The sequence below is a fragment of the Dendrobates tinctorius genome, unplaced genomic scaffold (assembly GCF_039654945.1).
Source record: "Dendrobates tinctorius isolate UK_male_01 unplaced genomic scaffold, ASM3965494v1 ptg000134l, whole genome shotgun sequence".
Taxonomy (NCBI): domain Eukaryota; kingdom Metazoa; phylum Chordata; class Amphibia; order Anura; family Dendrobatidae; genus Dendrobates; species Dendrobates tinctorius.
This window is the reverse complement of record NW_027361802.1, coordinates 4,241,580-4,385,758: the sequence shown is the minus strand read 5'-3', so window position 1 is coordinate 4,385,758 and position 144,179 is coordinate 4,241,580.

Below are 144,179 nucleotides of genomic sequence, written 5' to 3'. Positions count from 1 at the left end.
AAATCTACCAAGACCAGGCCGTCCCTCTAAACTTTCATTTCACACAAGGAGAAGACTGATCAGAGATGCCGCCAAGAGGCCTATGAGCACTCTGGATGAACTGCAGAGATCTACAGCTGAAGTGGGATAGTCTGTCCATAGGACAACAATCAGTTGTACACTGCACAAATCTGGCCTTTATGGAAGAGTGGCAAGAAGTGACGTTTTGGTTTATACCATTTTCATCAAATATCCATGAGAAAAATAAGGTATTGTTTTCAAAGTGCATTGCTTGAGGTCTATCTATACTATCTTAGTATGTAACAACCAACTGCAAAGAAAGCTTGTTATTATAATAGATCTTGCCAAGAGTTAGTGTGACTGAATCTGAATTGAGACTAGCATAACAGTATGTGGTAAGGGTTTCCATCTGTGCAAAGTTACTATTCTGCTTGATAATATGTGGAAGAGTATTTTATTAGATGCCAGAGTTTTCACCGTTGGATGAGTAATTGCACATTTTTATGCAATTACATGTATAGCACAAGTAATCAAGTACTCCCTCATAATTATATACCTTTGCCGTGTTTTACTTTTCTTAGACTTAGAAACCAGAGAGAAGGTTATTGGGAATGAAAAGAAGCACTGAACAGGCTTTTTAAAGTTTAAATCTACTTATTCAAATAAGTCCATCTGTCAATTACTTAACTACATTTTACATTGATCAATTTGTGGTCTCATTGCAAATCACTAGAAATTAGAGGCAACCTGTCACCAGAAATAATGCTGTTAAACTGCAGATATGCGGTTAATCTACAGGTTAGCAGCGTTGGTATGCTGTCATACGCCTGCACATAGCTGAATGCATAGAGGAGAAAATTATCTTTATTCTCCCCACCAGCATTCGGTATTCAGTCATAGAGGTGGGGGCAGTGTTGGTTCAGTCACGCTCTGAGTATACAGAGCTGTAACCGCACCCCCAGCCCTCGTTGACAGCCGGCTGCAATGTAGAGCCAGTATCAGTCAGGACCGGGGGTGCTGTTACAGGGGCCACTCTGGGTGACTGAATCGACGCTGCCTCTATGACTGAAACCGAATGCTGGTGGGGAGAATAAAGATAATTTTCTCCCCGCTGCATTAGCCTGCGTGTAGGTGCCAGGTAGCATAATAACGCTGCTAACCTGCAGATTAACCGCATATCTGCAGGTTAACAATGTTATTTTTGATGACAGGTTTCCATTAACAAACACTATTACTCACTCATTATTCACTTTACTGGCCAGGCCAAATTTTACAATTCTGATCAGTGTTATTTTATGACATAATAACTCTAGATTGCCTGAACATATCCCAGTGATTCTGAGAATGTTTCTTTTGTGACACATTGTAATTTATGATTGTGGTAAATTTAGGTTGATATTTTTTCTTTTATTTGTGAAAAAATAGGTATTTCTGTGAAAATGTTAAAAATGTAGCAATTTTTAAACTTAATTTTTATGTTTCTAAACCGGATAGGTATATCACACAAAACAGTTAATTAATAACATTTATCAAATGTCTACTTTATGTGAGCACCATTTTTTAAACATATTTTTTTGTCAGGAAGTTAGAAGGGTTAAAAAGTTATCAGCAATTTCTCATTTTTCCAACAAAATGTACAAAAAAATTTTAGGGACCACATAGAATTTGAAGTGACTTTGAGGAACCTATATGAGAGAAAATATCCCAAAGTGACACCTTTTGAAAACCTATCCCTCAAAGTGCTGAAAACCAATTTCAATAGGTATATTAACTCTTCAGGTGCTTCACAGAAATTAAACCAACATGGAAGAAAAAAAATGAAAATTTTACTTTTCCCTACAAGAATGTTTTTTTTTTACCTAAATATTGCATTTTCACAAGGGTAACATGGGAAAATGGACCATACAATTTGGTGTACAATTTCCTGAGTATTTTGATACCCCCTTGTGGTAGAAAACTACCGTTTTGGCACATGGCAGGACTCAGAAAGAAAAGAGCACCATTTGACTTTCGGAAGGCAAAATTGTCTGGAATAGCTAGAGGATGCCATGTCATGTTTACAGATCCCCTAATGTGTTTAAACAATGAAAACCCCCACAAGTGATCCCATTTTGCAAACTACTCACCTCAAGGAACTTATCTAGAGCACCGTGAACCTGGAGGTGCTTCACAGAATTTTTAACATTGAGCCATGAAAATAAAAAAACAACATAAACAACAACATTTTTCCTACAAAAAATGTTTCTTTTGCCTTAAATTTTGCATTTTCACAAGCATAACAGGAGAAGATAAACTCCAAAATGTGTTGTGCAATTTCTCCTGAATACACAGATACCTAATATGTGGTGGAAAACTACTGTTTGGGCGCACAACAAGGCTTGGAAGTGAAGGAGCACAGTTTGAATTTTGGAACGCAATATTTGATGGAATCGATATAGGACCCTATTATGTTTGTAGAGATCCTGATGTGCTTATTAGTGGAAACCCCCTACAAGTGAACCCATCTTGGAAACTACACCCATCATGGAACTTATCTAGAGGTGTGGTGAGCCTTGAACCTACAGGTGCTTCACAGAATTTTATAATTTTGAGCTGTGAAAATGAAAAAATGCATTTTTCCCACAAAAATTTTCTTTTTGCCCCAAAGTTCTCATTTTCACAAGCCAATTGGAAAAAAATGGACCATACAACGTGTTGTGCAATTTCTTCTGAGTACATCTATATCCCATTTCTGGTGAAACACTACTGATTAGGCACATAGCAGGGCTTGGAAGGGAAGGAGCACCATTGGACTTTTGGAGTGCAAAATTTACTGGAATACTTTGCAGACTATCAATGGAATCATCAATCAATGTAATGTAAATGGAAAATGACCATTTTTCCACAGAAATGTTGCTTTAGCACCAAGTTTTTAAATTTCAAAAAGGAGAATAGGCTAAAATCAATGGTATAATTTGTTACTCAATTTCACTTGAGTATGCCAATATCCCATATGTGGTCAAAAACTACTCCTGAGGCACAGTGCAAAGCTCAAAAGGGAATAAGCACCATATTGGAGTTTAGATTTTGCTAGAATAGTTTGAGGGTGCCATGTCACATTAGCAGTGCCACTAAGATGCAATAACAGTGGAACCACTGTAAGTGACCAAATTTTACAATCAACACCCCCAATAAATTCATCTAGGGGTGCATTGACCATGTTGACACCACATGTACCTCACATGATTTTACACATCTATATTTTTACCACAAAAATATTGTTTTAGCCTCAAGTTTTAAATTTTTATAAGGGCTAAAAGAAATAAATGGACCTCTGAGTGTGTCAGTACTATACATCAGGAACTACTTTTCAGGCACAGTGCAAAGCCCCAAAGGGAAGCAGCACCATATTATAGTGCAGATTTGTGATGACACCAATGATGTCCCTGGTGCTGCCTAGGCGGTGCTATCAGAGCAGAGGCAAAAGTCAGGGGACAAACTGGTTCACACACAGCTAAGCACACAAGCACAGAGGCACAATTTTTATGAACGAGTAAACCTGGGTCAGCAACCACAAACCAAGTATATGGAAGTATCACCAGGAACTGCCAACATTAAATAGCCAACCTAGAACTAAATAGAGGTGAACTAAAATTAACCCTGACCTGACCAAGATGGAGGTGGAACCATCCTGTCCAGAGTCATGACAAGATTTTGGTGTTATGATTTGTCGGTGCCATGACCCACTGGAAGATCCAGAACAGAAGAACCCTCCATAAGTTACTCTATTTTACAAACTATATCACTCAATTATTTCATTTAAGGGTGAAGTAATAATATTGATATGGGTGTCTAATACAATTTTATATCATTGGGCAGTGAAGAAAATTGAATTACATTTTTACCACAAAAAATAGCTTTTGCCCTATATTTTACTTTTTCACATGGGGAAATGGTGTAAAAATGGCACCATAATTTGTCACACAATTGCTGCTGAATGTAGAAATACCCTATATCTGGCTGTATAGTACTGCTTAGCCACATGGCGAGACTCAGGAGGAACCAAGCACTATTTGACTCTTGGAGCACAGACTTTTCTAGAATAGCTTGTGACTCCATATACAGAGCTCCTAAGTGCTAGAAGAGCAGAATCACCCCCTCAAAGTTTGGAAATTACACCCCTCTGGGAATATATCTACAGGTGTAGTGATAATTTCGACTCCACGGATGTTTTCCAAAAATAAGCAGCAATGGATGTTGCTGAGTGAAAATTGCAAATCTGCCATTGTAGTTTCCATACATTGCAGTGCCCAGTATGTTGCAGTGCCCAGTACAATATACCCAGCTTGTGCATTTGGAGAAATGTACCCGTAAATTTAGTGGCCTCTGATTGCTACAGAAATGCAAAACATATGGATGCTAATTGTGGATTATGCACAATGGGGCTCAGAAAGGAGGGGGCATTTTGATTTTGGATTGCAAAATTCCCTGGATTTCCTGGATTTGGGGATCGAGCAGTCATAGTGCTTTTCCATAGGCTTTGTGCTATCAGTAATGTGGAAGCCCACTATATTTACATTGGCAGATGACATACTGTACCTGATTGAGGACTTGTTTTTTGTGGATTAGGTTGAAGATTTAATTGGGAACATTTTACATAACATTTTGAATCACATTCATTCTGCACTCTACACTGTGCACTTGCATTAGGGTTTCCTTTAATTCTCCAATTATCATGATTGAGATGAAACCCCTTACAGATCCAATCACTGTAAGGAGGAAGCAAAGTTACTCTGGACTCCAACTAGCCTCTGTTCAGTGGTGTCCTTCTTTTCAATCTAAAGGAGAAGTCAGCCCTCCGTACTCCAGGATTAACTCCTGTTCAAAAAATAACATTCAGAGACATTTTAAAAAATATGTATCAAAACATCTTCTTATGCATTTCTGAATAAGATCCCTTAATCATAGCTGTTCAATACAGGTTACCATCACCATCTTTTAAGGTCAAGAGTTCATCCTGGAGGATGTAGTGCCGACTTTTTCTTCAGTCACATATATCTTCATGCCTGTTCAAGATGCTGAACACCCTGAATGTTAATGATGCAGGTGTGGTGAGCTGTTCTGTTTCCTTGTGTCCTTTTCAGAGAGTCACAAAACTGTGGCTGACCTCACTTTTATGCATAGTTAAAAACAAGGACACTACCAGATCATAAGCCAGACAGCATCCATAGTGCTTCCATCTGTCTCAGTATAGGGAAGGAATCTCCCATTGCGGGTTCTATCTGAATCACATATTTCAGAAGTTTACACCGAAACACCGGTGTAAGGGCTAAGCGCAGAGCACAGGATAAATGTGAGCTGTGCCTTACTGCAATCTTTGGGAGGAGGAGTAAACAAATCAACAGCGGGTCAAGAATTTGTTGTATTTATTTTTTATTCCGTTCCTCTGTAAAATTGATTAGATGACTGTATTCTACAGGTTCGTGAGATTACAGTTATACCAGATTTATAACTATTTTTATGATTGAATGCTGTCCAACACTGAAAGGCTTTTTTTTTTTGCAAAAACAATATTTTGAGAGCTATAATTTTTCAATATTTCTGCAGAGTCATGTGACTGCATGTTTTTTGTCGGATGAATTAATGTCATTACACCATTTTTGGACACATAACAATTTTGATCGTTGTCTATTATAAGTTTTGAGATGCTGAATTAACAAAAACCAGCAATTCAGCAATTATTTTTTGGGGTAGTTTTTATGCCATACAACATGTGGTAAAAATGATAAGGCAGCTTTATTCTTCCGGTCAGTGTGATTACAGCAATTCCATATTTATATAATTTTTTAATGTTTTACCGCACTTACACAATAAAAACTATTTTGTAGAATAAATAATTGTTTTTGTAGTGCTGCGTTCTGAGAGCTATAGGTTTTTTGTTTCTTCACTAATGGAGCTGTATTGCAGCTGGCTTTTAGCAGGACAAAATTATGTTTTCAGCTATATGATGTTTGTTTACATTTGACTTTTTGATTGCATTTTATTACACTTTTTATTTGACGATATGATAAAAGCATATTTTTTTGCCATTTTATTTTATTTTTTTACAGTGTTTACTGAAGAGGCCAACTAGTGTGACAGTTTTATAGATCAGGTTGTTCCGGTCATTTTACGTAAATGTACATACTTTATTTATGTGTATAAGGCTGGTTTCACTCTTGCGTTTTTTTGCGCAAAAAAAGCATGCATTTTTTTTCCTATATTTTACATGGGTGCGCATAAACATGTGTTTGTACGCGTTTGTATGCGCATGCGGTTTTTTGTAGTGTGCGCTCGGGCGCACAAAATGCATCCTGTTGCATTTTTTGTGCGTCCGACTAGTCCCAAAAAATGCATGCACACGCAATGTGTTTTTTTTTCACCCAACCACCCATTATAATCTATGGGTGCGCTAACGTGCGCATGGTAATGCGCACGTCAGCGCAAAAAAACGCATGCGTTTTTGTTTAAAAAAACGCGCGCAAAACCGCACAAAAACGCATGATGCTCTTTTTATGTGCGCTTGAACTGTGCACGGTGCGCAGCGCAAGTTAGCGCAAATGTGAAAGTAGCCTGATATATATTTTTACAATTTTCTCCACCAATTATACATTTTGTCACTAATAGATAGCTATAACCCACAATATTATGTGTAATGAGGAAATCATCCAGCTCTTTTTTTAAAGCATTTAAGGGCCCTTTACACATAGTGATATCGCTAGCGATATTGCTAAAGCGTCACCGATTTTGTGACGCAGCAACGATATCACTAGCGATATCTCTACATGTGATACTTACCTCAGACCGGCTCCCCCGCTGGCTGTCGCTGATCATGCAAGATCGGCCTGGTCCATTTCTCGTCGTCGGCTTCGTGCTGGCGCCGATGAGCGAGCCATGGACGCAGGCGGAAGACGGTCACCCTCGCCGCGTCTGACAAGTGAGTACAACTACCGATTGCTGCTGCATCGCTGGTGAAATCTGCCTGTTTGGCAGCTCACTAGCGACCATTTAGTGATGCACCAGCGATCCTGACCGGGTCGCATCGTGGTCAGGATCGCTGGTGCATCGCTAAATGTAACGGGGCCTTTATAGTGTCTGCCATTACTACCTCTTGTGATAGGGCATTTCACAGTCTAACTACTCTAACACTTTCCTACTTAGCAGCTAAACTGGCTTCTCTTCCACGTGTAAAGAGTGCACCCTGGTTCTTAGTATGGTCTTTGGAAGGAATAAGTCATGTGCCAGTCCCTTGTACTGACCACACATATATTTACACATATAGATGATATCTCTTCTAAGGTGTCTTTTTTTGAAGCCTAATAAGCCCAACTTTTCCAACCTCTCATCATATGAGAGGCCTTCCATCTCTTGTAATAATCTAGTTGCTCACCTTAGAACTGACTCTAACTTCTGAATATCCTTGTTAAAATGTGGAGCCCAAAACTAGATCCCAAATTCTAGATGTGGCCTTGCAAGTGATTGATACAGGGTTAGCATTATGTTGCGATCACAGGATTATCTCTCTTTTTATACACCTCTTATTTGCTTTTTCAGCTGCAGCTTGACATTGAGTACTACTGCTCAGCTTACTTGTAACCAGAACACCCAAGTCTTTCTCCTGTTCTGTAGTCCCGATTATACTCCCATTTAATGTATATGCAGCAATAGGATTACTCCGTCCTAGGTAAATTCTTCTACATTTATCAACATTAATTCTTGTTTGCGAAGTGTTTGCCCATTCAGTCACATTATCCAGATTATTTTACAATGTTGTAATGTCAAGGTAAGATTTTAACATCCTAAATATTTTGGTGTCGTCAGTAAAGACTGACACTTTACTCTCAATTCCATCCACAAGGTCATTAATAAAGACGTTAAAAGAATTGGTCCTAGCACAAACCTCTGCGGTACACTGCTGCTGACTCTCTACCAATACAAATTTTTTCACTTTTTTTTTTCCTTTTTTACTTAATCCCTCTATGGGACTTTAATATTCATTACTTTGATCACTATATAATGCATTGCAATGGCAGTATTACACTGTCTGTATTATTCATGTATGTACTACACTGACAGAAGTCTCTTAGTCGAAGCTCCAGGAATGGCCTAAGCAGGCCACCATTGCTGGCAGACGTGGAGGTCATCATGATGCATCAGGTTGCCGTGGCTATCATCGTGACCTCACGCAGTCGTAAGGGGATCCATTCGGGAAGGGAGATGGAGCCCACTCCCTCTCCCTGCCTCCTAAATATTGCTATCGATATTGATTGCAATACTTATGGGGTTAAAATCAAGGAGCGATGCATGCACCAATCCTGGCTGTGACAGCTGGGCTCGGCTACCACGTAAGCTGAGCTCCTTGTGGCAATCGAGCTGACACAGCTCCTGTGCCATGCATGATCGTCATGACGTACCTATACGTCATCGATCAGGAACATCTATCCAACCATGACGTATAGGTACATCAGTATTCCCCAAGTCCCTTCCATAAATCCAGTATTAAACCCTTTATATCCCTTGCACATGTATTGTATTTTATGAAAATACTGATGTAATTTCACTCTCTGTTATTATTTTTAGTTTTTGCTGATATTTGATAACAACTAAAAAATGCTATTTTTTATTTTTATGTTTGAGTATTTTTTACTGTAACTATTCTATTACTATAGACATAAACCTATCCTAGCCCTAGCACTATCCCTAACATTAGTCCCAACCCCAGTCCCAGTAGTATCCCTAACTCTAGTCCTAAACTTTCTATATTCCTAATACTAGTTAGTAGAGTTGAGCGAAACAGGTAGGCCAGATTCATAAGTCTTATGACAAAGTCGGGTTTCGCCGACCGAAACCCGACCACAGCGTGAAGTCGGCCATGCGGTCGGCAAAACGAGTGCCAAAGTCGGATTTCCCAGAATGCTTGCACGTGACTTTTTTCAGCCAGTGAGCAAGTACATACACTGTGGGCAACTAGATGACATATGCAGTGCCCGGAGAGTGGGAGAGAGAGAGATTTTGCGCACTTTAAAAAAGCGGTCCGGCATGTAGGTGTGTTTACTGTCCTCCACTCCCTGCCGACTTTGCTTCCCCATTGACTTGCATTGGGTTTCGTGTTTCAGTCGGACCTTCGACTTTTCCCGATAGTCGGACGATTTCGTTTGACTCGACTTTTGAGAAAGTCGGGTTTCATGAAACCCGACTCGACCCGAAAAAAGCAAAGTCGCTCATCTCAACTAGTTAGGACTAGAAAAGCTATGCAAAAGTTTAAAGTTTATAATAAATATAGTGGGTTTTTTTTCAGTGGTTCCTTTTAAAATTTGGCACAGCTCCCCCAGCAGACTTCTGCCTCTCCTCTCACAAGTAAGAAAAGAGGAAAGGAAAGCAAAGTACAGCCTTTATCATCTCAGTCATGGTCTACACAGAGTGCAAAAGTTGAGCTTATCTTCTGCTGCTGCATTATGCCTAGGCAGGCACTGAGTTGACAAAGTTCACTTAATCGTACTGTAAGCTCTCTCAAATTTCTGACAAATTCATCTTCACGGCTACGGTCTACATAGGAACCAGTGGTGTAGCGGTGCTAACTGTAATGTCAATGCAACCCCTGGCCCTTTAATCTTGCTTGAGGGTCACCAAGCCAGCACCAACTGTGCCTCATGTACCGTGAGAATAATAATAAGTAGTATAACAAGTAAATACTTACATTCGAAAATAATGACTAAAAAGGAAGATGTAGTGATGTCAGTGGACAAATAAAACATTGCACCAAAATTTCTACAGCCCTAGTGATGCCAGAAAAGTTATCTGTAGCCCAGAATAATAGTTCATTAAGTACAGATTATCTGGGCCGCTTATGGGGTACTGTAACTATCAGTGGAGGGAGCTATAAATGTATTTTTTTTTATATTTTTATAGATACAATTCCTTTAGATATATATTTTAATGTAAACAGTTCTGAACCATCATGAACACATAACTACAGTTCAAACCATTAGTTTACGTACACTATATAAAAAGTTACACGTGCATTTTTTTCCCAATATCATGACAATGACATTAATGATATTATTCTGAAATCAGAATAAACCTTTCACGTTTTAGGTCAATTAGGATTACCATAATTATTAATATTTGCCAATTGTCAAAATAATGAGAGAGATAGAATGTTTTAAGGCATTTTTATTACTTACTGCAAAGTCAAAAGTTTACATACATTTCATTAGTATTTGGAACCATTGCTCTTAAACTGAATGACTTGGGTCAAATGTTTGGGATATCCTTCCACAAGCTTCTCACAATAGTTGATCAGAATTTGGGCCCATTCCTCCTGACATGACTGGTGTAACTGATCCCAGTTTGTAGGTTGCCTTTGCTCGCACCTGCCTTTTCAGCTTTGCCCATAAATTTTCAATAGGATTGAGATCAGGGTTTTATGATGACCACTCCAAAACACTGACCTTGTTAGCCTTAAGGTACTTTGTTACCATTTTGGCAGTATGCTTTGGGTCATTGCACATTTGGAAGACCCATTTCCGCCCAAGTTTTAACTTACTTGCTGATGTCTTGAGATGTTGCTTTAATATTGTAACATAATCTTTTTTCATGATGCCATCTATTTTGTGAAGTGCACCAGTCCCTCCTGCAACAAAACAACCCCACAGCATGATGCTGCCACCCCTGTGTTTCATAGTTGGGATAGTTCTTAGGCTTCCAAGCTTCTCCCTTTTTCCTCCAAACAAAGAGATGGTTATTATGCTCAAAATGTTCAATTTTAGCTTCATCAGACCACGGGACATGTCTTCAAAAATTAAGGTCTGTGTAACTGTATGCATTTGCAAACATTAATATGGCTTTTTTATGTTTCTTTTGGAGTAATGATGTCTTTGTGGCAGAGTGGCGTTTCAACCCATGTTGATAGAGTACTCGTTTCACTGTGGATATTGACACAATCTTACCAGCTTCCGCCATCATCTTCACAAGGTCTTTTGCTTTTGTCCTTGGGTTGATGTGAACATGTTGGACCAAATCACATTCATCTCTGGGACACAGAACCCTTCTCATTCCTGAGCAGTATGATGTCTGAACATTCCCATCTTGTTTGTACTTGCGTTTAATTGTTTGTACAGATGAACAAGGAACCTTGAGGGATCTTGAAATTGTACCCAAGGATAAGCCAGACTTGCGCAAGTTCACAATTCTCTTCCTGATGTCTTGGTGGATATCTTTAGACTTTCCGATGATGCTACACAAAGAATCAGTGTGTTTCAGGTGTGTATTAAAATACATCCACAGGTGTGTCTCTAATTAACTCAGATATTGCCAATTGTTATGAATGAGTCACCGAGGAGGAAAAAACAAAAAGCAAGCTAAACCCAGAAAACCGGAGAGGTTGGTAACTAGCGGATTGCAGACCCCTGATCCTATCCACAACAACTAGCAGAAGCCGTGGAGCGTGCCTACGGTGGTCCTAGATGCCTCGTCACGGCCGGAGAACTAAATAAGCCTAAAGAAAGAAAGGGAAAATCTAAACTGCCCCAGAGCAGACCTCAAAGCAATAGACAGCCCCCAACATGTATTGTCGGTGAAACAAGATGAAAACACAGACACAGGTAGAAAGATAGGCTGAGCAAACGATGGGGCCCTCGCTAACTAGAAAGGACAGGCAAGAAAAGCTGCTGTCTGCAATCACGCAAAAAACCCTGCCAAAAAGAATGTCCAACACGTCTGATAGAAAAAGGCTCTGAAGTCGCTAGACTTCAAATCACTATATCAGCATTCAGGTATATTCTGAAGACAGAGCAAAAGAGATCAACTGATCAGAGACAAAATGGGGATTCAGCCCAGTCCCAGCCAGGGCTGGCTGAACACAAAAACAAAGTAAACAGACAAAAACTCATATGAACAATAGCAGAGAAAACAGCTTTAGGAAGGCAGGAACCAAACTGGAAACCAGGAGCCAGAGTCAGGAAAAATCACCAGCAAGAAACTAGGGAGTCGGCTGCCTTAAATCCAATCAGAAACTCCTGATGTCCAATCGCAGTCCTCTTCCTCAGGTGGCCGGTCTCTGCCATTTAGATCAGCTTCATTACCTCCCTTCACCAACAGAGGGAGTCCAGATAGAGAACTCACTACTCCTCTGTCAGCACAGCCAGCTCCATAACCCTCACCAGATGCCAGAGGCAAACCCGAAAATGAGCTCACAACAGTACCCCCCCTTGAGGAGGGGTCACCGAACCCTCATCCATGCCACCGGGCCGATCAGGATGGGCCCGATGAAAAGCATGAACCAATCTATTGGCATGAATATCAGAGGCAGAGACCCAAGAATTGTCCTCTTGGCCATAACCCTTCCACTTGACCAAATACTGGAGTCTCCGTCTAGCCAGACGAGAATCCAGTATTTTCTCTATCTCATATTCCACATTACCTTCAACCAATACAGGGTCAGGAGGTGCAGCCATAGGAACTATTGGCTCAACATATCTCTTCAACAGCGACTTATGAAACACGTTATGGATCTTAAACATAACAGGAAGAGCCAATCGAAAGAAACCGGATTAAGAATCTCCAAAATCTTGTAAGGCCCAATAAATCTTGGCTTGAACTTTGGAGAAGCCACCTTCATAGAGATATTCTTTGATGACAACCAAACCATATCACCCACTTTAAACCGGGGACCAATTTTCCTATGCCGGTTAGAAAACCGCTGGGCCTTTTCCTGGGAGAGAGACAACTTATCCACTATTTGGTCCCAAATCTGCTGCATTCTCTCTACCACAGTGTCAACACCAGGGCAGACTGAAGATTCCACTTGCCCTGAAGAAAATCGAGGATGAAACCCAAAGTTACAGAAAAAGAGCGACATCAAGGTGGCAGAACTAGCTCTATTATTTAAAGTGAATTCGGCCAAGGGCAAAAATGAAACCCAATCATCCCGATCAGCAGATATAAAACATCTCAAATAGGATTCCAAAGTCTGGTTTGTTCTCTCCATCTGCCCATTGGTCTGAGGGTGAAACGCAGAGGAGAAGGACAACTGATTTCCCAGCTTGGAACAAAACACTTTCCAGAATCTGGAAACAAACTGAACTCCTCTGTCCGATACAATGTTCTCAGGAATCCCATGCAACCGAACCATCTGTTGTAAAAACAAGGGTACCAACTCTGAGGAAGATGGCAACTTTGGGAGTGGTACAAGATGGACCATCTTAGAGAATCTATCACAAATCACCCAGATAACAGTCATTCTCTGAGAGACAGGAAGATCAGAAATAAAATCCATTGAAATATGGGTCCATGGCCTCTTAGGCACCGGCAAGGGCATCAACAACCCACTAGAGCGAGAACAGGGTTTAGACCGGGAACAAGTCCCACAGGACTGCACAAAATTCCTGACATCACGAGATAAGGCGGGCCACCAAAAAGACCGACTCACCAAATCTCTGGTACTAAAAATACCTGGATGACCAGCCATTGTGGAGCAATGAACTTCAGACATCACTCTCTTCCTCCACTGGTCAGTAACATACAATTTTCCCATAGGACAACGCTCAGGTTTGTCCTCCTGGAATTCTTCCAGAGCACGTCTCAAATCGGGCGAGATGGCAGAAAGAATTACCCCCTCACCTAGGATGGTAGTAGGCTTGGTCACAATAGGAGAAACAGCAAAGAAACTCCTAGAAAGGGCGTCTGCCTTAACATTCTTAGTGCCTGGAAGGAAGGAGACCACAAAATCAAAACGCGTAAAAAACAAGGCCCACCTAGCCTGTCTAGAATTCAAGCGTTTGGCCGACTCAAGGTAAATCAAATTCTTGTGGTCAGTGAGGACCTCAACTTGATGTCTAGCTCCCTCCAACCAATGTCTCCATTCCTCAAATGCCCATTTCATGGCTAACAATTCCCGATTCCCCACATCATAGTTGCGTTCAGACGGGGAGAACTTTTGGGAAACGAAGGCACAGGGATTCATTTTAGACGTCACCAGATCTTTTTGGGACAAAACAGCTCCTGCACCAATCTCTGAAGCGTCTACCTCCACCTGAAAAGGAAGTGAGACATGAGGTTGCCGCAAAACTGGAGCAGAAGTGAACCTCCGCTTCAGCTCCTGAAAGGCCGAAACAGCCTCTGAAGACCAATTCAGCACATCAGCACCCTTCTTAGTTAAATCAGTCAGTGGTTTAGCAATACGAGAAAAATTAGCTATAAATTTACGATAAAAATTGGCAAAACCCAAAAACTTCTGGAGAGCCTTCAAAGAAGTGGGTTGAACCCAATCATAAATGGCCTGTACCTTGGCGGGGTCCATTTCAATAGTTGACGGAGACAAAATAAATTTCAACAATCAAATCCTCTGTACACCAAAAAGGCACTTCGATCCCTTAACATACAAGGAATTCTCCCTCAAAATCCTGAACACAGTCCGAACATGTTCCACATGAGAATCCCAATCCCTGGAAAAGATCAAAATATCATCCAGATAGATGATCAAAAACTTATCCACAAAGTCACGGAAAATATCATTCATAATGGACTGGAAGACAGAAGGGGCATTAGTGAGCCCAAAAGGCATCACCGGGTACTCAAAATGTCCCTCCGGAGTATTATACGCCATCTTCCATTCATCCCCGTGCTTGATGCAAATAAGATTATACGCCCCACTGAGGTCAAGCTTAGTAAACCAGCAAGCACCTTTAACTCTGGAGAATAAATCAGAAATCAGGGATAATGGATACTGAAATTTAACCGTAATTTTGTTGAGGGAACGATAGTCAATACAAGGCCTTAATGAACCATCCTTCTTGGCCACGAAAAAAAACCCAGCACCTAAGGGCGAAGAGGATGGTCTAATATGACCCTTCTCCAATGACTCCTTAATATAAGACCGCATAGCCTCGTGTTCGGGTACAGATAAATTGAAAAGTCGACCCTTGGGAAATTTACACCCAGGTCTCAACTCAATTGCACAGTCATAACTCCTATGAGGAGGCAAAGACGCAGACTTGCTCTCAATAAATATATCATAAAAATCAGCCAAATAGTCAGGAACATCATGCGACTGGGGAGAGGTGGAGAAAACAGGAGTGTCTCCAAGAGCACACCGACAACCCCAACTCACCACAGACACAGATTTCCAATCCAAAACCGGATTATGGATTTGCAACCAGGGAAAACCCAGAACAATGGTATCATGTAAATTATGCAACACCAAAAATCTGCAATTTTCTTGGTGGTCTGGGGCGACCCGCATTTTCACCTGGGTCCAAAACTGAGGTTTATTCTTCGCCAAAGGAGTAGCATCAATACCCCTCAAAGGAATAGGCGTCCGCAGAGGTGTCATAGGAAAACCACAACGTTTAGCAAAATCCAAGTCCATTAGATTCAAGGCCGCTCCTGAATCCACAAAAGCCTTCGTGGAAAATGTGGATAAGGAGCAGATCAGAGTAATTGCCAAAAGAAACTTAGGTTGTACACCACCCACAGCAAATGTGTGTGCAAAACGTTTCTCTCATTTAGGGCAGACAGAAATAACATGAGAGGCATCTCCACAGAAAAAACATAGCTTATTACGCCTTCTAAACTCCTGATGTTGCGCCCTAGACAAAACTCCATCACATTGCATAGGTTCAGGCATTTGTTCAAAATGTGTCAGCGCCTCCCGTGTAGTCTTGCGTTCACGTAAACGCCAATCAACTTGAATGGCTAATGACATAGAATCGTCAAGACCAGAGGGAACAGGAAATCCCACCATAGTATCTTTTAAAGTCTCAGACAAACCCTTCCGAAAGAGAGCTGCCAATGCACTATCATTCCATGTAGTAAGGACCGCCCACTTTTGGAATTTCTGACAGTATAACTCTGCAGGATCCTGACCCTGGTTCAATGCCAATAGGGCTCTCTCAGCTTGATCAATAGCATTAGGTTCATCATATAACAACCCCAAGGCTTGAAAAAATGCATCCACATTAGTCAAAACAGGATCTTCAGGTGCCAAAGAAAACGCCCAATCCTGGGGATCGCCACGCAGCAAGGAGATGACAATTTTAACCTGCTGTGCAGAGCTCCCCGATGAGTTAGGCTTCAATGCAAGAAATAATTTACAATTATTCTTAAAATTCAAAAATTTAGGCCAATCCCCAGAAAACACATCAGGAGCAGGGATCCTTGGTTCAACAGCATGTGAATGAGTGAGATAGGCGGAAATTCCCCTCACTTCAGCAGCGAGTTGCTCCACACGATCAGACAATTGCTTAATCTCCATGAAGGAGAAAAAAAAAAAAGAATCCTCCTACGGCCCCAGAGAAAAAGAGGAGAAAATATACATATAAAAAAAAAAATTCTGACCCTTTTTTTTTTTTTTTTACAATTCTCTCCTGCTTTTGAGTACCTTCGAATCTGCGGTATGGCTGGTGATTCTGTTATGAATGAGTCACCGAGGAGGAAAAAACAAAAAGCAAGCTAAGGCCAGAAAACCGGAGAGGTTGCTAACTAGCGGATTACAGACCCCTGTGTTGTGAGTTCATTTTCCCCTTCACCATTGAGGTCTGATGAACTCCCTCTTCTGGTGAAGGAAGGTAGTGAGGCTGATTACCAAGCAACTGGGTATGATGATGATGACTGGGTGACGGGAATTGCTGACTGGATATAAGGCAGCCGACGCCCTTCTGCCTTGCTGGTGATCTCTCTGAGGGATTCTAGGAGACCAGTCTGATTCCTGCTCCTCAAAAGCTAAGTTTTCTGCACTGCTTTTTGCATTTGTGTTTTGTTTTGTTTTGCCTTGTTTTTCTGAATTTCTGCCATTCCCTGCTGGGGTGAGTTGAATTCCTTTTTGCTCTGTCTTCAGAAAATACCTGAGTGCTGATATAGTCTTTTTGAAGCCTAGCGTCTTCAGGGCCTTTTTCCCTATCAGCCTGTTGGCCCTTGTGTTGATAGGGTTTTTGGCGGATTGCAGACAGCAGCTTTCCTATCCTGTCCTATTTAGTTAGCTTGGGCCCCATCATTTGCTCAGCCTATCTTTCTATCTGTGTGAGTGTTTTTTCATCTTCCTTCACCGTCATTATATGTTGGGGGCTGCCTATTGCTTTGGGGTCTGCTCTGGGGCAGTTTAGATTTCCCTTTCTGTCTTTAGGCTATGTAGTTCTCCGGCTGTGATTGAGGGGTCTAGGGCACCGTAGGAACCCCCCACGGCTACTGCTAGTTGTTGTTGATAGGTTCAGGGGTCTGCAATCCGATAGCTGCCAACTTCTCTGGTTTTCTGGACTTAGCTAGTATTTCCGTTTTTGCCTCCTACGGTGACTCATTCATAACACCCCTGATCCTATCTACAACAACTAGCAGTAGCCGTGGAGCGTGCCTACGGTGGTCCTAGATGCTTTGTCACGGCCGGAGAACTAAATAAGCCTAAAGAAGGAAAGGGAAAATCTAAACTGCCCCAGAGCAGACCCCAAAGCAATAGACAGCCCCCAACATGTATTGTTAGTGAAACAAGTTGAAAACACAGATACAGGTAGAAAGATAGGCCGAGCAAATGATGGGGCCCTCGCTAACTAGAAAGGACAGGCAAGAAAAGCTGCTGTCTGCAATCACGCAAAAAACCCTGCCAAAAAGAATGTTCAACACATCTGATAGAAAAAGTCCCTGAAGTCGCTAGACTTCAAATCACTATATCAGCACTCAGGTATATTCTGAAGACAGAGCAAAAGAGATCAACTGATCAGAGACAAAATGGGGATTCAGCCCAGTCCCAGCCAGGGCTGGCTAAACACAAAAACAAAGTAAACAGACAAAAGCTCATATGAACAATAGCAGAGAAAACTTAGCTTTAGGAAGGCAGGAACCAAACTGGAAACCAGGAGCCACAGTCAGGAAAAATCACCAGCAAGAAACTAGGGAGTCGGCTGCCTTAAATCCAATCAGAAACTCCTGATGTCCAATCGTAGTCCTCTTCCTCAGGTGGCCGGTCTCTGCCATTTAGATCAGCTTCATTACCTCCCTTCACCAACAGAGGGAGTCCAGATAGAGAACTCACTACTCCTCTGTCAGCACAGCCAGCTCCATAACCCTCACCAGAAGCCAGAGGCAAACCCGAAAATGAGCTCACAACAGCCAATTAACCTATCAGAAGCTTCCAAACACATGATGTCATCATATGGGCAGTCCAGATTTGTTAACTAGTAACCCATAGATGGAGAATTAATGCCTTCTTCCTTCCCCATCCTAGTTATTTTCCATTGGTGATTATTTTGTTTGAAGGATGAATACATTTTCTTTGTACACTATAATTATGTTTCTCTATAGTACACTGATGAAGATCACTATATTTGACCGAAACGTCTGTACCACTGTACTTATTTTGGATACTACACCTATCCTGGATCACATTAAAATTTATTGATCACTCATCCGTTGTGTGCCAAGTTTTGTTCAGTTAAGTATAAAGGGTTAGGATCCTACTTGAGCACCAACCATAGGTTGTGCCACGTCATATATTTACAGAATTGTTTAAAAGGCTTAGTAATCTTAGTATATGTAAACTCTTGACTTTGCAGTAAGTAATAAAAATGCCTTAAAACATTCTCTCTCTCATTAATCTGGAATTTGACAAATATTAATAATTATGGCAATCTTCATGTCAGATATTGAGAAAAACATGAATATGTATCTTTTTATATAGTGTATGTAAACTTCTGGTTTCAACTGTATATATTATGGACCATCCATTATCATGCGTTCACAGTCAGGGCTTTAGAAATAGAAGTAGAGAGCTGATAAACATTTCATACATTAACAAAGAATAATAGGTTTGAAGTCTGAATAACGTTTTGTTCTGTTGCATTGAGTATAATGACTTCTAAATATCACAGATGACTGAGAGTTGTGCTATTGGAGCTAACCGAGCAAGTTCAATTAAGAGAGCTTATTATTAATTCATCATAAGTCATCTAACATGTGTGAAGAAACAACTATATTGCTTTTGAAGCACACATTGTTTTATTTGTACTAATTTGATAAATGGCATGCAGGTATTGTTAAATCATTTTACTCTTTAATTTTAACTTATGTATAACAGCAAACAATTCTAAACTTTACAAGAATACATTGAGTAATATTATTTTAATACTTATGTAACAGTCATAAGGTATAGTGATGAGCTAGTATACTCGTTGCTCGGGTTTTCTCGAGAATGCTCGGGTGTCCTCCAAGTATTTGGATGTGCCCGGCTAGGGTCATACAATTTTCTCTCATCCAAGGGAATTTGTCCAATTATGTTAACCACACTCATATCAAACTCTGAACAGAGTTTAATCAAAGTGTGATCTGATTTTCTTAGATATGGAGAAGATGGAAAGGAAAATCTGTAAATCTTCTCCATTATGTCATTCGAATGCAGTCTGAAGTTTTCCATAATAATAATAATAATAATAATAATCTTTATTTATATAGCGCCAATATACTCCGCAGCGCTTCACAAGTCATAAGTAACAACTTTAACAATACAATAATTAAAACAAAATAAGACGACCCTGCTCGTGAGAGCTTACAATCTACAATTAGGTGGGGGAGATACAAAGTACAGGTGTGTATTTACAATGGTGTATTTACAATGATGGTCCAGCCATCTTGAGGGAGTGAGGGATGGATGGAGATAGTGAATAGGCTACTCATGCACACTTTCACATAGAATGATTTTGATTAGTGAACATGATAAGCCGCTCTGAACAAATGTGTTTTAAGGGAGCGCCTAAAACTATGTAAATTCTGGATAGTCTTAATTTCTTGGGGTAGAGCATTCCAGAGGATTGGTGGAGCATCCTGGCGCAGGAGCGCGGCGGAGGGCCATGGGGTACTCGGTACCGGGCCCGTCGACTTCAATGGGGGACGGTGTCACGGCGGTGGCTACCCGGTCCGTGGCCCTGGGGCGTCCATTAAATAAAATGATGAAAGGTGAAGGGGAAAAGTTGTTGGTGATGTTGTTAGATGTGGTAGAAATGAAGATAAAGTTTGTAGATGATTAAATACGTGACGCCACCTGTGGTATTCTGGTCAGAGGTCACCAGCGCTGCGGTGTTGTTCCCCTGAGACTGTTGATGTGGCGCAGCTGAGGTGAAAATAGCTCTCCACAGGTAGAGCAATAGTCCCAGGGCAAAGATGTTAAATTAATAGTGAAAACGGCTGTGAACGTTGGGGTGCAGAGAAATGAGAGAAGGGCACAGAGAGGTGCAGTTTCTTTACCTTTTACTGGCAATTGGTTAGAATCCAGAGTACCACATACAGGTGATGGGATGAGTCCGGCTCGCCTGGAGGCATTCAGGGGATCCATCTTGCCAGGTGGGGGTTTAAGACCTTCCTTCAGCGCTTTGTGTGTGGGTCTCCGCTGTTTATAACTATGCTGCGACCCTCAATTGCGTGATGATTTCACTAACCAGTACGGCTGTCGGCATGAGCCTATACCGTCCTTCTCACCGTCAGCCCCGGGCTCCTTATCTGCTGCCGTGCCCTCAGGTGTGCAATGTTGCACAGGAGTTTACAATCCCCTGTACTTTCAGATTTAGCGATCAGGACATACAGCTCCTGACCACCAACGACTCTGACGTCCCTTTTCTCTCTATTAGCGCTTCGCTCTGGGGTCTGCCACATGCAGTTTTTTAGCTTCCCCAGAGCCTCTCCGTCTCTGCTCGTGTCCTTTCCCTCTTCATAGATCAGCTCCCTGTCGTGAACTCCTCACAGATGAGCTCCATGTCTTGAACTCCTCACAGATCAGCTCCCTGTCTTGAACTGACTGGACCTTCCAGAAAGATCTTTTTACCTCACGTTTAACTGTCTTGTCCTTTTCCTCACAGCTCACAGCTGCTCTCGTTTCCATGACAACTCCCTCAGCTCACTTCTAGCTGACTCACCAACCCCCTCTGCTGGCCAGAATTTATGAGGCAGCTCCCTTTTCTGACCTGCAGCAGGAATTGTCATTTAATCTATGTTACCTGGCATGGGGGTCCCCTTTCTGCCTCCAAGCATGACTTCACCTCTTAGAGGGAGGTAATGTCATTGTGACAACTGGACTCTGGGGTGTCACATTGGCGCAGCGTGGGAGAAGTCTTGGAGTCGGAAGTGGGAGGTACGGATTAGTGCAGAGGTTAGTCGAAAGTCATTTGCAGAGCGCAGCGGTTGGTTAGGCCGATATACAGAAATAAGGGAGGAGATGTAGGGGGTGCTGCACTGTGGAGAGCTTTGTGGGTGAGAACTAGTACTTTGAATTGGATCCTATAATGAATGGGCAGCCAGTGTAAGGACTGGCGAAGAGCGGACGTGTCCGAGTACCGATTAGCCAGACAGATGACCCTGGCTGCTGCATTAAGTATGGACTGGAGAGGGGATAGTCTAGTAATGGGGAGGCCAATTAATAGAGCGTTGCAGTAATCCAGGCGGGAGTGGATCATTGGTACAGTGAGGGCTTTTGTTGTTTCCATGGTGAGAAAAGGGTGAATTCTAGAGATGTTCTTTAGGTATAAGCGGCAAGAGCAGGCCAGAGATTGTATATGGGATGTGAAGGAGAGATTGGTGTCAAATATAACACCCAGACAGCGCGCCTGCTGCTGTTATTATAGTGCCATCCACGGAGAGGGAAATGTCAGATTTAGGGAGGTTAGTAGACGGCGGGAGCAGAAGAAGTTCAGTTTGGGAGAGGTCGAGTTTTAGATAGAAAGCGGACATGATGTTGGAGACTGCGGACAGACAGTCACTGGTGTTCTGTGGTACAGCAGGGGTAAGGTCAGGGAATGACGTGTATAGTTGTGTGTCATCAGCATAAAGATGGTACTGAAAGCCAAATCTGCTGATGGTTTGTCCAATTGGGGCCGTGTAGAGAGAGAAGTAAAGGGGGCCAAGGACTGAGCCCTGAGGTACCCCAACAGTGAGAGGAAGAGGAGATGACGTGGAACCAGAGAACAATACACTGAAGGAGCAGTCAGAAAGATAGGAAGAGAACCAGGAAAGAGTTCATTGACTTACATTGCCGAGTGCCATTCCAATATCGGATCCAAATTTTACATGCTGTGATTTTTTTTCCCCGGACAGACCCTGTCCAAGAGAAAATCAGATATGTGCACGGCCCATAAAATAACATTGGTCCAAGTGTTATCCAATGTTTTGTTGGAACAAACTTGGACCGAAAAAAAGGTCATCTGCACAAGTCCTATGTATCACCAATATTGAAGTTTGTGTGGTTTCCCACATATTGGTGTGTGTTGAATATTTAGTAAAAAATATTGCTATGCTATGATTTTCAAAAGCATTTTTCATGGTTTTGCACACATAATTTCATTTATATAGAAACCTATGGTCTAGTGTTTAAATTTAGCTTCTGCAATTTAAAAAGTTGCTATTGGAAAAATGTCTCAAAATCCACGTTTGTAGTAGATTTAATATTTTCCTACTGGCCACAGCCAAAATGTTCCTGCAGCATTTTTTTGCCACAGAAAACACACAGACTTTTTCAACAAATAATGTAGTGAAATTCCCCCTAAATCAGTCAGCAAAGTACCAAATAAGATCTAATTTAGTGTAAAGTTTTGGGATCTAAAGGGTGACATTTCTCCTTGTGGAGAGTGACATGCCTAGCCTGACATGCCAGTGTGATGAGGCTTATAAGCCCTGCATTATTCTTCTGGGAAATTTAAATATGCATATTGTCTCTTGAGAGAGGAAGAGGACAAGAACTCTAGTCCCACCTATTGGAAGTAGTAATCATAAATGTCAATATCAACTCTTTGCTGATCTTTAGAATAAAAGCCAAACCAGAATCTCAATTTGATGATACAGGGTTGTGGGGCTTTGCTCCTTGCCAGTGCAAAGCATGAGATCAGATTTGGCTGTATTAGAAGCAAATGTAAAATTTTGAAATTCTGTGTACAAGAAGGGAACAAAGATCATGGCTACTATATAAACAAGAAGTAAAGTAACTATATTACATAAAATGTTTGGGTCCTTGGTATGGCATGTCAGCTCATTAATAAGGCCACTTAATATTATCAAATGTCTTTTAAAAGTATTGACATTGCCTGACTAATGAAAGTGATAACAGGCAATCCTTTCAATCTATCATGTTCTGGCGATACTCAAACACGAGAGAAAGAAAAGCTATCAAACAGCCTTATTCACCAGTAGGGTCCACTTTTACTACAACTTTGACAGGGTATAGGTACTCTGTGGACTCCAGAACTTTGACGACCCACAATTCCAGTGTTGAGTTTGGGCTCTTTTTAACCATATTTGATTATACAATTTCTGCTAAATGCATCAATGGATCAATGGTACAAACTTTATTATATCCCATTGGTTTAAACAGTCATAGCGCATTTAATGCTGACCGACTCACTTTAAATCTTTCTCAGATCCAGACTTTAATGCAAAATAAGACTTCAAACAAAGCTTTCAGGTCTCATATGAGAACAAAAAAATCCTCCCTGACCACACAATAGTCAGAAATGTTCACATTTTCAATTACCCATTATTATTTGATAAATAAATTATAACTGTCTATGTCATTTGTCATTAGATAAGCTTCAAGCCTTTTTTAAATGCTGTCATTGTATTCACCATGACATACCTCTTGGGTAGCAAATCCACAGCTGAGCTACGGAAACTTTAAAGACATTTCCCTACATTGATGTCTAAATTGCCATTCTCTAAAGAATGTCCCCTGATCCTATGTACAGTTCCTAAAATGAATAAATAATGCTCAAGTACTTTGTATTTTATTTTAATTTCATGTGGGTCAATATTCATTTGAAACTGATCATAAAATGTTTTCTACGCACTAAAAGATGATCTGTAGGTTCTTCAAAAATGATAAATCCCATCGACTTTTCTGGAACTGTAAAATGCTTCTTTCTTGACACGAACAACGCAGTATCAAAAACTCATAAAGGTTATACACCCTAAAGAAAAAATACTCCCAAATTACTAATTTATTGCATGTATTTACTAAAACAGACATGTCAAGAGATCTAACAGACCCTTTTTAACCCCTTTCCGACATTCCGCGTAATAGTGCGCTTATGTCAGACTCCTTCCCTTTGATGTGGACTCAGACGCTGAGCCCACATCTTTCCCGGAACATGTCAGCATGTGCCCGGAACAGCCACTGGTGGAATCGCGACCCACTCGAGGCTATTAACCCACTAAATTCCATTGTCAAACTCTGACAGCGGCATTTAACATGCGATTCCAGCAATCGCATCGGAAATCCGCCCATCGGTGACCCCTGTCACGTGATTGCGGATCACCGATGGGTTGGTATGACAACCAGAGGTCTCCTGCAAATCTGAGATCTGATTATGACCAGTATGCAGGAGAGCCGATCAGGTTATGGCAGATTTTAGTCTCCTATTTAGACTATTGAAGCATGCCAAAAAAAATGTTTTTAAAAATATTAAAAAAAAAAATAAAAGTTCAAATTACCTCCCTTTCACCCCATTCAAGAAAAAACAATAAAAAAAAAACATGCATATTGTAAGGCAGCGTTAACTGCATCTGTTGGGGACACTCGCTTAGCATCAGGATGAAGGCACACAGGCACGCTTTTCTCACAAAACAGTCTATTTGGTTTATTTTACTCAGCATAAACCACTGTCAGCCATGTTTTATATCACAGGCTTAACACATAGTCCACAGCACTTCATAGTATATGGCTTTAACTAGCAGTCCCTAAACACGCTGAATTTCTTTGTCTAGTTACCAAGGGCGACCGCACGCCGAATAGTTCATTAATGTCCACGGAACACAACAGGCACCAACATACCACATAAAGTTGCAGTCTCTAAATATGCTGGTTCTTACTCCATCCAGTTACCATGGGTGACCACACAGTTCATAAACATCCATAGAACAGGCACTAACAGTCTGTTACAAGGGCAGATACTTGTTTGCCCATAACCCCTTTGACTGGATTTACCTTACAGGAGCTCCTGTTCCACAAGCTGACTTCTCAACAGTCCTGTCTCCTGGGGAAACTGCCTTACTGGGATCACTGTCCTGATGTCCAGGGCATTCCCAACAGTTTCAGACCCTCAGAAGGTTGGTAGCCTCCTCAACGCAGTGCCGTCACAGACTCTGCACACACATGTCTCACCCTGTGCTCTTAAGCAATCTAGTCCCCACATGGGACCTTCCTACACAGCAACCATCCAGGTAAATGGCCTCTCCGTGTGCTATTCAGGAAGTCCATCCATTCATAGGACCTTCCAACATACAGGCCTTCAAGTTCATGGGTTCTCCATGTGCTATTCAGGAATCTGGTCATACTCCCTGGACCTTCCAATACACAGGCCATCCAAGACCTTACACACCTACTGTGTGGGAGGTGTGTGGTTAGCCAGTCCTGCTCAGTTCCCCGGCTAACCCTGTAAGCCTCCATTTATAAACAAAACATAGCTTGTAGAACTATAAGTCTCAGAGGAACATTACTGGCTAACAGCACAGAGGACCCCAATCCTTTGCGACACATACCGGCCATTTACAACAATGCCGGTCACTGTCTCACAATATAAGAGGTATCGCCGATTTCGGAATCACCTGATCTATCAATAAAAAAAAATTAACCTGATTGCTAAATGGCGCAACGAGAAAAAAATTCAAAACACCAGAATTAGTTTTTTTGGTCGCCATGACAATGCATTAAAATGCAATAACGGGCGATCAAAAGATTGTATCTGCACCAAAATGGTATCATTAAAAACAACAGCTCCGCACGCAAAAAATAAGCCCTCACCCGACCCACTATCAAGAAAAATGGAGACGTTATGGGTATCAGAAAATGGCTCAATTTTTTTTTAAAAAAATTTGGAATTTTTTTTGTTAAAAAAAGAACCTAGACATGTTTGGTGTCTATGAACTCGTAATTACCTGAAGAATCATAATGTCAGGTTACTTTTAGCATTTAGAGAACATGGTGAAAAAACAAACAAACAAAAAACAACTGTGGGATTGCACTTTTTTTGCAATTTTATCGCACTTGAAATTTTTTCCCTGTTTTTGAGTACACGGCATGGGAAAACCAATGGTGTCATTCAAAATTACAACTCGTCCTGCAAAAAAACAAGCCCTCCCATGGCCATATTGACCAAAAAAGTAAAAAAGTTATGGCTCTGGGAAGAAGGGGAGAAAAAAAATGAAAATGCAAAACCAAAAATAGCTCTGGTCGTTAAGGGGTTAAGGAGTTCTATAAGGTAATAGATAAATACTCAAAGGAAAAAGAGGAAGCATGATTAATGGAGGTACGGTATGAATATAAAGAATATATTTTCTACCTTTATCAGTCCCTCTGCCATTGTTGGTATGACATTTCAGTACATGGAAGGTTACAGATAAATTGGATTTCAGTGCTCTAATAGAAAATAATATTTCGGTCAAATAGCGGAAACACAATTTTCTGCCCATATTGTGATATTCTCTTCATTAAATGGCTCTACAATTTGAGAGTGATCCCATAAAGATATGGAGAAAACAGCAACCACCAATAGTTTAGATGACATAAGTATAAGCAATGATTGCTTTTTATTGATGCTTGTACTTTCGCCAATTCCTAGCTTTCATATCGAGAATGCTATGCTCCTATAATGTTGGATAAGAAATTTCTCCTCTTTTTTTTGTATCTTCTCTAACTTCAATAGACTTACAAGAAAGATTGCGATTAAATAGAAGGTGAAATGTGCAGCTTTCTGCTCCTTTCTTGACAACAAGAAACTAAAAATAAAAAGAATGAGCCATGAGTTAGAAGTGAGAGATGGGGTTTAACTTCTAATAAAAGAAAAAGAAAGAAAAGCAGCTTGCGGTGTAATAGCTATGTACTGACAGTAATGAAAAGTGCGCAATTGTGTTTCTTGTTCCATGATTTAAATGTATCTCCCATGTCAGCTTTTATCCTCATCAACACCAAAGTGACACTGTCATTTTCACTCCTAAAAATACCGAAATCCTTCTCGCAGTAATATGAGGATTTGTATCTGCTCAGCTTGAAAAATGATGACACATCTGTTCCGAAGCGATGAAGAGGATGGATGTCTGATATGTGCAGGTAACGAGTAGTTAGTGCTCAAATATCACTCAAAGAAAGCATGCCGCACTAGAAATACTTCTTGGGGCAAAGTTACCTAGGAAAGCAGTGTATATGACTCAGGGAAGCAAATTGCAAGTGCTGCCATTGTTGCCTCCTGTATATCTGTCGCGAAAATATAATTGCACTTTATGTACAATAAGGACTAAGAATCCAGGTGAAGCCCCTGGCTGGTTTATTATTCTTGTGTATATAATACATGCCAGGACTGTGATACTATCCTGATTTTTTGTATTGAACTACAGGGATAATACCAACAAAAATTGCCATTCATGCAAAATATATTGCTCAGTGTCTGAATATGTTTGTCAATGGAACTTTTAGGGCTCATCCTCATTTGCGATTAAAAAAAACCGTCCGATTTCTGGACTGTAAAAAAGGGTGAAGTGCTATGCCAGTGTCATGCGATTTCTATGCGATTTTTAATCTTTCCATCCGTTTTCTATCTGTTTTGCATCCGTTTTACATCCGTTTGCAATATGTTTTTTTTTTTGCAGCAACTATTTTTCTACAGTCATTTACAGGACCATTTAGGCTGGGTTCACACGTAGTGGAACTCTCGCGGAAATTACTACGAGAATTCCGGCATTTTAAATTCTCGCGATTTTCCCACGGAAAAACTAGCATTTTGCAAGTGTAATTAGCTTGCTGAATTGCTAGCGTTTTCCAAGTGATCTGTAGCATGGAGAACTGATTGACAGGTTGGTCACACTCATCAAACATAGTGTTTGACGAGTGTGACCAACTTTTTACTATGCGGCCTCAATAGTAAAAGATAGAATCTAAATAATAATAACAAAAAAAATATATTGTTATTCTCACCTTCCGACGTCCCGCGCAGCCTTCCCGCCTCTCTCCACGCTCCCGGTCCCAGTAATCCTTTGCGACAATTACCAAGATGACGTCTGTTCTCGCGGGATTGCGACATCTCGCGGTCATTCGCGATGACGTTGCATGAATGACCGCGAGACTTCGCGATCCCGCGAGAACGGACGTCATCGATCGCAAAGGCTTACTGGGACAGGGAGCGTGGAGAGAGGCGGGAAGGCTGCGCGGGACGTCGGAAGGTGAGAATAACAATATTTTTTATTTTAAATTCTATTTTTTTACAGGGATATGGTACCCAAAGCCTGGAGGACAGTCTCCTCACGTCCAGACCGTGGGTACCATCCGCAAATGTTCTGCTTACTTTTCGCATGGTGTGCAAAGCCACATGTGGAAAGTAAGCCGAACAATGCATTCCTATGGGTGCGGGATCGCCGCGATTCCGCGAAATTAATGAGCATGCTGCGTTTTTTACCGCGAAACAATTCCACCATGGTAAAAACCGCAGCATTAGCACAGCATTGCGGAATCCCATAGGAATGCATGGGATGCTTATTTTTCGCTGCAAAATCGCGCAGTTAAAACCGCCACGGAAACGCGAAAAAAACGCCACGTGTGAACTCAGCCTTACAGTGTTCTATGCAACAGAATGGTAATGTATCTGTTTAAAACGGATGGAAAACGGATGGTCCGTTTTTGTTCCTTTTTTAATCGCACCCATTGACTTGCATTGGCGAAAATCGCAGCAAATCGCAGCATGCTGCGATTTTTTTCTCAGTCCGATTTTGGATGGGAAAAAAAATCGCAAGTGAGATGTCACCCATTGACTAACATTGGTCAGAGTGCAATCCGATTTTAAATCGGATTGCAATCGTCCGATTTTATCGCCAGTGAGTATGAGCCCATAGCTGGAAAAAAGCAAAACTGAAGACTTTTCTCATCAGAGTATATAGAAAACCCCAAAGAAATATTGAAGTTTGTTTTTTGCATTAATTTGTAGTGTGATTTATAGCTTTCAATGATTGTGGTTGTATCATTTTAATCAATTTTAGCAGTATCTAATATACAGCACATTCACTACCTTAGGCCAGTCTAACATGTCCAGATAATTCTGGTACTGGAAGAAATGGTACCGGAGCTATCCGTGTCCGTGTGTCCATGTGGATATGTTGTACATCCATGTGGCACACGTGTGGCAACCATGTGACGCACGTGTGCCACATCAGGACCACATGGATGGCTGCCGGGGAAGAAGCGCTACTGTAAGCCACTGTTCCCCTGCGGCTAATGCTGAAAGTGGCTGTCATTATTCCCTCCTTGAATGAATGAAAACTCGACATGGGGTCCCCCTCTGTTTGTGAACCAATCCAGCAAAACTCACAGCTGGGGGCTGCTATTCTCAGGCTAGTAAGGGGCCATTGATCTTTGCCCCCCAGCCTAAAAACAGCATCCCGCACCTGCCCAGAAAAGGCGCATCTATTAGATGCACCTATTCTGGAGCTTTGTTGGATTCTTACCACTTGCCTTGTAGCAGTGGAAAGTGGGGTTCATAAGGGATAATGTCACCTTGCTATTGTAAGGTGACACTAAGCCCAGCTTAGTAATGGAGAGGTGCTAATAAGACACCTATTCCCACACATAAAGAGACGTCTTACACCACGTGCCCATACTAGGAAGCACCTGTCTGAATCCTGTTCATTTAGACACTGTTCATATGTTCAGGTTTTAAATACATTAGATAGGGACTGCTCCATTAAGGGTTACCGTGACGAGGTGGAGTGGCTTGGTATACATTTTTTTGCAAAAAAAGTATCGACTAAATACCCTGTATTTGTCATCATCTTTTTACCAGCACTTGCTGACTATTGTCATATTTTTTACTGCAGAGTATTTTTGCACATTTGTCATTCTGTGTTTTCTTTTTGTGTTTCAGTCAGTGGGTGGTGTGAACACTGTCCGAACACCTTGTTCACATTTGTGCATGTCACATGTGTTTTTAATCCATTTTTTCCTTGCTTATGCATGGTTTGGGAGACCCCACCCCTCTCTTGTGTGACATGCACATAAAGAGCCGTCTTACACCACGTGCCCATACTAGGAAGTGCCTGTCTGAATCCTGTTCATTTAGACACTGCTCATATGTTCAGGTTTTAAATACATTAGATAGGGACTGCTCCGTTAAGGGTTGCGTGACGAGGTGGAGTGGCTTGGTATACTTTTTTTGCAAAAAAATGTATCGACTAAATACCCTGTATTTGTTATCATCTTTTTACCAGCACGTGCTGACTACTGTCATATTTTTTACTGCAGAGTATTTTTGCACATTTGTCATTCTGTGTTTTCTTTTTGTGTTTCAGTCAGTGGGTGGTGTGAACACTGTCCGAACGCCTTGTTCACATTTGTGCATGTCACATGTGTTTTTAATCTGTCCAGCATACAGTCAAGTCCCATGGCATAAATCCATCTCAGGGGTTAATCAGTTTACAGCCAGAGTGCTGTTAATGTGACCGCTCAGGCTGTAAACTACTGGGGAATGAATGAGAAGCTATGAGCAGGCTCTGTAACTAGCGGTGACATCACTGCTGATCACTGAGTCTGCGCCCGCTGCTTCCATTCATTCCCTAATAGTTTACAGTTGGAGCGGCTGTATTAGCAGCACTCCAGCTGTAAACTGATTAAATCCCCGAGAGATTTACGCATTGGGACTTGACTGTACACTGGACAGGTAATGTATATTGTTGGTTTGTTATTTTTTGATTTTTTACACGAGAACAATGGCTTTGATATGGGATTAGGAGTATAATAAAGATTTTAAAACTGTGTAGTGTATTCTTTCATTAAAAGACTTTGTTCTTATAGTGTGTGTGTGTTTATTTAACCTTGAATAACTATAGGACTAGTAATGGATAGGTGTCTTATTCCTTGCTATTGTAAGGTGATATTAACACCTTATTAACTCCACTTGCCACCGCTACAGGGCAAGTGGGAAGAACCCAATAAAGCTTCAGAATAGGCGCATCTAATAGATGTGCCTTTTCTGTGCAGCTGCGGGCTGCTCTTTTTAGGCTGGGGGGCCAAGATCAATGGCCCCTTACCAGCCTGAGAATAGCAGCCCCCAGCTGTGAGTTTTGCCGGGCTGGTTCACAAATAGAGGGGGACCTCACATCGAGTTTTCATTCATTCTTCCCTGCTCGCTGTTGCCGGCAGAGCAGGAGAGAAGAAAGAAGAATGACAGCTGCATTCAGCACCAGCCGCCGGGGAACAGCGGCTTACAGTAGCGCTTCTTCCCTGGCGGCCGTCTGTGAACACGGAGGACAGTGTGAACCCTTCTTCATGTGCACGTGTTCAGCATGTTTTGCAGACTGTGCGTTCCCACAAACACTGACATGTCTGCGTGTTTTACACACGGTCCATGAAAACACGTTGACATACGCATAGATCCAATCATTTGAATGAGTCTACATGTGTCAATGTCTCCGGCATGTGAGGAAACTGTTACTACACGTACCAGAGCCACTGACGTGTGAATCCGGCCTTAAACGGAATTTGCCACCAGGCTTTTGCTACCTAATTTGAGATCAGCATAAAATAGAGACAGAGACCCTGATTCCAGCAATATGTCACTTACTGAACTGCTTGCTGCAATTTTGATATAATCTCTGTTTTCTAGGCAAGAGAATATCACTAGAGGACTAGTAAACCTGTGACCATGTAGTCCTCCATATTTATGAGCTCTGTGTAACCCAACCCCCATCACTGATTAGCAGCTTTCTGTGAAAACTGCATGTAGGTAGAAAGCTGTCAATCAGTGGTGTGGGTGGGGTAATGCAAAGCTGAGTATACTGAGAACTTGTAGATCTGCAGCAGATAAAACAGTGATTTTATCAAAATGACAGCATGCAGACCAGTAAGTGACAAGTCCATGGAAGTTTCTACCCCCTACATCATGGTGCTATCATATAAGGTAGAAAAAACCTAGTGACTGATTGATTTTAACCAAATCTATTACTTTCTTTCAACGTTCTTTTTATTGAAAAATTTGCAAGTAGCAAACATTGGTTTAGAACACAATCAATTCAGCACTAAAAACAGTAGCACAAATATTCAAAAGAGACGGCACAAGTTATTTTGCATGTCAGATTTTCAAACACTGCAAGCAAAAGAATAATAGACAGTTGCAGATTTCAATTTTTGTTGACGAGGAGATAACAAGAGACTAGGAAAGGGAAGATGGGGTGGGATCAAAAGGGCCGGTGGGCAAGTGGTGAAGAAGGGAATTGGGAATGGAGGTAACACCTTGGGATATGTGTCTAATAAAAAATTACAATGTAATTACTGAGTGAAAGGAAGTTTGTGTCCTAAATTGGGACCAGTATCTCCAAATATTATTAAATTTAGCCGAACTATGATTTACTCTTACTCAATTTTTGAGTAAATTTGCTGTGTAGTGGGTGTGACTGCGATATTCCAATTTATAGGGATCAAAGATTTCCCGGCTGCCAGGATAAATTGAGCCAGTTTGTTCGCTTCTTTATCTTTCCGCCAGAGTAGAAAGTTTAAGAAAACATTTTCTGGATTCAAAATGGCGTGTTTGCCCAAAACTTTGTGTATGGTTGTGGATACTTCTTTCCAAAAGGGTTGTGTGAACAAACCACTGTGTAGGACAATTATTTTTCTAAAAACGGGACGGCTAAATATATATAAAAAACAGCCTTTATTTAAGTCAAAATTGGCAATTATAAACAATGTGCAAGAAAAAGTGCCTATATGGCATATCAATTATTAAAATAATATAAAAATATCACTGAGATCTGTCAAATCATTTGAATCAATATTTAAATATTTTCTAAATATATAATGTATATATACAATTCATATCCTCATACCGCAATTATATATTGATAGAACATATATTAGTGAACACATGTCATATAATATTTGAAGTGATATTGTAAATATTATGAATAAATATACCCCAAAATATCACAAAAAAGTGATTACAACCACCAATAAACTGCACAATCTTCATATAAATGGTAATACAATGTGTAAATAATATTTAATATATTAAAAGTGCCATAATATTCGTATTTCCATAGAAAGAAAAGATTAGTACGGAACGTGAGGAGTAAAAGAGAACAGAGGACGTGGATGAGAAGAGAAACCTTCCTAGAAGTTCTAAGCGCAAGGCCGGGGTCCGGTCCCCGAGGTTGTACGGATACTAATGGTCCTGCAGCAGACACCGGAGGAATAGAAGTAGTGACCACTTTATTCCCACACAAGACTTGGGGGCACCACAACAACTGGATAGTGATCCGGGACTTAGTAGCAAGGAGTCCCCGAAGCAGGCTAAAGCTGTCTGCCGTACAAGTAGAGTTCATAGGAACATCAGACAAGAGGGACTCCAGTGTAACTGATTCCCAGGAGTACTTCATTTAAAGGCGCTATAAGAGGAGACGTTCAGAAAGGCACAAGTTGGCGGAGTGTTGGAAAGGAGTATTCCATCTGGCCGGGGGTTGACTGAGTCCCAGACCTGGAGGACACGGAAGCAGGCACCTGTTTGTACAACAGACTGTGAGTAAAGCTTTGGAACTACACGCCCTGGTGTCCTCCACTTATTCCTGCGCTGACCTGCCCGGCACTGCTATGTCCCCTGCGCCTGACACTACACCATCCAAGTGTCACCTCATCTACTCTGCCCTGGGACAACAGCCCTGCCTGTGGAGGGCTACGCCATCATTGCTGCATCACACCATCTGTCCCAGAGGATCTGTCTGCAGCGTCGGCTTAACAACTACATTGCCGAACACCACAGGTGGCGTCACGACTTATTCATTCACACTGAACATTCACATTGGGCGCCCAGGGCCATGGGCCGGGCCACAGCTACCGTGACAACTCCCATTGAGATCCACCGGGCCCGGTACCGAGTACCCCACAGCCCTGGGTGTGGCGGCGTCCCACATTCCCAACAGTGAAACATGGTGGTGGCAACATCATGCTATGGAGGTGTTTTTCAGATGCAGGGACAGGACGACTGGTTGCAATTGATGGAAACATGAATGTTGCCAAGTACAGAGATATCCTGGATGAAAACCTCTTCCAGAGTGCTCTGAACCTTTGACTTTGCTGAAGGTTCATCTTCCAACAAGACAATAACCTTAAGCACACAGCTAAAATAACAAAGGAGTGGCTTCAGAACAACTCTGTGACCATTCTTGACTGGCCTAGCCAGAGCCCTGACCTAAACCCAATTGAGCATCTCTGGAGAAACCTGAAAATGGCTGTGCACCAATGTTCACCATCCAACCTGATGGAACTGCAGAGGATCTGCTATGAAGAATGGCAGAGGATCCCCAAATCCAGGTGTGAAAAGCTTGTTTCATCATTCCGAAGAAGACTCATGGGTGTACTAGCTCAAAAGGGTGCTTCTACTCAATACTGAGCAAAGGGTCTGAATACTTATGACTCTTGTTTAATAAATTTGCAAAAATGTATACATTTCTTTTTTTTCAGTCAAGATGAGGTGCAGAGGGTACATTAATGAGAAAAAAATGAACTTTTTTGAATTTACCAAATGGCTTTAATGAAACAAAGAGTGAAAAATTTAAGCTGGTCTGGATACTTTCCGTACCCACTGTACAATATATATGTATATTATACAAATATATTTTGCAAGCACACTAATATGCACATAATGACATTACTAGGAAACTGATATATACGTTAGCTATATACAGTATCTTGATAAGCACATTGTGCTCTGACGTTGATGCTTCTTCCCCTCGAGCTGCCATGTCCTGTCATAGGCTAGATACTGATTTCTTCTCTGCAGCGGGTATGGGAGGAATCACCAACCCAGAGCATGAAGCACTGCATATTAAGATTTACGGGTAAATTGTAGAAAAGTGTTAGGAATTAGCAGTATCCTCATTGAGGTGGCTGCTCTGCTCACTGACAGTAGCACCCTGGCCCCAACACTGCTGTTTAGAGTCCTTCTGGAGTCTGGACATTCATCACAACATGGTATTAGTGCAGACTAAATCCCACTGCTTCTGGTGTGTGATGATAATTTTTTTGTTGTAAGGCAGGAGAGTGGGATTGGTTGACTGAAAGTCTCAAGCCTCCTGTCCTGTGACCCCATTAGTTACTCTCCCATGCTGGCTACTGCCTCCGAAGACTGGTAAGAACTTTATAGAGAAAAATAAATCATAGATGGTGCTTTTTCCTGCTGGACACTTAGGGTCCCGTTTCACATAGCGACGCACCAGCGATCCCGACAATGATATGACCTGGTACCGATTGCTGGTGCGTCGCTAAATGGTCGCTAGTAAGCTGCCACACAGGCAGATCTCTTTAATGACGCACCAGCGATCCCGACAACGATATGACCTGGTAAGGATCGCTGGTGTGTCGCTACATGGTCGCTAGTAAGCTGCCACACAGGCAGATCTCTTTAATGACGCACCAGCGATCCCGACAACAATACGACCTGGTAAGGATCGCTGGTGTGTCGCTAAATGGTCGCTAGTAAGCTGACACACAGGCAGATCTCTTTAATGACGCACCAGCGATCCCGACAACAATACGACCTGGTAAGGATCGCTGGTGTGTCGCTAAATGGTCGCTAGTAAGCTGCCACACAGGCAGATCTCTTTAATGACGCACCAGCGATCCCGACAACAATACGACCTGGTAAGGATCGCTGGTGAGTTGTCACACAGCAGCTATTCTGAACGATTCCAGCGTGCATCCCTGAGTTCTGCGTTGCCAACGAGGTCGCGCGTCGGCGTCAAACACAGCGATGCGCGCTGACCCAGGACATTCGAGCATGATCAGCGATATCCAGTGGGAGGCCGGTCGCCGCTATCTGTCACATGTAGTGAGATCACAGGCGAGATTGCTGTTGCGTCTCAAAATCGGTAACGCTTCAGCGATCTCGCTATGTGAGACGGGGCGTTTAAGCCAACAGAAGAAAACACCATTTTTCTGCTGACAGTAGCTGAATTTAGAGACTGTTGGCAGCCCTGGCACATGTTCCCCCTAGCTCATGGACCTCATGGTACCTGCTTGTTTTGCCATCATAGGCAGTATGCCCCTGATTTTATACTTATAAAACTGCTGTAGTTGTCTCATACAATACCAGGCAATGGTATTTTCATAAAATGTTCTTTTCGTTGTGTAACTATGACACCTTTGACAAAGCATTGGTGAAACGTGCTTCAGGTTTTCGGTGGGTGAGCTCCTAATCATTAACAATATTTTGTGTTTACTTTTACTGCCTTGCACTTTCCCTGCGAGATAAACATTGATTGGACTCCTATTCTCCATTACTATATGGTTATACACACCAGATGATTACACTTTAATCAGGGGTATATTTGTGGCATATATTTTAACTATTTAGCTGATATAATCATTATTTATGTTTGGGGACCTTTTATTAATGGAGTTCTTGCAGTGACTCACCCACCAATTTGTCTTTGTGTCTATATGTTGGGATTTTTTGTATGTCACTTTTAATATTTTTTTTTTATTCAATAAAGTTTAGATATTTTACTCAACTTTTATCATGACTTCAGTCCTGGCACACATTTTGTATTGCTTTTGTGTATGTGATGAGTCACTTGTCTAAAATGAGCAATATAGGTTACATTTTATATTTATAAAACTGCTGTAATGGTGTCATACAATTCTAGGCAATGGCCTTTAGATAAAATAAATGTTCTTCACGTTGTGTAACTATGGCAACATCTTTCTGAAAATAAGGTGTATCATCTTTACACTGCAACAACAGACAATGTTACACATTTTCTTAACATATTACTTCACAAGATAACAACACCATTCTGTGAGCATTTGATCTCTGCATCTTCCATCTTCACTTGCAGCTTTACATACACAGAAGTGGCAAAATCTGATAATATATAATTGTGGCAGAAAATTCTGTATCATGAGTTATATAACAAAAATTGGTTATTTTCAGTAAACATCTATACAGGAGCATTCATGCTGAAGCTACATGCTTTAAAGAAAACTATCAGTAGAGCAACTCCCCAAACTAATATACTGTATATATAATATATATAATATACAGGGTGGGCCATTCATATGGATACACCTAAATAGAATGAGAATGGTTGGTGACCCAGATCGGCGCACTGAATATACAGAATGGGTAACGCAAAAATTAGAACAGGACCCTCAGTTTACACAGAACATTATGTTCAGTGATGAGGCAGACTTTTTTGCTTGGGCCATTTATATACTGTAGGTACACCTCAATAAAATGGGAATGGTGACAGTTTCCTTGCGTAGGGTGTCTTGCATTGAAATCTGCTGCAATGACCCGGGTACTGCGTTTACCAGACATTAACACAATTTCTATCAGCTCCTCATGTGTTAACCTCTGCGACACGTCAATGGCTGTAAACAAAGAGAAACTTGTAAATAACTCATGAAAGAATAAATTTACGTTAAAACCAAGCACGCCATTGTTTTTCTTGGGAAATTCTCGAAAAGTTTGATGTGTGACATGACCCTCTTCTCATTGAAAAAAATAAAGTTGGATCCAAAATGGCAGACATCAAAATGGCCGCCATGGTCACCACCCATCTTGAATTTTTTCCCCCTCCCATAGACTAATGTGCCACAAACAGGAAGTTGATATCACCAACCATTCCCATTTCATATAGGTGTATCCATTAGTGTTGAGCATTCCGATATTGCAATATCGGGTATCGGCCGATATTCGCGTTATCGGAGTTCCGATACTGAGTTCCGATACTTTTAGAATATCAAATACCGGATTTGGAAGTTCCCATAATGCAATGAGACAGTTTGATTTTATTCAGCCAATGAGGAATCCTAAGAAGTGTGGGCACATCCTGTTATGCATGTTAGGCATGTTAACTAATGGCATGGCTGTGATTGGCTACTGAAATGATGTCATGATGCACTATAAAAGCCGCCGCCCCCATTTTGGGTTCACTCTGCTGTGAATTAACTTAGGGACAGGACGCTGCTGTTCTGACTCTGAAGGACAGTTTGAGCTAGCGATTTGCTTTATTGTGCTTTACGGCTATCTGCGAGGTCTCTGTGTGTGAGTGCAGCTCACGCTGTAGTATGTTCTGCAGCCACCTCCGGTTGTAGTCCGCTCAGTGTGCATCACTGCCTCATACATTGTCCTTATTTGCATTAGTGCAGCTCATTTTTCTTGATTTCTCCTATTAGTGTGGTTCCATCCGTATCCAGCTAGATTGCTTGTAAACACTATATAGGAGTAGATAGCGGAGCCTTTCTGCAGCCTTTCAGTGCTAGTGCCCAGTTCTCTGTACTGTTCATGGCTGTCTGTGAGGTCTCTGTGCGTGAGTGCAGCTCACGCTGTAATGTGTTCTGCAGCCACCTCTGGTTGTAGTCCGCTCAGCGTGTGTCACTGCCTCATACATTGTCCTTTTTTGCATTACTGCAGCTCATTTTTCCTGATTTCCCCCATTAGTGTGGTTCCATCCGTATCCAGCTAGATTGCTTGAAAACACTAAATAGGAGTGGATAGAGGAGCTTTTCTGCAGCCTTGCAGCACTGTTCACGGCTGTCTCGAGGTCTCTGTGTGTGAGTGCAGCTCACGCTGTAGTGTGTTCTGCAGCCACCTCCGGTTGTAGTCTGCTCAGCATGTGTCACTGCCTCATACATTGTCCTTTTTTGCATTAGTGCTGCTCACTTTTCCCGATTTCTCCTATTAGTGTGGTTCCATCCGTTTCCAGCAAGATTGCTTGAAAACACTATATATGAGTAGATAGAGGAGCTTTTCTGCAGCCTTGCAGCGCTGTTCACAGCTGTCTGCGAGGTCTCTTTGTGTGAGTTTAGCTCACGCTGTAGTGTGTTCTGCAGCCACCTCCGGTTGTAGTCACTCAGCATGCGTCACTGCCTCATACATTGTCCTATTTTGGCATTAGTGCAGCTCATTTTTCTGATTTCTCCTATTAGTGTGGTTCCATCCGTATCCAGCTAGATTGCTTGAAAACACTATATAGGAGTAGATAGAGGAGCTTTTCTGCAGGCTTGCAGCGCTGTTCACGGTTGTCTGCGAGGTCTCTGTGTGTGAGTGCAGCTCACGCTGTAGTGTGTTCTGCAGCCACCTCTGGTTGTAGTCCGCTCAGCATGCGTCACTGCCTCATACATTGTCCTTTTATGCATTAGTGCTGCTCACTTTTCCAGATTTCTCCTGTTAGTGTGGTTCCCTCCGTATCCAGGTAGAATATTTGCAAACACTATATATGAGTAGATAGAGGAGCCTTTCTGCTGGCTTGTGCCCTGCAGCCCCAGCCAGATTAGTATTAGCCTATTTTTTGGAGCCTCATCTATTGCATTGTAGGTTACCTTCCTGCATTGTAATAGCTACAAAAAGTTTGTGATACTATCGGTTTTACATCTTTGGGCACATCCAGTGTCTTTTTGTGAAAAAAAAAAATTAATAAAGTTCACCAAACACTCCACTTTACAGTTGTGTAGGCCACATTAGCTCATATTAAAGTCTAGTCCACACACTTTATAAAATTAGTGTTTCTTATACCTGTTAGCAGCTGTTCAGGAATAAGCACACTAAGCCCTTAGTACTTTTCTGCCTATCTTTATCAGTCTACCAAGATGAAGAAGTCTGTATGGAAATCCGAGTGACGTAAAAAGTGAATATTAGAAGCAGAGGTCCTGCCTAATTTCAGTGTGCATGTTTTAAGAAGCATCAGCTGGGCATAATGTACTGGTCACTACAACGTACTTGGGACTACATTGGCAGTTTGTAATTTTCACTCGGCAACCTTTCCATCAAACTGTCCACTGCTGCTTGTTTCCGAAAAATACCCATGGAGTCAAAATCATCACTACACTGGTAGATAAAGCCTCTGCTTCTTCAATTTAGAGATTAATTTAGGTGTCAGCAGTTGGACCCCACCAAGCAAAACGTTTGACACAAATTATAATTTATTGCTTTAAAATAGGTGATAAAGCAAATGTGCACAAAGTAAAGTGTAAATACTTAAGTGAATAGTAAGCTTAGGAATGGACTGAATAATGGATGTACCCAAATGATTGCATGTTACACATTTTATAATGTCGTCGTAAAAACAAAAAATAATTATATCAATTTCAAATATGGTAATAACATGCAAATCTGTTTATTTCATTCAAATGGGGTTCTTTCAGATAAATTGGCCGTTGGGAGAACTTTCTGTAACAAAATATACAGCATGTGAATTTACCCTTGGGCCATAAATATAGTGTTGTTTTATTCTGTTTGTGTTTTTATGTTTTCACTATCCTGAACACATACATGGACCACTTTCATATGCAGCCAATTAACCTTACAATATGTTTTCACTGTGTGGGAGGAAATGGGATTTAGACTTCATGGAATTCAGGCAAAAGAGAAAAAATAATTTTCTTTTCCAAATTCAATGATTTATGACTCTTTTTAATTAAATCCAAGTCTCATTAATGTAAATACTATATCTTTGTACTATGTTAGACATTAGATTAGAAAACTATTAAAATTTGAGAGTCTCTAGTGGTTGATACGTTTTTGTGGCTAACTGAAAAAATGGTAATAAAAAGCAAGCTTTCAAGACTACTCAAGTCACCTTCATCAGACATAGTATAACACAAAATCTGAAGAGTCACATATTTATGCTTCTACATATGGGTGAGGCAGGGTAAAAGCTTAGAATAAGAATGAATTTTTATCGCTACACAATAAAAGAAAAAATAATAGATTTACCTTTAGTCAAATATTTTGTAGCCCCAGTCAAGGCATCATGGACATAAAATTGCTGGTATAGAAAGATACAGTGGGGAAAAAAAGTATTTAGTCAGTCAGCAATAGTGCAAGTTCCACCACTTAAAAAGATGAGAGGCGGCTGTAAGTTACATCATAGGTAGACCTCAACTATGGGAGACAAACTGAGAAAAAAAAATCCAGAAAATCACATTGTCTGTTTTTTTTTTCATTTTATTTGCATATTATGGTGGAAAATAAGTATTTGGTCAGAAACAAAATTTCATCTCAATACTTTGTGATATATCCTTTGTTGGCAATGACAGAGGTCAAACGTTTTCTGTAAGTCTTCACAAGGTTGCCACACACTGTTGTTGGTATGTTGGCCCATTCCTCCATGCAGATCTCCTCTAGAGCAGTGATGTTTTTGGCTTTTCGCTTGGCAACACGGACTTTCAACTCCCTCCAAAGGTTTTCTATAGGGTTGAGATCTGGAGACTGGCTAGGCCACTCCAGGACCTTGAAATGCTTCTTACGAAGCCACTCCTTCGTTGCCCTGGCGGTGTGCTTTGGATCATTGTCATGTTGAAAGACCCAGCCACGTTTCATCTTCAATGCCCTTGCTGATGGAAGGAGGTTTGCACTCAAAATCTCACGATACATGGCCCCATTCATTCTTTCATGTACCCGGATCAGTCGTCCTGGCCCCTTTGCAGAGAAACAGCCCCAAAGCATGATGTTTCTACCACCATGCTTTACAGTAGGTATGGTGTTTGATGGATGCAACTCAGTATTCTTTTTCCTCCAAACACGACAAGTTGTGTTTCTACCAAACAGTTCCAGTTTGGTTTCATCAGACCATAGGACATTCTCCCAAAACTCCTCTGGATCATCCAAATGCTCTCTAGCAAACTTCAGACGGGCCCGGACATGTACAGGCTTAAGCAGTGGGACACGTCTGGCACTGCAGGATCTGAGTCCATGGTGGCATAGTGTGTTACTTATGGTAGGCCTTGTTACATTGGTCCCAGCTCTCTGCAGTTCATTCACTAGGTCCCCCCGCGTGGTTCTGGGATTTTTGCTCACCGTTCTTGTGATCATTCTGACCCCACGGGGTGGGATTTTGCGTGGAGCACCAGATCGAGGGAGATTATCAGTGGTCTTGTATGTCTTCCATTTTCTAATTATTGCTCACACAGTTGATTTCTTCACTCCAAGCTGGTTGGCTATTGCAGATTCAGTCTTCCCAGCCTGGTGCAGGGCTACAATTTTGTTTCTGGTGTCCTTTGACAGCTCTTTGGTCTTCACCATAGTGGAGTTTGGAGTCAGACTGTTTGAGGGTGTGCACAGGTGTCTTTTTATACTGATAACAAGTTTAAACAGGTGCCATTACTACAGGTAATGAGTGGAGGAAAGAGGAGACTCTTAAAGAAGAAGTTACAGGTCTGTGAGAGCCAGAAATCTTGATTGCTTGTTTCTGACCAAATACTTATTTTCCACCATAATATGCAAATAAAATGAAAAAAAAACCAGACAATGTGATTTTCTGGATTTTTTTTTCTCAGTTTGTCTCCCATAGTTGAGGTCTACCTATGATGTAAATTACAGACGCCTCTCATCTTTTTAAGTGGTGGAACTTGCACTATTGCTGACGGACTAAGTACTTTTTTTCCCCACTGTAACTCACATCCCAGAGAAGGAGAAGCACAAACTTATGACCTTTGACATATTCAGAGCAGGAATGAATGTGTCAGGCTAGCTTCAGACTAGCATTTTTGCCCACAGCGCACGGCGCTGCTAAGGCTACTTTCACACTTGCTTTTTTATGCAGCGCGTCTTTCCCGCAAAAAAAGCATAGAAAAAACGCATACAAACGCATACAAATGCTGCGTTTTTTTCAAGCATTTTTGTGCGCATGCATGAAAAAACGCAGCATTTTTATGCTTTTGTATGCGTTTTTAGTGAGTTTTTACCGCGTTTGCGTTTTTTCCCAACAGTTGGCCCCTCACACTAACTCAAACCATGACTTTACTAACCCTAAGCCTAACCCTAACCCTTAACCAAACCATACCATAACCCTAACCCTTAACCAAACCATACTAACCCTAACCCTGACCCTAACCCTAACCCTTAACCAAACCATACTAACCCTAACCCTAACCCTTAACCAAACCCTACTAACCCTAACCCAAACCCTAACCCTAAACCCTAACTAACCCTAAACCCTAACCCTTAACCAAACCATACTAACCCTAACCAAAGCCCTAACCCTAACCCTAAACCCCCTTAACTAACCCTAACTCTAACCCAAACCCCTAATTTCCATTGTCAAACCAAAGGTCAACAAAAAAACGCATGCGCAAAAAAACGCATACATGAGCATGCCAATGCGTACATATGCGCACCCATAGACTTATAATGGGTGTCTTGCTGTAAAAAAAACGCATTGCGCGCGCATGCGTTTTTTTGAGGCATGTCGGACGCCCAAAAAATGCAACAGGATGCATTTTGTGCGCCCGTGCGCACACCGCAAAAAACGCATGCGCGTAAAAACACATACAAACGCATGTGTATGCGCACATAAGCGCATCCCATGCAAAATATAGGGAAAAAAAGCGCATGCATCTTTTAGCGCTAAAATACAGCGCAAAAAACGCAAGTGTGAAACCAGCCTAAGCCCCGCCCCCTGCCCCCCTTCGGTCATTTCCGCCTAGTGTCGCACATCGCTGCATTCAATCTGCACACCCTATCTTTAGCATAGGGTGCGCAGACCATGCGCTGGCCGTGCGCTAGTAGGATTTTGTGTGCGCTGCTCCCTTTTGACGGTGCTCCGAGCACACAAAAATGCAACATGGTGCGTTCGGCGCATGTCGGCACACCGTCAAGGGTGCAGCACAGGCAAAATCGTACTAGCGCACTGCCAGCACATGGTCTGCGCACCCTATGCTAAAGATAGGGTGTGCAGATTGCATGCAGCGATGTGCGACACTAGGCGCAGATGACCGGAGGGGGCGGGGTTTATCGGCGCCGTGTGCTGCGGGCAAAAACGCTAGTCTGAAGCTAGCCTCACATGGATTGTAGGGGCTAGGCTGCCCCGGACACTGGACCACCTGGGCTGTCCAGGTATACTCCAGCTACAGTCCCGTGGGCTGTATGCATTTTACAGAGGGGCAGAGTGTGTATTTGTGTATGTGGGAGAATATTTTGTAGAGGGACAGTTTATGGGGATATTTTGTGCAGAAAGCACAGCAATTGTTTACTCAAGGGTGCAGCATAAGAGATATTTTTATTGATGGCAAAGTTTAATGATACAGTGGGGAAAAAAGTGTTTAGTCAGTCACCAGTTGTGCAAGTTCTCCCACTTAAAAAGATGAGATAGGCCTGTAATTGACATCATAGGTAGACCACAACTATGAGAGTAAAAATGAGAAAACAAATCCAGAAAATCACCTTGTCTGATTTGGCAAGATTTATTTTGCAAATTATGGTGGAAAAAAAATATTTGGTCATTAATAAAAGATTATCTCAATAGTTTTTTATATATCCTTTGTTGGCAGTGACAGAGGTCAAACGTTTTCTGTAAGTCTTTACAAGGTTGGTACTCACTGTTGGTGGTATGTTGGCCCATTCCTCCATGCAGATCTCCTCTAGAGCAGTGATGTTTTGGGCCTGTTGCTGGGCAACAGAGACTTTCAAATATCTCCAAAGGTTTTCTATGGGGTAGAGATCTGGAGACTGGCTTGGCCACTCCAGGACCTTCATATGGTTCTTACGAACCCACACCTTCATTGCCCTGGTGGTGTGCTTGGGATCATTATCATGTTGAAATACCCATCCACATTTCATCTTCAATGCCCTTGCTGATGGAAGGAGGTTTGCACTCAAAATCTCATGATACTTGGCCCCATTCATTCTTTCTTGTACACGGATCAGTTCTCCTGATTGTTTTGCAGAAAAACAGCAACAAATCATGATGTTGACACCCCCATGCTTCACAGTAGGTATGGGGCTCTTTGGCTGCAACTCAGCATTCTGTCTCCTCCAAACACAACGAGTTTTGTTTCTACCAAACAGTTCTACTTTGGTTTCATCAGACCGTATGACATTCTACTAATACTCTTCTGGATAATCCAAATGCTCTCTAGCAAACTTCAGACGGGCCTGGACATGTACTGGCTTAAGCAGGGGAACACGTCTGACTCTGCAGGTTCTGAGTCCCTGGTGGCGCAGTGTGTTACTGATGGTAGCCTTTGTTACTGTGGTCCCAGCTCTATGCAGGTCATTCACTAGGTCCCCCCCGTGTGGTTCTAGGATTTTTGCTCACGCTTCTTGTGATCATTTTGACCCCACGGGGTGAGATCTTTCGTGGAGCCCCAGATCAAGGGAGATTATCAGTGGTCTTGTATGCCTTCCATTTTCTTATTATTGCTCCCACAGTTGATCTCATAACACCAAGCTGCTTGCCTATTGCAGGTTCAGTCTTCCCAACCTGGTGCAGGGCTACAATTTTGTTTCTGGTGTCCTTTGACAGCTCTTTGGTCTTCACCATAGTGGAGTATGGAGTGTGACTGTTTGAGGTTGTGGACAGGTGTCTTTTATACAGATAACAAGTTCAAACAGGTGACATTACTACAGGTAATGAGTGGAGGACAAAGAAGCCTCTTAAAGAAGAAGTTACAGGTCTGTAAGAGTCAGAAATCTTGCATGTTTTTAGGTGACCAAATACTTATTTTCCACCATAATTTTCAAAATAAATCTTGCCAAATCAGACAAGGTGATTTTCTGGATTTGTATTCTCATTTTGACTCTCATAGTTATGGTCTACCTATGATGTCAATTAAAGGCCTTTTTCATTTTTTTTAAGTGGGAGAACTTGCACAATTTTTGGCTGACGAAATACTTTTTTTCCTCCACTGTAGGTGAGGCCTGTGACGGAGATCCCCCACTTTTAATTATCTGACTTGTATTTTTTAACAGCAAAAAAGTGTGAATAAATAGGCTAAAACACAGCAGCAACAGTTCAATTGAAACTGTTAAATTGTAAAGTGATGCAGAATATGTTGGCGCTATATAAATAAAGATTATTATTATTATTATTATTATTATTATTATTATTATTCAATTGAGCCAAAAAATGCCCTAATTTTTAGACCACAGATAGGTGAAGCCTGTGATGGAGATCCCCCACTTTAAATTATCTTGCTTGCATTTTTTTAAAAAAACAGCAAAATAATGTGAACTACTAGACTGAGACACAGCAAAAAAAGTTCAATGGAGCACAAAAAATACCCCAATTTTTAGTACACAGATAGGTGAGGCCTGTGACAGAGATACCAGACTTTAAATTATCTGGCCTGTATTTTTTTACAGCAAAATTGTGTATATATAGAAAAAAATGTTCAATTGAGCCTTAAATAGCACAATTTTGAGCACAATGATAGGCAATCTGTGTGGCGGTTAAAACCAATTCTAAACTAACTGTGATCGCTGTGATGGCCAAATCCCTTTTTAAAATAGTTGTATTTTAATGCTGTACTATGGAAAAGATCTGGCTGTATTCTGCAGTGCCAACAAGCAAATGCAGAAAAAAAAACATGTGCTCTGGATTGCTTATAAATAAAATAATCAGGATTTAAATTATTCCTGGCCATTGATACCTGGGGCTATGTATATATTGTAAAGGTACTGTCACACTTAGCGATGTACCAGTGATCCGGACCAGCGATATGACGCGGTCAGGATCGCTGGTGCATCGCTAAGTGGTCACTAGTGAGCTGCCACACAGGCAGATCTCACCAGCAATATCGCAAGGGTCGGGGGTCGCTACTTACCTGTCAGACGAGGCGATCCTGACGTCCTCCCGCCCGTGTCCACGCATCGCTCGTCGTCACAGCAGGAAGCCCAGCAGAAAGCAGACGACGAGAAGCAGTCCAGGCCGCTCTCGCGTGATCAGCGATAACCAGCGGGGGAGCGGTCGGAGGTAAGTATCAGATCAGACATAGCGATATCGCTAGCAATATCGCTATAACGTCACAAAAACCAGTGATGTTATAGCGATATTGCTAGCGATATCGCTTAGTGTGACAGGGCCTTTAATATCTGTAACAGGCAGCAGCAGCACGTTGTAATGGAATGGACCCTCATGCTGTATGCAATAAAGTATGCTACATACACTGCCTGCCTAGCACTGATATATATATATATATATAAAATCGTCTTATCATGTCTGTCTGTCTGTAACCGAAATCCCGCTGCGCTGATTTGTCGCGGCCGACCACACATATTCATGAGTGTAATGAGCGGTATCATATGACCGCTGAAGGCAGGAAGGGAGACCATGGAGAAACGGGGCTGCAGAGACCACGCCGGAAGGGGGTAAGTAGGGCGATATTCACCTGTCCCTCGGTCCATCGCTGCTCATGCACCACTGTCTGCTGCATCCTGTGTCAGTGACGTTTAGCCAGCAGAGAGTGCGGTGACGTGGTTAGTGCGTGCTGCGCCCTCTGCTGGCTGAACAGTTACTGACACAGGAAGCGGCAGCCAGCGGTGAGCAGCGATGGACCCCGTACAGGTGAATATCTCAGGTGCCGGGTCCTGAGCAGGAGAGGTGAGTATAGCATTTTTTTTTTTTGCAGCAGCAGCATATGGGGGTATAATATATGGAGTATCATTTGGGGGCAGCATATGGGGGCATATTCTATGGAGCAGCATATGGGGGCATAATCTATGGAGCAGCATATGGGGACATAGTCTATGGAGCAGCATATGGGGACATATTCTATGGGGCAGTATATGGGGGCCTAATCTATGAAGCATCTTATTGGGCAGCATATGGGGGCATATTCTATGGAGCAGCATATGGGGGCATAATCTATGGAGCAGCATATGGGGACATAGTCTATGGAGCAGCATAAGGGGGCATATTCTATGGGGCAGTATATGGGGGCAGCATATGGGGGCCTAATCTATGGAACATCTTATTGGGCAGCATATGGGGGCATATTCTATGGAGCAGCATATGGGGTATATTCTATGGGGCAGTATATGGGGGCATATTCTATGGAGCAGCATATGGGGGCATATTCTATGGGGCAGTATATGGGGGCAACATATGGGGGCCTATTCTATGGAGCACCTTATGGGGCAGCATATGAGGGCATATTCTATGGAGCAGTTTATGGGGGCATATTTTATGGAGCAATATATGGGGGCGTATTCTATGGAAGAGCATATGGGGCATATTCTATGGAGCAGCATATGGGGGCATATTCTATGGGGCAGTATATGGGGGCATATTCTATGGAGCAGCATATGGGGGCAGCATATGGGGGCATATTCTATGGGGCAGCATATGGGGCATATTCTATTAGGCAGCATATGGGGGCATAGTCTATGGAGCAGCATATGGGGGCATAGTCTATGGAGCAGCATATGGGGCAGCATATGGGGGCATAATCTATGGAGCAGCATATGGGGGCATATTCTATGGGGCAGTATATGGGGGCATATTCTATGGGGCAGTATATGGGGGCATAGTCTATGGAGCAGCATATGGGGGCATAGTCTATGGAGCAGTATATGGGGGCATAATCTATGGATCAGCATATGGGGACAATTTTATGGGGCATCATATGGGGCATATTCCATGGGGAAGCATATGTTGGCATATTCTATGGAGTAGCATATGGGGGCATATTCTATGCGGCAGCATATGGGGGAATATTCTATGGAGCAGCATATGGGGGGCATATTCTATGGAGCAGCATATGGGGGCATATTTTATGGAGCAGCATATGGGGGCATATTCTATGGAGCAGCATATGGGGCATATTCTATGGGATGTGAATTGGCCATATTCTAGAATACCTGATGCGTTAGAATCGGGCCACCATCTAGTGTATATATATATAAATATATATATATAGTGATGCAGTAAAGGGTGTTTTACTGGATGGGAGATACATTTCTCCCAGCAGATTAATGTTTGGCCAGGTTTTTCCCAAAAGACAGGACCTGCGATGATGTCATGGTCATGTGGTCAGCCCATGTGATGTCTACCTCACTTGTGGGAGGGGTTATGGGCTATGTAATGGAGGTTGGTGTTTGGCACATGGTGAGTGTGTCTGGAAGTTACAGGAGCTTGGCTGGACTTAGCCTGAAATTGTATACAGGATCCCCGTGGTGCAAGACTATAGCAGCAAGACTCTCAAGAACCCTGGGAATGGCACCTGCCACATGCCGTGGACCTGGCAGTTGCTTAGTTAAGCCCGTCCCTTGCAAGGGGTGAGTCTGGGACCAGTGGTTCTACAAGCTGGAGCATATTTAACTTTTTCCTTACTTTCTGTTAATCTGCTGTTTGCAACATGACATTAAACCACTGAAATTGGACTTTAGCCTGTGTGTTGCCTCGTTACTGCAGCCCTGCCATTACCTACCAGAGCGAATCCCTACAATATATATATATACATATATATATATATACTGGCTATGAACCCGTTCTACGCCCGGGTGGCGAGCATTTTTATTGGTATATGGTCTCCCATCCTATTATATGCTGCCTCCTTCCTATCCTGGTATGTATGGTCCCTTCACCCACAATCCTGGAATGCATTTCCCTATCACCCCCTATCCTGGTATACATGGTCCCCTCACCCCCTATCCTGATATTTATGGCCCCCTCAATCCCTATCATGGTATGCATGGTCCCCTCTCCCCCCAATCCTGGTATGCGTGGTCCCCTCACCCTCCAATCCTGGTATGCATGGTCCCCTCACCCCCCAAATCCTGGTATGCATGGTCCCCTCACCCCCCAATCCTGATATGCATGGTCCCCTCACCCCCCCAATCCTGGTATGCATGGTCCCCTCACCCCCCTATCCTGGTATGCATGGTCCCCTCACCCCCCAATCCTGGTATGCATGGTCCCCTCACCCCCCAATCCTGGTATGTATGGTCCACTCACCCCCCAGTCCAGGTATGCATGGTCCACCCTCATCCTCAATCCTGGTATACATGGTACCCCTCACCCCCTTATCCTGGTATGCATGGTCCCCTCACTCCCCTATCCTGGTATGCATGGTCCCCTCACCCCCCTATACTGGTATGCATGGTCCTCTCACCCCCAGTCCTGATATGCATGGTCCCCTCACCCCCCAATCCTGATATGCATGGTCCCCTCATTCCCCTATCCTGGTATGCATGGTCCCCTCATCCCCCAATCATGGTATGCATGGTCCCTTCACCCCCCTATACTGGTATGCATGGTCCCCTCACCCCCCTATACTGGTATGCACGGTCCTCTCACCCCCTTATCCTGGTATGCATGGTCCTCTCACCCCCAGTCCTGATATGCATGGTCCCCTCACCCCCCAATCCTGATATGCATGGTCCCCTCATTCCCCTATCCTGGTATGCATGGTCCCCTCATCCCCCAATCATGGTATGCATGGTCCCTTCACCCCCCTATACTGGTATGCATGGTCCCCTCACCCCCCTATACTGGTATGCACGGTCCTCTCACCCCCTTATCCTGGTATGCATGGTCCTCTCACCCCCCAGTCCTGATATGCATGGTCCCCTCACCCCCCAATCCAGATATGCATGGTCCTCTCACCCCCCTATCCTGGTATGCATGGTCCTCTCACCCCCTATCCTGATATGCATGGTCCTCTCACCCCCCTATCCTGGTATGCATGGTCCTCTCACACCCCTATCCTGATATGAATGGTCCCCCTCACCCCTATTAAACTGCACACATACAAAAAAAACATTTATACTCACCTTTCTTCCTTGTGCTCCAGCACTGTTCTGTTCTGCCAGAGGCTTGGGGAGGAGTGTGATGCCAGAGTATGCGCATGCCCATTCTGCGCCATATTACTGAAGACACACTGCAAATATGTCTTCAGTAAAATGGCGCCCGATAGCGCTATGCGCGATTCCGACAACAAACTCCTGACCTGGTCTCCGGCGAGAAGAGAAGAGCCGCGGCAACGCTCCTCCCGATCAGGTAAGTATGTAAGTATGGCGCCGGAGATCGCGGTATGCATTCAGTGTCTATGCGTACCAACATCTCCGGCGCCATATGCTGGGTGCCTTATTCTGTCTGGAGCCAGACTGAGCAGGCGCACCACGGTTGCGTAGTGTGTAAAGGCTTCGGACAGAGTGACGTTCCCAGCGTTATATTATAGATATAGCCACATACACTGCCTGTCTACCTATCACTGATATCTATATACCCTACCGTAAATAGTCCTTAGAAGAACTGTTGGTTTAGCTGGATTTATGGATTCAACAATGGTATACCCTCAGTAACTGATACCCCACCTATTTTACCCCTTGCTGCAGCAAGTCTCCCTACACTGTTGATTACAGAGCTGACTGGGACAAGCAGGGCGACGGCAAGTCTGATATAGACCTGATGACGCTGCGCGGCCAGCCGATTACTGTAATGCCACAACCAACATGGCTGCGGCATTACAGTGTGTGGCAAACAATCCCTGTATGTTGATTGGTGCTCTAAAGAGCGCTAAACATGCAGGGTGGGGACCCAAGGACCCACCAAGCAAACCGAAAAATACTTGGCGCTCACTGAGCATCTCGAGCACTGCGATGCTTGGGTGAGTACTGAGCATTACCGAACATGCTCGCTTATCACTAATCCTAGTGTATTCAGTGTATAGTGTACATCCTGGTATATCCAGTGTGTAGTGTACATCCTGGTGTATTCAGTGTATAGAGTACAGCCTGGTATATCCAGTGTATACTGTACATCTTGATGTATCCAATGTATAGTGTTCATCCTGATGTATACAGTGTATAGTTTAAATCTTGGTATATCCTGTTTATAGTGTACATCCTGGTAAATCCAGTGCAGAGTGTACATCCTGATGTATCTAGTGTACAGTGTACATCCTGGTGTATCCAGTTTATAGTGTACAACATGGTGTATCCAGTGGATAGTGAACATCCTGGTATATCCAGTGTATAGTGTACATACTGGTATATCCAGTGTATAGTGTGCATCCTGGTGTATCCAGTGTATAGCGTACATCATGGTGTATCCAGTGTGTAGTGTACATCCTGGTAAATTCAGTGTGTAGTGTAGATCCTGGTATAACCAGTATATAGTGTAGATCCTGGTATATCCAGTGTATAGTGTGCATCCTGGTGCATCCAGTGTATTGTGTGCATCCTGGTATATTCATTGTGTAGTGTATATCCTGATGAATCCATTATGTAGTGTACATCTTAATGTATCCATGGCATCGTGTACTTCCTGATGTATCCAGTATGTAGTGTACATCCTGGTGTATCCAGTATATAGTGTACATCCTGATGTATCCAGTGTATAGTGTACCTCCTGGTGTATCGAGTGCGTAGTGTACCTCCTGGTGTATCCAGTGTGTAGCGTACATCCTGGTGTATCTAGAGTATATTGTACATCCTAGTGTATCTAGTCTATAGTGAACATCATGGTGCATCCAGTGTATAGTGTACATCCTGGTATATTCATTGTGTAGTGTACATCCTGATGCATCCATTGTGTAGTGTATATCCTGAGGTATCCATAGTATAGTATACATCCTGAAGTGTCCAGTATGTAATTTACATTATGATGTATCCAGTGTATAGAGTACCTCCTGGTGTATCCAGTGCGTAGTGTACCTCCTGGTGTATCCAGTGTGTAGTGTACATCCTGGTGTATCTAGAGTATATTGTACATCCTAGTGAATCTAGTCTATAGTGAACATCCTGGTGCATCCAGTGTATAGTGTACATCCTGGTATATTCATTGTGTAGTGTACATCCTGATGTATCCATTGTGTAGTGTATATCCTGAGGTATCCATAGTATAGTGTACATCCTGAAGTGTCCAGTATGTAGTTTACATCATGATGTATCCAGTGTATAGAGTACCTCCTGGTATAACCAGTATATAGTGTACATCCTGGTGTATTTAGTGTATAGTGTACATCCTGGTGCATCCATTGTATAGTGTACATCCTTGCATTTAAATTGTATAGTGTACATATTGGTATATCTAGTGATTAGTGTACAACCTGGTGTATCCAGTATATAGTGTACATCCTGGTATTTTCAATGCATAATTTACATCCTGGTGTGTCAATTGTATAGTGTGCATCTTGGTATATCAAGTGTATAGTGTCCATCCTGGTGTATCCAGTATATAGTGTCCATCCTGATATTTTCAGTGCATAGTGTACATCTTGGTGTATTCATTGTATAGTGTACATACTGGTATATCCAGTGTGTAGTGAACATTCTGATTTATCCAGTATATAGTGTACATTCTGGGATACTCATTGTATACTCTACATCCTGATGTATCCGGTGTATAGCGTACATCCTAGTGTATCCACCGTATAGTGTACATTCTGGTATAGCCAATGTGTAGTGTACATTCTGATGTATCCAGTTTATACTGTACATCCTGATGTATAGTGTACATTCTGGTATCTTCAGTGTATAGTGTACATCATCTTGTATAGTGTACATCCTGGTGTATTCAGTTGTACAATTTTGTACTCACTCAGGTGCAGTTGAGGTAGGCACAGGAAGCGGTATTGGAAATGTCCAGGCAGGTTTAGTAAGAGTGCATAAACCTCTCTTTTCCGGAACAAAGTGAAAACACAAAGTCCATACAATATAACGAGTCTGCCGGCTCATGATAGTGTCTGTTTCTTTTGGCCTTAGCACAGATCAACACACAGGAGATCTGCACATCTCAAGACCCAGACACTGTATGAGACACTTGGTCTCCATTTTAATTGCCAAACCACGCTCCTGGGGTCGGGATATGTGAGCAGTCATTCCCACCCATCTCTTTTTACTGCTCATAAAACCCGGCCCTGGAATGGCCTTATAACTCTCTCAGCACTATGTGTGCTGGAGCATGCTTTCCAAGCTCACATCACTGAATCTACCAAACGCAAAGATACATATCTCCTCTCCAGGACCCGACCTTGAGGCGGCTATCTCACACATTATAGAGTCTACATCCAGGTGTATCCAATATATAGTTTACATTCTGGTGGGTATAGTACAGGTATATATGTTGTGTAATGCTTAAGCTGGTGTGTCTATTATATGTTTTACATCCTGGTGTGTGTAGTGTATATACTTTTATGTATAGCGTAGGTATTGGTTTGTGTAACTAGTATATAGTGTATAGAATAGTTTGTATGTAGGATTCAGTATATGTAATAGTGTATGTATATATTGTATAGTGTGTGTAGGGTATACAGTGTATGTAATACTACATTTTTATCAGATGGCAACAGTACAGTAGGTTAAAAAGCAGAGTGCCTCACAGGGGAAACTCCTGATAATAGAGTGAAACAGAGATATACTCTTAGGTGATTGTAGCACTAAGAGGTAGACTGTATAATTATCAAACAATGGAATAATCAAAATGGAAGCATAAAAATAACAAAATAAATGGCAGTGGCCTGAGACGTCTAAGGGTCCTGTTACATTTAGCGATGCACCAGCGATATGACCTTGTCAGGATCGCTGTCACTAATGAGCTGCCAAACAGGCAGATCTCACCAGCGATGCAGCAGCGATAAGCGATCCATCGACGGTCGCTCTTACCTGTCACACCGCAGCGATGATGACGACTTCTGCCTGCATCCATGCATTGCTAGTCAGCCCCAGCAGGACGCCAACGAGGCAAAAATGACCCAGGACATTCGAGCGCGATCAGCGATATCCAGCTGGGGGGGGGGCGGTCGCAGGTACGTGTCACACAAAGCGAGATCGCTAGCGATATCGCTGTTGCGTCACAAAATCGGTGACGCTTTGGCGATATCGCTAGCGATCTCGCTATGTGTAAAAGGCCCTTATGTCACAACTAGTCAAGGGGATTATGTTAATTACTGTGGTGTTATACACCCTCCAATTTTACACCTCCAACAGGTAAAACAGTATATAGACCAAGCTCCCTGTTATGCCATTGCCAATGAAAAATTTGCAGCTTCAAAAATCCATGCCCTACAGTACTGGTATAAGGAAATGCGGTTGTGTGCATTTCAATAGTTTCTTAGCTGATTCCTAAAGCCCCCGTTACACACTGCGATATCGCTAGCAATATCACTGTAAAGTCATCGATTTTGTGACGTTGCAGCAATATTGCTAGCGATATCGCTGCATGTGATACTTACCTCCGACCGGCTCCCCCGTTGGTTATCGCTGATCGCGCGAGAAGCTCCTGGACCATTCCTCGTCGGTCACTTCCTGCTGGGCTTCCTGCTGTGACGATGAGCGACGTGAGGAGCCGGGCGGGAGGACGCAGGATTGCCGCGTCTGACAGGTAAGTAGCGATCCCTGTCCCCAGCAATGTCGCTGGTGAGATCTGCCTGTGTGGCAGCTCACTAGCGACCACCTAGCGATGCACCAGCGATCCTGACCGCGTCATATCGCTGGTCGGGATCGCTGGTGAGTCGCTAGGTGTAACGGTACCCTAACTGTGAGGGGAGAACATAAATGCACTAAGACAGTTTACCACTTATAAGGATTAGGAAAAAGAATTCACATCACCACACGTGTCCGGAGCAGTGTCTCCACACCCCGGCGTGCATTAGGTGAGGGGCAATGGTCTATTTATGTAAATACCTAACCAATAAACACAGTGAGTAGACCCAATGGCTGCGCTGGCATATCGACGCATGATGCTTATGCTGCGCCCCATATGATATGCAACTTCCTGGAAACTGCTAGGTGAACCGCAAGCATGGAACACAAGCTGTTACATCAGAAGCACTTCCGGAAGTTTGATGGGGTCAGGAAAACAGCGCATGCGCACTGTCAGACATTTTTCATTGGTAATGGCATAACATTGAGCCTGGTGTATATACCATTTTACCTGTCGGGGGTGTCAAATTGTAGGGTGTGTAACACCGCAGTAGTTAACATAATCCCCTTGACTTGTTATTGACATAGACTACTCAGGTCACTGCCATTTATTTTAGTATGATGCAGTCCTATTGACTATAATGCAGCCCCATAGAGTACATATAGTATAATACACACCCCATAGTTCTCCAGTATTATGGTCACCATAAAACAATACATACATCTCCTCGTTCCCTCACTGCTCCAGTCTCTGAAGCATATCTACTCAGCGCCTCCACTTCCCGACACAACGTGGTGTATCATGAAGTGATGTCATCACACCTGCTGAGTCAGACGTCAGAAGCAGGGGAGAAAGATGGGAGAGGGAGCATCACCTGATGCTCACTCCTCCATAATTGCTTTCAACTGTATCGGCATCTTTGATGCCGATACAGTTGAATCCAAGATGTGGGAAGGGTGGAGTCAGCATTGGTGCTGGGCCCCTCTTAGTCACGGGTCCCAGTGGCACATCACTGGCTGGGTTGTGGGAGCCCTAGGCAAATGCCTTGTTTGCCTGCCCTTAACATTGACCTTGCCTGTACAACACCGCTCAGCATGCATTATACTGTATTATTGGGGTCTTGCATCTTTCAGAGTGCAGGGTGCTGCTACATCAGTGGAGGGTGGGATCAGATGGGCCTTCGCTCCACATAAGTGATTTGACACTAATTTCTCCCCCAGAATGCACATATGTACAGCACTGATCACCCTCTCTGGATATGTGAGCCTTTTATAGTCCATAATGTTCTTCCTCTATCCATAAGTGTTACCTGCACCTCTTCATCTGCATATGTCGATGTGAATGAACGACATAACCTGCAACCAAGTTTCTATGCCTACATTGAAGGTGGTTTAATAAAAAAAGCCTAGGAAAAATATACAGAAATGGATTATGGAGTGGGACAGTATGGATTATCTGCGCTTCAGGTGTGGGATATGGGGCAGCTGAGGGCTAAGGTTGGTAGCTTGGGGAAGGCAATATCTCAGATCCCCTTCCCAGGCTATTAATATCAAGCAATAGCTGTCTGTTTAGTCTTTGCTGGATTGAATTTACAGGGGTATCCTACGTCATTTTTTTTCTGAGGTCAGCAGTAAATTCACAAGGAATCACTAAACAAACAGCTGTGAGCTGTTATTAATAGCCTTGGAATCTTATGGGGTATTGTCCCTTGTCCCAGATTATTAACATCAGCCCCCAGTTGTGGGATTTTCCTCTGCTGGTTATGAAAATTGCATGGGAGAACATGCCTTTTTTTATTTAATTCTTTATTTTACAAAGGAGTTACACAGCTGCTGTTTAAATACAACTCCGATCATTGTCTATTGGTCGTGCTGATCTCTGCCTTCAACATCTGGTTGGCACATGGGAACAGCACGAATTGTACTGCTTCTTCCCAGGTACCAGTACGTGTCACTCTGATGACACACAGATTTCATCTGTATGTCATCAGTGTGCAGGATGCATTTTGTCCATGCTGCGCAAAAAAACTGACATGTGTGCACCACTATTGAATGCAATGGGTGTGCTAGTGTCCTTATTTGTGTCCCTTAACAAACGATATGCATACTGACAAGAAAAAAAGACGTGTGGAGGAGATCTAAGAAAGTAGTTAAAGTCCCAAGTACACACCAGACTAATGTCGGCCAAACTCACCGGTATTACTGAGTTCAACTGACAGTCTAAGGCTTTGTGCACACGTTGCGGATTTAGATGTGTTTCCACAGCGTTTTTGGACGCACGGAATTGCATCAAATCCGCAGTGTAGTGCACAGCCAAGGTTAGTCAATGTGAAGTAAAGAATTGTTGGCACATACTGCGGAAAAAGCTGCGCAGATTTGCAGCGTTTTTTTCCCGCAGCATGTCAAATATTTTGCGGATCTGCAGTGCTTCTGCACCCATTGACTTCCACTGAGTCAGGCATACTCACAGCAAAACCGCAGATGTAAAAAAAGATCTGTGGATTTGCTGTGGATGTGGGGGCTAGAAATGCTGCAGATTTGAACAAGGGAAGTGTGTGAGCAGAGTGTGAGTGGAGACTATGTTTGTGCGGAGAATATGTGCGTGTCTGTGTGTGGGTGTCTGTGTGAAACTGTGTCTGTGTGTGGGTCTGTAGGGCTGTGTGTGTGTCTGCGGGTGTGTGGGGGGCTGTGTGTGTGTGTGGGTCTGTGTGTAGGCAGCCATCAGTCCAACCCCCTGCTCAAAGCAGGATTTGCTAAATCTTCCCAGACAGATGTCTGTCCAGCCTCTGTTTGAAGACTTCTATTGAAGGAGAACTCACCACCTCCCGTGGCAGCCTGTTCCACTCATTCATCACTCTAACTTTAAAAAAGTTTTTTCTAATATCTAATCTGTGTCTCCTCCCATTCATTTTCATCCCCATTGCTTCTAGTCTTTCCTTGTGCAAATGAGAATAAAGATGATCCTTCCACAATGTGACAGCCCTTGAAATATTTGTAGACAACTATTAAGTCTCCTCTCAGTCTTCTTTTCTGCAAGCTAAACATTCCCAAATCCTGCAACCTTTCCCCATAAGACAGGGTTTGCAGACCGGTCACCATCATCCGATGGGACTTCTAGTCCCATTCAGCTATGTCTGCTACAGTGACACCATCAGCCAATGAATGGACAGTAGTAGTCCCATCATCTGGCTAATGTATTGAATTTAAAAAAAAACCTCATACATGCATAAAGTACACATACTCATCATATACAGCTAATCCCCGACGCCCTTGATCACCTGAAAAAAACAATAAAATAATAAACAAACAGTATACTCCCTGTTCCGTCGTATTCCATTTAATAACGATTGTCCCACGACGATCTCCCGTGGAGAGCTGTCCCATCAGCAGATGGGAGCGCTCTCCAGGGGTTTCGATGTACAGAGATGGAGATAATCCTCCACACTGTATCACTCCGCCGCCGACAGGTCACCTGAGTTCATCCTGTCACTTACGGCACCGCTACGTGAGAAAATTCTCACACAGCAGTGGTGCCGTGCCGTAAAGTGAGAGCCTGAACTCCGATGATACACTGCGGGAAGGTTACCTCCCGTCAGTGTGTCTCTATAGGGCAGATCATCGTGGGACACTCATTATTAAAGGGATTATGTCAGACCAGGGAGTATTCTATTGGCTTATTATTTTTGTTTTTTACAGGAGATCGATGGCTTCGGGGAATTAGACATACAATAAAAGCTGGAAATCTGTGTGGTGTTTTATTTAATTAAAAGACTTCTTTCTGGCTGTGTCTTTTTTAACTCATTAATAATTATAGGATTAGTACTGGATAGGCGTCTTATTGATGTCTCTCCATTTCTAACTGGGCTTGATGTCAACTTACCATACAAAGGTGACATTAAACCCTTATTACCCCATATGCCACCGCTAAACGGCAGTGGGAAGAGAGAGGCTAAGTGCTGGAATTGGCATATCTTAGAGATGCGCCATTTCTGGGGTGGCTGAGAGCTTGTGTTTGTACACGTTGGGCCAATATCCATGGCCCCTTCCTAAGCTATGAATTTCAGCCCACAGCTTGCCTTTCTGGCCATTAATTATAGGGGAACCCAAGTCATTTTTTGGGGGGTTACCCTAATTTAATAGCCAGTAAAGGCTAAATATACAGCTGCAAGCTGATATTCATAACCTGGGAAGATCCATGGGTATTAACCCCTTCCCAGGCTATAAACATCAGTCCCCAGTTACTGACTTTCCCTCTCTGGCGCAGAAAATTGTTTGGGAGTCCACTCTATTTTTTTTTCAATTTTTTTTCAATTTAACAGATATTGCATTAGACCGGGGTCACACTTGCGAGAAACTCGCATGAGTCTCGCACCTCAATACCCAGCACTGCCGCTGGCACTCTGGACCGGAGTGTGTGGCTGCATGTATTTCTATGTAGCTGAACGCTCCGGTCCTAGTGCCGGCGGCAGTGCCAAGTATTGAGGTGCGAGACTAGTGAGAGTTTCTCACAAGTGTGACCCCGGCCTAACGCAGATTTTTTCTATCTATAGATATATCTATCTATAGATATATCTATCCATCTATAGATCTATCTATAGATATATCTAAATCCAAAAAGAGAAATCGAGTTAGCACATCCATCACAGTTGAAAAAAGGTGCTCTTACATCTTACATCTATAGATATATCTATCCATCTATCTATAGATATATCTATCTATAGATACATCTATCCATATATCTATAAATATATTTATCTATCTATAGATATATATATATATATATCCATCTATCTATAGATATATCTATCTATCTAAAGATACATCTGTCCATCTATCTATAGATATATCTATCCATATATCTATAAATATATTTATCTATCTATCTATATATATATATATCCATCTATCTATAGAGATATCTATCCATCTATCTATATATCTATCTATAGATATATCTATCTATCCATCTATCCATTTATAGATACATCTATCTATCTATAGATATATCTATCCATCTATCCATTTATAGATACATCCATCTATCTATAGATATATCTATACATTTATATATAGATATATCTATCATGTATAGATAGATAGATAGATAGATAGATATATCTACAGATAGATAGATGGAAGGATAAATAGATATTCATTCCAAATAAAGGCAGCACTCCATAGTTAGTTTTCAGGTGATAGTGAACTTATTAGACCCACATATCAGGGCAACGTTTCGGCTCAAATGACCTTTTGGCACAACATGCAATATTGAGGTATATGACGGGTTTTATCGCAGACAAACTTGGCATAGAAAACAGATCCTAACATTTCAACCTACATTGGCATTTATAAAGGTTATTTGAATAAAACATAAATACACTATTTGTATCAGATGTAACAAAATTATATCAACTGAAAATTAAGCGGAGTGGTCATGGAGGACAACACAATTCACAATGCAGACTTGTGAATCCTCATATAGTGTGCACTGCGCACTGTGAAGATTCTCGGGTGTCAACTTTGGAAACTGCCGCCACCTGACCCCAAACATGCGATATGCATAGTCCTGGACAGAACCCAACTAAACTGTTTCTGGCATGCTCAATGCAAGTATATTGCGCCAGTCAAGAAACAGTTTATTCAGATTCTGGCCAGGATTATGTCTATTGCATACTTGGTGTCACATGACTGCCATTGCTGATGCTGACACTAGAGAATTCTCACAGTGGGCAGAGCACGCTATGTGAGGAATCACAAGTCTACAGTCACATAGAGTGACATTTTAGACCAGACAAACTCTCTAAACATATGTGGTATTTCCAATTGTGCGACCGTCTGAACTAATAAGACTTAACAATATTTATCCCCTACACTGAGTGCCAAAAACCAAAAAATCTAAATGGTTTCTCGATCATGAAACAACTGCTTCTCCAAGGAATTAATATGGGTTTAAGTCTCTCTCTCTGCTATCTACAAGTGCATCTCACAAAATTAGAATATCATCAAAAAGTTAATTTATTTCAGTTCTTCAATACAAAAAGTGAAACTCATATATTATATAGTCATTACAAACAGAGTGATCTATTTCATGTGTTTATTTCTGTTAATGTTGATGATTATGACTTACAGCCAATGAAAACCCAAAAGTCATTATCTCAGTAAATTAGAATAATTAACAAATAAAACAGTTTCCAACATGTATACAAAATAAAAAAAGAAAATATGAAAGGATTAATCACCCTCTTTTTGCCCATTTGTTTAAATTATAACTGCCCTTTGAGGTAGCTTTTCTAAATAATGTCTATATTAATCCCTCATTCTTCTGTCACTTTTACCTCGTCATAGACTTTTTTAGACAACAATTTAAATTTGATCCTTAAGTTTATGAGAACAAATAATCGATCAGTGAGGGGGCAAAAAGTAATTTATGTAAAAAACGATGTATAAACAACTTTTTTTTATCAACATTTGTGCTATTTATTTTTTTTAAATGGCGTGTTTTATTTATTTATTTGCATGGCTAGAACTATTTATTTTAACAGTACCGTACAGACCTCATCATTACTGTCCCCTTTATAGCTCACAATCTAAATTCAATATCAGTATTTGTTTGGACAAAAAGAAAAGTAAAAAACAAAAAAAACACTTTTTTAAATTTCCACATTCCTAAAAGACTAGACTTTTAATATATTATGTTATTTATCACCTGGAGAAAAAAATCTCTTTCGGTATTTAGATTAAAACAATAATAAACTGAGAATCCTCAGTGGTTTATACATTTTAACAGCTAGCTGAAAAGGCTGTAACACAGATGGCACCCAAGTCTATCAGCGGTAGCAGATAGACTTGGGTGCCATCTGTAAAACTCAGCTGGCACCCGCGCTGCATGTCCTGAGCCCGCTCCATATGCACGTATCCTACATATATATATACAGCACATGCTGTTAATGGAAGTTTGGTCATAGTGGCCCACCAAGTGTATTGGGCCTTAGCACTTGCCTGGGTATGTGGAGTGCTGATGCCATCCCTGCTGCTAGGGTGAAGATGTACTGGCAAGAACTAAAGGCCCTGTCACACTTAGCGATGCACCAGCGATCCCGACCAGCGATATGACGCGGTCAGGATCGCTGGTGCATCGCTAAGTGGTCGCTAGTGAGCTGCCACACAGGCAGATCTCACCAGCGACATAGCAGGGGTCAGGGGTTGCTACTTACCTGTCACACACAGCGATCCTGACGTCCTCCCGCCCGCGTCCACGCGGCGCTCGTCTCCACAGCAGGAAGCCCCAGCAGGAAGCTGACGACGAGAAACAGTCCAGGACGTTCTTGCGCGATCAGCGATAACCAGCGGGGGAGCGGTCGGAGGTAAGTATCAGACATAGCGATATCGTGACGTTATAGCGATATTGCTAGTGTGACAGGCCCTTAAAATAGATATTTAATTTTTTCTAGTATAGCACAATAGCATAACACAATTCTATGTGCATATTATAAACAATTATCTCATGCTGAAAAGCAGTTTTACTGGATTATCTTTTAATAACCAATATCTTACGCGAGCTACGTATTTCAATATACTCAAATTAAACTAAACTACAGTCAACAGGTTCTTCTTCTGTCATTTTGACGACTGTGTACAATCAACTTTATCTGTTGAAAATTAACTGCAAGATTGCCTTGACTTTCAAAGACGCTCTCGGAGTTTCTCATTAGCCTCATTATCATATTTGAATCATAAATATGTAAATGACGAGTTTCACACGGGAGATTTAATTCTGTGCTCTTATTTCTGATTAGTTGGAAATACACTTTGGCTCTGTCAGATAATTGGTAGCGCTGCATACCAATAAGGCATTTCCTTACGCTTCATCAGAAGAGACTGAAATTAAAGTAGGCAGGGCTGGTACATTTTTGACAGTTTTGTAACATAAACTTGTTAAAGCTTTAACTCAGCCATTACTGCAGCTTATGCATTATTAATACAATTTTTATGTCAGGAATTGTAAAAGGGAAATAAGCGGTTAGTTATGAAACATGGACATAAATGCTAAGGGAAAAGCAATCCCGTAAAACTCCTTATTCCAAATGTGGCCATCTGCTTAACATGTTTATCAAACCAATAATATAGGAAAAGGACATAGACCACGGCTAATTCACATTTAAATAGTAAACGAATAATTATCTTATTTATGGTTGTAAATTGCTTTGTAAGCCTGATAGACCCATTATAGTGGAGGCAAGTAATTGCTTTTACTGCTTTCAGTGAATGACCATTGCACACAATGAACTGCTATCACATATTATTTATTACAGACTCGGTAGTTGAATGGAGGGTAACTGGAGATTAGTAGTTGAGAGTTAGATGTATAATCACAAATTTGATTATGTGCTGAATTTTATATGTACTGCATTATCCTGCCATTTGGTAATAGCATATATAATTTCCTGGTTCTAAAGACAGTCAGTATTTTAAATATCATCAATATCCAGAGCTAGATTCAGCTTTCAGGCAATTTTGTATTTTCATTTATGCATTCAACCTTAAAATTATACCAGAGGACCTAGCATTTTTATTATTATATTGTAGCTGAGCACAGGTAACGTTATGAAACTTAACACAACTGGCACAAATTATAGTATATCGCTTTAATAATGCATAATAAACCAAAGGTGTACAAAGTAAAGCATAGTTATTAACATATTCATTTTGGAAATGAATTCAAAAGTAAATGTATGTTATTTGCAAAAAAAAAAATAAAAAAAAAAAAAAATATCCTATATATATCCTTGGTCCTCTGGCATAATTTTAAAGTTGAAGGTTGGATACATGAAATACATAAATTTGTATGTCTGATTAGTTTTCCACATTTTTTTTACGCTACATCAGGGGTGGCGTACCTGCGGCCCGCGGGCAGCATGTGGCCCGCAGTAACCTTTCATGTGGCCCTGTCGGCAGGTCTCCCGAGTCCCCAATGCTAGGGCAGCAGCCTATCCTGTCAGCTGCTGGCCCTTTAACCCCCAAGTGCATGGCACGCAGGGTTCATTACAGAATGATGATGTCGTCTGGGTGGGCGGGGTTAGCGCCCAGTGCTCTCCTTTCCTCCTGTCCCGGAAGAGGAGCTGCTGACAGAGAGTCCACAGCGATCTGTGTGTGCAGGAAGCTCTGTGCCTCTCAGGGATCTCTGTGCCGGCAGCTGTGTGCTTTTCTACAAGTGATCTGAGCCCCTCAGTTATGTGCCCCCTGTGAGCTATGTTCCCCCTATGATCTCTGTGCACCTAGCTATGTTTCCCCATGTGATTTGTGCCCCCAGCTATATGCCCCCTGTGATCTATGCCCATCAGCTATGTGTCCCCCATCATCAGTGCCGCTCCAGCTATATGCCCCCCTGTGTGATCTCTGTGCCTTCCAGCTATGTGCCTCCTGTGATCTATGTGCCCCCAGCTGTTTCCCCATGTGATATCTATGCCCCCTGTGATCTGTGCCCTCCAGCTATATGCTGCCTGTGATCTGTGCCCCCCTTGCGAACTCTGTGCCCCCAGATATGTCCACACCTGTGATATCTGTGGCTCCCAGCTTTGTTTCCCCTGTGATCTATGTGCCCCCTGTGATTTTTTCCTCCTGTGATCTGTGCCCTCTAGCTATATTCTGTCATGGTCACATGTGTCAGGATGCAGATGTTACCGCAAGGCGGACCAATAACACACGTGACCCTGGATACACCGCCTCCAGTGGGGCGCATTTAAATAATAAAACGTGCAGGTGGATACGCCGCCTCCACCTGGCGAATTTAGGTATTACACGTTATACATACAATAATCAAATAAAGGGGGAACCTGGGAAACTTTAACAATGGTGGGCCCTGCGATAGGGAATGGGGACAAGGAGACCTCCTAAGCTCCCCTGAGCCAGTGTCCCTGCACTCCTTACATTCCCTAAACAGGCTCCGCACCTGTCGCCGCACGCGTACCTTAACGCCCTTGCTCACCCTGACCCTAAACCCTCACTAGGGAATGGGTCGGTGCGGAGTCTAATCCCACCACTGCACTAATAACACACATCAGGAAAGAGACAATACAGGGGGAACACCACTTAGCTTTGCTCTGTTGCGTGCGCTCCTAGCAACAGAGCCCTCCACCTGAGTGCATCTTCTCCTCCACCTGGATCCATCACCGTAACAGGATCCTTCACCTTAGTGCAGCCTTGGAGCAGAGTCCAACACCAGTTGCAGCTGCTTAGCACCAGAGTCCCAAGGAAGTGTTCAGCTGCTGACACGAAGTCGAGCATGCTTGAGTCCAGCTCAGCGGCCAAGTCCCACATGGTGAGTGCCACTCTCCATAGTCGCCACTCCACCAGCCCATGCAGACACATCCCGCTGACACCATCACTGCGACTCCACCACGCCATGCCAGCCCTTCGTCCAGACACCATAGCTGCAACACGTCCCCCCTGGCTAAGCTGCGCAGGACTCCTCACCAGCTCCATCCTTCCTCCAGGCTCTCAAACTCAAAGTGAGAACAAACTCATAATATCAAAAGGCAGTGAGTGAACACCCTGAGCACACCTTTATAGGGTGTCACACCTGATCCATAATTAAGTGAACATTAACCTAAAGTGCGATACCATTCCCCACCACCGGGCAACTTAGAATGAACGACACCACGTGATGATTCTAATGGCCACCGGGTGCAATCACGACACACTTTGGAACCAAAGGAAAAAAAGTTCACTTAATGCATTTAATACCGCCAGATCCAACACTGGATCATGACAGTACCCCCTGCTTAATGAGGGGCCTCTGGACCCTCAAGACCACCCCTCATTAGGGAAACACCCACAGCGGGGACGCCCAGACCCTGAGTTCGCCCCACCATTCCCTGACACTTCAGGTTTATGACAAACACAGCTGATATTGGCAATATATGTTCCTTTTGGAGGCACCACTCATCTCCACAGCGCCGACCTGGGGAACGAGTTAATGTATGTGTAGGTTTGCTCAGAGCTGATCAGACTCCACAACACATTTCCACAATATGTATTTTGGTGGCACCCATACATGCTCGTTCACACACAGGTCCGGGCCTGAACGTTTATTGCACACATACATATGTCATAACTCGGTGAACTCACTCTGGACTCAACAGAGGCGTCCCCCTGTGTCACCACACTCACACCCCCACTATTCACCAAGGGACACCACCCTCCAACCCTTTCACCATGAGGACTGCGCCTCCTAGGGTCGGTTAATGGAGAGGGTAGAGATTTGTCCCTACTACCCCGCAGCACACCTGCTGCACACACCAGGAGGAGAAGGAGACCGGGAAATGGAGGAAATATACTCTCGCTGGTCACCTCCACACGACCAAGAGGGCGGCTTCTTCAATGGTATGAAGATTTGGCGTAAAACCCCGCGGACTCTCACACCAGTCAGTTCACCACAGGGGCGTACCCCTTCACCTCGGGGAATACCAGGCAGCTCTGTGGGGCACCATTCCTCCCACCTGCCTGGGTGCGCCCGCCTGCATGAACCAGTCCTGCTCCCCAGCAGCGGCTCTAGGGTGTTTTAGTACCATAGCCGCAGGAATATGGAGGAAAATATATATATACTCGCTGGTCGCCTCCACACGACCAGGAGGGGCGTCATCGAAGATTTGGCATGAGCCCCGCGGACTATTCACCAATCTGCTCACTACAGGGACGTACCCCTTCACCTCGGGGAATACCAGGCAGCTCCGTGGGGCACATTCCTCCCACCTGCCTGGGTGCGTCCCCTGTAAGAGCAAGTCCCGCTCCCCAGCAGCGACTACACACTTAGTCTGCTCACCACAGGGATGTACCCCTTCACCTCGGGGAATACCAGGCAGCTCCGTGGGGCACCATTCCTCCCACCTGCCTGGGTACCTCCCCGTGCGAGAGCAAGTCCCGCTCCCCAGCAGCGACTCTAGGGGCTTTTGCCAGACCGCAGCCGCCATTTTTGTTTCTCTGGTTATCTGAGCAGAGGCCCCAGACCCTGATAACTGCTGCTGCAGCGGCTTAAACACGCCTTGCCGCTCCTCACTGCACCTCAGTGAGGCCCGGCAGCAATTACCACAGGTCTCCACATGGCCAAAGCTCACCAGAAAAAAAAGTAAGGGCCTGTGATAATGTCATGGTCACGTGTGTCAGGACGCAGATGTTACCGCAAGGCGGACCAATAACACACGTGACCCTGGATACACCGCCTCCAGTGGGGCGCATTTAAATAATAAAACGTGCAGGTGGATACGCCGCCTCCACCTGGCGAATTTAGGTATTACACGTTATACATACAATAATCAAATAAAGGGGGAACCTGGGAAACTTTAACAATGGTGGGCCCTGCGATAGGGAATGGGGACAAGGAGACCTCCTAAGCTCCCCTGAGCCAGTGTCCCTGCACTCCTTACATTCCCTAAACAGGCTCCGCACCTGTCGCCGCATGCGTACCTTAACGCCCTTGCTCACCCTGACCCTAAACCCTCACTAGGGAATGGGTCGGTGCGGAGACTAATCCCACCACTGCACTAATAACACACATGAGGAAAGAGACAATACAGGGGGAACACCACTTAGCTTTGCTCTGTTGCGTGCGCTCCTAGCAACAGAGCCCTCCACCTGAGTGCATCTTCTCCTCCACCTGGATCCATCACCGTAACAGGATCCTTCACCTTAGTGCAGCCTTGGAGCAGAGTCCAACACCAGTTGCAGCTGCTTAGCACCAGAGTCCCAAGGAAGTGTTCAGCTGCTGACACGAAGTCGAGCATGCTTGAGTCCAGCTCAGCGGCCAAGTCCCACATGGTGAGTGCCACTCTCCATAGTCGCCACTCCACCAGCCCATGCAGACACTTCCCGCTGACACCATCACTGCGACTCCACCACGCCATGCCAGCCCTTCGTCCAGACACCATAGCTGCAACACGTCCCCCCTGGCTAAGCTGCGCAGGACTCCTCACCAGCTCCATCCTTCCTCCAGGCTCTCAAACTCAAAGTGAGAACAAACTCACAATATCACAGGCAGTGAGTGAACACCCTGAGCACACCTTTATAGGGTGTCACACCTGATCCATAATTAAGTGAACATTAACCTAAAGTGCGATACCATTCCCCACCACCGGGCAACTTAGAATGAACGACACCACGTGATGATTCTAATGGCCATCGGGTGCAATCACGACACACTTTGGAACCAAAGGAAAAAAGTTCACTTAATGCATTTAATACCGCCAGATCCAACACTGGATCATGACATATTCCCCCTGTAATCTCTGTGCACCCCTGTGATATCTGTGGCTCCCAGCTTTGTGCCCCCTGTGATCTATGTGTGCCCCTGATATCCCTGTGCCCCCTGCTATCTACCCTCTGTGTTGTTTGTGTTCCCATGGGCCCCTTTGATCTCTGTCCCCTCCAGATATGTGCCCTTCCGTGATCTATGTGCCCACCCAGCTATGTGCGCCCCTGTGATCTCTGTGCCCCACCCCTGTGATCTTCGTGTCACCCCTCTGTGATCTGTGTCCCCCCGGTGATCTATGTCCCTCCCCGACAATCCCTGTCCATCCAGTGCTGTATATCCCCCTCCTCCAGTGCTGTGTATCCCCCAACAGCTGTATATGCCCTCAAGTGATGTGTATATTCCCCAGTGCTGCATTTACCCTGAAAGTGCTGTATATCCCCCTAAGTACTTTATATCCCACTACCTGTGATATATATATAGCCCCCAGTGCTGTATATAGCCCCCCAGTTATTATGTGACCCCACCAGTGATGTATATCCCCCCCAGGGACATATATACCCCCAGTGCTGTCTGTGCTTCCTAGTGGTGTATATCGCCCTTCAGTGATGTCTATTCCCCCCAGCCTCCCCGGTGATGAATATGTCCCAGCATCTCCTGTGATGTCTATGCCCCCCAGCCCCTCCTGTAATTTATATGACCCCAGAGTCTCCTGTGATGCATATATAGCAGTCTCAATGTTTCCTATGTTATGTATGTACAGCAGTCTCTGCCTCTCCTATGTGATGTTTATACAGCAGTCCCAGCGTCTCCTGTGTGATGTATATACAGCAGTCCCAGCATCTCCTGTGTGATGTGTATATATAGCAGTCCCAGCATCTACTGTGTTATGCATATATAGCAGTCCCAGCATCTCCTGTGTGATGTATATACAGAAGTCCAAGTGTATATTGTGTGATGTATATACAGCAGTCCCAGCATCTACTGTGTTATGCATATACAGCAGTCCCAGCATCTCCTGTGTGATGTATATACAGCAGTCCAAGTGTATATTGTGTGATGTATATACAGCAGTCCCAGCATCTACTGTGTGATGTATATACAGCAGTCCCAGCATCTCCTGTGTGATGTATATACAGCAGTCCCTGTGTCTCCTGTGTGATGTATATACAGCAGTCCCTGTGTCTCCTATGGGATGTATATACAGCTGTCTCAATGTCCTTTATATGATATAGATACAGCAGTCTCACCAACTCCTATGTGATGTATATACTGCAGTCATTGGCGACCTAATCCTCCACCTCTGCCTTGTTCAGCATGTATTGGCTCATGTGTGCCAGACTTCCTAGAGGGAACAACAAGCTGTCCTAGGTGGGAGGTGTATGGTCTGGGTCATCTTTATCCTGCCAACGAATCTTCAGTGATTCTCATGAGCTGCTTCAAGTGCCAAACTGCTGTGAACACAGTTCCTCCTCCTCAATTTCCAAAACTGTCCCCTGGCTGGGTAGTTGTGTACCTGACTGTTGTTGGTACAGTAGCTCAACCTCTGAGCCATGTGTGGATGACAGGCCTGATATTGGTGTGAATTCTCCCTGTTCCTCCATGCCACAACCTCATCCATCATTACCTGAATTGTTTTTTCAGCAGGGATAAAAGCGATATAGTAATGAAAACATCAGCACTGGCCATGTTGGTGGAGTTTTCACAGCATATCATGGCACATGCGTCCCACATGGAGGCCCACTCATTGGTGGTGAAGTGGTGTTGTTCCACTGACCGACTCAGTCATGCGTGATGCAGCTGAAATTCCACTATTGCCTGCTGCTGCTCCCACAGTTTCACCTGGTTGATATATTGGATATGAGGTGGTGAATGGGAAGGCAGAAGTGATGCTGAAGCGCCGAAAGGTGAACAGCAGCAGGGTGAGAACGCCAAATGTACGCACACATTGCCCGCACTTTCATGAGCAGCTCTGACATATGTGAGTAGATTTTCAGGAAGCTCGGCACCACCAAATTCGGCTCAAGTGCCAAAGGATGTACGTCAAACTGGCAAGGCCCAGAGCTGCTACCAGATTTCTCCCAGTATCGCACACCAACAGGCCAGGGTTGAGGTTCACTGGCACAATCCACTCATCTGTCTGCTGTTTGAACCCCATCCACAGCTCCTGTCATTGTGTGATTTGTACTTGCTGGTGGTGGTGATGTGGACCTTGCCATTGATGGCTTTGCACAGTGCATACCTGATTTGGTCTGCAACATGTATGTGCAGAGCAGGGGTGGCACACCTGGAAAAGTAGTGTTGCGTGGAATAATGTACTGCAGGACAGCCACCACCATCAGTTTTGTAAAACTGTCTATCTCCACCATCTGGAATGGCAACATTTCAAAAGCCAGGAATTTTAAAATGCTGTCATTCAGGACCATGGCTCATGGAGGGGAATATTTCCTCTTTCTCTCGAAAGTTTGGAGGATGGTGAGCTGAACACTTCCATGGGATGTTGTAGAGATGCTTGGTGACACTGGTGGTGGTAGTACTCTCATATCCTCTCTTTGCGGGGAGGCAGGTGGCCCTGTTGATCTTGAGCAGGAGGAAGAGACAGAGACCGCAGTGGAAGAGGGAGGAGGAGGAGGCACAGATCTATCATGCTTTTTATGGTGTGTACTCCACTTGCCCTGGAATTCAGATGCCTTGTCATGCAGGTGGTGCTCAAGTTCAGAACATTTATGCCTTGCTTCAGGCTCTGATGATGTGGTACTCGCAGGTAGACAGAATGCAGTGATGAGCCAGAGACAGAGCAAGGGTTAAACTTAAATTTTATATATATGGATAAAGAGGAAAGCTAACAACGGTTTTCCACGCAGGGAAGCTAGACACAAATACACAGTAACACAATACTAAACGGTACGGCGAGAAGTGGCGACTATATGGCTACAGGTCCTTGGACAAAATATGAACAAACGGAGTGCCACTTATCAATCTCTGATGTCATGCAGCGTGGTTGTCCGGGAGATGTCTGGTCGGCGCCTCAGCCTCCGTGTCCAGCCGAAGAAGAGTTGCCAAAGGCTTTGGGCATTCCTACGCTTAGGTGCTGGGTGGGCGATACAGGCCCCGGGCTGGTCCCCCACTGCCGGGGTTGCCTCATCAGGAGGCGAGGCAAAGGCGGCCGCAGGTCTCGGCATACAGGCCGCAGCTGCGGTATGCAGCGGGGCAGTGGCGGCCGCGGGTCTCGCTGTACAGGCCACAGCCGCTGTATGGAGCGGGGTAGTGGCAGCCAGGGGTCTCGCTGTACAGGCCTCTGGTCTCTCTGGATGTCCTCTTCGTGCTGCTCGGTGCCATCTGCTTCCCTGGTCAGGTGAGCCCCCATCTCTCCTGTGTCGAAAGTGCTGACTAGCTCTCGCTCCTGGATGCCACTTAGACTACTCCCTCCTGTCTCTCGTCTCACTTGTCTCTCTCCCCGCCGAGTCAGTCCTGCTGGTCTCCTCCACTCGTCTAATAGTTGCTTTGCCCCCTTTCTTTGACCCGCCCCCACATTTCCTGATCGACTGTCAGTCCTGGCCTGCAATCATTCACCCCGGGAACGTACCCCCTGGGAACCCGGGTGACAGCCCCCCTAGTTCCGGCCCAGACACACGGCAGGTCCTTATTCCGGGGTCCTCTCCCCTACAATGACACAGCATGCAAACCACTCGTTTGGTTGTCTGCACTATGCCTGAAGAAATGCCACACCAGGGATCTCTTTTAAGCTGGCTTTGGTGTGCTCATTTCAGCGGTGTCGTGGGTAGTAGCAGTCATTGTACATCTGTGTATCCTAAGGCTCTAGTTAATATGGCCACTCTGGACCTTTCCCAAGAATCAATGGTATATAGCACATTAAGCCATAAAACATAACTTTTAATGTGTAGGGAGGGATAAAACTTTAAACAAAAATAAACAAAATATATGACATAAACATTAAAAAAGTGCTTACCACGAACCAGTGCAATAATTAAAAAATTGGGGGATCTCACCTGTTTCACTGGAGATCACCCTCAGAAGGTGGCATATGAGATGGGGATAAGCAATATAGTTCAGTCTCCGTTATCCCCTGTCTTGCTCAAATACAGGATTCCCACCCTAACATGGGCAGCACACAAATGTGGCCCTGTAGTAGTGAACCCCAACCATTCCCTACACTTTTCAGCCTTGAGCAGTGCAGAGACACTTGTAGCTCAGAAAAGGGCATGTCAAATATGATGTACAAGAATAGTTGTCTCCAGCGACCACAGGAAATATGATTCTTAAAGCGTGACGTTTATTTGATCATCATATTAAAAAGCACAGATATGCAGATATGGGCAATCCCAGTGCAAGGAAAATCCTACATGTTTCAACCTACAGAGTTTTAAGAATCATATTTCCTGTAGTCGCTGGAGACAACTTTTCTTGTTCATTGGATTTCCATACCACCAGGACCAGGGCGGCTCCGTGCGCCGATGACCAGCAACGGAATCTGGACATAATGGGGTAAGCTGAACTTTTTCCTTTCAATATATGTCAAATATGATAACGCCTAAACAGTTTCTACCATCTTCCAGGGCATGCATTGCTCAAGGAACCTTTAACTATCTTTATTATATATTCACCCCGCTACTACAGTTTCCTCTGATGAGGTCCATGAGAAAAGGCTGAAATGCTTAGGGAATGATTGAAGTTCACTACTGGAGAGCCACACTTAGTACTGCCTTTGTTAGGGTGGGAGTGCTGCATTTGGGCACGAAAGGGGAATACAGGTACTGAACTATATTACTGATCCCCATCTCATATGCCACTTTCTGAGGGTGATCTCTAGTGAAATGGGTCGGATCCCCCCAATTTTTTTGCTCTGGTTCGTCCTGAGCTCTTTTTGAATGTTTATTGGTGCTTGAAGTTTTACTACCTACACATTAAATGTTGTCTGTGCAACCTAAAAATTGGTTACACACACTGCTCCCACAGACACAGTTGCAGAGTAGAAAAAATTGTTTAGGCACACTACTCCCCCAGACATGCATGCAGCGTAGAAAAAATTGGTTGTATTCACACTACTCACAGAAGACATGAGTGCAGAGTACACGCTCAGAAGCTTTTTGGCAAACTGGGCCCACACAAGACCTTATACTTTCCCTAACCCCAGCTGCATCCTGTCCTTATTCCTTATGCTAAGCAGAGCTGAATGGCTCCTGCAAAAGTGAGCCGGCATTTTTGCAGTCACGTGGTGCAGCAACCAATCACAGCCATGCTAATACTTGACATGGCTTTGATGGCTCTGGAAGTGCACACAGTCTAAAAGCTTGATGATTGGCTGCTGCCTTCCAGTAAACTATTAGGCGTCCGATCCCAATCATGGAAAAAGTCTGTGTTCGGGGTTCAGTACCAGACACTAGGCCTCCGTTTCGAACCCTGAACTTTACAGTTTGGGTTCGCTCATCTCTAGTCTCTGAATTAGAAACTTTATTTTTAAGCCAATGTATACCTTTACAAATATTTATTTTTAACTTTGCTCCAGCGCTTCTAAAATGAAAAATGAAGCAATTTTGCAAATATTTTTCATTAAATATTTCCCACTGTTTTGTGTCTTAAGCTTCCTTACAGACCCATGTGTCTTCATAGCATCAGCCAACCTAAAAGTCCTATGTACTTTGATGCTGAGCTAAGACAAACCACTGTGAGGACTAAAAATGGAATTAAGAAAAGCAAAAAATAATGAAAATATCGTAAATTGCTTGCATATATGCAAAAATATGTGCTGAAAGCGTTCCTTTATTAGCTAAAAAACTAACTAATGAAGATTAACATGCACACAGAACTGACAAAATCAGCAAAATATATATTTTACTTATTTCTTGAACTACTTACAGTTTTTTAAAATTAATGCAATTTTGAAAAAACATCCGAATATTCATTTTATTAGCAGTTGGTAGCGTGCTAAAATGCAACTAATAGCGTCCATATAGCCAAAGTTACTAATGAATAAACTCTGTAATAAATAGGAAAAAGGAAAGGCAAAAAAAAATTATTTAAATTTATTGCTAATTATTTAAGCTTAACTTTTAAGAGTTGTAATAGGTGTGATAACGTTTTTATAAAAAATAAGCATAAACATGAAACATCCAAAAATAAAAAAATAACAAAGCGTGTCTGGTGAAAACAAGTTATCAGAGGTAAAAATGGGTTGATCAATGGGGGTCTGACCCCTGGGACCCACGCTGATCAGCAGAATGGGGAACTTTTATCCACATTAGAATGGAGCAGTAGTGTGCTTGCTTGACTGCCACCCTATTCATACCCTATGACTCTACTGGGCGCTATGCTTTTCTTTTACACTTGCAGCGCTGGAGTCCTGGGTTCGAATCCCACCAAGGACAACATCTGCAAGGAGTTTGTATGCTCTCCCCGTGTTTTGGTGGGTTTCTTCCGGTTTCCTCCCACATTCCATAGACACACTGATAGGGAATTTAGATTGTGAGCCCCATCAGGGACAGTGATGAAAATGTGTGCAAACTGTAAAGCGCTATATAAAAATAAAGATTATTATTATTATTACATCAGTTCCATAGAAAATGAATGGAGCAGTGGCAAGCGTCCAACCTAATTTTGTAATTAAAAGTTCCTAGATAGGAATAAAAATTCTGTGATTTGTCAATATGTGCGAGTTCCAGCTGTGGGACACCCAACAATCAGCAAGTTATCACTTATCATTTGGATTGGTGATCATTTGTTTTAATTGAACATCCCCTTTAATAATAATAATAATAATAATAATAATAATAATAAAATGTACACGTATTAAATGAAAGGAAAAACAAATGTGTTCTGTGTCCTCATTTTTCCTGAACCTAATAGATGTAACCTAACAGATCTATACATACTTACGGTAATATTCCCATCCCACTCAAAGCCCCATAGAGCTCATTTTTCCGATTTTCTGTCAAACACGAATTCCTCAATCAGAAAGGCCCCTCATTATTGCTACCATGGTATGTAAATGTATATATGTAGTTTCTCTGCACAAAGGTTACCTGCCATTCTGCTGTGCAGGGAAAGATTGTGAGGTGGCACCTTTATTCCCACAAACAATGGAATTCCTAGAGGTCAAACCACAGTGCTCATAATGACCCATCACTATTTGAGAATAGCCTTATAAAAGGTCACCTCCATTTCATAAATTGTATGATATTTACAACCTTTTGGCTTTTCTAGTGATGACTGTCCATTTTTTTTAGAAATATTACATTGCACACATTTCGTAGCACAGTTGTTATGGATATTCAGCATATTCACAAATATTTTAAATTTATTTAACTGTAAAATATCTATTGGTGTCTTATATCATGTTGTTGTATTTCTCTTTCTATCTCTTAGCTATTGTCTGTGACTATTTATTTCCACATCTTTGAATCCTCTGAAGAACTAGTAATACAATAAAAGTCTCAAGTAGCTGTAGTAGAGAAGCGACTAAATTCCTCGAGAGCCCAAAGTGACAACAACTTGACAATATCCAGAGATTAAATTACAGACCTTAGCAGCTATTGAACCCTTGAACTAAAAGCAGAATGCAATTAATAGGGATAAATATTGGATTAAACTTCTGATTAAAAGATAAGTAACTCTCTAAATGTACTGTAACTTTTTCACTATCATTTTCATTAAAGACCAAAATGAACCATTTTTAATATGACGTGAAACCCACAATCATCTAATGCCCATACTCAAAAAGGAAAGAAAAGCAAAAGTATTACCCCTCCCCAAGCGGGTCATTACTGTGCATTAGCTCTTTAGAAGTATCATGAAACACAGTGTCTGCAAATGTAGATTCTGGCATGGCTTTTATCCTAAGTCATGTAACTAGGCTCGTTAAAGGGTCAACATTGACTTTTAGGATTGCTACCTCCAATAGGTGGCACTAGAGTTCTAGTCCTCTTCCTCTCTGAAGAGACAATTTGCATAATTAGCTTTTTAGAAACTACTACTGTGAGGCATCCTATGAAGGTCTATTTAGTCCTATAGTACATACATATCTTTGATCTGCAAGAAATACAGGGATCAAAGTACTCACTTGTTTCAGACTGAAATGAAATCAACTGATTACACATTAGAGGGCCAGCAGCCAGCCCCACTAAGCATTTTTGGAGGGCCAGCAGACGCCTATGCTTTGCGTAGCCGTATATTGCTACTGCAATATAATTTATCCATCTGAGGTGGGCAGAATTTCTTTTTCTTATTAGTAATGTAAAATTAGAGAGCCAACAGGAAGCCCTCACGATTTACAGAGGGACAGCAGACGGCCCCTGGTATTTTTAAAGGGCCAGCATGCGTCTTGTGAACAGATGAGACCAAGACAGAGATTTTTGTAAAACACATCATTCTACTGTTTATTGTAAATGGAATGAGGGCTAAAAATGAAAGAACGCAGCAGTTACAGTCACATATGATGGCATTTCAAAGAAATGTAGGTGTTGTTTTGCTGTCTCTGGCCCTTGACTCTTGACTCTTTGCAAGGCATCATGAAATGTGAAGATTCCCAAAAAATTTTGAGTTGCAATGTGTCCAGGGTCTGAAAGCTGAGTTTGTATCCTAGGTCATGGGTCTTCCAGTAGGACAATGACCTCAAACATACTTAAAGGAGCAGCCAGAAACAGATGGAAACAAATCATACAAGAGTTCAGTAGTATTGATTCCAGCTCCCGTAGCGTAATGTGTCCCACCACTACCTCTAACATACAGATGCTAGAGAGAACCTGTGAATGGACATATTAAAACAGTTAATTTTGCCTGCTTTGATGAATTTCTGAGTACAGAATATCGTAAAAAACATGAATCGCTCAATGAGCCCATGGAAAAAAGCAGCAGCAGGAAGGCTTAGAATTTATAATGCAATAATCCCTGACTCGATGTATGTCATACACTATACCTACTGCAATATCTCACCCTACATGAATTGCAAATAAGACTGTTATTATTGTAGAATATAGAATTTGAACCAGCTCTGAAAAGATTTTTTCTTTTATCTGGCAGCAACAAACTCTAGAGGAATGCAAGTAACACTGGCAGCTTTGATGAATTTCTGAGTACCGATCACCATAAAAAACATGAATTGGTCATTGAGTCCATGGAAAAAAGCAGCAGCAGGAAAGCTTAGAATTTATAATGCAATAATCTCTGAATAGATACCTGTCATACACTATATCTAATGCCACACCTCACTCTACATGAATTGCAGGTGAGAGAGATATTGTTGTAGAACATAGAAGTGATTTGAACTGGCCCTGAAAAGATTTTTTCTTGTAAGTGGCAGTAACAAAGTCAGGAGGAACACAAGTAACACTGGCAACTTTGATGAATTTCTGAGTGCAAATCAATATAAAAAACATGAATCGGTTGAGTCCATGGAAAAAAGCAACAGCAAATGCTTAGAATTTATAAGTCAATAATCCCTGAATAGATGCCTGTCATACACTACACGTACTGATACACCTCACTCTACATGAATTGTAGATAAGAAACATAAGACATATTATTGTAAAATATAGAAGGGATTTAAACCGGTCCTAAAAAGATTTTTTCTTGTACGTGGGAGCAACAAGCTCTGGAGTAATGCAAGTAATGCTGGTATTCAGGGGTATACATAAATATAAAAGAATGTTCAAGGTAGGCCTCTAAAAATTATCAATGCTGGCATCATAAGCACCCTTAAAAATTTATAGCAAGGGTAGCATGATCACCCTGCTGACATGGTGGAGGAGGAGGACGACAACGCAAAAAAGGCAAAATCCTGAAGCGTATACCCAAGTTTGGGTGGGAAAAGGTGCATTGGAATATGCCAGAAAAAAACCACTGCATTTGAGTTTATGTTCTGCTGCTGTCATCCGGTGGTGTAAAGAAGTCTGGCCCAATCCTGCCCTTGTTCATTTTGCCTGTCAGCATTTTCAGTCAATTGGTTATAATACCCCTGGCAGCACTAAAAACCCACTCTGACAAGACGCTAGTGGCAGGGCAGGCCAAGACTTCCAAGGTATAGAGAGACGGTTCATGACATGTGACTAGTTTGAATGTCCAAGAGTTGTAAGGCACAGAGGAATCACAGAGGACATTGGTATGGTCTGCAAGGTACTCCTTGAGCATCTTCCCAAACTTTTCCCTCTTTGTCAGAGTACCATGTGCATCAGGGCCTGGGAGCTGGGATGGTCTGAGTAAACTGTCCCAGATATTGAGTATTCCCCTGCCTCTGATGCATCTGGTGTGTGTCTCTCTAGTCTCCACTCCTTAGTTGTCCTAGGAACTATAAGCTCTGCAACCAGAGTTGTCAGATGGATTTTTGTAATAATTCTTCTACTAGGGCCTTCTGATACTGCAATATTTTATTAGACCTCTGCACCACAGGAAGGAAAGATGTAAAGTTCTCTTTGCAGCATGGGCCTAGAAGGGTGACCGACCAGCAGTTAGTGTTGGCCAAAATGTGTACAATGCGAAGGTCATGGGAAAGGCAATGGAACATAAACTTAGTCAAGTATATATATGAATCTAATGAAAATGTAGAGTCCCTGTGGGTAGAGATAAGGGGAGGGGGGAAAAATAATAAATTACTGATAGGGGTTTGTTATAAGCCTCCAAAAATAATGGAAGCAACAGAGAATATCCTCATAAAGCAAATATATGAAGCTGCGACTCAAGGAGAAGTCATTATTATGGGGGACTTCAACTACCCTGAAATACATTGGGGAACCGAAACCTGCAGATCCAGCAAAGGTAATAGGTTTTTGACAACTATGAGAGACAATTACCTTTCACAACTGGTTCAGGACCCAACAAGAGGGGGGGCACTGCTAGACCTAATATTAACCAACAGGCCAGACCACATATCAAATGTAAGGGTTGGGGGTCACTTGGGTAATAGCGATCACAAATTAATAAGTTTTCATGTATCCTTTAATAAGATGTGTAGTAGAGGGGTTACAAGGACACTAAACTTCAGGAAGGCAAATTTCCAACAGATGAGAGATGATCTTGGTGCAATTAACTGGGAGACGTTTATTAGCATCCTGAATAGGACCTGTGGACAATATATACCGCATGGGAATAAACATGCGAGAAATAGGACAAAACCACTATGGCTAAATAGAGCTGTAAGGGGTGCAATAAGAGATAAAAATAAAGCATTTAGAGAATTAAAGCAAGTAGGTAGTGATGAGGCATTAAATAAATACAGAAAATTAAATAAATTCTGTATAAAGCAAATCAAAACAGCAAAGATTGAGACAGAGAGACTCATTGCCAGAGAAAGTAAAAATAATCCCAAAATATTCTTTAACTACATAAATAGTAAGAAACTAAAAAATGATAGTGTTGGCCCCCTTAAAAATAGTCTGGGTGAAATGGTGGATGAGGATGAGGAAAAAGCCAATATGCTAAATTACTTTTTTTCAACAGTATTTACACAAGAAAATCCCATGACGGATAACATGATCAGGGATAAAAATTCTCCATTAAATGTCACCTGCTTAACCCAGCAGGAAGTACGGCGGCATCTAAAAATCACTAAAATTGACAAATCCCCGAGCCCGATGGGATACACCCCCGAGTACTGCAGGAATTAAGCACAGTCATAGATAGACCATTATTTTTAATCTTTAAAGATTCCATAATAACAGGGTCTGTACCACAGGACTGGCGTATAGCAAATGTGGTGCCAATATTCAAAAAGGGGACAAAAACTGAACTTGGAAATTATAAGCAAGTAAGTTTAACCTCAACTGTGGGTAAAATCCTGGAGGGTTTTCTAAGAGATACTATACTGGAGTATCTGGAGAAGAATAACCTTATGACCCAATATCAACATGGGTTTACAAGGGACCGTTCCTGTCAGACTAATCTGATAAGCTTTTATGAAGAGGTAAGTTCTGGACTGGACCAAGGGACTGCAGTGGAAGTGGTGTACATGGACTTTTCAAAAGCTTTTGATACGGTGCCACACAAAAGGTTGATACATAAAATGAGAACAATGGGGATAGGGGAAAATATGTGTAGGTGGGTTAAGAGCTGGCTCAGGGATAGGAAACAAAGGGTGGTTATTAATGGAGCACACTCGGACTGGGTCATGATTAGCAGTGGAGTACCACAGGGGTCAGTTTTGAGCCCGCTTCTTTTTAACATATTTATTAATGACCTTGTAGCGGGCATAGAGAGTAGAATTTCAATATTTGCAAATGACACTAAACTCTGCAGGGTAATCAATACAGAGGAGGACAATTTTATATTACAGGAGGATTTATGTAAACTAGAAGCTTGGGCTGATAAATGGCAAATGAGCTTTAATGGGGATAAATGTAAGGTCATGCACTTGGGTAGAATGAACAAGATGTATAATTATGTGCTTAATTTTAAAACACTGGGCAAAACTATCACTGAAAAAGACCTGGGTGTATGGGTGGACGACAAACTCACATTTAGTGGCCAGTGTCAGGCAGCTGCTGCAAAGGCAAATAAAATAATGGGATGCATTAAAAGAGGCATAGATGCTCATGAGGAGAACATAATTTGACCTCTATATAAGTCACTAGTGCGACCAAACTTAGAATACTGTGTACAGTTCTGGTCTCCGGTGTATAAGAAAGACATAGCTGAACTGGAGCAGATGCAGAGAAGAGCGACCAAGGTTATTAGGGAACTAGGTGGTCTGCAATACCAAGACAGGTTATTACACTTGGGGTTATTTAGTTTGGAGAATCGAAGGCTTAGGGGTGATCTTACTACAATGTATAAATATATGCGGGGACAATACCAAGACCTATCTAATGATATTTTTACTCTTAGACCTGTGACGGGGACAAGGGGGCATCCTCTACGTCTGGAGGAAAGAAGGTTTAAGCATACTCACAGACGCGGATTCTTTACTGTAAGAGCAGTGAGACTATGGAACTCTCTGCCATATGATGTTGTAATGAGTGATTCCCTAATAAAATTTAAGAAGGGACTGGATGCCTTTCTTGAAAAGTATAATATTACAGGGTATATACACTAGTTTCCTTAATATTGCGTTGATCCAGGGAGCTAGTCTGATTGCTGTATGTGGAGTCGGGAAGGAATTTTTTTTCCCCAATGTGAAGCTTACTGTTTGCCACATGGGTTTTTTTTTTGCCTTCCTCTGGATCAACATGTTAGGGCAAGTTAGGATAGGATATGGGTTGAACTAGATGGACTTAAAGTCTCCCTTCAACCTTAATAACTATGTTACTATGTTACTATGTAAGTGTGCCAGACTGCCAATAGCCAAGACTTCACTGTCCCCAGCAAGAGGACGACTGTCCATGTTGTCTTCCTTGTCCTATTCCTTGTCTTCCCTCTCCTCCTCATCTTCAGGCCATCCACGCTTAACAGACAGGATGAAGGTTGTGTGGGTACTACCATTTGTAGTGCAGGCAACCAGCTCCAATGTGTGGTGACGTCGCACACCTTTCGGTGAGCTGAAAGTTGCAAACGTTGCTGTTGCTTCAGCAGAGCTTGTTGCCACTTGGCCGAGGCAATGCTGCATTGTTTCCAACTTGTGACTGATGTTGACATTTCTGAGAATGAGGGTGAGTAGTAGGAGTAGATGGTGCAGGAACTGCTGTAGAAGGTAGGGGCAACTCTGATTGAACTAGGACCTGCAATTCTCGGTGTCGGTAGCACGTGTTCCGTCTCAGGGTCAGACTGGGATCTAACTTCCATAATGAACTAATGTACTATCCCTGGCCACAAGCACATGTCCAGATGTCTGTAGTTAAGAGAACCTTCCCAGTCACAGCTTTTGTCAGGGGACAGCTGATGTTATGGGACACATGCTTGGGTAAGGTGAGGATGGCACACTGGGAGAAATAATGGTGGCTAGGGACTGAGTACCAAGAGATGTCCGCCGCCATGAGGTTTTAGAAAGGTTTCATCTCCCACAAGCCTAAATGGCAACATTTATAGGGCAAGCAGTCTGAAAATGTGACCATTTAGTATTGTAGCCTGCGGGTGGCCAGCTACATATTTACACTTGCTTTTCAAGGACTGGACAACTGAACGCTGCTCTGAGAGAAGGACATGGATGTACTTGCTGATGTTGGTTGCACGTGTTCATCGACATGTGCAGTGTGGTAGGCATCTTTGCCTACATCATGGACAGGGTATTGGTGTGCAAGTAGAACAGGGAAAGAGACAGTGGTGTCACCCACAGACACTGTTTCTGGACCCTGGCGTATCAAATTTCACTGCTCAAAAAAAATTACAATGCCAGCGAAATGTGCCTAATTTAGATGGACAAATAAAACTACAGCATCAATATAGCAATGCAATTTTTTTAACAAATTATTTTTTGTGGGGGAGTTGAGGCCGAACTCTAGCACAATAAATGCTGTATAAAATTTCACTGCTAAAAAAAATTGCATTATTATGCCAGCAAAAGGTGCCCACTTTAGATGGATGTATAAGACTGCAAAGTTATAATAGCAATGCGATTTTTTTTTAACATACAATTTTTGGGGGGGGTTTGAAGCCCAACTCTAGCATGATAAATGCTGCACAAAATTTCACTGCTCCAAAAAATTGCAGTATTACAATGTCAGCAAAATATGCCTACATCAGATGGATGTATAAGACTGCAGTATCAATGTAACAATGAGATTTTTTTAATAAACAATTTTCGGGGGTCTTGATGCCCAATTCTAGCAAGATAAGTGCTGTATAAAATGTCACAGCTGAAAAAATTGCAGTATTACAATGCCAGGAAAATTTGCACACCTCAGATGGACGTATAAGGCTACAGTATCCAAATAAGTCTGACTGTATGCTTTTGACGCACAACTGCTGCAATCAAAATAGGGTAAGAGCAAAGAGAATATTATTAACCCTGAGAAGGGTTTTGGTATGATGTCAGGCTGGAGCATAAAGGAGATTCAATTAATCTTATCCCGTCCTACACCATCCCTTCAGCACAATCTCTCCCTAAGTGCTGCTAACAGCAGCATTACTATTGAGTATTATTAGCTCTAAGAAGGGCTGTTATACTTAAAAGAAAAGTTAATGTGGGTAAATCCCTGGCTAATACACAGCTACACTTCTGTCCCTTTTTCACCAGCATCTCTCCCTGCTCTACTTAATTCCGGATTACAGTGTGACAAGCATATCATCACTGGTCTTATTATATAGACTTGATGATGCTATGCAGCCAGCCAATCACAGAAATGCGACAACGAAGATGGCAGCTGCATTACAGTGACTGGCAGGCAATTCCCACATGTTCATTGGCAGGCAATCCCCACATGTACATTTGAACTTTAAAAAAATACTTGCCGAGTTAAGAGCATCCCGAGCACACTGATGGTCGAGTGAGCAACGATCGCTCATCACTAGTCCTTTCCAAATATCTATCCTTGCACCCTCACTAATTTTGTAATTAGCTTTTGTAACCCAACACGTCTCCCTAGCTAGCTAATTACTAAATGTGTTTGTTTTTTGTTTACTTCCATTCCTGTGTCGTTTTGAGAGGAGTCTCAAAAAAGATGTCACAGGAATCAGGGGTTGCACCCACTTTCTTGCATCACCATCATGGGGCAGTGTTGGAGTTACTTAATATAGTTTCATGCATCGCCTGCCTCTGAAGATCTCCTAGATCCATTGTGATAGATTCTGCGGGAGAGGTAAGTGCAGCTCTGGCACTTAGCTTCTATCTCTGCCACATCTTTTAACTGTGGAACAAGACATCATCATGGGAAGGAGATAGAATCAGTGAGTAACACAAGCACAGCCTCATAGCTTCCAGCACCAGACTCAAATGAATCATCATTGGGGGGTGGTGATAGAAGCAGTCATCTGGGCGTAGTGATAGAAGCAATAAGTGACACCAGCATAGCTTCTATATCTGCCCTCAAAAAAATTGTCATTTGGGGCAGTGATAGAAGCAGTGAGCGACACCAGCACCACCCCCCTGATGACAGTTCATTTGAGGGTAGTACTATAACCTGTGGGGCAGTGCTGTTGTCACTCACTGCTTCTATCTCTGCCCCCTGATAACATTTGTTTCACAGTTAGAAGATGCAGTGGTGGCAGAGATGGAAGCAGAGTGCCATTGCTGCTCTCACCTGTCTCACAGCATGTATCACCATGGATCAAGGACATCTCTTCAGAGGGTAGTGATTAGTGTTGAGCGATACCTTCCGATATCGTGAAATATCGGATCGGATTGGATCGGACCGATACCCAAAAAGTATCGGATATTGCCGATTCCGATACCGGAAACCAATGCAAGTCAATGGGACAGAAATATCGGAATTAAAATGAACCCTTTCTTTCCTTGTAGGTTAATTCTACATGAAGAAAAACAACTAATAATAATGTAGAATGTATTGGGGGAGGTGGAGGAGACATTAAAGGCATAGAGGTTTAGCCCAATCAAATGGAATAGCAGGAATTATTTTTTTTTTTAGACGTTCGGAGTTACAGTACAAAGGTATTGACTATGTTAACCTTTTTATATTTTGTCAGATATGTATGTTTCACTACTTCCATGCTCTTCACCTTCTTTTTTACTTCTCCCACACCTTCTCCTTCATGATTCTCAGCAGCAGCAGCAGAATCTTTTTCATCAACTTCTTCTTCACCTTATTCATCTTCTTCTTCTTCACCTTCTTCCTATTATTCTTTCTTTTAGGCTACTTTCACACATCAGGTTTTCGGCGTCAGGCGCGATCCGGCGTCGTGCCGGAATGCCGGATCCGGCAAATGTTTTGTAAAACCTGACGTGCCGGATCCGGTTTTCTGCCGGATCCGTCTTGTTCTTGACAGACAAAACCGGATCCGTCTCATCCAGTTCATCCGTTTTTCTATCCGTTTTTCTATCCGTTTTTCGACGGATTACGCCGGATCCGGTTTTTAAAATTGACCCTTGTGGCCTTCCGAATGGGATTGGCTACTGGAAAACTAGATATAGCATGTTCCTACAGCCCTTCTTTGACAGGTTGTAGAGAAGAAAGTGCAGGTTGGAGAGAAGAGCAAGTTACTGGCGAAGATGGATGTTGTCATTGGAAATATTACCACTAGAAGTTCTGTGACGGTTTCAGGGACAATTTTCCACTATACTTTATGTCACCTCAAGGCAGAGTACACTGGGATGACAGAGTGTGAGAGATTTTTGCCCTAAACTTGTGTACCTTCTGGACCAACAGTATATACCTTTGCCAACCAAAGTTGGCTATCTTGTCATGGTCTTACTATTTTTACCTTTAGGCCACAGGTGTGTACCTGGTTGTGTTTTATGCAAAGTATTTCACCTTTTAACAAAAGTTGTGTACATTGGTAGGAAATCACCAACAATAAACACAACTTTTTCGGTGAAATACTTTGCTTCAAACACAACCAGGAACACAACTGTGGCAAAAAGCTAAAATTTACCCACAGTTATACCTGGTTTTGAATACCTTTTTACCTTTGAAATACCCTGTATTTAACCTTTTTTTAAAACATAGTTCGCCGCAGAGGGGGAGGATGGAAAGTGGCTGGAGGGGGTGCAGGTGGAGGAACTACAGTGGTGGGAGGTGGAGGTTGGGAGGTAACCTGCTGTAGAGCACCGTGGCACGAATGCATTACATGCATCTGCTGGGTAGGAGATAGTGTTGCCATGCGCTCCACAACAGACCTGAAAAAGGTGTGGTTTGGCGAAGATCTTGCTTCTGAATGCATGGTTTGCAGAAGTCTTCACCTCCAGAATGCTGGAGTTGATCTGCTGAAAGCCTGCGGAGATTTGCTCTGACAAGACTTTGAGACAGTTCTGGAAAGATGCATTCAGATGCAATAATTCTTGCGCATAACTCTTTTCCTGACCCCTCTGCCGCTGCCGCCCAGTACCCGCAGATGTACTAGAGGCGGCAGGGGCAGAAGGGTGGGGTAAAGGGAAAGCGATCTCCTCACCAGCAGCTTCATGTAATGTAGGCGGCCACGATGCTCCTGTGCTGGTGGATGGGACAGATGGGTCGAATGTGTGGGAAGGCTGGGAAGGTGCAGATGTACCGGGGCGGTCGAAGTGTCCCTCGGTGCCGGTCTCCTCAGGGATCGCCTCAGAAGGGTCCAATCGTGCAGGCTCCCGAGTGCTGCTCACCGTGCTGTGGAATAAAGAGAAAAAAAAACAATTAAAATACTGACATGGTATGGCCCTGGCTGAAAAAAAAAAGTTACATCTAACATTTTTTTTCACATGTGGTATGTAATATTTACCTTCTGGTGAGCATTGTTTCCCGGAGGAACGACAGGGCTTGTGCGTACTTGTACTTGCTCCTGCGTCCTCCAGATCCACTCGGGGCCCGCATCTCTTTATTGAACTCCTTCTTGAAACGATCCCTCACAGACCGCTACCGATTCACAATTCTGTTCCCTGAAACGAGAAAGGAGTGGTTAGTATACAACATCAGTGTTTCACAAACTCCAGTTCTCATGGTCCCCAGGGGTCATGTTTTCAGGATTTCCATAGTAAATAGAAATCCTGAACACATGATCCGTGGGGACCACGAGGACTGGAGTTCGGGAAACACTGGTTTACATCAAGCAACCGTTACTGTATATACTTACGCTCTTTAATCTGGGCCCGAGCTTCGAGGTCCTCCCAGCGGCCCACAAGGAGAGAACAGATTTCCTCCCAGAGTCGTCGGGTAATGATCAGGTCAGCGTGGCGGCGGTCAGCCATATTCCAGAGCGGCTCCCTTTCTCTGACGAGATCGATGAGGCGGTCCACATCAATCCCTCCATCCTCACCGTCAGAGTCGGGAGCACGCTGTGAAGGCTGTTAAAGAAAAAGACAAAAATAACATAATTAGCCTCCACAAAAGAAATGAAATAAAAAGTGCAAAAAAACAAAGCAAAAATATTTATACTTACACGCTGGTGACCGCCGCGTTGCTGTCGCTGACGACCCTGGGAGGCACTGCGAGGACCTCTTGGCCGAGCACCAGATTGGGAAGACTAGAGAAGAAAACAAAAAATGTTATGTCTTTGGATGTAGGCATTTGTTTGCTGTGTGTGGTCTGCAGAACATTGTTTTCTATGTGTTGTGTGTAGTGTGATGTTGTGTTTCTGCGTTTGATGCAAAAAACTTACGAATTGTGAGCCCACTCCAGGTGTCTGTCCACCCCTTCCTTCTTCTTCTGGGAGCTCCTCTTCATCTTGTGATTCCTGTTTTGAAATAAAAGGCAATGAATAGACATATATTACAGAGATGAGAAAAAGGAGAGCCTAGAATCCAAATCCATTTCAACCGTATATTATTTTATTTATCAAAAAAGACACACGTTGGAGATACAGGAAAATAATAGAATCAATAAAATTTTATTGATTCTATTATTTTCCTGTATCTCCAACGTGTGTCTTTTTTGATAAATAAAATAATATACGGTTGAAATGGATTTGGATTCTAGGCTCTCCTTTTTCTCATTTCATTGAGAATCGTCTCCATGTTAATAGATTTAATGAGGCACTATTTATGTATTTTACTAATAATGGAATAAGGATGTTTCTTTGGAGTATTTTTCTTATATATATTACAGAGATGATGGATTTTGGAAATAAAAACTTACCGTCAAACGCTGACGATGCGAGGGAGGGCTCCCAGAAGAAGATGTGCTGTCCTGTTGATGGCCAGACTCCATGGCTGTGGGTATTGCTGCTGCCAGTGATGCCATTTCTGCTGCTGCTGCTGCTGCATCTCTTTGGCGGCTGTTGAATAAAGAGAAACAAAGGGCCAATGAATATCTTGATATTCCATGGCCCTAGTTTGGAGGAATGGGGGATTTGATAATTACCGTCTCTCATCTGCTTCTGGACTCCCCTCCCGTTCAGCATGCTGCTCCATTTGGGGTGGTGCTGACGGTGCTGCTGCTGCAGATGTCTGCTGCCTTCTCCTGCTCCTGGTTCTTGGCTTGGGTGGCATGTTGGGTGTGGCTGAGGGTCCCATTGTCTTGCTTTTATATATCTCCTGTGGACAGAGCTACTGAGCATGCTCAGACCAAAAAAACCGGATCCGGCCACCGGATCCGGCTTTTGCCGGATCCGGCGCATTGCGGCGCTCATAGGCTTTCATTGTGTGAAAAAGCCGGACGCGCCGGATCCGGCGGGTACGGCTTTTTCGCCGGAGACAAAAAACGTTACAGTAGACGTTTTTTCCAGACGCCGGATCGCGACACATTGCGACACATTGCCGGATCCGGCGAAAACCGGATGAAACGCATGGCCATCCGGCGCGATCCGGCGCAAATGCAAGTCAATGGGGGGGAAACCGGATCCGGCATTGCATTTCGCCGGATCCGGTTTCTGTCAAAAGCGCCGGATCGCGCCTGACGGCGAAAACCTGATGTGTGAAAGAGGCCTTACATTCTTCATATTCTTCTTATTCAACTATTCTTCTTCTGCATATTCTACTTCTTCATCTTCTTCCTATTCTTCTTCTTCATCATATTCTTATTTGTGACAGGCATTCCTGTAGTTGTTATCTATAAAAGTTTGAAGATTGCACCATCCGTTCTGCCTGTCACAAAAGATTTACAACAGGATTTGTCCGCGTTCAGTTTGGCCTGCAGCAGCAGGCATTTTCCAGGGGCCCCACGAGTAGGAACGGACTCACCCCCATACACTGCTTAGTCTTCTTCTGCTTATAACTTAGATAATATCTTTTGCTCTGAGTTTTAGTCTCATGCTTAATGTTCTTCTGCTTTTTGTCCTTCTGCTTCTTGGTCTTCTGTCTCTTGTTGTTCTGTATCTTGATGGTTGCCTTCATGTTCTTTGTCCTCTTGGTCATCTTCTTCAGGGTCATCTTTTTGGTCTTCTTTGGGGTGGTCTCCAGGGTCGTCGTCAGGGAAATCCAGAGTGATTACCAAAAACCATTTCAAAAAGTTTGAACTTGGAAATGTAGCAGAAGGATGAAGAGGCAATGGAACTATCAAGGACCAGCTGACGGTGCTGGGACCCGGATGGGTAGCAGAAGCTACAAGAGCCAATGGCACTACCGAGGACCAGCTGACGGTACTGGAACCCGGTGACTAAGCAGGAGGTACATGTGCTAGAAAGCACTACCAAGGACCAGCAGACATTGCTGGAACTCGGATACCGAGATGGAGGCACCTAAGCAAAAAGGCACTGCCGAGAACCAGCTGACGGTGCTGGAATCTGGATGGGTAGCAGAAGGAACAAAAGCCAATGGCTCTACCGAGGACCTGCTGACGTCACTGGAACCCGGTGACTAAGCAGGAGGTACCTGTGCTAGAAAGCACTACCAAGGACCAGCAGACGTTGCTGGAACTCGGATACCGAGATGGAGGCATCTAAGCCAAAGGCACTGACGAGAACCAGCTGACGGTGCTGGAACCTGGATGGGTAGCAGAGAGTACCCATGAAAAACAAAGTTGCAAGGCCGTGAGCTGGCCGCAGTTACCGAAACCCACAGTCCTACAGGGGGTGCTTGTCCTATTGGCACTACGGAACCAGCCTTTATTGCCAGAACCCGCAGCCCACATAGGAAGCGCCTAAACTGCAGGCACCATAGAGTCGGTTAACCCAACCGCAACACGACAGGACAACGTATTGGTGACAGAGTGATGTTGACACCTCCCGGAAACAGCTGGCGTGCTGGAACCAGGCTGGCCAGGAAGGACTACCTGTGCCAAAGACACGTCAGAGCAGCAACTGGCGGTGTTGGAGCCCAGGGATTACAGTTCAGACAGAGTGGAGGAAGAGTCCTAATTGCAGCAAGTTTAAAATCTTCAGTTGTGTGACTGTGGACAGAGCAGGAGACATTGCCGTACACACAGCTGGGGATCAGCTGATGTTATGGAACCCCACTAACACAGGAGCTAGTGTTTTTATCTGTGCAGACGGCACTTCCGAGCAACAACTGGCGGTGTTGGAGCCCAGGGTCAATCATGGAGTAGGCTGAGGCCTAATTAGAGCAAGTTTAATATCTGATGTTGTAGTGTGAATGTGCAGGGAGCAGGAGACATTGCCGTACACACAGCAGGGGAGCAGCTGACGTTACGGAACCCCACTAACACAGGAGCTGGTGTTTTTATCTGTGCAGATGGCACTTCTGAGCAACAACTGGCGATGTTGGAGCCCAGGGTCAATCATGGAGTAGGCTGAGGCCTACTTGGAGCAAGTTTAAAATATGATGTAGTTTGAATGTGGAGGGAGCAGGAGATATTGCCGGACACACAGCAGGGGAGCAGCTGGCGTTACTGAACCCCACTAACACAGGAGCTAGTCTTTTTCTCTGTGCAGACAGCACTTCTGAGCAACAACTGGCGGTGTTGGAGCCCAGGAACAATCATGGTGTAGGCAGAGGCCTACTTGGAGCAAGTTTAAAATCTGATGTTGTAGTGTGAATGTGGAGGGAGCAGGAGACATTGCTGTACACACAGCAGGGGAGCAGCTGACGTTACTGAACCCCACTAACACAGGAGCTAGTGTTTTTATCTGTGCAGATGGCACTTCCGAGCATCAACTGGCGGTGTTGGAGCCCAGGAACAATCATGGTGTAGGCTGAGGCCTACTTGGAGCAAGTTTAAAATCTGATGTTGTAGTGTGAATGTGGAGGGAGCAGGAGATATTGCCGGACAGACAGCAGGGGAGCAGCTGGCACTACTGAACCCCACTAACACAGGAGCTAGTGTTTTTTTCTGTGCAGACAGCACTTCTGAGCAACAACTGGCGGTGTTGGAGCCCAGGAACAATCATGGTGTAGGCTGAGGCCTAATTGGAGCAAGTTTAATATCTGATGCGGGGTGAATGTGGAGAGAGCAGGAAATATTGCCGTACACAGCAGGGGAGCAGCTGACGTTACTGAACCCCACTAGAACAGGAGCTAGTGTTTTTCTCTGTGCAGACGGCACTTCTGAGCAACAACTGGCGGTGTTGGAGCCCAGGAATAATCATGGTGTAGACTGAGGCCTACTTGGAGCAAGTTTAAAATCTGATGTTGTAGTGTGAATGTGGAGGGAGCAGGAGATATTGCCAGACACACAGCAGGGGAGCAGCTGGCGTTACTGAACCCCACTAACACAGGAGCTAGTGTTTTTTTCTGTGCAGACGGCACTTCTGAGCAACAACTGGTGGTGTTGGAGCCCAGGAACAATCATGGTGTAGGCTGAGGCCTAGTTGGAGCAAGTTTAATATCTGTTGCGGGGTGAATGTGGAGGGAGCAGGAGATATTGCCGGACACACAGCAGGGGAGCAGCTGGCGTTACTGAACCCCACTTACACAGGAGCTAGTGTTTTTCTCTGTGCAGACGGCACTTCCGAGCAACAACTGGCGGTGTGGGAGCCCAGGATCAATCTTGGTGTAGGCTGAGGCCTAATTGGAGAAAGTATAATATGTGATGTAGTTTGAATGTGGAAGGAGCAGGAGATATTGCCGTACGCACAGTGGGGAGCAGCTGACGTTACTGAACCCCACTAACAGGAGCTAGTGTTTTTCTCTGTGCAGACGGCACTTCCGAGCAAGAACTGGCAGTGTTGGAGCCTAGGAACAATCATGGTGTAGGCTGAGGCCTACTTGAAGCAAGTTTAATATCTGATGTTGTAGTGTGAACGTGGAGGGAGCAGGAGACATTGCCGGACACTCAGCCCGGGAGCAGCTGACGTTACTGAATCCCACTAACACAGGAGCTAGTGTTTTTTTCTGTGCAGGCGGCACTTCCGAGCAACAACTGGTGGTGTTGGAGCCCAGGGTCAATCAGGGTGTAGGCTGAGGCCTAATTAGAGCAAGTTTAATATCTGATGTCGTGTGAATGTGGAGGGAGCAGGAGATATTGTCGTACACACAGCAGGGGAGCAGCTGGCATTACTGAACCCCACTAACACAGGAGCTAGTGTTTTTTTCTGTGCAGACTGCACTTCTGAGCAGCAACTGGTCGTGTTGGAGCCCAGGGATTACAGTTCAGGTGGTAGAAACATGAACACAACAGGAGACCTGGATACTGTTGCCAACCAATTATTTAATCTGGAAGAGGACTGGCAAATTCAGGCAAGATCCAGGCCTTGTTCATTTTCAGAAAAATAAGCCGGTCAACGTTATCGGAGGATAGTCGCATGCGAAGGTCTGTTAGTACACCACCTGCAGCACTAAAGACGCGTTCCGATAATACACTAGCCGCAGGGCAAGCCAGCACCTCCAATGCATACTGGCTAAGCTCTGGCCAGGTATCCAGCTTAGAGACCCAAAACTTGAAGGGGGAAGAGCCATCTGGGAGTACATTGAGAGGGCAAGACATGTAGTCTGTCACCATCTGACGGAAATGTTGCCTCCTGCTGACTGGAGCCGTCTGTGATGGTGTAGACATTTGTGGCGGGCACACAAAACTTTGCCACATTTTGGCCTTACTGGTCTTGCCTTGTGCTGAGGCGCTGCTTCTGCTCCCTCTTTGTGCAGAGCTTCCTCCACTGCCTCGTCGCACAGAGCTGCTTTGTAAAGCACTAGCAGCACTGCTCTCGGGTGGAATGGAGAACATGATGGAATGCACCAGTGTGTCTTGGTACTCCCGCATTTTACACTCCCGGTTCAGCGGTGTTATGAGGCTTTGTAAGTTGTCCCAGTAGAAAGGATCTAGGAGGGTGTACACCCAATAATCTGCCGTGTTGAGAATGTGGGCGATGCGGAGGTCGTTTCTCAGGCACTGTGCTGCAGACTCCCAACTGGCCAAGAAACGCTGTCCCCTGCTTGAGGCGTCATCTCTGCCTGCTCTGCATCACCCCACCCTCGCTCTACATACTGACTACTAGAGCATTGTGTACCACCCTCCTCTGGAGAGATGTCTTCCTCCTCCATTGACTCCTCCTCATCCTTCTCACAAAGTGTCCCCTGCCTAGGCCTTTGTGAGGAACCACATTGCGCAGACTGTCCAGAAGCAGATGGCATTTGTGACTCCTCGTCCTCCACCTCTTCCAAAACCTCCTCCCTTAGTGCTTGCAGTGTTTTTTGAAGCAGGCAGATAAGGGGGACAGTCATGCTGACTAGTGCAGCATCTACACTCGCCATCCGCGTGGAATCATCGAAGGCACGCAAAACGTGGCAGATGTCCTTCTTAGAGGCCCACTCAGTGGTGGTGAAGTGTGACCGGCGCGCACTGCGACTTGTTTGCGCCTGATGCAGCTGGAACTCCATTACTTCTGCCTGCTGCTCACACAACCGCTCCAACATTTGCAACATTGAATTCCACCTGGTTGGTATGTCACATATGATGATGCAATGTTCCAGAAGGCGGAATCAGCGCTGCAGAGCTGCAATGCGCGATCTTGCCATGCTGGAATGCCGCAAGTGAGCGCACTCTATGCGGACCTTGTGCAGCAGTGCATCAAGATCCGGATAGTCCCTCAGAAAGCTCTGCACGACCAAGTTGAGCACATGTGCCAGACATGGGATGTGAGTGAGGTTGCCTAGGCCCAGAGCTGCCACCAGATTTCGGCCATTGTCACACACTACCAAGCCTGGCTGGAGTTTCGCTGGCACAAACCACACGTCGCTCTCCTGCTTGATGGCATTCCAGAGCTCCTGCGCTGTGTGGCTTCGATTCCCCAAAGAAATTAATTTCAGTACGGCCTGTTGACGTTTGGCCACGGCTGTGCTCATATCGGTCATAACAGGTAAGCGTTCACGGGTCCATGTGGAGGTAGACCGTCATGGCTCCTGCAGCACTGATTCTGAGGAACTGGAGTATGAGGAGGAGTCAATGTGTGCAGACTTGATTCCTGCAATCCTTGGAGTTGGCCGAACACGTACAGCGCCACTCTCAAGATCTGTACCCGGCTCCACAACATTGACCCAGTGGGCAGTGAGGGAAAGGTATCGTCCCTGTCCATGGTTACTTGTCCACACATCAGTGGTCAGGTGGACCTTGCTACTGATGGTGTTTAGTAGCGCATGTTTAATTTTTCCCTCCACATGCTTTTGCAGGGCAGGGACGGCTTGCCCGCTGAAATAAAAGTGGCTGAGCACGGTGTATTTTGGGACTGCCAATGCCATGAAGTACCAGAAGGTGTCAGTCTCCACCAGCCTGAATGAGAGCATTTCAAGGGCCAGTAGTTTTGCAATGCCAGCATTCAGAGCCTGTGTTCGGGGATGGTTTGCCGAGTATGGTCGCCTTTTGTCCCATGCCTGTGCTACCGATGGCTGTAGAGTGGCCTGGGAGTGTGAGGATGACAGGGAATGTGGTGCTGTGGGTGGAATGTCACTGGGTCTCTGGACAACAGTGCCAGAGGTTCTTCCATGGCGATCCTGTGAGGAAGCCAAACCAGCTGTGTGTGAGCTGCAGGAAGAGGCTACAACACGAGCTGAAGAGGTGGTAGGTGGTGCTGTAGGTTGGCCTACGTCTTCAGTGTGTCTTTGTAACTCCACCACGTGCTTGGTCCGCACATGTTTCCACATATTTGTGGTATTGTGGTTGCTGACACTTTTCCCTCTTTTGACTTTCTGGTTACACAGCTTGCATTTGACAAAGCAAATGTCATCTGCAACTGTGTCAAAAAAGGACCACGCACTGCAAGTCCTGGTAGCGCCCGTTTTGGGTTTTGGAAGAGGAATGCTCCTAATGGGTGCCGAAGTGGAGGATACAGGCAACCAAGTCTGCCCCCTCCCTCTCCCTCCTGTATTGGCCGTTCGGGGAATCTCTTCCTCAAAGCTGCTCCCACCACCTTCCTGTTCCTCACGCCATGATGGGTCAAGGACCTCATCATCTACACTCCCCTCTTCAAACACCTGCTTCTCCTGGGTAGTCTCGCCAGCACAGTACGCACCAGAAAGTGGCACCTGAGTCTCATCATCTGATGCGTACTGAGGTGTGCTGACCATAGGCACTGGCCTACCCGCCTCTTCAGATTCAGAGGGACAAAGCAGTTGCGCATCACTGCATACTCCCTCTTCTTCACATTCTAGAATGCTGCTTGGCTTGCCCCCTGTTTCCAAGCCAAGAGAGAACAGAAGTAGAGATGGCTCCTGTCCAGGGCTCTCAGACTGCCTGGGCAATTTGGCAGGTGGTGAAGAGACAGATGGTTGCTCTTCAGTGCTCTGGCCCTGAGAGGATGTGGAAGTCATTGAAGTTGATGCATTAGCTGCCATCCATCCGACAACAGCTTCAATTTGTTCATCCCGCAGCAGTGGGGTACGGCGAGGTCCTACAAAGCTGTGCATAAAGGACTGTTCCCTGGGAAATCTGGGGGATGCTGAGTCACTGGTGCCCGCAGCAGGCACAGAATCCCCATGTCCTCTCCCTGCTGAAACTCTACGCCCACGACCACGTGCCTTACTACATGCCTTCTTCATCTTGGTAGACTGATAAAGATAGGCAGAAAAATACTAAGGGGGGCTTAGTGTGCTTATTCCTGAACAGCTGCTAACAGGTATAAGAAACGCTAATTTTATAAAGTGTGTGGACTACACTTTAGTATGAGCTAATGTGGCCTACACAACTGTCAAGTGGAGTGTTTGGTGAACTTTATGTACGTGTTTATTTTTTCAAAAAAACAAAAAGGATGTGATCAAAGATGTGAAAGCGATAGTATCACAAACTTTTTGGAGCTATTACAATGCAGGAAGGTAACCTAAAATGTAATAGATGAGGCTCCAAAAATAGGCTAATACTAATCTGGCTGGGGCTGCAGGGCACAAGCCAGAAAAAAGGCTCCTCTATCTACTCCTATATAGTGTTTGCAATCAATCTAGCTGGATACAGATGGAAGCACACTAATAGGAGAAATTCAGGAAAAATAAGCAGCACTTCAGCAAAAAAGGACAATGTATGAGGCAGTGACGCATGCTGAGCCGACTACAACCAGAGGTGGGTGCAGAACACACTACAGCGTGAGCTGCACTCACACACATAGACCTCACAGACAGCCATGAACAGTGCAGAGAACTGTGCACTAGCACTGAAAGGCTGCAGAAAGGCTCCGCTGTCTACTCCTATATAGTGTTTGCAACCAATGTAGATGGATACGGAATGGATGCACAATAATAGGAGAATTAATGAAAAATGAGCAGCAATAAAACAAAAATAAATATGTATGAGGCAGTTACGCACACTGAGCGGCCTACAACCAGAGGTGGCTGCAGGACACACTACAGCGTGAGCTGCACTCACACAGACCGTGCAGACAGCTGTGAACAGCACTGCAAGGCAAAATAAAGCTTCTCACAGGGGTTGCTAAACTAGCCTGGGTAAAGCACAATCTAGCAAATCGATATTTCTAACTGTCCCTCAGAGTCACAAGAGCAACGTCCTGTTCCTAACTGAATTCACAGCAGAGTGAAGCCAAAATGGCGGCGGCAGCTTTTATAGTGCATCATGACATCATTTTAGCAGCTAATCACAGCCATGCCATTAGTTAACATGCCTACGTGTCTAACAGGATGTGCCCACACTTCTTAGGATTCCTCATTGGCTGTATTAAATCAAACTGGCTCATAGCATTATGGGAACTTCCGATTCCGGTATTCGATATGCAAAAAGTATCGGAACTCAGCATCGGAATTCCGATACCGCGAATATCGGCCGATACCTGGTATTTGCGGTATCGGAATGCTCAACACTAGTAGTGATATAAGAAATTGTAGTAAGTAACTGCATCACAGTTCCCTGATGACATCTTGTTCCAGGAGAAGTGTCAGATGCTGCATGTAAGTGAGTGCAGTTCCAACCTTCTGTGACGCCCTGTTTGAGACTACTCTGAAACAAAATTTCAGAGAAAGTGCAGTAAAAAAACATTTAGGGATTAGCTAAATAGTGAGAAGTATAGGTAATTTTTTTATAAAACTAATTACAAAGGTAGTTAGGGTGTTAACTTAGATATTCAAAAAGGACATTTTTGTTACTGGACAACCCCTTTAAGCTTTAAGGAAAAAGTTTTTTTATTCAGCACTTGAGGAGTTGCTGCAGATTCATTGGTAATCCACAGTTAAATCGGCAGAATGTGGGTTTCGTTACATTTTGATCCACTCGCTGAACCCAATAAGAAACACCCTTAACAAGTCCATAGCAAATCAAACCTACTCATTAAGCAAAATATTGAAAATCCTCAAAAAAATCCGTAACCAAACTGCAATATAAATTGACAAACTGCCCTTGTTAATTTCTGTATAGAGAATGCATGTCAATTTGCTGAAATCTCATCCAATATCCTGGTATGGAAATCCACTGCAAATTTTACATCTAGAAATTCACAAAGCAAGGTTGTCACAATACATGTTTCGTAAAAGCAAAGGGGACTGTTTCACAAGGTATCTGATACCAATTGTAAAGTATGAGGGTAGAAATGTTATGGTTTGGGGAATAGCACAAGACGGTGCTTGAGAATAAATTTCATATCATCTGTCAGAAGATTGAGGCTCTATAGCAATTTTGAAATGTACCAAGAAACAGACTAAAAAGATCTTTAATGGTAAAGTCAAATCTTGGATCTAAATCATATTTGAAAAAGTAGGGGAACAGTTTGTCAATGGAAAACACCCCACAAATGTTGCACAGCTGAAATATTTTCTTATGAAACATAAGAAACAAGTTTTCTACTCAAAGAGATGTAGACTCCTATACATTCTGAAGAAATAACTGCTAAAAATATGTTTCTAGGTATTAGAAATTAGGTATATGTTTATATTTTTTTTATTTTTTTATTTATTATTTTGTCAATTTGTCCTTGTTGTATGTATGTATTTGTGTATGTGTGTGTTCACTCCATTACATCACTTTTAATTTAATATATTGTCATATACTAATATGACATATATACTGTACATGACTATTTCAGTGACTCAACATTGGCTTATATTTGTAAACTTTTACACTATTCCTAATGAAAAACAGTGGATATAAGGATTTTTTTTTTATAAATGTGTGCCACTGTATATATTACAGTTCAATAAAAATGAATATTGTCAAATATAATATTGTCATTTGCAATTCTTCTAAAAGAACGCGCTATTAGCAATTAAGGATAATTCATTATTTAATTAATTAAGGATTTTAAAAAATTCTAGCATGTTTCATTGAAATAATGATTCTATTTAATGACACACTTTTAGAATAGAATTTTTTTTTTCTAAATGTTCAAATGTTTAAATCTTCGTTTTTATTGCAGTCACTCCGTTAGCGCTGAAAGGTCACAACAGATAATGTATCCACAGGACACAATTTAAGGACAGCTTTCATTTGATGTTTTTTGGTCTTGGCTTTCTGATGAAAACAAGAATGCTTAGTAAACATCAAAAACCTTTTAGAATGCTATTGAGCTAGCATTATGTGTTGTACCAGGCATAAAAAGGCAAAAGTTCTTATATGAAATGTATCCATTAACAGGTGCCTCATTAGGAAAGGCTGAGAACTCCTAATATACATTATCTTTTGGTTTTCATCTATTCCAAGTCCATTAGTAATGCAGTATAAAATTTAAAACTACAAATGAAATCGCATTTTACATACTTATGAAATCCATTAAAACGTTGGCAAATAACTATGCATGTTTCTAGTATAGTTAATGAAAACGAGTAACAGCAAGAAGATTGTAACTCACTTATTTAAAGTGGAAGCATATTTTCTTATAATTATTGAATATATGGGAACAAAACACTTTGGAGTATTATTAAAATGTAAATATTTGCATGCAAAACACATTAGATGATCAAAAGGGTCTCTGATATGAAGTAGTTTGTATATTCTCAAACAGATGTTATGTTTGCTCGGCGCATGCATTTTACCAAAGCTATCCATTATGAATCTTTTAATGGAGAGAAATATTTCTAAAATCTTCTGATATTTTTCAGCAAGTTAAATATCAGGAACCTCATTGTACAATGGAACTTAGTTCATTCATAGAGTGGTGATGCAGCCGCACGTTTACTTTGAGTTCTTTACATTTTGTCCCCAAAGAAACACCTGACAGTTTTTTTTAATGAAAAACATTGCACCCACATTTGTTATTCTCTTGAATATAGCAATTGAAACAATGTTCATTTTTCAGCAGGGACCTAATAACTTCTCTGAAGTCACCAGTGAAATGGAATGAAAAGGAAAAGGTTAATTATGCGCCGCCAGTAGATCAAGGATGGAAGATGAAATGGCATCCAGAAATACAGCTTGTCAACGCGTTTCAAAGTTCAAAACTTCATCATCAGGACAAGCCACAATTGATGTGTGTTAGGGCTGGCGGAACGCACCAAATTATAAAATAATAGTAGGTGCGTTCGCAGCCCGGGGTCCACCGTGCAGAGGTGGTACACTGCTGCTAGGTAATGGCGGAAGAATAGAGCGGCGTAAAAACAGTCACACATGGGTTACATCACCCAATGTGAACAGGTGCGAACTCTGTTAATGCACAGAGTCGCACAACCGCTGAACGTAGATGCCGGAGCCTGTTTAGCTCACAGAGCCCTGCCAAAAGAGCACACAGTGTACGGCCACAGAACTCTACCCCAAGGACACCGGGTTAGAGTCCTTCTAGGCCCACTGAGCGCACGGCGTCGCTGCCGCAAGCGCCGCTATAGATGCTGGCTATGAAGTGGAGCACGTGCACTGAGGCATGCCGAGTCCCTAGTGAGGACTGATGCCTGACTCAACCTCTGTCCTACCTACACCTAAGCCTGGGCGCTAGCAGGCTAGGCTGCACAACACATGCGTACCAAGGGTAGGGGTTTCTTAATGAGAGATTCACCAGAGACATTCATACGTGCATACATCACTCACTCCACATAGTCTGTAAATACAGTCTATCCTAGAACCTTTTATAGCTGCGAGCGTCCGGGACCTTCCTGGTTTCTCGGATGGGCCAATCCGAACACGAGCAGGACCTGAGCACGTGACCTTCGATCTCCAATGGGAGATCACTCCACGGGCATGCTCAGTGGCCTGACATGGGAACTTAGTCCCTGGAGAATCTCGCTGCTGAGCAGCTTGTATTGCCATAGATGTGCCAGGGGTGGCAGCAGCAAGCAAACCCAGTGAGCTGGTCTGGGCAGAGCGCCTGGACCAACGAGTTTGCTGAGCAACCTCCTCTGCTGCTGGAGAGGAATGGGAGACTGCTGGAAGTGAGGCTCGGGATTCTCGCTGTGCAGCGACAGAAATCCGACGCCTACCAATGTCTATGTGATCCTTTAGGGTCCCTCTACCTCCCCCTTTACTTGTGCTACCTTTGCAACTGCTTATAGGTACGTCCATGAAGCAACTTTATGGGATAAGGATTTGTGTGAACGCATAAAAATGCTGCTGTTTAAAATGTTATATCACAGTATATTTTGAAACTGACAACTCAGAATTTGACACATAGATATAGTCATTGGCACCCCAATAATTATTTTAGCTGAAAAAGAGCCCTATAAACTGATATGATGATAAAGTTCTCTGCCATTAAACGCCTATCAAGTTGATTAATATATCCTAGGTCGGACTTCTACTCCCTTATAAAGCATGTAAAATTAGTCTGGTGTGCCTAGACATGGACACAAGAATGGGTATTAAAGACGGGACATCTTATTTGCACCTAAAGTATATAATCATTTACTAATAGGATCTTATTTATTGGTTGATCACAAATTACGTATTAGTCTTTATTAATAGTATATCCACAACATTTCCCCCCAATAGTGCATAGTCTACTTTCTTCAAATGGCTATCTTCACAATGTGTTTGTTGTCAGCTGGAAGGCATAAACATAACAAAATGACAGATTCATATCACCGCCATAAAATTACAACATGTGATACAATGGACTGTATCACTTTTTGCAGCAGAAAAAATATATGTTTTTTTACTGCGAGTTAGGTCTGCAGACAGCTTAATATCACCACCATAAAATGACAACGTGGGATATGGCAGGCTATATCTTGTTTTGCATCAGAAAAAAATATAATTTTGTTTTTTTAAGGTGCATTAGTTCTGCAGACACTCATATCACTGCTACAAAATTTCAAAGGGGGCTATGGCGGGCTGTATCAGCCACAGAAAAAATTATAATTTTATTTAATGTGCGTTAGGGCTGCAGACATTTTGATATCACCACCACAAAATGACATACGGGGGGCTGTTTGACATTTAGCTACAGAAAAAATGTATATTTTTTTAATGTACATGAGCTATGCACACTGTTGAATTTCACTGCGACTTAATCACAAGGTGAGATATGGAAATGTGAATCATGCTAGCAACTGCCCCTCAAAAATAATTCTTCATGCAAAACAGCTCAAATCACAAAACAATGTCACCACAGCACTAAATAACAAATTGAGATATGGCATGCTGTTTCACATTTAGCTAATGAAAAAATAAGAATATACTCTCGCCTGGAGCAGAACAGAAGCAGCGCAAAATCCAATTGTATGATATGGGCCCTGTTGGCTTTGTTTGTGGACCTCAGTAATGACAAAAATATATATATTGGAAGGTAAATTTCACAACCACACTGGACAGTAGCTAGCTAAACTATCTGACTGATATACAACCGCCTAGCTAATTAGCTAAAATCTTGAAGTTAGCAGTGCGAGCATCAGGAGCAGCCTCTCTGTGCTGTTACAGTGTCAAAATGGCACTAAAACAAAATGTCAGCTCTTTATATGAAGAGGGACATGTGATTTCAGCAGCCAATTACACAAGCCGTTGTGTCAGGACATTGTGGATGTGCACACATAAAGTTAGGAAAAAAAATCCTGTTTACAAGTACACCACGCCTCTGAGCTCTGCAAACTCCCTCACCTCATTAAACACGTGCCAAACGCTCATGATACACCGCCATTATCGTTGCTAAAGTGCTGAAAATACTTTTATGGCAAGGCAAATATTTTCCCGCACTTTTTACTGAATGTTATTGATTTTTTCTGATTTTATAAATTTTTGCTCCTTTTTCCGATCACAAATCGAATGTGCCATATTCGTGCCAAATTTATGTTAAGCAATCGTTTTCCAAACAAATTTGCTCATCACTAATCCAGAGGCCATAAAAAATTCTTCTGTTACTAACATCATACAGTAGGGGACATCGGACTTTCAAGTTGTTTGTAGCATCTAGTGTGTTATAGATGCCTGTTCCAGAAGCCCCCTAAAAATTCTTCTGCTACTAACATCATACAGTAGGGGACATCTGACTTTCAAATTGTTTGTAGCACCTAATGTGTTATAGAGGCCTGATCCAAAGACCACCAAAAAAATTCTTTTGTTACTATTGTCATACAATAGGGGACATCTCACTTTCAAATTGATTGTAGCATCTAGTGTGTTATAGAGGCAAGTTCCAGAGGCCCCCAAAAAATCTTCTGTTATTAACGTCATAAAGTAGGGAAAATCTGACTTTCAGAATGTTTGTAGCATCTAGTGTGTTAAAAAGGCCACCAAAAAATTCTTCTGTTATTAACGTCATACAGTAGGGGACATCTCACTTTCAAAATGTTTGTGGCATCTAGTGTGTTATAGAGGTCTGATCCAGAAGCCTCAGAAAAATGTTTCTGTTACTAACATCACACAGTAGGGGACATCTGACTTTCAAATTGATTGTAACATCTAGTGTGTTATAGAGGCAAGTTCCAGAGGCCCCCAAAAAATCTTCTGTTATTAACGTCATAAAGTAGGGAAAATCTGACTTTCAGAATGTTTGTAGCATCTAGTGTGTTAAAAAGGCCACCAAAAAATTCTTCTGTTATTAACGTCATACAGTAGGGGACATCTCACTTTCAAAATGTTTGTGGCATCTAGTGTGTTATAGAGGTCTGATCCAGAAGCCTCAGAAAAATGTTTCTGTTACTAACATCACACAGTAGGGGACATCTGACTTTCAAATAGTTCAAAGCATCTAGTGTGTTTTAGAGGCCTGATCCAGAGGCCATCAAAAATATCAAAAAATTTTTCTGTTACTAATGTCATACAGTAGAGGACATCTGACTTTCATATTGTTTGTAGCATCTAGTGTGTTATAGAGGCCTGATCCAGAGTCCACCAAAAAATTCTTCTGTTACTAACATCATACAGTAGGGGACATCTGACTTTCAAATTGATTGCAGCATCTAGTGTGTTATAGAGGCCTGATCCAGAGGCCACCAAAAATTCTTCTGTTATTATAGTCATATAGTAGGGGACATCTCACTTTCAAATTGTTTGTAGCATATCTTCTTTGTCATACAGGCCATATCCACATTCAAACAATTCTTTATTCTGTGACTAACGCGATTCAACATGCCATATTTCACCTTGTAATTTACTGCAGCTGGAATTCAACTGTTTGCAGAGTTATTATTATTATTAAGCATTTATATAGCGCCATTTATTCCATGGCGCTTTACATGTGAAAAGGGGAAATACAGACAAGTATAATAAACATGTGTAAGACAAGGGACACACAAGTACATAAGCAGAGGGGAGGGGACTCTGCACGCAAGGGCTCACAGTCTACAGGGATGGGTGAGGATACAGTAGGAGAGGGTAGAGCAGGTCTTGCTGTGGTTCAGTAAATTGAGGATCATTGCAGGCTGTAGGCTTGTCGGAACAGGTGGGTCTTCAGGTTCTTCTTGAAGGTTTCCGTTGATGGTGAGAGTCTGATATGTTGCGGCAGGGAGTTCCAGAGTATGGGGGAAGCAGGGAGAAGTCTTGTATGCGGTTGTGGGAAGAAGAGATAACGGGGGAGTAGAGAAGGAGATCTTGAGATGATCGAAGGTTGCGTGCGGGTAGGTACCTAGAGACCATGTCACAGATGTATGGAGGAGACAGGTTGTGGATGGCTTTGTATGTCATGGTTAGGGTTTTGAATTGTAGCCTCTGGGCAATAGGAAGCCAGTGAAGGGTCTGGCATATGGGGGAGGCTGGGGAATAGCGGGTAGACAGGTGGATTAGTCGGGCAGCAGAGCGTAGGATGGACTGGAGCGGAGCCAGAGGGGAGACCAGAGAGTAAGAGGTTGCAGTAGTCGAGGCGGGAGATAAGAGCATGCACTAGTGTTTCTGTGGTTTTGTGGTTGAGGAATGAGCGGATCCGGGAAATATTTTTGAGTTTGAGGCGGCAGGAGGAGGCGAGAGCTTGAATATGTGGTTTGAAAGAGAGCACAGAGTCAAGGATCACCCCAAGGCACCGAGCGTGTGGGACTGGGGAAAGAGAGCAGCCGTTGACATTGATGGATAGGTCTGGTGGAGGGGTAGAGTGAGATGGGGGAAAGATGATGAATTCTGTTTTGTCCATGTTCAGTTTGAGAAAGCGAGCAGAGAAGAAGGCTGAGATAGCAGACAGACATTGTGGGATTTCAGTCAGTAAGGAGGCGAGGTCGAGTCCAGATAGGTAGATCTGCATGTCATCGGCATAGAGGTGATACTGCAAACCGTGGGATTCTATGAGCTGTCCCAAGCCGAAGGTATAGATGGAGAATAGTAGGGGTCCTAGGACAAAGCCTTGGAGAACACCGACAGACAGGGGGCGAGGTGAGGAGGTGGTGTGTGAGAGGGAGACACTAAATGTTCGGTCTGTTAGGTATGATGAGATCCAGGATAGGGCCAAGTCTGTGATTCCAAGAGATGAGAGAGTCTGTAGCAGGAGGGAATGGTCTATGGTGTCAAAGGCAGAGGACAGGTCCAGGAGAAGGAGGACAGAGTAGTGTCAGTTGCTCTTGGCAGTTAGTAAGTTGTTAGTGACTTTAGTTAGGGCAGTTTCAGTTGAGTGATGCGGTCGGAAGAAAGATTCTATCCGGTCAAAGAGGGAACAGGAGGACAGGTGGGAGGACAGTTCAAGATATACATGCTGTTCCAGTAGTTTTGAGGCGTCAGGGAGAAGAGATATTGAGTGATAGTTGGGTGACACAGAGGATTGGTCAAGGGAGGGCTTTTTGAGGATGGGTGTGATTAAGGTATGTTTGAAGGATGAGGGAAAGACACCATTTGTAAGTGAAAGGTTGAAAAGGTGTGCTAGAGATGGAATGAGGACTGTGGCCAAGTTAGGGATGAGGTGAGATGGGAGTGGGTTGAGGGCACAAGTGGTGAGGTGTGATCTTGACAGAAGGGTGGAGAGCTAATCTTCTGTCATGGTGGAGAAGCTGGCTTTTGCAGAACAGGGCTGAGCGGCTAAGAAGGGCATTGGGGGCTGCGGGCCAAAGTTTTGTCTGATCGTGTCGATCTTCTGCTTAAAGAAGGAGGCAAAGTCTTCAGCAGAAATGAGAGGAGGGGGAGGAGGTGTTGTGGGATGGAGTAGAGAATTGAAAGTGTGGAAGAGCTGTTTAGGGTTGTGAGACAGGGAGGATATGAGAGCTGCGAAGTAAGTTTGTTTTGCGGCAGAGAGCGTGGACTTTAAAGCTGACAAGGGACTGCTTGTATGCGTTGAAGTGCTCAGTAGAATGGGTTCTCTTCCATCTCCGCTCAGTGGCCCTGGAAACCCGTCTCAGTTCTTTGGTCAGGCTGGTCAGCCAGGGCTGCCTGTTGATTGTTTGAGTTTTGCTCTGCGTGAGGGGCGCAGCCGAATCAAGTGTTGCTGTTATTGTGGTGTTATAAAAAGTGGCAGCAGCATCTGTGTCATGAAGGGAAGCTATGTCTGTAAGAGGGAGAAGGAACTCAGAGAGTGATTGTAAATTGAGGTGTTTGATATTCCTGCGAGGGAGAGCGAGTTTATGGAGCGGGGGTTGCGCAGTAGGAGAGGGAAGAGAATGTCAGTAGGTTGTGGTCAGACAGGGGGAGGGGTGAGTTATTGAGATTAGTGAGGGAACAGAGACGAGTGAATGTAAGGTCCAGTGTGTGACCATCTTTGTGAGTGGCCGCAGAGGACCATTGAGTGAGGCCGAGGGAAGCCATGAGCGATAGATGTTTAGAGGCAGCCGGGGTGGAAGTGTCAATGGAGATGTTGAAGTCAGCCATGATGATGGTGGGGATGTCAGCAGAAAGGAAATGGAGTAGCCAGGTTGTGAAGTGGTCGAGAAAGGTGGAGATGGCTAGTTCAGGGGGGGCGGTAGATGACAGCCAGTTGGAGGGGGAATAGATGCGGACGGAGTGCACCTCGAACGAGGGAAGAGTAGCGGAGGGTGGCAGAGGAATTGGGGTAAAGGAGCAGGTATCAGACAGGATAGAGTTGTTGCAGAGTTAAAAATCTAATTTTTTTTGCTACTACTGTGCTCCTACCAAACTATCTGAGCAAGATGACGGGGAAAAAATGAGGCCGTGATGGAAGGGGAATTAGGCTTAGTGTTCAAGGTGTACGTGGGGTAGGTGGTAATGTTTGTGAAAGAATTAGTGAACAAAAAACTTCACATCCTATGCAAAGACAACTTATAACGTCTGTCACTGGACGGGATACTCCACTACCTTTCTTTGGCAGACGCACAGCAGTACACCTTGTTCCTGATGCCCAGAAAGAGCATGTGCTCGAGTGGATGGCAAGCGCAGCTTTGAGTAGCCTCTCTTCCTCTTCCTCCACATCAACATCACACCCAGTACAGTCCACAGAGATGGCATCCCATTTACCCTTGCTTCCCCCACCTCCCAACTTTCCAACCGTACAACTGACTGTAAAAAACCACAGAGGGATGAGTACGAAGAGCTGTTTACACATTCTTTGCCATGGTCATCAGAAGTGTACTCAAAAGCTTCACAGAGTCAAGAAGAGGAAATCTGCACCAATGCAGAATGTCATCTGCTCAATGCTGACTTTTATTTCCCATTGACTTGCATTGGGGTCGGGTTTCGGACGAAACTCCGACTCTTTTTGCCCTAGTCGGACCAGTTTCATCCGACTCAAATTTTGTTTCACGAAACCAGATCCGACTAAAGTCGCTCAACTCTAGTTCAGCACTGCTGATGGTATCCTGACGAATAAGCAAAGCCGATTGACCCCTGAAATTGTGCACTGCCTAACTTTCATCAAGATGAACAAGTCATGTATCTCCAATGACGTTTGCACCTGTCGGTACGTATTATACTATTTCTACTGTGGTGAAATTGATGTTACTTTGGAGGTGTCTGCCAATAATTTTTGGAAATGTGAACACTCCTGGTTGGGTGTCCATGTGCTGGATTTCACATAGTGGAAGACCTGTCTGTCCCTATTATACTAGTTCTACTGTGGTGAAATTGATGCTACTTTGGTGGTGTCTGTCACTAATTTTTGGAAATGTGACCACACCTGTTTGGATGTCCATCTGCTGGGTTCGTTGAGATGGAAGAACTGTTGATCCATATTATACTATCTATACTGTGGGGAAACTGATGTCACTTTGGTGGTGTCTGCCACAAATTTTTGTAAATCTGAATACTCCTTGTTGGGTGTTCATCTGCTGGATTGGGTGTAATGGAAGACCTGTCGGTCTATATCATACTATCTATACAATGTTGAAATTGATGCCACTTTGGTAGTGTCTGTCATTAGAGTTGAGCGACTTTAGTCGGATCGGGTTTCATGAAACAAAATTTGTTTCAGATGAAACTGGTCCGACTAGGGCAAAAAAAGTTTATTCCCCATTGACTTGCAACCCCAATGCAAGTCAATGGGGAATAAAAGTTGGCATTGAGCGGAAGACATTCATCCACTCAATGCCGACTTTTATTCCCCTTTGACTTGCATTGGGGTCAGGTTTCGGACAAAACTCTGACTTTTTTTGCCCTAGTCGGACCAGTTTCATCTGAAAAAAATTTTGTTTCATGAAACCCGATCTGACTAAAGTCGCTCAACTCTATCTGTCACTAATTTTGGAAATGTGAACACTCCTTGCTGGTTGTCCATCTTCTGTATTGGGAGTAGTGGAAGACCTGCCGGTCTATATTATGCTATATATACTGTGGTGAAATTGATGCCACTTTGGTAGTGTCTGCAATAATTTTTAGAAATGTGAACACTCCTGGTTGAGTGTCCAACTGCTGGGCTGGGTGTAGTGAAAGATCTGTCTGTCCAAATTATGCTATCTATACTGTGTTGAAATTGATGCCACTTTGTTGGTGTCTTCCACTAATTTTTGTACATGTGTAGACTCCTGTTTGAGTCTCCTTCATTCATGTTGCCTGTAGCAGTAGGCCTCCAAGACCATCATGCCTCTACCTCCTTGGAGTCAACTACCCATGTCACTATCTTTAGATGGCTCAACATGAAAGAAGGTTTAGCTGTTGAATGTGATATTAGGGCTCCCCACACAGGAGGCCTACACCGATTCTTCACTCAGTTCGTCTTATCGTGACATTCAAATGAAAGCTGTAAATGCTGGCCCAGACCCCAATACCTCATGCATGGCTGATTACTGCAGTGCCATGCTACAATTTGTACTATGGATGAAATGAGGCCACTTTCCTGGTGTCTCCCCATAATTTGATGTGTTTTGGCAGATTTTGGGTCCGTTAGAAGGTGCTGTGCATGCATTTATTTTTGCCTCCCATTGCCTTGAATGGCATTCGGTTATATTCAGTGAATATTCGACGAATAAATTGGCAAATATTGCAAATTCGGCAATCGAACCAAAGTTTTAAATATTCGCTCATCTCTAGATAGCACTTCAATGATTTGTGATGATAGATATTTACAGAAAAATAACCATGAATATTTGGACAATAGTGAGTTGTGGATTACAGATTCTGCCCAGACTTATGAACAACTTGACCAATTTAATTATCTATAAATGGCTTCCCGCGGATAGAGAAGTAACACGCACCTTAGCACGTTTTATGGCTGCTATCTTCATACTTTCACATGATGATCTAGATATAAATGCTGCTCCCAAATATTCCCTATATAAATGAGCTGCAGACAACCGGCCAAGGTCGATTGGTAGACCTCATATAGTGAAAATGGGGAACGGGAATAAGAGTATAATCATTTACCCTTTCATTACATAAATGTTGGTACTACTAGCATATGTAACCGCTAGAACTGGTATATTTTTTATGGTGACACTATGTAAAGAGACGTAAGATCAAGCATCATAGACCATCAGATACTCCAGTTCTCCTACAATAAACATACAGTGGCTATGGAAAGTATTCAGACCCTTGTAAATTTTTCACTGTTTGTTTCATTGCAGCTATTTGGTAAATTCAAAAAAGTTCATTTTTTTCTCATTAATTTACTCTCTGCACTCCATCTTGACTGAAAAAAATGTAGAAATTTTTGCAAATTTACTAAAAAAGAAATGCTGAAATATCACATGGTCATAAGTATTCAGACCCTTTGCTAAGGCACTCATATTTAAGTCACATTCTGTCCATTTCCTTGTGATCCTCGTTGAGATGGTTCTGCTCCTTCATTTAACCCCTTCCTTTCTGATGACGGAATAGTACGTCATCGGTAAGGATCCCCTACTTTGAGGTGGGCTCCGGCGGTGAGCCCACCTCAAAGCCGCGACATGTCAGCTGCTATGAACAGCTGACATGTGCCCGCAATGGGCGTAATCGGAATCACCATCCGCCCACGCCTATTAACCAGTTAAATCCTGCTGTCAAAGCTGACAGCGGGCATTTAAATAGCACTTCCGGCCGCCGGGCTGGAAGTGAGCTCATCGCCGACCCCTGTCACGTGATCAGGGGTCAGCGATGCATTGCCCTGACATCCAGAGGTCTCATAGAGACCTCTATGTTGTTGCAGGCACATCACTTTGAGCACCGCCCGATGGCCGGCGCTCAAAGCACAGCAGTAAATCTGCTACATATGGGCGATCTGCTCATCGCCCATATGCAGCAGAGCCAATCAAGCTGTGCATGCTTCAAGCCTCCTATGGAAGCATGCCAAAAGTAAAAAAAAATGTTTAAAAATAAAAAATAAAAAAACCTAAAAGTTCAAATCACCCCCCTTTCGCCCCAATCAAAATAAAACAATAAAAAATCACAAAAACACATATTTGATATCACTGCATTCAGAATCTTTTCTTAGCAAACTTTGGAATTTTTTTGACCACTTAGATAAAGCAATTAGTGAACCTAGCAAAAAAAGCCAAGCAAGAAACAAGTGTGGGATTGCACTCACTTTTTTTGCAATTTCACCGCACTTGGAATTTTTTTCACATTTTGTAGTACATGACATGGTAAAACCAATGGTGTCGTTTAAAAGTACAACTCGTCCCGCAAAAAATAAGCCCTCACATGGCCATATTCACAGAAAAATAAAAAAGTTATGGCTCTGGAAAGAAGGGGAGTGAAAAACAAAAACTAAAAATCGAAAAAAGCGAAGGGGTTAATTAAACACAGCCTCAGTGACCTGCAGTAACCTCAGTTAGATTGCTGCTGCTCACTGATGCTGCGCTAGCTGGCACCAGCTCATTTAACAGTGGTTTTCAGCCTGGACAGTCACATCCAGGTTGATAACATAACATGGATTACAGTGTGGACAGAATGACCGATAGGTGAGAGATATTGATGTTTTTTATTTTTTTTTTTACTGGAGATAAAGGAGTCAATGGAATGGGCATTGAATGAGTACAACTGTGTCTGTTATTTTTAAATAATATTGGAAAAGTGTGGTTTGTTTTTATTTAACCGCTTCCCGACCGCCCACTGTAGATAAACGTTGGCGCTTGCTGGGCTTTGTGCAGCGCCGACGTTTATCTACTGTCGGCGGTTTTGTGCCCCCCGGGACCCCCACATACCTTACAATGCAGGGATCCCGGTGCACAATGCATGCTGGGACCCCCGACGTCATCGAGACCTGATTGGTTCAGGTCCTGATGACGTCAGCGTCACAGCAGCCAATGGGAGCGATCGCTGGGAAAGCTGCTTGTTTCCCGGAGATCTCCCTCATTGTAACGCGGCTTCTCCCTCTGATCTCACTGACAGATGATCATAGGTGAAGCAGCGTTACTGTGTGACTAGATCGCTGCCTGGCACAGCTGATTGCTGCCTGGCACAGCTGTGCCAGGCAGCGATCTTGTCACATAGTAGCGCTGCTTCACCTCTGATCATCTGTCATTGTGAGATCAGAGGAGAAGTCACGTTACAGTGTGCCAGGCAGCGATCTAGTCACATAGTAACGCTGCTTCTCCTCTGATCATCTGTCAGTGTGAGATCAGAGGAGAAGTGGCGTTACTATGAGTCAGATCGCAGCGCAGCGATCTTGTCACAAAAATAAAGAAAAGTAAAGAAAAAAAAGAAAAAAGCAGGTACACAGGTTAGGGCTAGGGCTAGGGCTAGGGTTAGGGTTAGGGTTAGGGTTAGGGCTAGGGCTAGGGTTAGGGTTAGGGTTAGGGCTAGGGCTAGGGCTGGGATTAAGGTTATGGGTGTGTTGGTGTTAGGTTTGTGGTTAGGGTTATGGTTAGGGCTGAGATTAGGGTTAGGGGTGTGTTGGGGTTAGGCTTGGAATTAGAATTGTGGGTTTCCACTGTTTAGGTACATCAGGGGCTCTGTAAATGCAATATGACACCCGCAGACCATTCCATCAAAGTCTGCATTTCAGAACGTCACTACTTCCCTTCCGAGCCCCACCGTGTGCCCAAACAGTAGATTTCTTCCACATATGGGGTATCAGCGTACTCAGGACAAATTGGACAACAACTTTTGGGGCCCAATTTCTCCTGTTACCCTTGTGAAAATAAAAATTGGGGGCTAAAAGGTCATTTTGTGGAAAAAAAAATGATTTTTTATTTTCATGGCTCTACGTTATAAACTTCTGTGAAGCACTTGGGGGTTCAAAGTGTTCACAACACATCTAGATAAGTTCTTTAAGGGGTCTAGTTTCCAAAATGGGGTCACTTGTGGGGGGTTTCCACTGTTTAGGTACATCAGGGGCTCTCCAAATGCGACATGGCATCCGATCTCAATTCCTGCCAATTCTGCATTGAAAAAGTCAAACGGCGCTCCTTCTGTTCTGAGCTCTGCCGTGTGCTCAAACAGTGGTTTAGCCCCACATATGGGGTATCTGCGTATTCGGGAGAAATTGCACAAAAAATTTTGTGGTTCATTTTCTCTTTTTACACTTGTGAAAATAAAAAAAAATGGTTTTGAATTAAAATGTTTGTGAAAAAAAGTTAAATGTTTATTTTTTCCTTCCATATTCCATTCATTCATGTGAAGCACCTGAAGGGTTAATAAACTTCTTGAATGTGGTTTTGAGTACACTGAGAGGTGCAGTTTTTAGAATGGTGTCACTTTTGGGTATTTTTTGTTATATTGACCCCCCAAACTCACTTCAAATGTGAGGTGGTCCCTAAAAAAAATGGTGTTGCAAATTTTGTTATAAAAATGAGAAATCGCTGGTAAACTTTTAACCCTTATAACTTCCTAAAAAAAAAAAATTATGTTTCCAAAATTGTGCAGATGTAAAGTAGACATGTGGGAAATGTTATTTATTAACTATTTTGTGCAATATCACTCTCTGATTTAAGGGCATAAAAATTAAAAGTTTGAAAATTGCAAAATTTTCGCCAAATTTTGATTTTTTTAACAAATAAGCGCAGCTCATATCTTAAAAATTTTACCACCATCATGAAGTACAATATGTCATGAGAAAACAATGTCAGAATCAGTAGGATCCGTTGAAGCGTTCTAGAGTTATGACCTCATAAAGTGACACTGGTCAGAATTGAAAAAATTGGCCCGGTCACGAAGGCAAAAACAGGCTCGGGTGTGAAGGGGTTAAAACAAAATACTTTATTCTGGCTGTGTGTTTATTTACAGTATAACTGTAGGATTTGTAATTGACAGGTGTCTTATAGACACCTCTCCATTACTAAACCATGGGCTTGATGTCACCAGACAACACAAAGGTGACATCAACCCCACAAATATGAACACCACTTGCCTTAGCTGCAGGGCAAGTGGGAAGAGCTGTGCAAAGCACCAAAATTGGTGCATCAAATAGATGTGCCTTTATTGGGGTGGTTGCAGCCTGCTATTTCCAGGCTGGGGGGCACAATATCCATGGCCCATTACCAGCCTGAGAATACCAGCCATCAGCTGTCTGCTTTAGCAATGCTGGTTGTCAAAAATTTTGGGGGACCCTATGCCATTTTTTTAAATTATTTATTAAAATAATTAAAAAGACAGGGTGAGGACTTCTCTATTCATGATAACCAGCTGAGGGTTGTAATGCTGACAGCTGAGGGTTGTATCCCACTGCTGTCAATTTTGCCTGGCTGGTTATCAAAAATACGCTCTGGTTTGTTTTTAAAATGATTTATTTAGAGAGCAGGCGGCGTCTGACGGTAGTATTCATCTGCCAGCGCTCTAAATGTTATTAGCTGTAGAAGGTGTCGGCTGAATGGAGCAGTAGTCCCATCGGCCAACAGCAGTGACTGGAGGTAAACTTTATACGTCTGATCACAGCTGCGGACTCACACTGTCATTTGACAGTGTGGGAACCGAGACTGTCTTACCGGCGGTAATGATTTTACTGTCGATCAGAAGCAGTCTGTGCTATGCTGTCATGCACATGTCAAACATTCAGTGTTCAGGGAGCCAAACCCGAACAGTAAGACTTTCTGGTAAAGTCTGTGTTCGGTGTTCATTCCCAAACAGTAGGTGTTTGGTACAGATGCTGATCTTTACTATTTGGGTTCACCCATCTCTATTTGTATGTAAACTCCCACACTGCACAGGAGCAGTGGATGAGGATCAAAGAGCAGACAGATGTGTGTGTGTGACAGGGGCCGGATTGGGGGGTGGTCCACTGCTTACCGCGACCAGACAATGCAAAGACGAGACGGAGGCAGATTTCAGTTGTAACAGGTCCGAGTTTATTGGCCGTCCTCCGGACGACCGTAGCCATACACCGCAGCACATTTACAGCTCTCCGTCTCCAGGCCCGGGTACCTTCACCTTTCCTTCAGATGTAGTGATGTTCCTCGTGGATCTTTCCCTGGGGCTGTCCTAGACCAATCTACCGCCAGCGCTACACCTGCCCGAGGTCGTCGTCCAATCGGTACCCCCGGGGCCTAGTCTGTCCTGCGGTCCGTTGTGTCAGGGCCACCCCCTAACTGTCTCTTCTGTCAGTCCCCTGGTCAAGCTCTCCACCGTTCTGAGTCTTCTCCTCCTGAGCTCCTCCCGGGACTAGCCTAGCCTGGAACCCTCTCCTGTCCTATTTATCCCCTCTCTCACTGGGAATTTCCCTCCTGGGTTCCTATCTCCCTGCCCCCATGACTAAGCAGTTTCTATAGCCGTAAGCTGATGTCAAGTCCTGAACTACACTCACCCCTGCCATCTTGTGGTCAATTCTAGGTACTGCACTCCCTTCTCTACCTTTCCCAGCTGTTACCCTTCTGTCATTGTCAATCTCCATCTATAGTGAACAAACCGTCCCCTCCTACTACCAGTAAAGTTTGTCCGTCAAGTCACCTTCCCCACACTCCCCCTTCCTTTGTCCATTATCGTCCCGACAATTGTATTCCCTACCTACGTCGTCCTGAAGCTTGTCTACAGTCTGTTGTCGGACCGGTCATTGGGCTAAACCTGCCACCCACGGGGGCCGAACCAAACCAGGAGCACCATGCTCCGAGCAGCCTACTGCTACTCGCCAGTGCGCACGCCACGTGACAACTTCATTCGAGTTGGCAAGGTCCACCCGGACTACTCTACGGCTTGTACCTCCCACTGCTCTCCCCTTCAACTACTCTCTACTGTCTGGAACGCCATGACCGAGGCTTTTCGCCTACCAGGTCACCGTTGGCGCCCACCCATCCTTTTGGGGTGTCGGTGGTGTCGGGGACCTGACTGACGAATCATTGTCTGATTCAACATCCCTCGTCTCTTTGTCTTTCACTTAAAAAGAGTCATGGTCGGCATTTTTGTCACATCTACCTCGTACCCGGGACCTGTTGCACACATTTTTCTTGTTACACACACTACTCATTGAATCAAATTTTAGCATACCGTTACCTCTACTTTAATAATAATAGGAGAGACTCAACCGGAGTAATCCCCTTTTCTTATTGTTTTTTTTGTTTTTTTTTGTTTTCTTTCTTTAACTCCTTCGTTAAACACATTATTTCAAACATAAAATGGAAGTACTCCCCCTTCCTTTAACATTGACACTCCCTCCTTCGCACCCCCTCTATATCAGAAGAAAACAGTAAACAATAAAACATTTTCCTTAACTTTGGATGCATAACTGTCCTTTTTTAAGGCCTGCACAACGGTGCAGCAAAATCCCGGATGTCCGGGCCATCTCCTGATAGCCGGTGTCTCATCCGTAGTAGGGGGCTCCACAACCGTGGAGCTCCCGAGATGCTGGGAGTGTCTCTGGGGGTCCTTTTTACAGGGGCTCATGGCCTTCGGGTTCAACGATCACGGCTACCACATAATAGCCGCTGGGACAGTACTCATTATAGTATGACACCAAGTCCCCCTCCCGCAAAACCCAGCCATGACGGATGGAAGTCACGTTAAGGTATACCTTTTGGCTGGTTGCGAGGTCCCGAATGAACCCATATCCTCTTTCCAGATTGGCATACAGGAGCTGCCCCGTGGATCGCGAAGCCGCCATTCCAGCCTCCTTTCTCTAATGGAGAAGGTTCCAGACTTCCCACTCCCTGGCCTTTTTCTTCTGTATGACCTCCGCAACCCAGACGGAGGGTCCGGTGTAGGCCTCGGAGTCCGGTGGGTGGGACGCGGCAGGGGTTGAGAGGCGGACGCAGATTCCGGCAACCCAGCAGCCGCTGGGGCTGGGCGGCGGGCAGGGGCAGTCGTGGGTCCCGGTGGGTAGGCCACAGAGCCTGATAAGCAGGCTTCAGCCGACTCTGGGGGTGACGTAGATGTGGCCGCGGGGCAGGCCGCAACCGGAGTCACAGATGGGACCGGAGTGGCGGCAGGCTTCAGTGGATAGGCCGCCGCCGCAAGATAGAACGTAGCAGGGACGGCCACAGGTGGGTTCCTTGCCGGCGACACCGGACGTGGCGCCGCCAGGTGGGGTGACTTGGGGATGCGGGCATAGGTGTCGCTCAGCCCGGCTGGCAGAGGCCGCAAAGCCCTCCACAGCCGGGCCCACAGGAACGCAGGAGGCCGCGCTGGGCCAGGGGACCTCTCACCTTCTCTGGTGCCGCGGCCTCTGACAGGCCACCCCGCAGCTCCTCACGCAGCCTCCGATATTCACCCCGTCATCCGACAGGGCTAGCCTCCAGGTTTGCAGGTCCCGTGTGGAGGCTCCCATGCGATGTTTTTGGCGGCTGCTCCAGGTCAGGACTCACTGACTCACCTGTCACATACCCACAAGGTGGTACTCCACCTTGCACATTCTGGAGAGACCGTGCGACCAGCAGCAGGCAATACTGGAGTTTGTGTTGGAACACACAAAGGTGAGTCGCTATGTGCAACAACATCACTTCACGATCAACAAGTGGCCCTCCATGCAGGATGTGTGTGTTGTGTTGCATTTGCTTCCATGAACATGGCCAGTGCTGATGATGCCATCATCAGCATTACCATATAATATAGAATGACACGTCACTCTTTGGAAAAGGTAGGTGCTCAGGCAAGGGTTTCCAACCCCTATATCAAATATGTTTAAAAAAGGCCGGCACTCAATTATTAGGATGCTGATAGTGAATTTATTATATAGAGACAAAATCCCAAGTCAATTTAACTTTTCGGTCATTTCCTTGACCTTCATCAAACTGAGAAAAAAGAAAAATACGGATTTTTTTTTTAACAAAACTAGATCAATCCATAATTATGGTTAATACAAAAGATAATATGTCTAGCAATGAAATTTATAGTACCAGACATTGACATTTTAGAGTACAAAAATAAGATATTACATTGAATAATAAGTCATTTTGTTCACAAGTCACAATTTTCATCAGTAGAAATTGAGAAATATGTAAATATAACATAAATAAATAGGACTCAAAGTCCAGAGAAAATAGTTCACAACTGCACCAATTACATATGTGAAACACAGATGACCAAAAATAATATGATTTGTGGGATATTAAGTCATAAAAGACACTAAAGAATGGGCTACCAGGTGAAACCATGCCCATGTATAGGGAAGAAACGCCATTATATGAGAGAAAAGGCCACTATATACGTAAGAAAAAACGTCCATATATTCCACTCACAGCATTCTACGCAAGTTCCCATTCCACAGCTTCCTGTACTATCGCTATTTATAGCTCACTTAGTGCACCGTCCATTCAGTGTCCACACTATCGGCTTCTACCTATCTCCTGATGACGCAGACACACTGGAATCCTTATTTTACATATGCAACTGGAAGCCACTTTTTTTACACGTCCTCACAAGCCAGTACTTTCATTTGTACTTATCAGTCACTTTGTTATCTCTAGATCCCTTATTAGTCTCTGATGATTTCCATTAGAATTGCACTATCCGGTAAGCCCGTTTTTTTCTTGTATATGGACGTTTTTTCTTATATAGTGGTGTTTTCTTTCATATAGTGGCGTTTCTTCCCTATACATGGGCATGGTTTCACCTGGTAGTCCATTCGTTGTGAACTATTTTCTCTGGACTTTGAGACCTATTTATTTATGTTATATTTACATATCTCTCATCTTTACTACCAATGAAAATTGTGACTTGTGAACAAAATGACTTATTATTCAATGTAATATCTTATTTTTGTACTCTAAAATGTCAATGTCTGGTACTATAAATTTAATTGCTAGACATATTATCTTTTGCATTAACCATAATTGTGGATTGATCTAGTTTTGTTAAAAAAAAATTCTGTGTTTTTCTTTTTTCTCAGTCTGATGAAGGTCAAGGAAATGACCGAAACGTTAAATTGACTTGGGATTTTGTCTCTATATAATAAATTCACTATTAGCATCCTAATAATTGAGTGCCGGCCTTTTTTAAACATATCATCAGCATTAGGCTAGTTTCACACTTGCTTTTTTTTGCAGCGCGTTTTTCCCGCAAAAAAACGCATTGAAAAAACGCATACAAAAGCATACAACTGCTGCGATTTTTTCAAGCATTTTTATGAGCATGCATGAAAAAAACGCAGCGTTTTTAAGCGTTTGTATGCGTTTTTAGTGCGTTTTTACCGCGTTTGCGTTTTTTTCCAACATTTTTAGGTGGCCCCTCACACTACCCAAACCATGACTTTACTAACCCTAACCCTGACCCTAACCCTAACCCTAACCCTGACCCTAACCCTAACCCTAACCCTGACCCTAACCCTTAACCAAATCATACTTAACCCTAACCCAAACCCTAAACCCTAACTAACCCTAACCCTAACCCTGACCCTAACCCTAACCCTAACCCTGACCCTAACCCTAACCCTAACCCTAACCCTGACCCTAACCCTTAACAAAACCATACTTAACCCTAATCCTGACCCTAACCCTGACCCTAACCCTTAACCAAACCATACTTAACCCTAACCCTGACCCAAAACCCAACCCTAACCCTGACCCTGACCCTAACCCTAACCCTAAACCCCCTTAACTAACCCTAACTCTAACCCAAACCCCTAAATTCCATGGTTAAAAAAAAAAAACGCATATGCAAAAAAACGCTTACATGAGCATGCCAGTGCGCACATATGCGCATCCATAGGCTATAATGGCCATTTTTAGCGCAAAACGTGCGCATATGTGCGCATGCGCTTTTTTGCAGGGCCAAAAAATGCAACATGATGCGTCTGGAAAATCCAATCGCACACCCCAAAAAAACGCAGCGCATGAAAATCGCATACATGCGCTTACAAGCGCGCAGGTATGCGCACCCATGTTAAATATAGGGGAAAAAACGCATGCGCAGGTTAGCGTTTTTTTCCAGCGCTAAAAAACGCAAATGTGAAACCAGCCTTACCAACCCACTTCTAGGCCTATAGAAAAGCAAAGCTTCAGGCAATGATGGATGTGGTGGTAGCACAGGAGGAAGAGGAGAATCAGAGATGATTCACACAATGTTGGTTACTGTACCAACAGTGGCCAGGTACACAAATGTCCATCCAAGGAACAGTTTTGGAGGATGAGGAGGAGTAGGATGATGAGGATGAGAAACAACTATGTTCACAGCAGGGTGGCACTCAAAGCAGCTCACGGGCTTCACTGGAGCATGGTTGGGAGGATACAGGCGATGCAGAGGACCTAGATGATACACCTCTCACCAAGGACAGCTTGCTGTTGCCTCTGGGCAGCATTGCACTAATGAGGCTATACATATTGCTGTGCCTGTGCAATGACCGCCGAGTTAGCAGGATTGTTACAAGTGCTGATCATGGTGTGGCCATCCTGCGGGATCCCCAATACAAGCATAAAGTGCCACCCTGAAGACTTCCTCCCCTGATATCAGGAGCTCAGTGGAAGCTCAATGCAGAAGAGGAGTAGGACGTTACCAGCACAGCTGGGTGACCGGCACCACCACAGAAGGTAGGATTAGCATGGCAGAAATGTGTAAAACCTTACTCAGCACATAGCAACTAACTTCAAGCACCATCATTTGATATGGTCTTTATTAACAGGAGGCAGCGTTTACGTTATGGTTGCTTGGCAACTCGCTCAGGATTAATAGGCTAGACATTAAAAACTCAACTGAGCCTGCCAGTTCCTGTAAAGACTAGATCTCCTGTTGTGAACACTGGAGGAAGATCATAAGATACGCTGACCTGAATTCGTAGCAGAACTGGTGTGAGTATACAACAACCGAGTGCATCGTACCACAGGGTACACCCCTTACACCCTGCTCTTTGGCAGACCAGGCAAAGAGATCACAGAGCTGGAGCTGGACTTAGAGGAGGACTACTCACGGACAGGGGTGTCCACCTGGGTATGGGAACATCGCCATCGGCTGCAAACACTACATCGCCTGCTACAGACCCGGTTTCAAGAGTTGTAGCATTCTGAGAAATGTCATCTACAAGGGACAGCTCTACAGGCTGGAGAACGGGTGTTGGTACAAGAGAAGCGCCCTTGATAAAAACTTGACTATCGATGAGTCAGTTCTGCAGGACTTGTCTACGAAGTCCAGCCTGAGAAGATGCCCCCTCTCGCACAGTACACCAAAACATGCTCCGCCCCTGCATGTCCAGGAATCTTATCTTATAAGAAGAAGAAAAACCCAGTGTTGCAGAGAGCCCTCCCTTAGTTCATAGTGATTGTGAAGAAGAAGAATGCCCGAGGCTACTGATAGTGAGGCCAGAAGGAGAGCTAATATTCAAGACCCATGGAACTTCTGAAATTCCTTGAATGGCTGCTTTACCAGAACTGGGCGGGCGCGATCCCACCTCCTTCAGTTCAACCTGATTCAACTACTCAACTGGATTCGATGGAAACTCCTAGTTTAAGATGCTATGAATGTTCGACAGCAGGAAAACCCACTAACCGGTATGATCAGGATCATTTTGTTTGGCGACAAATCGTTCAAGGAATGGAAAAATGTCAGTGCTTACTGCATGAACTCTCGCCCTTGGAATGGCGAGCACAAAGACTGGGAGAATGTAAGGCGAAGAACTGGACCAGGCCTACCTACACCGTGACGAATCCAGTACTGTCAGGGCTGTCACCCAGGTTTCATGGGGAAAGCTTAAGGCCCCAGACCGACCTCTGTACCTAGGAGTAGGGGGAACAGCTTAGATAAAAGGGTCACAGCACCCGGGAAATCAGTTATTTGCCACGGGGACGTGCAGCGCACAGGAGGGCAGTGTCAGGGCTTCTGCGGAAAAGCCAACTACTAGAGCAGGTCTAAACTAGCAGAGGCTAAACGCTGCTAACAGAGACAGGCGACAATGACGTACCTGGTCCCCGCTGACATTACTGGCCATGAGTGACAGGACACCCAGTCAGGACATAAGCATGTGCACGCACAGATGGGAGAATTGGGACACCCACTGTGAGGAGTTTCCCTTTGTACCTGAATTGAGCCGCTTTTTGTACACACTGAGGAATCACCGTCGCCACCGGGAGCCAAGACATCATCTTTTCCAGGACTGCACCGGACCACGAGGAATCAACACCGCCACCAGGATCCAGGACACCATCTTTTCCAGGACCATACCTGACCCCTTACGTGCCACTGCTTTGGCACCAACGTCCACACCCTGAACTAACCGCATTCTGAAGTCGTCCGACTGATAAGTTTGCTATTCTTGAACTTCCTACCCTATTCTTCACACCAGTTTCCCCTGAGTTACGTACACTTTGATCCTTTATACTGTTTGCCCTGTTTTCTCCCTGCAAGGAGTATACTTGTTAAATTAAATCACACATTAACTCTTGCTCTGCCTCTGACCTGTTACTGCATCTTGCAACCTGCTCACAGCTTAAAGGAGAGTACTTCCACAGGTGGGGGGTGCAGAGTACACACAGCAGCTTAAAGGACTGTACATCCACAGGCTGGCGGGTGGCGCAGAATACACACGGCGACTTAATAGACAGTACTCCCAAAGACGGGGGATGCATATCATAACTATGGCAGCACTCGTGAGCCAGCCATTATACAGGCTGGGTCATGTGCTAAGCAGGCCTGTCACAGTCATGCTAATACTTGGCATGTCTGTGATGGCTTCAGAAGTGCCTACAGTCTAAAAGCATATTGATTGGACGTGCAGTAAAAAGTCATTGTTCAGGGTTCGGTAACGGGCACTAGATGTTCGGTATGGACCCCAAACTTTCCAGTTCCCTAGCCTCTAATCCTAAACTTTCCCTCCACTGAATGCAGGTAACAGTGGTTTACTGCAACCTGACGTCATTAGCCCACTCTGTAACTGTTCAGCAGTGTATGAAATGGCAATAGGTGTTTTTATTATTTTTATTATTTTAATAAACTGTTTTAATTTGCGAGTTCATGCAAATATGAGGAATTTAGACTCAAAGTCTATTCTCCATGAATCATGATAATGCTTCTTGTTTTAACCTCATTAGAAGTAGTACATTGATAAGAACACAAAGGAATAAATAAAACTATAGAGTTACCAAACATTTTCCTAAGGTTGCTTAATTTTATGTAGAAGATGTATTAGAAGTTACTATTAAAATTAGCTTCAAACAGGCTTTAAGAAAATATATAATATAAAACAACTTCTTCACCAAATATGTCTGTATTTCCATTAAGACTTCTAAAAACTTGGAATTCATTGTGCGACATCAGGTGCACTTTTTGAGCTCTGTAAAAAATTGAAATTCTAAACATTGAAACAGATGTATTTTTGTAGGCAGGTGGTTGACAGAAAAAAAAAAACACTATTTGTCATAATCACTGTCACCTGAACAGAAAGAATCAACTCCGATTATGTCAAAGGCAATCTATTCAAAATCATAATATGTTTCTAATTGTGAACTCCTGCAAATGGAGGAAGATTACTTTAATGGAGCTACATATGTTTCATACTAAGTTGATAATTGGGCAATGCTCATGTTGGTCTACCACCATCACTGTTAAAGCCACTGCAGAAAAATCATCATGTTCTCATTGTAGCTTTGAAAACCCCTGAGAACGCTATACCACATTTAATTTGCCCTAATATCAAGTTTAATTAAAGCACCACTCCAGTGATTTTTTTCTCAGTGCTGGAGTGGTGTTTCTATTGTAAGTCTTATACTCACCTGCAGCCATCTACACATTTTTTCAGCAACACTCTGGTCCTGCGGCGTCATCTTGCGACCGCAGCTTCTAACTGGACGGAAGTCAGCAGTTACATCACAACCTCCTAATGCAAGACTATGGGAGTTTTGCTCAGGCTCTCATACACATACAATGAGTTGTGACCTCCGGCTTGCTCCAGCAAACACTGAAGCGATTCGGCAAGTCGCAAACTGCCATTGACCGATAGAAGCAAATTCGCTAGAAAGTGAAGATGGCGGTGGGTAAGTATGAGAGTAGGGTCAAGGACCTTATATTAGACGCACCACTCCAGTGCTGCAAAAAAGCGAAATTAGGTTTGCTAACGGAGCTCTTTATCCCTTTTTTAAGTATTCAGCATGGTACAGGATGTACAGAACCTGTCTGCCAGCATAGGCATGTGACGGCTGCAGCCATTAATTGGCCACAGCAGTGATGTTTTGGTCACTGGTACAGTCAATGATTAGCTCAAGTCACAGGCTCATCTGAGTGGAATAGAAAGTACACAGACTGACAAGGGTCTCATGTAGCAATTGATCTGGAGCGGCACGGATTTGTTGAGGTGAATATACTATATTTTCATTATTTATAATAAAGTTCAAGAATGGACAACCCCTTAAAGATTAGTGTGTGTTGGTAAAATGCAAAATATCTATTCTCCATGGATATGTATTTAATAGTATAATAGCCTAGTAAAAAATGTTTCTATAGGCTCCAGGATGTCAGGAGAGACCTCCTTCCGAAGATTGTGAAGTGCGCATCGAAATGTCTGTTCTCAAACTGGGGAGTTGTTATATCCTCATGATGTCAAGATGTTTATATCAGCATTATACTCTCAGATAATATCTCTAACCACTGCACTTTCTAATTTGTTATTCTGCCTTATATTCAGATAGCCAACTATGTATTTATGTTTGCATGTTACTGAATATTTGTCACTTCTTGATGGGCCTTTAATGGCACGTTTACTTATGACCATACCTGACACTTTATTTTGTTTACCGGTATTTTATTTTTATTGGATACTATCATTTTTATTAATAATAATTTGATAATCAAAACATCTTAAATTGTTGGTTTTTAATATTTATTATATATTTTTGATACCCACCATTCCTGTCTTGAATGTTGGTTGTAGTATCCCATAGCCTCCTCATTGATTTTATGTTTTAATGGGATTTTTTGTGTTCTTTCTATTGGGGAATACATGTATATATTTTTGCAAAATATTGTTTAATATTTCATAACAATAAAGTTTTAATATTTGTATTACTACATAGTACTTATTTTTTATGGAATTATTTTTTATATATATATAGAGTGTTTAAATTCCTATCATTCTGTGTTTGGTGTATTTTTACCCTTTTGAGTTTTTTAGGATTTGTTGAACTGTAAGGTGCCAAAGGGCAGTAGTTGTGGATGAGATGCTTCTCCATGTTGCATTGGCATTTAACAGAGAATTTGTGCCCCAAATCTGATGCATTTGAACTGTTGAGTAAATTTCTGTATGTTCAAGCAAACTAGGTGTCTCCTTATTCATGTACAGCAGCTCCTGAAGCTGAAGACCTTGAAACAGTGGTGGTCTTCAAGTGAGTGCAACCCAACGCCCATGCGACAGCACATTTGGACTGTGACACGGGCCAATGAAGCAGTAGGTCTCCCACGACTACCTCCCTTTGGCACCTTACAGTACTACTATAAAGATACCTTAAATGTATTTTTATTGTGATTCTTTAAAGGTATCTTTATTGTTGTTCCCCAGAGGAAGAGGTCCGTTCAACCTAGAAACGTGTTGGAAATATACTCTGATTTATTTCTGTTCATCTGAATGCTGAGAATTCCTTATGAGTTGTGCCGCACATCAACATTTCTCTCTTTGCTGGACATTGTGGTTTTCATGAGAAGCATTATGGATAGCTTAGAAAGTATTGTAGATGTCATGGTGATAATTGCAACTGTCATTGAAGGCATTCTGCCAGTCATGTTGTGTCTAACACAAAGGGCGTTGTGAGTATTCTACCAGCCCATATGGTCCTTTAAAGATGTCGTGGGGATATTGTGGCTGACAAAGAGAGCATGATGTCACTGTGTTTGACATTGGCACATTGTGTGCAATAAGGAGCCTTCTGACTGTGATGAATTAGGGACCATGTGTAGCTGTCAATGAAAGTATGTGGTTTAATAGTGATGAACTAAAACTACCACGTAAACCATTCAAAGAAAATCAGAAAAAACTTGTGGATATTCCGCTGCCAGATGACAGATGTCCAAAATCAGGTAGATGAAGAGTTTAAATTGTATTACAGTTGTTTATCAAAAGTATTGACACCCCTGCAATTCTGTCAGATAATACTCAGTTTCTTCCTGAAAATGATTGCAAACACATTCTTTGGTATTATTATCTTCATTTAATTTGTCTTAAATGAAAAAAGACAAAAAGAATTGTCCTAAAGCCAAATTGGATATAATTCCACACCAAACATAAAAAGAGGGTGGACAAAAGTATTGGCACTGTTCGAAAAATCATGTGATGCTTCTCTAATTTGTGTAATTAACGGCACCTGTAACTTACCTGTGGCACCTAACAGGTGTTGGCAATAACTAAATCACACTTGCAGCCAGTTGACATGGATTAAAGTTGACTCAACCTCTGTCCTGTGTCCTTGTGTGTACCACATTGAGCATGGAGAAAAGAAAGAAGACCAAAGAACTGTCTGAGGACTTGAGAAACCAAATTGTGAGGAAGCATGAGCAATCTCAAGGCTACAAGTCCATCTCCAAAGACCAGAATGTTCCTGTGTCTACCGTGTGCAGTGTCATCAAGAAGTTTAAAGCCCATGGCACTGTGGCTAACCTCCCTAGATGTGGACGGAAAAGAAAAATTGACAAGAGATTTCAACGCAAGATTGTGCGGATGTTGGATAAAGAACCTCGACTAACATCCAAACAAGTTCAAGCTGTCCTGCAGTCCGAGGGTACAACAGTGTCAACCCGTACTATCCGTCGGCGTCTGAATGAAAAGCGACTGTATGGTAGGAGACCCAGGAAGACCCCACTTCTTACCCCGAGACATAAAAAAAGCCAGGCTGGAGTTTGCCAAAACTTACCTGAAAAAGCCTAAAACATTTTGGAAGAATGTTCTCTGGTCAGATGAGACAAAAGTAGAGCTTTTTGGGCAAAGGCATCAACATAGAGTTTACAGGAGAAAAAAAAGAGGCATTCAAAGAAAAGAACACGGTCCCTACAGTCAAACATGGCAGAGGTTCCCTGATGTTTTGGGGTTGCTTTGCTGCCTCCGGCACTGTACTGCTTGACCGTGTGCATGGCATTATGAAGTCTGAAGACTACCAACTAGAGTTGAGCGATACCGTCCGATACTTCAAAATATCGGATCGGAATGGATCGGCCGATCTTTAAAAAAAGTATCGGTATCGCCGATGCCGATACCGGAAGTCCCATTCAAGTCTATGAGACTTCCGGTATCGGAATTGGAAAAACCCTTTCCTGCCCTTGTACAGCCTCTCGGGGGTCTGTACGGGCCTTCCGGGTGTCTCTGCCGGCATGCCGGGGGTCTGTGCCGGCCTGCCGGTGGGCTGTGCGGACTGCCCGGGGTCAGTGCACCCTGTGGGAGTCTGTACCGGCCTGCCGGGGGGCTGTGCCGGCCTGCAGGTGGGCTGTGCGGACTGCCCGGGGTCTGTGCATCCTGTGGGGGTCTGTACCGGCCTGCCGGGGGGCTGTGCTGGCCTGCCGGGGGGCTGTGCTGATGTCCGGGGGTCTGTGCAGGCATCGTCCGATGGGACTACAAGTCCCATCGGGCGATGCCTGCTACCATGACAGTGATTGACACATTAGCCAATGATGGGACAGTAGTAGTCCCATCATCCGGCTAATGTGTTAAATGTAAAAAAAAAACAAATACTACATACATACATACTACATGCTACATACATACTACATACTACATATATACTACATGCATGCTACATACATGCTACATACATACTACATACATACTACATACATACTACATACATACTACATATATACTACATGCATGCTACATACATGCTACATGCTACATACATACTACATACATACTACATGCTACATACATACTACATACATGCATCATACATACTACATGCTACATACATACTACATACTACATATATGCATCATACATACTACATGCTACATACATACTACATACATACTACATATATACTACATGCATGCTACATACATACTGCATGCATGCTACATACATACTACATGCATGCTACATACATACTACATACATGCTACATACATACTACATACATACTACATGCATGCTACATACATACTACATATATACTACATACATACTACATATATACTACATGCATGCTACATACATACTACATGCTACATGCATGCTACATACATACTACATGCATGCTACATACATACTACATGCTACATACATACTACATACATACTACATGCATGCTACATACAATACATTCATACAATACATACATAGACATACAGTACATATAACATAGAATAACATACTTACCAATACTTGTCACATTGTTCCCCGAAGCCATTGTCGTCTACGGAATAAATATTAACATAACAAACCACAAAAATACTCACCCATGATCCGAAGCAGTCCACGAGTGTGTCCCACGACGATCTTGGGTAGAGAACTGCAGCATTTCCCACACAGCTTTTACCATAAAATGAGACTAGGGATTTTTTTTTTTAAGTGGCGGAGGAATACAGTGCGGAAGGATACCTACCTTCCGTCATTGGATTCCTGCAGCCCGTAGAGAGCGGCAGCATCAGCTGATGCTGCAGTTCTCTACCCAAGATCGTCGTGGGACACACTCGTGGACTGCTTCGGATCATGGGTGAGTATTTTTGTGGTTTGTTATGTTAATATTTATTCCGTAGACGACAATGGCTTCAGGGAACAATGTGACAAGTATTGGTAAGTATGTTACTCTATGTTATATGTACTGTATGTCTATGTATGTATTGTATGAATGTATTGTATGTAGCATGCATGTAGTATGTATGTATGTAGTATGTATGTAGCATGTAGTATGTATGTAGCATGCATGTAGTATATATGTAGTATGTATGTAGCATGCATGTAGTATGTATGTAGTATGTATGTAGCATGCATGTAGTATGTATGTAGTATGTATGTAGCATGTAGTATGTATGTAGCATGCATGTAGTATATATGTAGTATGTATGTAGTATATATGTAGCATGTAGTATGTATGTAGCATGCATGTAGTATGTATGTAGTATATATGTGGTATGTATGTAGCATGTAGTATGTAGCATGCATGTAGTATGTATGTAGTATATATGTGGTATGTATGTAGCATGTAGTATGTATGTAGCATGCATGTAGTATGTAGTATGTATGTAGCATGTAGTATGTATGTAGCATGTAGTATGTATGTAGCATGCATGTAGTATGTATGTAGCATGTATGTAGCATGTAGTATGTATGTAGCATGCATGTAGTATGTAGCATGTAGTATGTATGTAGCATGCATGTAGTATGTATGTAGCATGTAGTATGTATGTAGCATGCATGTAGTATATATGTGGTATGTATGTAGCATGTAGTATGTATGTAGCATGCATGTAGTATGTATGTAGTATGTATGTAGTATTTTTTTTTTTTTTTTTTTTTTAAACATTTAACACATTAGCCGGATCATGGGACTACTACTGTCCCATCATTGGCTAATGTGTCAATCACTGTCATGGTAGCAGGCATCGCCAGATGGGACTTGTAGTCCCATCGGACGATGCTTGCACAGACCCCCGGACATCAGCACAGCCCCCCGGCAGGCCGGTACAGACCCCCACAGGGTGCACAGACCACCGGCAGGCCGGCACAGCCCCCCGGCAGGCCGGTACAGACCCCGGGCAGTCCACACAGCCCCCCGGCAGGCCGGCACAGCCCCCCGGCAGGCCGGCAGAGACCCCCGGAAGGCCCGAAATGACGGCGCATCATGATGCGCACACACCGCGCATCATGATGACGTCATTTCGGCTGTCAATCAACTTTGAACTTCCGATTCTGATGCCGATGCCCGATATTGAAAAAATATCGGATGTCGGTATCGGAATTCCAATACAGCAAGTATCGGCCGATACCCGATACTTGCGGTATCGGAATGCTCAACACTACTACCAACAAATTTTGCAGCATAATGTAGGGCCCAGTGTGAGAAAGCTGGGTCTCCGTCAGAGGTCATGGGTCTTCCAGCAGGACAATAACCCAAAACACACTTCAAAAAGCACTAGAAAATGGTTTGAGAGAAAGCACTGGAGACTTCTAAGGTGGCCACTGGCAAGCAATGAGTCCAGACCTGAATCCCATAGAACACCTGTGGAGAGATCTAAAAATGGCAATTTGGAGAAGGCACCCTTCAAATATCAGGGACCTGGAGCAGTTTGCCAAAGAAGAATGGTCTAAAATTCCAGCAGAGCATTGTAAGAAACTCATTGATGGTTACCGGAAGCGGTTGGTCGCAGTTATTTTGGCTAAAGGTTGTGCAACCAAGTATTAGGCTGAGGGTGCCAATACTTTTGTCTGGTCCATTTTTGGAGTTTTGTGTGAAATGATCAATGTTTTGCTTTTTGCTTCATTCTCTTTTGTGTTTTTTCCATTTAAGACAAATTAAATGAAGATAATAAAACCAAAGAATTTGTGTTTGCAATCATTTTCAGGAAGAAACTGAGCATTATCTGACAGAATTGCAGGGGTGTCAATACTTTTGGCCACAACTGTACATGTTTTGCCATTCTCTTTTTTATTATTAAAATCATCCATACTTAAGTCACAACTGTTTCTTTTTATCTCAACATATAATATTATTTGTTTATAATGATATACTATATTTGTATGCATTGTGACAGTTGCATTTGCAGTCATAGACATATATAGCATTGTGGTGACAAATATGCATATGAGCTTATGCTACCAAGTCTGATGTTGTGATAGTATTATCTGTTTCACGATATAGTTGGTGTTTTACCACGTTACTGCCGCCCAGCCGCTCAATCCTGATGGCGGTTTTTTTTTTCCTATCCAGATTTGTTTTCCTGGGAAATATAAAAGACCAACTGCTGTGGCTTATTATGAACTTGGTAGTCTCTGTGGAGGTGCACACTTAAATTCTGCTTACAAACAAGATCAAAACAAGACACCAAACTCCATTTACAACATATGGTGTGTACCTTTTCAGCAGGAATCTATGTCTGTACATTGCTGCCTTTGTGTTCCTCCTATGTGTACTGAAGCTGATACAGAGCCTCGCCAGCTGGCAAAACACTTGAATAAAAAGACTAGACATTCTGTCCTTTCCATACCGACATTATCTTCCCAGGCATTTTCTTTACATTTAAACTGAGCCAACTTTTCGTAGCTGCCAGTCCCCCGGCTACTCCGAAAACACAATCCTGGCAAAGCGCTATCTGCTGATTTTGCAGTAGACGTAGCAGTATGCTTCTCAGTGGTTTGCGCTCTCTTCTAATTCAATTATTCAGGGTGTCATAGATATTTTCAGAATCTGAAATGACAACACATCCATTTTTGTATGTACATAAATAAAATAAATCAAATTTTAATATATTGTGGATTTTTGTTCTGTGTGTAAGGAAGATATGAGGGTTTAGGTTTGAAAATAACTCTTGACTCCACAAACACACAGTGCTTCAGAAAGCCATGAGATTGTAGTAATAATAACAATCATTTAAATAACTAAAACACCGTATTAAAATAAAATAAAGGTATCCTAAGCATATCTAAGGCTAGTTTCACACTAGCGTCTTTTAGCGCAGCGCTTCGTGCACAATAGAATCGCATGCAAAAAGCGCATCATGCGTTTTGTATGTGTTTGCTTTTTTTAGGCGCATGCGTTTTAACCAGTTTCTATGTTAATTCTTAAAACGCATGCGATTTTAAACACAGGCGTGCGCATGTCCATGCGCATGCCTGCGTTGCCATAGACTGTAATGTGATTTTTTTTGCGCATTCCGTGCGCAATCGTTTTTTTTAGACAGGTCGGACAGACCAAAAATGCAACAGGTTGCATCTGGTGCGCCTTAGGCGCACACTACAAAAAACGCATGCACACGAAAACGCATATGAACGCGTGCATATGCTAGGCCATGCGCCCCCATGTTAAAGATAGGGGCGCAGGATGCATGCGCATGGACGCACACGAAGCACAGCATTAAAAACCGCTAGTGTGAAACCAGCCTAATGCTCCATTTCAGGTTCCATCATGCTAGTGTGAATTAAGCTTTAAATAAATGGGAGAGCCTTAAAACCCCCTTCTAGTCATTTTAGTCCCTTTGAGACTAACTGTGCAATGTGTCCCATCAATTTTGTAAAGTGCTGCGGAATATCTTGGCGCTATATAAGTAACAATTATTATTATTTTCATACATTATTGAGGGACACCAAACAGTATTAAGTCAATGTAAAATAATTATAATCTTGCAACATCTTGTCAAAAGTTTGGTTAACATGGAAGGACACTATACTATACATTAGACAAGATATTAATGACCTGTCCTTAGCACAAATCATCAATATCAGATCAATGGAGGTCCAACAGCCAGATATTTCACCGATCAGCTCTTATAAGTTCTGGCGTTAGCAAAATGAATACTCATTGATTAGAGTTGTAATATGTAGTATCCTCTGCCGAGTACTGCAGATCGGCTGCTATTCTGTTGGTGGAACACTATTAGAGCTGTTCTATAGTACATGGCAACAGATGGAAAACATTGATTGAAACTATGCTGCTCAGTTCTATTAAATGTGTTTCAATGTGTTTATAACAATTGACTGGGGGAGATTCCAGGTAAATGTATAGCAATAATGATTTGTACAGACAGGTAATAGGATTAAGGCTGGGGTCACACTAACCGACGCAAAATATGGTCCGTAGTTTACTGGCGTAATACGGATAAATGACCCCTAAATAGTGCTCCGTATGTCATCCGTAACAAGGTGTGGTCGCGTATTTTGCGCATGTCAGCATCCGTATGTAATCCATATGGCATCCGTATGGACTCCGTATGGCGAGATTTTCTCGCAGCCTTGCAAAATGGACATTTAACGGTTTTGAGGCCTGCCAACTATTTAAATCATTAGCCTGCACCCTATTTATTGGCTCAGGAACAGGTGGCTGCCTCCATTCTGTCCATTTGTGACCTTGCCTTCACTAGGTGTGTTGGGGTTGTATGTGCAACATGGCAAACAGTCTGACTTTCAACACAACTGAGCAGGTTCTCTTCAACTGGCTTTTGTCACGCCGCTTTGGCCAACCATACCCAGTGATAGTGGATCCGCGGAGGAGGAGACGCATGTGGGTACATCCACTTTTGAGGCAACGACTCACAAGAGGTCATTTTCACCGCCTCGATTCTTCTCTGCGGGAGCATCCGGCTAAATTCTACCAATACTGTCACATGAGCCTTGCAACATTTGATAGACTCTTGGAGACAGTGTGCCCTGGGATAACCTTTCAGGACACAAGGATGCGCACAGCCATATCTGCAGAGGAGCGACTTCTACTCACAATACGGTATGTACTACACAACCATATTCTCTATGCTCATGATGTGTTGGCCAAAGTATGTATTTTTTGCTTCTTGGAGTAACTTTTATGCCCTCATCTTAGTCCACATATGTGTCAACTTACAGACCAGAATGTTATGTGTAATATGTACTGAATATCACTAGCTCATTGTACAAACAAAGATGTGTGTGTTATTTGCTCTGAAATCCTACCAAGTTTGTTATGTATGGACCTGTTTGTTTTGTAAATGTGTGCATTCTAAAATATTCCTTTTCTGTTGTTCTTCAGCTACCTGGCCACTGGCCTGTCTTATGCTACCCTACACCATGAGTTTCTGATTGGAAGATCTACCATTTCTGGCATAGTCAGGTCAACCTGTAGTGAAATCTGGACAAGACTACATCAAGTCGTCATGCCCGAGCCCAGGATGGAAGACTGGTTGAGGATATCAAGGGACTTTGAGGAGGAATGCCAGTTTCCAAATTGTTTTGGGGCCCTTGATGGCAAACATATCCTGGTGCGTAAGCCGCCGAACTCTGGCTCCCAATTCTTCAATTATAAGCAATACTTTTCTGTTGTATTGTTGGCTCTGGCCGACCCTCAATACAAGTTTATAATTGTTGACATTGGGGTCTATGGAAGGACGGGAGACTCTAGAGTCTTCAATACTTCCATTATGGCTCGGCGGCTACGCACCAACCAGTTGTATCTACCACCACAATGCCAGCTACCAGGCTCCACTCAAGAATCTGTCCCTTATGTCCTTGTGGCAGATGAGGCTTTTCAGTTAACACGCAATGTCATGAGGCCATATCCCCGGCGCAACCTTGACCACAGGCGCAGAATTTTTAACTTGCTCCTATCACGTGCTCGGCGACTAGTGGAGTGTTCCTTTGGCATTCTTTGTGCCAAATGGCGTGTACTTCAGTCTGCCATTCAGCTGAGTGAACAAAATGTTAATGAAGTAGTAAAAGCCTGTGTGGTTCTTCATAACTTCACCAGGATACATGATTGTTCCTCCTCTGCTGGTGTTGTGCGAAGGCCGGACAATGTGTGTAGGGTCAGACCACCTATCAACCCTCAACGTAGACCGCTCTCTTGCCTCAAAGTGCGTGATATTTTCACTAATTATTTTCTGGCACCTGAGGGGGAAACTTCTTGGCAAGAGCATGCTGTCTCTATGTTGTAAATTTTGGTTTGATGTGTGTCCAAAAATATATATTTCTACCCCTTCTGAATCTATGACTGTTTAATTGCATTGGTAAGCGTATGTTGATACGGTTTTTGAGAATTGAGACAGAGACATAAAGTGTAGTAGACAAATTTTTACTTTTGCCTTTTTTTAGGGTTTTTTTTTTCTTAAAGGCAAACGTATTCTTGCCCTATGTAAAACTTGGGCAATGGGCCAAATTGGCCATTTTGCAGATTTGAACATTGTTGCAAAATAAACTTTACAAACATATCCAACAAAAGATATAATGCAATAACAACATTGCAACATTTGACAATTGGATTCCAAAGTTAAAAAGAGGAGGTCTCCATCATCAAAATGATATAAAAATATAATACAAACATTTATTATAAAAAGAGAGAAGAGCCAGCACTGCCAGTGGTCAGAACGCATAACATGAGGTGCATATGCACATATCTTACTGCATTCAAAATGAGACATTTAGCAAAATATTGATCAATATATTGAGCCACCCCGCCACGCCAAGGCAATCTCATATGGGGGGTCCTACTCTACATTTTTATTATTCACTGTGCCATTGCGGCCTCCTAAATGTTTTAAAAGCAAGACCATATCAAATGCAATCCATACCTGAAGCATATCTGCATCACTCCCGTGCAGCCAGATGGAGCAGGTGCAGATGAAGGCCAACCAGGTCTGAACACAGACATCTCAGGTTTGACCTCTACACACTGCCCAACCAGCAAACACAGATGAAGGGCAATGCAGGCCCAGACATGGATGCAAAAATAAATAAAGCCTGGGGCAGGGCGGGGCTGCCGTGAGTGTGCACAGCAGCCTAGATCAATCACAATAAACACAGAAAAGATGGCGAACATGACCCAGCGTGCACGGCAACAGTGGTGGTCAGCCACAAAACCAATTTGCAATAAAAAGAGAGAAGAGCCAGCACTGCCAGTGGTCAGAACGCATAACATGAGGTGCATATGCACATATCTTACTGCATTCAAAATGAGACATTTAGCAAAATATTGATCAATATATTGAGCCACCCCGCCACGCCAAGGCAATCTCATATGGGGGGTCCTACTCTACATTTTTATTATTCACTGTGCCATTGCGGCCCCCCTATTTTTTGTAGTTGGTTTGTGGCTCACCACCACTATTGCCGTGCACGCTTGGTTATGTCCGCCATAATTTTTCTGTGTTCATTGTGATGGATTAGGCTGCTGTGCACACACACGGCAGCCCCACCCTGCCCCAAGCTTTATTTAATTGTGCACCTGTGTCTGGACCAACATCGCCCTTCATCTATGTTTGCTGGTCAGGCAATGTGTGGAGGCCATTCCTGATATGTCTGTGTTCAGACCTGGTTGGCCTTCATCTGCACTTGCTTCATCTGGCTTCATGGGAGCGATCCAGTAATGTTCAGGTACAGTTTGCACTTGATGTGGTCATGCTCTAAGTGTATTTAGGAGGCCGTAACGGCACAGCATTTAATAAAAATATATAGAGTAGGACCCCCCATATGAGATTGCCTTGGCACGGCGGGGTGGCTCAATTGAATTGATCAATTTTTTTGCTAAATATCTCATTTTTGAATACAGCTAGACATTATGTGCAAATGCACTCCAATTTATGCGTTCTAACCTTAAGCAGTGCTGGCTTCCCCCCCTATTTTCTTGTTGTTGGTTTGTGGCTCACCACCACTGTTGCCGTGCACGCTTGGTTATGTCCGCCATAATTTTTCTGTGTTCATTGTGATGGATTAGGCTGCTGTGCACACACACAGCAGCCCCACCCTGCCCCAAGCTTTATTTAATTGTGCACCTGTGTCTGGACCAACATCGCCCTTCATCTATGTTTGCTTGTCAGGCAATGTGTGGAGGCCATTCCTGATATGTCTGTGTTCAGACCTGGTTGGCCTTCATCTGCACTTGCTTCATGGGAGCGATCCAGTAATGTTCAGGTACAGTTTGCACTTGATGTGGTCATGCTCTAAGTGTATTTAGGAGGCCGTAATGGCACAGCATTTATTAAAAATATATAGAGTAGGACCCCCCATATGAGATTGCCTTGGCTCGGCGGGGTGGCTCAATTGAATTGATCAATTCTTTTGCTAAATATCTCATTTTTGAATACAGCTAGACATTATGTGCATATGCACTCCAATTTATGCGTTCTAACCTTAAGCAGTGCTGGCTTCCCCCCTATTTTCTTGTTGTTGGTTTGTGGCTCATCACCACTGTTGCCGTACACGCTTGGTTATGTCCGCCATAATTTTTCTGTGTTCATTGTGATGGATTAGGCTGCTGTGCACACACACGGCAGCCCCACCCTGCCCCAAGCTTTATTTAATTGTGCACCTGCGTCTGGACCAACATCGCCCTTCATCTATGTTTGCTGGTCAGGCAATGTGTGGAGGCCATTCCTGATATGTCTGTGTTCAGACCTGGTTGGCCTTCATCTGCACTTGCTTCATCTGGCTTCATGGGAGCGATCCAGTAATGTTCAGGTACAGTTTGCACTTGATGTGGTCATGCTCTAAGTGTATTTAGGAGGCCGTAACGGCACAGCATTTATTAAAAATATATAGAGTAGGACCCCCCATATGAGATTGCCTTGGCGCGGCGGGGTGGCTCAATTGAATTGATCAATTTTTTTGCTAAATATCTCATTTTTGAATACAGCTAGACATTATGTGCATATGCACTCCAATTTATGCGTTCTAACCTTAAGCAGTGCTGGCTTCCCCCCCTATTTTCTAAACATTTATTATGAATGTTTTCAAATCATACTAATAAGCCACCATGTATTTGAGAATGTTCAGACCCAAGCATCTGTGTGGGTGGTCTCATGCGCATAAGTTTTCTGGGGGAAAGCTGCCACCTCTCCAGATATTCAAAAAGCTCATATGGGGTATTGGGGGGTGTGTTTGCATCAAGCAGGATCTGAAAACATCCTCGAATACGGAGCCTCACCTCACGGGAAAGGGCACGGAGATAAAGGGAAAGGCTACGTGAGTAGGCCTCCTCCCCATCATCTGCATTGACTCTAGATAGGTAATTTAGGTCCCCAGTGTCCACATTGGTCCTGGTATCTTGAACAGACATCTGCCGCCTTCTTCGTCCTCGCTGGGATGTTACAGCAGCCTGTGGGGAGCCCCGGATCTGGGCAGTTGGGCTGCTGCTAATGTTGCCCTGCTCCTCCAGTATGGGTGATGGGCCAGCAGCAGACGGTCCTGGTGGTAGTGTTTGTTGGGCAGGCAATGGGTTCTCATGTGATGACTCTTCACCCATGCTTCTTGTTGAGGGAGAAGATGGGCCAGCCACCTCATCCCCTACAGGATCAATTATGGCCTCTGTCTCTGAGCCCGTTCCTCGATCCGTAAGGTTGGATTGAGTTCTGTTATGAAATAGAACAGAGCCAAAAATACATCAATATTTTTGGCCCTTGAAAGTATGGGTGCAATGTGGTGTGAGGTATCTACTTACGGTCTCAGATCCAGAATTGGGGCGAGGAAGGAGAGGCGGTCATAATATACGTATTTTCTTTTTACATAGCCCGCATCCCCACTCCTGGACCGCTGCTGACGTTCCCGCCGGTACTGATCCCGGATGCTGCGCCAGCGTTTTATAACATCTTCCACTGCAATGCGACAGGAAATATTTTCAATTTCACATATTTGATCGGTCACATTTGCTACCAGTAGTCTAGACATGTGGCCTTCTGGGGTGTGCTTTCTAGCCAGGGTGGCATATCTAATTGGCCCATCCAGGCCAGATACACAGGGTCTGAATAGTTCATGTATCAAGTAACTACACTTAATAACTTGGTTGGCTAAGAGGATGAGGAGCTTGTGGCCTGGGCAAAATTATGGCAGTGTGAAACTATGTGTCACATCAATGTCTACCCGCAGCATGAGGAAAAAAGTAGAAGCACAGGAAGGGGAGGGGGGCAGAATCTGTATGCATTTTTGGTTGTGAGGTAATTTTAATCATTTTTGGGTCTTGTACTTACTCAGTTTCTGCTGCTCCTCACGTGGCCGATCACGAAAGTCATGGAACATCTGGCGACATATGCGCCTCCATGACGCCTCCTTTCTTGCCGGGTGTGCATAATTGGCATCCAGTTGGTCCCAGAGTTCTGGCCGCTCCTGTACCAGTACAATGAGCATCTCCACATTTAGGAAATATGGCGCCATGACGCTGCTGTACTCCGTGGAGGCTGACTTCCTGGATGTCTGGAGCGCTATTTGAGGTGATTTGCATGTCTAGGCTTCCTGATGATGGATTGGGCCATTTCCTGTCACCAGCCAAAAGACCTGCGTATTTCTCGCAAGTCACACGTGTGGTCCGTGTGTAATCCGGATTTTTTGCGCACCCATAGACTTGCATTGGTGTATTACGGGCGTAGTACGCTGACAATCGCAGCATGCTGCGATTGGCACGGACCGTAGACTATGCCCGAGAAATATACGGCTGTTGGGAGCAAACCCATAGAGAATAATTTGTCCGTGTGTAATGCGTGCTTTTAACGCCTCTCACTCATCCGTATTCCTCGCCAGTGTGACCCCGGCCTAATAGGTATAACATACTCCAGTTTATTCAATCTGGCATTTTTTTCCACTGCACACTGACCCATTCTTTGTTCTCTTTTGCCCAATGGCATGCTACTCTAACTAGTACTCTGCTGTTATATTCATTCCGTTCTAAGGAATAACAAGTTGGGCAATGGATGGTAGAGTTGGAACAGGCTGGAATTTGCTTGCCTGTATTCCAATTGTTCTTTAGAAAAATTCTTGATATCCTGCTGTAAGAAAAAGGATATTCTGCTGTGTGATTAATTTAACTTTCCTTCATTGATCTCCCTGTGTGAAGCCTCCAGCTACCCTATACTTCACTCTACTCATCCAGTTGCTGTTTAGCCATTGCAGCAATCAAGGGGTATGGGATAATTCTTTCTACTATTTACTTCTTGGCAGTCAAAAGATTTTGCAGTGTACCCTTCGTTTAATGATGCCTGTTATCAGTTGTTCTGATTAGCAATGAGTGGATCAAGCAAAATTCAAATTCACCAGATCACACAGATTTCTCTGTGAAATTCGATTAACTACAAAGTCACTCTACTGCTCACCTCCTCACCATTCCCAATTTGGTCTTAGTCTTATTACAGTTTAAGCCGTGGCCTCAGCACACAAGGCCGGGATGATTCTGCCCTTGTGTGCATAAGGTCATGGCACTTACACAGAATTTTCCCAGTTCTCACCAGAGCCAGAAGTCTTGATCTAGTGTGAAGATGCCCTGGGATTTCAGCATTTTCAGCAGAAGTTATAAAGTGTGATGAGGAATTTTTAATTTTACAGCCCCTTACAGTTTGGTTGGTTATCTAGCTGAATCCGTTCTGAAGCAAATTGTAAAATATCTGTATTTTAGCAAATGTGGATTTTTGTACAATTTGACTAGACTTCCAGTCCGCTCAAATATATTATCTTATGTCTAGTTCTGATAACAATATCAGTTTTGGCCCTGTATCCTGTGGGTTCATGTTGGGTATCAGAATATTTGTCCTATTTTGTGAAGCAGTTTGAAAAAAGTCTCATTCCTAGAATAGCTTCTCTGCAAAATCTCTCAAGGAATCCAACAGATAGGTGATAACTTGCTGATTGATGGGTGTCCTGCACCAATTGGCAGATGTGAGAATTTTTAGCTCCAATGAGAAACTTTTAAGAAATGGCGGCAGGTCAGATGCCCGTTGACCTCTCCATTAATTCTCTATGGGCTGCCGAAAAAAGTTGAGCGTATTTTTCTGCAACAGCACCATCTAGAACAAATGGAGCAGTGGTTGAGCATGTGCACTGTCACTGTGCACTGTCAATTTTTTTTAAAATTGATATAGGTTACTCGTTCTGCCAAATGGTGCAGTTCCAAGCAGTTGAGCCCCCACTGAACATTGCATCTTGTCATGATTAGTGATGAGTGAACGTGCTCAGCACTGCTCATTACTTGATCGAGCAATAGAGTGCTCAGGCATGCTCATTACATGGCTGAGTATTGGGGGTGCTCGAGCACATTGCTCAAATCCCTGTCCCACATGTTTTGTGGCTGTTAGGCTGGTTTCACACTAGCGTTTGATCGCGCAGCGCATTCTGCGCTATCGGGCGCACGCGCAATGTTCCACTATCTTTAGCATGGTGATCGCAGGGTCTTGCGAATGTACGCGCTCATCAGCGTTTAGCGTGCATTGCGCATTTTACAGGTGTGCGCCCAGACGCGCCGAACGCTACATGTTGCATTTTTTTTTCCGCCTACATACTTAAAAAAATCGCGCGCGCACGTGTGCGCTCGATGTGCGGCCAAAAATAGCATTACAGTCTATGTGATCGCTGACGAGCGCTTGGCACCGCGCACGTCAGCGCCTTGTGCGCGCGCGCGCTTTGAGTATACAATGTCTAGACACTTGTCTAAAACTCTCCCTAAACAAGCAACATTGTTTGGGAGGAGTGTAGATAAAAGAAGGTGTCTTCAGGGTCAGACAATTACTCAACAGACAGCCTTGCAGAGAGCAGACAAAAGCCCAGAAGAGCCTTCCAAGTGTGGATTCAAGCTTCAGGAGCCAAAATGTGAGTATTCTTCAATATAATGTCTGTGTGTCCTGTACAATTTTATAATTTACTAATGTTTATTTTGTTTTCATTTCAGCATGTCTTCTTCCGGATCGGTCTATTCGCCATCTCGGCAAGAGCTGGCCCAAGCTGATCGTGAGGTGACAATCTTGCTGCCTTTGGGTAAGTATAGCTGCCTCTAGAAATGTGTTTTAATTTTTGATTTCTTTACAGACATCGGACACGGGCAGTGAAGATGGAGTGCGGGATTGTTCTGAGCAGGAGCAGTCTGAGCGGGAACAGCGTAGTCAAGTCGTGGCGAGGAGACGCAATGTGAGTATATAATGTGCCTTTTTTTTCTGTCTTTATTTTCATCTTTTATCTTGCTTCTTCTCTGTTTCTTTTTCTATCTTTTTCATTCTCCAAAATTACAAACATTCTAATATATTTCTTTTTTTCTAGGTTCCACAACGGGATGACGAAGAAGTCTTCATCGACAACGAGCACCTGATCTGCCTCGTTGAGGAGCGTATCCCGTTGTGGGACAGCCGTGACCAGCAGTACAAAGACACAGTGGTGACCCGGCAGCTCTGGAATGAGGTGGCCGCAGCGATGATGGATGGCTGGGACAGTGCCTCTGCAGCTTCCAAAAGGGCGTTCCGTAAGTATAAAGATGCTCTGTGATACTGCATTGATTTTTTTGTCCTGATGGTGCTGGTGTTTTTTTGGCAAGATATATTCTTGCATTAAAAACACCAATGCCATGTAGCACACTGTGAATGATTTTGGTCTTCAACTGCTGCATTGTTTTATGGTCCTGATGGTGCTGTTGTTTTTTTGGCAAGATATATTCTTGCATTAAAAACACCAATGCCATGTGGCACACTGTGATTGATTTTGGTCTTCACCTGCTGCATTGATTTAGGGTCCTGATGGTGCTGGTGTTTTTTTGGCAAGATATATTCTTGCATTAAAAACACCAATGCCATGTGGCACACTGTGATTGATTTTGGTCTTCAACTGCTGCATTGATTTATGGTCCTGATGGTGCTGGTGTTTTTTTGGCAAGATATATTCTTGCATTAAAAACACCAATGCCATGTGGCACACTGTGATTGATTTTGGTCTTCAACTGCTGCATTGATTTATGGTCCTGATGGTGCTGGTGTTTTTTTGGCAAGATATATTCTTGCATTAAAAACACCAATGCCATGTGGCACACTGATTGATTTTGGTCTTCAACTGCTGCATTGATTTATGGTCTTCGTGGTGGTGGTGCTTTTATGGCAAGATATATTGTAGTGAAAAGTTCAATCTGTTGTGTGTGCTGATATTTAAGTTGCCTTAAGTGCATTTTATAATTTTATTTATTTATTTTTTTTCCCAACAGTGAACAAAATACGCACAAGTTGGCGCTCGATGAAGGACCGCTTCAACACTGATGTTCGTGCTGAGGGACAGGTTCGGAGTGGTTCTGCGGCAAGGCGCAGAAGAAAGTACCGCTACTATCGAGAGTTGGCTTTCCTGAGACTGGTCCTTGCCAGCAGAGAATAAGTTTTTTTTCTTTTGTTTTGTTATTACTATGTGCTTTTCAATTCAACAGGTGATGCTTCTTGTAAATACATGATACTAATGTTTTCCCTTTCTTTCCACAGCACTTGGAGCAGCACCCTGCAACCTGTCCCGGGAGTGGTTCTTCATCGATCGACCTCGGACCCGTCCCAGCCATCCGACAGCCAGGAAGCATCTTGCAGGTCAGCAACACAGACAGCTGGTGACCAGGAAGCTGGTCCATCAGGTGTTCCCCTGTCCCCGGTCTCTGGTTATGCGGGCACTACCCGCCAGCGGCAGAGGACCACGGACAGGCCTGTCATGCCCGAGTTCATGCACTTGAGCGAGGCCTTTCAGGCCAGCCTCAAGGTGCTGTCCGCCAGAATGGAAAGCAGTTTTTCCCTGATGGAACGTGGTTTTAACCACATGGAACACCACTTCCAGCGCCTTGACTGTTTGGAGACCGACCTCAACAGACCGGTGCACCATTTTTTTTCAGTAAAATTGAACAGGGCGTGGCGGAACACCTTAGTCCTGAGCAACAGCTAAGTGTGTTACAGGCCTGCAACACTGCTTACTTGCAGGCTATGCAGCAGAATCAGTATGTTCAGCAGTCAGTGGTGTCATTTCCAACAGTTCCACTGCTGACTCGCTTTACCACACTACCGACTTCAGCTGCATACCTCTGCACGGCCACCTGCATTCCCAGCGAAGTCAGACACCACTACACCACCCCAAGTCTGAGTGCTGCTGGACACTCCTCTGCCACCACCACTATGTCAAGTGCTGCTCCTGTATGGAGCACCATCACTGCCAAAGCACCACCAGCTTGGAGCCAAACCACCACAGAACCTGCTTGGGCCACTGATACCACCAGTCAACACCAAAGGAGCACCGCCAGCACTCGTCAGGAACAGAGCACCGCCAGCACTCTTGAGCACCAGAGCACCGCCAGCATTCCTCAGCAAAAGAGCACCGCCAGCACTCCTCAGCAACAGAGCACCGCCAGCACTCATCAGCAAAAGAGCACCGCCAGCACTTCTCATCTAAGGAGCACCGGCAGCACTCCGCATCAAAGGAGCACCACCACTCCTCATCAAAGGAGCACCACCACCACTCCTCATCGAAAGATAACCGCCACCAATTCTCCTGCTCGGAGTCCCCAAAGAACTTTAGCTGAGATCCCAGATAGGCAGCCTCCTGCTCGGAGCACAGACCCAACTTTCTCCCCTTCTAGGAGCACCGCCACTGCCACTTGCATCAGCACCGACACCGCCACCACAGAGCAGCAATGTAGGGATCCGCATTCCCTTTTTTACAGGGCAACGCCACAGTCCACCGTCACCAGGCGGTCAACAAAAGTAAGGCGTTCACAGGCTGCCAGTCAGTCCGGGCAGGATATTCCTGCGCCAAAGAAAAAAAAAACTTGTTCGTCCATCCACCCCCTCCTCCTAATATCTCTCAACATGCCTCCTTGTCCATTCCAGAGCTCCCTTCCCCCAGTAGTTTCGTCGCCCCTTCTCCTAGAACCATTTCCTCAACCTCGAGTCGTTCCTCGTCTCTCCACACACCCAAAGTATCCCAAACTTCCCCCAAATGTCATTCCTAATAAAATATTTTTTTTGTTTTGTTACAAAATAAATGTGCACTTGTGCTTTCACAAAATCTGGATTGGTTACTGTGTCTATCGCCAACTACACACACTGCGCCGTACACACACTGCGCCGTAGACTTAGCGTTTTTGCCACCAGATATCTCCATTACTGACATGTTTCTTGTGTCAGTCTTGGAGATATGTGTTGTCAACGCAACAAATCTACATGACTTGTCTTTTCCACAGCAATCTCTACATTCTTGTAATATTGCACGGTTCCCCAACTCCAGTCCTCATGGGCCACCAACAGATCATGTTGTATGGAATCCTCTTTTTATTTCATTACAACATGATCTGTTGGTGGACCTTGAGGAGTGAAGTTGGGGAACCCTTTTGGATCCAGTCTGTGCAATATACAAGAATGTAGAGACTGCTGTGGAAAAGACAAATCATATAGATTGGTTTAAAAAAAAAACAAACCAATATACATGAGTTGTCTTTTCCACAGCAATCTCTACATTCTTGTAATATTGCACGGTTCCCCAACTCAAGACCTCATGGGCCACCAGCAGATCATGTTGTATGGAATCCTCTTTTTATTTCATTACAACATGATCTGTTGGTGGACCTTGAGGACTGAAATTGGGGAACCTTGCTGTATCCAGTCTGTGCAATATTACACAAATGTAGAGAGTTACCTACTCAGGAGTATTAGTGAATTCATGATGCACATAACACAGCATCATAAATCCACTGATACAACTGGCTACTTGCTAATGGTATTGGGAGTGTAAAAACTGAGAATGAACTCAGTACAGGTATCAAAACAGTTTTTTTATTAACATACCAACAATATGCAATAAAAATTTTT